Consider the following 144179-nt stretch of genomic DNA (forward strand, 5'->3'; position numbering starts at 1 on the left):
TACTCAAAAGCGCGCTACATTTAATGACGGTGGGCAAGTAGTACGGCGGCACACCGGCCCTTCAGTTTGTTTCTTGCTGCCACACGTGGTACGTCGGTCCTGTCAGTGCAGTGTGCCGTTTTTCCGAAATTGTGAGTGTATGTGGGGCATTGAATTCGTCAACCGAAGAAGTGCTGTGTCGTTCAGAGCAGTGGGAATTGCGACTTGAAGTGCAGGGTGTGCGTTTTTCGATTTTCCATGACGCGTAGCTGCGCGGAAAATGACTGCGCGCGATTTCACGTAACAACTTCACTCCTTCACAGAACCCCAGGGTGAGTTTTCCTGCAAAATGTTCTACATATACTTCCGAGCGTGGTCAGAAGTACGACGGTCGCCACTTCTAGCAATGCTAGTGACGAGAATGAGGAATGGCATGACCTTCAGAGGGAAACTAACTGTTCACGGCCTGGCTGCAACGTAGATGTCACTGAGGAAACGCTGTCAAAGATGAAGGACATTATCCCGGTATTGGTGTATGTAGAAGGATATGCTGTCTAGACCACCTTGAAGAAACTCAAGTGTGAGAATTGCAGAGAAGCACTGGCAGTGAATAAAGAAATTTCAGTTTGTCTTGTAGAGAAGCACTGTGACCTCGTCAGAGCAATGGATCGAGGAAGTATCCGGCTTTTAGCGGTGTTTGTCGTAAATGCTGTTGCACATAATTATGCAGTCGTGGAGCAATCGCCAAAACAAGAAGTGCTTTAGAGTTCTCGAACCGGCGCCAAGTGGTTACAGACCTCCCCGTGGAGCTCCTAACCAACGACGAGTCGTCAGATTTTTATACCTGCGACGATGGACACGCTTGAGAGCTGGTTCTGAAGCAAGTGTTGCAGTTCAGCACGAATCCTCTCATACAATTCTTCAGCCGCATGAAAAGATTTTAGAAGCTGAATCGAAATCAAAGAAGGGAAAGCTGGAAACGCTCAGCTAGAAACAGATCTTGAAGTGCCTTTGGCTCCGCTGTAACTGAAGTTGTTCAGGCAAAATGCAATCGCACTACCGTTCTGGTTTATAAAGCACGCATGCGACCTGGTGCGAGATTTCCTCTGTTTCATTTATTACCTGCCCATAAGTTTTCCTATCACTGGCAACCGCAACTCTAGAAGGCAAATGTATGGAGCCTACGTGTTTTCGCACAAACGGTTAACCTTGCAGTTTTACTAAAGGTCGAACGGTAGCTTGTTCCTAGGAATTTTTTTTTAATTCGAACTGCCCTCAACATTTCACGCAAAGATAATTTTCTTCGACGTGCGACTATATACGTGTTCGGACTCTTTTGTGGTCGATATATGAACCAGTCGCAAATTTCTGCTACTTAGCGGATGTATAACCAAGAACCTATGGGCAAAATTATTCGAAGTTTCTGGACATTTGATATATCTATTTCTGCTTACTGCCGAGGTGAAATACAGGGCATAAGCTCAGCAAAACTCTGTTTAAGAGCTTCCTATTCGTCAAATCAAACACACTTCTTTTACTTATTCACAAGAGAAAAAATTATGTAAAAATATATGAGGTTTATTTAACTGTAATTGTTTGCATGCAATTCATTCACTCCTGAGAAGGGGATTCTTAGGCGCTAAACAGGAACACTGACGAAAGAAAAGACACAGACAAGCGCAGAGCAGACGTTAGTACGCTAGCCTTCACTGCTCGGTGGAGAGCAACCGACGCCGCTGCTTCATGACGTCACGGCGGCAGGGGCCAACGAGCCACCAATTCTCCAAAAAGGGTCATCCGAGATGTCAATCTTCAACCTCTAAGCCCTACGTCGTCAAGTGGACATTGACTTCTGAGGTGTGGGTGTGCTTTTCAATATGCCCGTACCAGTGCTGCAGGATTGGTGGAATCCTGACCACCGCATGGAGAGGAGAAGAGGGAGTGCACATCTCTAGAGCTAGCTTAGAGGGTGTTGGGTGGACCACAACCACGTTATTTAATCCGGCGCACCAAAGAGCGCAGGTGCCTGTTTACTGAGATCGAACGATGTAAATACCTGTACATAAAGTATTTTCTTCAATTTGCCCTGCTGACACGGGGGGGGGGGGCTAGGAGGATAAGCGAGCGCCGTTATCATCCGTTGATCTAGATACTTCGTTTCGTGGCAACGCTTTCCTGCCGCATGGTCGATCGACGCGAGAAATGTGTACTGCTAGGATTCTAAGCAGCACAGATTGCGATTGCGGGTTCACGAAACGAATTTTTTGAGAAGGGGAGAAAAGCCTGACATAAAGGTTGCTTCATGACCAGCTGCCGTCAGGGTTAGTTTTATTTTTTTTTTCGCGCCCGTGAGTTAACATTAGAAAGGAAAATGCTGTGAATTAAAGTGAATAGGTTTTCCGAAAATGTCCTTCGTCATTTTCTGCGCTATGGTGCATATGGCACTTCAGGATATTTGGTCGTGGAAGCTTTGGCGTAATGAGTGCGTCAACGTTGTTTATTTTTTCATCACTGCTCATTGATGCAAGAACGTAAATTGACTATTCACAAGTGTGGCTCAGCTCTACATTGCACAGGAAGGAACAAAGCTTACATTAAGTGCTCGAAGTGTTTTCCTTCGGCAACAATACAAATTTCTGCACGACGCTGCACATCATGCACAGACCTTAAAAGCATGGCTTCCGGCACATTAGCAATCGCAGTTCTCATTCTCTGCTTGAGTTCGTCGATGTTGGCAGGCTCCGACCAGTACACCTGATTTTTTACGTACCCCCAGAGGAAAAAATCCAGGGGGGACAAGTCTGGTGATCTTGCTGGCCAAGCTATTGGGCCGCCGCGTCCTATCCACTCGTTGGGAAAGTTCTTATTAAGAAATTCGATTGCACATGAAGATGCGTGAGGTGGGTCTCCGTCTTGCTGAAACCACACTTTCATAAGTGTGTTCAGAGGCAGTTCGCTCACAGACTCGGACACAACACCACTGAGTATGTGCTCGGAGTAATTTTTGCGGGTCAGTGTTCCTTCAACTAAATATGCGCCGATTATACGGCCTTGAAGAATGCAGCACCGTACGTTTGCTGAGCAGTGCATCTGATGTTTCTGTTCTCGTAGCCAGGGGGGATTTTTATTGCACCAATAATGGGCGTTATGCAAGATGACTTCTCCACTTCGACAGAATTTTGCTTCGTCTGTCTACAGCACATTGCACAGAAATTCGGGATTTTCATCGCACTGTATGAGGCACCAGTTGCTGAAGTCCAGACGCTGCCAATGGTCATGCTCGGACAATTCCTGATACAATGAAACATGGTACGGATGATACCTGTACTTCGACAGCGCCCTCCAAACTTTCGACGAAGTCGCGCCAGTTGCCTGGGCCATTTCCCGGACGCTGGCTTCAGGGTTCAGGGAAACGAAGGCGAGCAGATCAATTTCAAAGTCTCCATTCACAGCAGCATCATTGTGCCTTCTGCCTCGACGCACGTTTACAGATCCAGTGACATAGAAACGCTCGAATGTTCTTTTAAATACCTTGTGCGATGGAATGGGACTGTCTGGGTGCCGAATACAATACATTCTTGTCGCTAACTGCAAGTCGCCTTGGGCTTGTACATAGGCGATCACCATCTCCACGTATTCGGCTCTGGAATACGTGCCACGCATGGCAGCCGCCATCCTCGAAATCAAAAGGACACAGACAAAAGTCAGCAACTGCAGTGGTGTCCGTCTGCATCCGCCAGTTCGCTTACGTCATGCATTTCCGTAAGGCATGTGCGGCTTGCTCAGCAACGAAACGAAGTATCTAGATCAACGGATGATAACGGCATTCGCTTATCCTCCTCCTCCTCCCCCCCCCCCCCCCGTGCGAGGGCAACAGTGTCGTCACTGAGGGCGTTTGCGCAGTGAATGGCAGACGCACTTTTTGGTGCGTAGGTTTCGGTATCGCCAGCAAAATTAGCCAGATTTCATCGCTCCGCGGTGATTACCAGTGGCCGCCTTTCAGAAATTTCAAAGCGGCTATGGGCTATTCTCAGGAAGGGCTTCCATTCGCCCATTTGACTCGACCACTTATTTCTATTGGTTAAGAAGTTAATTTTCTTAATTTCTATGAATACTCAAAATGCCCTCTCCCACAGTAGGTGACGCCGCAGGTAGCACGCAGATACCTCCTTTCTGTGATTTTTAAAAAAACTGGACACATTTTTTGAAACACCCTATATATATATATATATATATATATATATATATATATATATATATATATATATATAGTGCACGTAAAAAACCAGGTACATTTATTCTCAACGTTTCGACCAGGTACTGTTCTTGTACAAAAGTATTATATGTATATATACAGGGTGTCCCAGCTATCTTTAGCCAAGGGTTTAAAAATAGAATATTAGAAGCAGGCGAGTGGAATCACTTGCAAATTACTGACAGTCACCTTGCGCACTACAAACAATTTTTGTTTGGTAATTAACTAATTTGTAAATTAAAATTATTTAATTAAATTGCTAAATATTGACTGTAGGCAAGAAATGCGGCTTGCAAAGTTCGAGAGCGTCTTCAGAAACCCCAATTCTATTATTTGCGATAAAGAAAGTCTCACGTATACCATTTTTTCCAAGCTGCAAAGAAAGCCCGCGAAATACAAAAAAGAACCACGTGACTAGCGCGCGAGCGCGCCGCGAGAATGCTGCCCTCAGCCGCGGTTTGAGCGAACGAAATCAGCTGCGGCCGCGACTCGCCGGCTCCGTTGCAGCGGTATAGGGCGATAAGTTGACGGTGGTTTCTTGACCCGCGCTCGCTACAACTTGCACCGTCACGCGCGCCCACTGGCTGGCAACGGGCCAAGAAACCACCGCCAACTTATCAGCCTACCGCTGCAACGGAGCCGGCGAGTCGCGGCCGCAGCTGATTTCGTTCGCTCAAACCGCGGCTGAGGGCAGCATTCTCGCGGCGCGCTCGCGCTCTAGTCACGTGGTTCTTTTTGTATTTCGCGGGCTTTCTTTGCAGCTTGGAAAAAATGGTATACGTGGGACTTTCTTTATCGCAAATAATAGAATTGGGGTTTCTGAAGACGCTCTCGGACTTTGCAAGCCGCATTTCTTGCCTACAGTCAATATTTAGCAATTTAATTAAATAATCCTAATTAATAAATTAGTTAATTACCAAACAAAAAATTGTCTGTAGTGCGCAAGGTGACTGTCAGTAATTTGCAAGTGGTTTCACTCGCCTGCCTCTAATATTGTATTTTTTAACCCTTGGCTAAAGATAGCTGGGACACCCGGTATATATATATATATATATATATATATATATATATATATATATATATATGTGTGTGTGTGTGTGTGTGGTGTGTGTGTGTGTGTGTGTGTGTGTGTGTGTGTGTGTGTGTTCGCTGACATGCCAGCCCCCCCCCCCCCCCGAAAAATATTTCAGACTACGCCTCTGGTGAGCAATGCATTCCTCACAACACATCTTTAGAGCGTCTGTAGTTAGGTGTCCTACATTTACATGCTCTAGTATACAAAAAAGGATTTCATGAGCAACCTGACTGAAAGCCTTTAGCAAATCCAACTGTAGCATGGCTCCACATTCGCCAAATTCATCACAGTATTCTTACTGGCAGTATGGATATTTCTGTAGTGTGAGGGCTGGGCGTGAAGGATCGGGAACAGGCGTTGGCGAGGCATGGCGAATCAAAACAGAAGAATACGTTTATTGGAACATAGTGGAACTCGGTGAAACGTGACCGTCCACGCCTCAGACGGGAACGAGAGAGAGAGCGTCCCGGCTCTCAATTTGGCCTAGTGGTATGCTGTCGTAACGACGGCGAAGGTGGCGATAGTTATTAGATAGGCCGCTATGCTTTGGCACATGCGGGTGCTCACATTCCAACACAGTCTGACTGACCAAGTCTCGCGGTCAATGAGTTCCCCACACTGTCCACAATGGTCACGCGCGCTATAACACACTCACACACGCGTGGCAACACTGCGACACACGTTGTAATGTACGGCAATGCACTTCACTCAAGCACAAAGTCGTCGAGGGGGCTAGGCAGCCATCGAGTGCATTGTGGCCGTTGAGGCTGTTGCTGCTCTGTAGAGGCGACGACGTTTGCTTCCGAGGTGGACGTTGACTAACGGCAGTTGACTACATTGAACATTGACTAGGGGCAGTTGCTGAAGAAATTGAGGCACATAAGAATAAGAAGCACTGAAGAAATTGTAGGCACATAAGGCTTGAGCTGAGACACGTGTACCGTTCGTAGTTGATTTACAAAACGAGATGTGAAGCACAAAACACGTAAAGCCCAAAATGTCGATGGCGTAAGCTGCTCAGTGAGGCGGTAAACACCACTGAAGCGAGGTGCCAGTTCAGCAACATTCAGCAACTATAGGGGTTGCCACAACAAATCCAATATGGCTGTCGATCCGGTGATCATCCCCACGCGCGGAGTCATCGCCCCATGTGTTGTCGCTGGTTGCTGCCGCTTGCCGGCTAGGATCATTTTCCGCCGCATTGAACTTCCCATGCAGGAAGTAGCTCACGCTTGAGCGCATAAACTGCCAGACACACGGCACGATTTTGCATCCGAGTTGACGTCCTGCGCGCTGGAGTAGCAGCCGGAATGGTGATGTTTCGTCGTACTGCGTCGCCGGATCGGGGGTCCGGTGTGCGTCAAACTCGGCAGATTTTTCTCATCCGCCCGGTCCGGCGATCGCAAGGCCGTATAGCCATAGAGGTAAGCAGTACGAGAGACAGGCAACGTCGTGCCGCTGGTCGGTTCCTTACCGCTCCCATCTCATGTCCGAGGATGCCGAGGTTTTTGCCGGTATCGCCGCTATCAGTGGCATGAAAAGGATGTGCTACAATTATTTTATTACGCACACTAATTCCCATTACAATAATTCGGTGCTTATAGTGTGGAACTTATCCAAAACAGCGCCGGCGTCCAAACCATTCGCGAGATCGGGAACCACGATGCGAAGGCACCTGCGATGCGATCGCAGATAAACAGCAACACTGCAGGCCGTCTCACCCAACCGGCTTGCTTCGCTTCCACCTTTGCTCTTCATGTTGAGGGTGTCGAGAAAACTGATTGCGTATGTTGACGCCTGACATAAGAGTACAATCTCAATCGTGCTGGCAAAATTTGAGCACTCTACGGCGTGCTCGCGCTCGATCGCGGATGGCAGCGGCATCTGCCCAGCAGCCGCTCGCCGGTGTCAGTTGCGGCAGGCTGTTGTGATGTGCTTTTCGCTCGCGAAGGCATAGTTTTATTCACCGTCGTCTAGTAAACCAAGCAAAAAAGGAAGAAGCACTCGCCTGCTGTATCCCAGGATTACCCACCGGGCTAGCACAGCACGTAAGGGGTCGCGATGCATGTTGACGCTGGTTCGATTCCCGGTCACGGTGGCCGCATTTCGATGGAGGAAAAATGCAAAAGAACACCTGCGTGCTTAGATTTAGGAGCACACTAAATAACCCCAGGTGGTCGAAATTAATCCGGACCTCCTCACTGCAGCGTGCCCCATAATCATATCGTGGTAATGGCACGTAAAATCCGAGCAAAATCAGTTGCGTCTCAGAAGTCAGCCGATTTAAAATGCGCGATGCAAACGATCATTTTCTGTGTGACAAGCTTCTCGATGCGCACGTGGATATGCCATTGCCTTTTCTGCCGCCAGTCCAAAGGAAAACTAACCACGTTTACGACGCCTTTCGCGGTATACGGTTTGAGCATTTTGGCACCCAGTACACGCGATTTATCTTGTGCTATTTACCCACTACTGAACCGCAAAGGTTCCACGATGTTGCACCAACAAAATCCATCATAATTCACTGGCCACACTCACAACAAGTTGCAGAACACACCGACGAAGAAGCACATCGCGCACGTTGTCGCCAGGCAAGTTTTCGTTCTATCACCGGATCCCGGTTTGCACCGGTTACCGCGTGGCGTACCACCGTAGCTGAAAGTTGCTAATAGGGAACCGGAGCCTGTCGTCTCACCCAGACCAGCAGATCACCGACGGTAAAGGCGGTAAGAGTGTGAGGACGGTGGCTGCGATCGTAGCGTTCTTTGCGTGCACTTTGAGCTGCTTCAGAATTGGCAGCTGCTTCGGAGCGCTGCACTGTTGTGTCGAGGATGCGCCCGGCAAAAGCAGATTGCTCCCAGATGAAAATGGAAAACCGATTTCCAGCTGGAAATGAGTTTTCAGCATCATTTCCAGCTGATTTGTCCAATACCAGCTGGAATAAAAGTTTTCCAGCTGGAAATGTAGCTGGTAATCATAATATCCAGCTGCGTCTGTGTCCAGCTGGAGATTGTCCGGCTGGAAAGTGACTGCCGTGCCTGGAAATTTTCCAGCTAGAGAAGGAAACAGCTGGAAATTTTCCAGCGAGAGCAGGAAACAGCTGGAAATTTTCCAGCTGGAGCAGGAATCAGCCAGGAAACCTATTTCCAGCTGGACAATGCTTCATTGCCAGCTGGAAACCTTCATTCACATATTAAGTGCATATATGATTTTCAGGGGTATGAAAGGATAAATGAAGGTACTATATTGGACAAAATTTTTACTCATGATGCGACACTGGAATAGTATCAAAAAGCTGCACAATATTTAGATGTGGGCATGCAGCATCAGAAGTTTGCAGGTTCCAGCTTCCACTAAAATGTAAAACAACACCCTGATTTTAGTTTGCAGCTGCCCGTAAAACAGTACAAGACTGTCTGGATTGACAGGAATATTTGAAACTTTTCAAATTCAGGCCAAACTCAGCGAATATATAGTTCTTTTTTTAATCGTGCAGGTTTCGGTGCCTACTTATATTTTAGTGTTACAAGTTCAAGAAACAATGAAGTATTTTACATGTATGTTTCAGTGAGACACACTACATTTAGCAAATTGTTAAGGATGGTACTTGCTTATCGTCAGCAGATATCACAGAAGTTACAAAATTACATTTTCTTTGGTTCTCATCGCATCACTGACATAATTCTACATTAAGTGATTCAGAAAATATATGTCCCTTTTGCAAATATGTGCACAGGTTTTCAATGTCTAGTACATGCACATAATTTTTTTAATTGAAACTACGCAGTTCATGTCAACAATATTTATTGCAACATTCAGAAATACACACCTTAAATGTACTATCGACCTATGTCATTACAATTATTCTACATGGAACTATAAACCTATTAGGCATACCTGCTTTGTTCTTAGTACATAGTAGCAATGATGGTGGCAGCCTCGAAACAGTGTTGTGAACAATGGCTTGTTCAAATCTGAATGCATCTCTTGAGCCTCACTGAATGTTTTACATAGCTTATAAACTCCCACGCTTTTACGTTAAACAAACAACATTCTTGATTATGTAGAAATAGCTGAAAATCTTGAGGCACTGTTAAACAATCAAACAAATAAATAAATGTGGCTTCTAACCAATCTGTGCTACTTTCAGTAAAAGGACTAGAGTGCCATGCAAAAGCTGCTTATTTCCTGGTTAGCAGATGTACTGGAGGCAGGCTACAAAGTACTTACAAAATTAAGCATTTTCACTGACAGTCACAAACGTCCAACGACAGTAAGAGGTTATTGCAACAAAACAGTTCGTGCAATACCAGCTAACCTGCACATATGAAGTGAAGATGCGACTCAATATCCCAAATTCTGCGCCTACGTGTGCAATACAGAATTTTAATTATACGGGTCCAATACCAAGAAGTTGCACAAATGAGTTGACATGTAAGAGAATTGGTCAGATTGACAACAATGCCGAATACTTGGGACAGCAATACTTGGAACAGCATTGCTTCCATAGGGAAGCAATGCACAGCTACACAGCCAGGGAGCAGCAATAGGCCTCCCAAGCTCGGCCAGGGAACGCTGCGTCGCACGCGTTTCGCCGCCTTTCCCCGCACTGCTCTCCCCGCACCTGCCTTTTGACTGCACTGTCTCAGCACGTTCACGCACCCTGCACGCGCTGTTCTCTGCTCGCCGTGCACGTGTAGCTTCATGTGTCGCTTGCTCTGAAGGTTTAGAAAGATAGCAGAGATGGAAAGAACGTTTTCACGGTGTGAATCTCACCAGAGGAGGACGGTTAATCGACCACCTTTGCGGGGCCGAGCAGGTCGTCAAGGACGATGCTGTTTGTGCGAACGCTACGTGCGTGCCGATGGTGAACGGCCACATTTCCATGACATGAATAGGGAGGTGACTGCGTGAGTTCTGTAATTATGTTACCGGTAAAACGCATCTTCGTTGCGGCAGTCGTGTCTGCTCGGAGCTGTCAGCAAACATTCACCACGCTTTCGCGTGCGTTTTCGATTGATAACTTTTGATTGCTTAGATGCCGAGTTTGTCGTGCGGCTTTAAATTTATTATGAGCTCAGTGTGAAGAGCATAAATTTACATCTGCCCTGTTGAGTCACTGGCAGCATTGCAATGCGCAGTGTTCAGTTTCGTGGGAGTTTCACTTTTGCCGAGGTTTGCATCAAATGATAACAACTCGATGGTTTCACGAAGCATCGTCTGGTCGGGAAGGAGCATGAAGAAGAAACGAAATCAAGTAACGCCGACCAAATGAAAGGTTTTATAAACATTAAAAAGACGTTTCGGCTACCGTACGGTAGCTTTGTTCACAGTTAAGTGGCCCAGCGAAGCGGGCTTTTGTCCGTTTTAGAACGCTGCCGAGACACCTGGCGTACGCTGGAGGCAGATTTCCATCATTTCTGTTCAGCGTTTTTTTCGTAGTCTGGATAAGAAGCGATTCCAGATACTGACGCGAACACCAGTTTCTTTCTTTTGCGATTACGGTTGCCGTGGCCCAGTCAATGTCGTGATTACAAGTAGCCACGTGTTCCGCAAGTGCGTGAGACACCGCATGCTTCTTTCTGACGTCATTCATGTGGTCCTTCAGACATCTCTCAAAGTTACCACTCTCCCCGATATAAACATAGTCGCAGACTGCACACGGAATTCTATAAACGACGCCTGGGAACTTTTCTTTCTTGAGTGGGTCCTTCACGTGCACCAATTCGTGTTTAAGTTTTCGGGCAGGAACATGCGCGACGTGTACGTCGAACGTTCGCAGAACCCGTGCTAATGCTTCACTAACACCTCGCACATAGGGAATGGCTGCACGAGCTTGGGGCTGCACAGCTCGCGTAGCGGCGACGTTGCGTGTGCGGCATGCTATGGAACGAATGAAGCTGAGAGGGTACCCGTTGTCAGAAAGTTCACTGCGCACTTTGGAAAGGTCAGAGGCACGGTCAGCGTCACTGGAGCAAATCCTATGTGCCCTCTGTATCAGGGAAGTGGCAACAGAACGTTTGTGGCAAGCCGGGTGGACTTACTCGTAATGCAGCTAACGTCCGGTGTACGTTGCTTTTCTGAAGACACCAAAGGAAAGGCGGCCGTTTTTTTCCTTCTACAAGTACGTCCAAGAAAGGTAAACGGCCAGAGACCTCCGTTTCAGTTGTGAACTGAATCGATGTCTCTACGCTATTCAAATGCGCCGAGAATGCATCGAAGAATGCATCGAAAATTCATTTCGGCTACCGTGCGGTAGCCGAAACGTCTTTTTAATGTTTATAAAACCTTTCATTTGGTCGGCGTTATTTCATTTCGATTCTTCTTCAAATGATAACAACGTCGGATCGCAAGTTTAATGTCACCTTGGATTTTTTAGAGCTCCCTTTGACAGCATAATATTATGCGCTAAAAAATATTTCATGCCCACTTCGACCATGCATGTTTCTTGCAAAGGCCTGTTTCATTTCGGATAATATCGACGCTTGATCAAGCACAGTGTTCGCTGATTCGAATTTTGCTTTGGTTGTTTCGCCAGCTCGCTTGTGCAGCATCATACAATACCCACTGTGATCGCGCATGTGTATGATTATGCCGAGATTTGTACCCGATGATAAGCGCGTCTGATTTTGCGAAGCCATCGAAAATTTGATTGCCGCCTAGGTTCTTTTTTCAGCTCGTTTCCAAAGCGGCAGCTGTATATTGCCCGCGGCTCACGCGCATGCAAGGCTATATATCACGTGCCGTAAGCACGACATTATTACGAGGCACGCCGTGGTGGGGGACTTCGGAATAATTTCGGCCACCTTGGGTTCTTTAACATATTCGTAAATCTAAATACGCCGGTGTTATTGCATTTCGCTCCCATTGAAATGCAGCTGCCGTATGCGTGAATCGAACCCATGACCTCGATCTTAGCAGCGCAACACTTCAGCCTGCTAAGCAATTACGGCGTGTCGCATGCAAGACCAATAAAAACGTGCAAACATGCAGCTATCTATTTGTGGTTCACAAACGCACTTCCCTTTCAAATGAGCACGATCATCGCGTTTCTCTCCGTTAATAGTTCGTGATGCTGTGTGCGACAAAAATTGCTTTAAGGTGACAAGATCTCGAAAGTATCGCGGCGAACTGCCATAATCAACTCTTGACGCCTCTGCTCCTCGCACTGCTTGCATTGGAAACGGACAGTTTTCGGCCCTTTGTCATTTTAAAACTTTTTTGATAGTTCACAATGCAGCAGGATTACACGCCTGCAGGACTGCACGCCTGCCACGAAGGAGCGGTACCCATAGCGTGAAAAATGCGAGATAAAATCCCTGGGGAGCACGTTCTCCGCGTGCGCAATGGCAAAACCAAGCAAGCGCGACCCGTCCGAGCTACCGGAGCTTTCCCCTCTCTCCGCTGGGGGGCGGACGGCGCTGCGCAAACTTGAGCGTTGGAGGCCTATACCTGTGCACATGTACCACGTTATTTAAGCTAACAATGCACATATATGTGCAAAATAATCGATGGCTTGATTAGGTAAGTGCAACACCAAAGTTTTTGTAACACCATCCGATTAGTGAACCGCTGGGGTAGAGTGGTTACGGTGCTCGGCTGATGCACCTAAAAGTCATGGGGCTCAATCCAGACTGCGGTGGTCACAGTTCAACAGAGGCGAAATGCTAGAGGCACATGTACTGTGCAATGTCAGTGAATGTTAAAAACCAGATGGTCGAAATTTCCGGAGCCCTCCACTATGGCATGCCTCATAAATCATTCACAGCTTTCGCATGTCAAAGCTCACATGTATTACCATACAATTAAAAGAACATGCGCAAAAGTTATTTAGGTGCTTAGAAACACTGTGGGCATCTATGCTAATGCAACACATCTGACTAATGAAGGAAAGGAGATGATTTTAAGGGCTCGTTTATCTTTGTTAGACACAATATTAATGAGTTAGTTCTCATTAACATCTGACTAATAATAATTGTTGGGGTTTAACGTCCCAAAACCACAATATGATTATGAGAGACGCCGTAGTGGAGGGCTTCGTAAAACCCATCTAATGAAGCATAAGCACAATGTGTGCAACGTTTCAGTTTGCGCAAATAGTTTCATTCTTCGGACTTGGTAAGTGGCCATCATGAGGCGGCTAATACATACCCTTTAAGCAACTGGTCTTATCTTAACGCGACACAGAGCAGCTACACATTTTCGTTCCAGCACACTGTTTTTTCGTTATTTAGAATTACTAACGAGTCTCCAGACAAACTGAACCCTCCTACCAGTTACAGGACCGTCAATACCATTTGAAAACGGCAACAGCTTAATACGGTTAAAAAATCACTTGAGATTTAAGACTACGGTACGAACATTTCTTCATTGGGTACTGTCTGTACTGTGACATAATCAAAACCATTAATAGGAGTTAACAAAATCACAAAAGTACTCATGGTGATAAAACAAAAGTATATACATGGTTGCATTTGTGTATCGATGTCAAGGAGACATTCATGGCCTCGTTTTCTTGCTCTCCTAATGTGTGCACTTGGCAGAATAGAGTCAACACTGTATGCGTCAGTGATAATGTATATGTGTTCTCCAGATAATTCCCTCGAGCGGAATATTCCTTTTGCCCTGGCATAAGTGCCATCTGGAAGGACAACAGCAGTGCTGTTGGTTCTCACATGCTTGCTGTACCTTTCAGAGGCAATTACTGCACCTCGAAACTTCACCCTACGAAACTCTAGTATCTCTTTTTCTTGCAGTTTCGTATGCGGAGAAACATCACGTACCACTTCAGGCTTGCCTATAGGAGTGATGCTGTCCAAACATTCTTTCTCCGAGCTTTCTTGCATTAACAAAAGTGCATGGCTGCTTGCACGCGCCTTCAGAACTAACCAACTGCTTCGCAGAAGACGCCTGGTAGCAATGTGCAAAGCCACTCCATTGGCAGGTGTAATTAGCTGCAAAAGTCTGCCCATATTTGTTTCAAATGTGAAACAAGAATGCGCCCTTAAAGGCCGAACATAAGAGCAGACTTTGGCAAGTGCAACCCCTGGTGCACGTTGGAGGTCATGCTCTTCCAGTCATACAAAAATTCATCTCCTATAACAAACTGTGAGCAGTCGTGTGCTGAGGTCTACATCTGCACTTGAAATCGTATCCTTCAGCAGGAGAAACACAGCTGACACAAGAAGGCTCCAGTGAGTCAAATACTTCTCCTCAAGCACGTCAGTCAGACAAGGCACACTGTAATGAAGAAGCCAGTACTGCCATTCGGAGGCCTTCCAATACTTTCTCACCTGCAGCGACCTCGACTGACGGCTTATACATACAAGCATTCGTATTCCACAAAGCCCTTCATCCATAAGCGTCATGGTAGACGGCATGCCACAGTAATAGTCTGTCCCTGTGTCCGAGAACCACAATTCAGTCAACTGTCTTCAGACACCAAGTAGAATACAGTGCATATAATCAGGGCACCATGACCAAGCAGGACTAAATCCTGGCAAGTTAGTAAGAGGAGAGAGGCCCTTCACTCCATGTACAATCGTGTCTGTACGGCAAGCAGCCGTCATGTCTGCCAGGACCTGTTTATCGGTGCGATCAGGATAGGGTTGATCCATGCAGTATTTGATGGTACCTATTAAAAAATAACAGAACACACAGTAAGTTTAAATTTGATGCACCTTATTAATAAAGCAATGAAAGGGGCTAGTTAATGCATGTTCATGTTGAAATGCACTTAGTATAAAGCAGTTTCTAAAGGACTAAAGGATGACGGAAAAATAACAAGTGAGATACAGTGTCAATAATGCATTCTAAACATGAATGTGGCAACTGAATTCTATTTGCCTTTTGCGCTCATCTATGCTTCATGCGTCATCTACTCAACCACACAGATTGCCATACTTTGTCGCAGTGGTAGTATGTGCCTTAGCTCGCTGAACTTTCTAAACCTACAAAAAGGAGTGGTTAAATGGTGCTAGGTATCTTCGTGGGACTTGCCAACTACTTTGGCCCCTGGATGGTAGCACCAGCTACAGTCAAAGTACCCACTGAACTGTACCATTTGTTGCATTGCAGCTCTGGCAGGTGCATCTGCACAGCAGCATATACAGAAGACCTGCACAAGTATGGAAAATGATGTGAACATACACTCGAGCGTTGTGTGGTATATGTGTGCTCGAATATTATGCAGAAGACATTTTACCTTGGAGCACAATTGTGCGCCTGAAAGTGTCCATCTGATGCCACTCAACTTCTCTAGTTGCTGCACAAATGCCTGCAGAAGCATTGGCATATGTGGATGTTGTTGTCCATACCACGGCGGTGGTGTCATAACATTGCCCCAGCGCAGACGGCGTGGCAGTTCGTTTAGAATCACTTGAACAGGCCATATGTTAAACTTGGACGATTTGTAAACAGGACTTCCGTCACTATTCAGTCAACGTCAAATCATGTAGAGCCATGGCAACCTTTTGGCATGCACTGAGGTACTGATTACCACCTGACGTGTCTCTCATTGAGCCATTAGTGCTCTGGACGGTTGAGATTTTCTGCAAGTGCAGTGCTGGTTGTCTTGCTCGACAAAATAGACATTAGCTGCCTTTCAATTGCCAAACTTACGAAAACATTGCCTGTGCGCATAAGATCTTGGCCTACATTCGATACGACGCTTTTGAGCATTCGACACGAAGCTTTTGGCGTTTCTCTAGGCTGCCCTTTATTTCGGCGAGCAGATACTTGCAATCTGCACAGTAAAAATTGAAAATGACATTTGTCACGTCAACACCACAAAATTTCTTGAAGTATTTGCTTTCCAGAAAACATTTCATCCCCAGAAGGTTGTTGAAAAGTCTCTGAATTTCTTCAATAGCATCCCAGGATAGCCCGAACTTAAGGGCCAAATCCAAGAGCAGCATATAGACGTCACCTCAAGTGACTGTCGCGCCGTCAATAAATGGATCACAGAGATAAGCATCTGTATCTTCCGGATCACAGCTTGGTCCCTCGCTGTTATCAGTCGGAAAACAATCTTCGCCCGCAAAATTAGGTATGCTAAGTAATAAAATTATTCATATATATATAGTCTTCTGATTATGGTGAAGTCAAACGTACTTGATGTTTTATAAACTTCGCAGCCACAAAGGAGGAAATGGCTAGGGAGACGAAAAATGAAAGAGTGCGGATTCCACCGACAACATATTCGGATGTGGACGACCTGCCCGTGCAGACAACTACATTCATACTTTTCTTGTTTAAGTACGCTGTGAACAACGAACTGCTTAATTTTCAATAATTTTACTCATTTACCATTGATGTCATCTGTTATAGCACGAAAAAGCGAAGTAACAAAATCAAGCGACAGAACGAAAGCAGCAGTACGAGGCTGTACTGCGACAACATATGAAGGGGGAAGAACTCTGAAGAAAAACCGCGATGTTGCCGAGACTGCGCACAATGCAAAGGTACCGGCAATCCGCACTTCCACCAAGTGATCACAAGCATCCCAGGTTTGTTGACAAGAAAAATGTAGTTTGAAATGTGTGTACGGGTGAAACCTTATTATAGTTGACCAACTGCTCGATTAGTAGTTCCCACTGCAATGTTCACTTATTATGCGTTCTTAACAGCAAAGCTGTTTAAGCACTCGGTCACTTGTGCGCTGTTGTGTTGAACTCTACAGGATTTAGGCAAGCCCTACTGCTGAGTATAGCAGCTGCGAGCGTAAGTCAATTGCTCTGCTCGGCGAAGTGGAGCACGTGAAAGAGAGAGAAAAAGAAAGAGCAAAATAGAAAAAGACAGCGATAGGAAGAGGAGAAATAAATGAGGGCCATACAAACATAAAAACTTAGACGAAGAAATACAGATAGAAAGAGAAAAAGAAACAGACACAAAAGGAGAAAGAAAGACAGTGAGAAAAATTAAGAAACAGGTATGAAAAAGAAATGCAAGTAAAAGAGGGAAAAATAAAAAATTAGGAAGACAAGGAAGGCCACCCAGCTGCGCTCTTTCTTCGGGCTGGGCACGACTAGCGCGAAGCTGCCATAATTTTGCAGCAAAAAATGTTATATCACAACAGCCGTTTTTCGTGCCGTAGCTGTCATTAGCTGCTACCGTGTGAAATAAAAAAAATATCCAGGATGGTTTGAACCTGCGTCCTCTCCGTTTGATGTGCCTCAGATTCGCAGCCGCAGCACAAGCTGTCCGAATAGAGGCCCCCATCAGTGAGCGGCAAGCAGATGGGGATTTTATGGCCACTCCTGATGGACGTGTGAGTACAGCTGTTGCACACATATCTTATGAATTACTCAACAGTACCTACATTAAAGTATAGCTTGTTCTTCAAACTCTTAACTTGGGTATCCTATAAACATTCGTTTTCCTTTCGTGTTTTAACACATGTTGAGTTTTCATGTTTTACCACGAAATTGTTTTAACACGAAAATGTTTTACGCCGGGGTCCACCAAGACTTTAGTGACGTATTTCCGTCGCGGAAATGACGTCGAAAAAATTTGCACGATCAGATGGCAAAGAAAAAAAGGTTCCATCAACGGGCATCGAACCCACGACCGCTCATTCCGCAACAACAGCTGCCGGGCACGCTATCCACTGCGCCACGGTCACAGACTCTAGTGGCTTTACAAACGCGCCTTTATACCTGCCATTCTCCCGGTCGGCGGGGTAGTGTTGCCCTCTGGGAGCAGTAAGGTTAAGGTAATTCGTCATTACTATGGTCTCCGCGATTAGCGCCTGCAACGCGTTACACGTCCGTCCCATTCGGCGCGTTTCCAATAGAAGTTCAATTTTGTCAATGCCTTAACACACCGCGAGGTGGCGACATTAGCCCAAGCGTCGTAAAAGCGTCGGCCTCGCTCATAGCATCACGCTAATCCAAACCAAAAATAGCTCTGCGACGCGCGCCTGCCTCACCTGGCTGTAACATCGCGTTCCCCACTCACGCGCTCACCCCTAAAAAAATCGCGGCCGGGCTACCGGAGCGGCACGACGCGCTTTGCGTTTCCCTCTAGTTCGGCCGTGGTGTTCAATCACATTTAACATGCCGCGGGATGGCGACCAAGTTCTGCGTCCAATATGCGACGCTCTTATGGCTATCACACCTCGTTCTCATTTTACGCTTTCACCGTTAACTACTACAGCTACCACAAGGGTTTGTTTGATCATTTAACATGGACGTTAGTCGTCGGGATGGAGATGTACCACTAATCATCAAAGTGGGTGCATCCATGTTAAACGGTGCCATTAGCTGCCAGACATCAATATACATTGTGCAAACTATCTTATATCAATGTACAGTAAACATTCAGTAACTTCTTTAAGGGCACGCTTTACTTTCGTTATAGTGAACTAGAATATTCTAGTTCACTATACTTTCGTGTTCTTCCGATTCCTATGACGAAGGGATCAACTATGTTTTTTTGTTCCAGCTCCAGCTGTCCAATGGCATTTACATCAGTGCCAACCAAGCAGACAAACTATTTAAAAATAAAAAACTAAGCATTCTCGTCAGAGGCGCAGCCCAAGTGGTTTGGGGAGACGAATTGGCCAAAAGAAGCGTCAGTGGAAGACTGGCACCAACAAAAAGTGGCACGAATGAGCAGCCAGCAAAGCAGCTGACACCTGCAAAGCTGAGTGTTATCTAGGTGAGCATTTGTTAAGTTTGTTTTAGGGAACTGATATATATTACTTCACCTGACCATTATGACTGTGAGGAACCTTCTTTTGGTTATAGAGTGCCTTCTTCATTGGGGCCTCACCAATAGTGTCCACATCAGGGCTGCAGAGCTCACTGTTACGAGGACTTTGAGCGAGAAGATTCAGGGTGTGAAGAGGAAATTGCGTCATGGAAATTAGTACTTTCTTGTATGAGGCGAAGGTGTAAATACTGTCAAGTGCATGATTGTCTAGTCTTGTAAATATGCTTTAAATACATCCATTCTTGTTTTACGGCTGGAGTTTTGTCTTCTATGCATATTGCTGAGTTGTTTTTGAAAAGAACCAGCAAAGCACCCTTCTCTTCTTTGATGGACATGCGCTGTGTGTAAACATGAAACTTATTTTCTTGTGCACAAGCGAACTTGATAGAATTGTGCTTGTGTGGAGGTCATTTCTGCAGGTCGGAAGCTCACGTACATGTACTGGAAATTGCTCATATTCCAGCGGCAGACTGCTCCTATTCCAGTTAGAGCAAGAAGTTTCCAGCCTAACCAAAAGCATTCTGCAGCTGCATTACTCTTGCAGTTGGAAAATCTTCCTACAGTAAATGGGAACACCTTTCAATAATGCGCATTTAGGATGAGACAAAAGAAAGCCAGTGGTGGCAACCGCATATTTTCAGCTGGAATGCAGACGCATTCTCTAGCTGGAATTGGGACACATTTCCAGCTAGATTATGAGCTGGAAATCCTTTCCAGCTGGAAAAAATCAGTTCTAACTGGAAAATTTTCCAGCTGTATTATTGAACCGGAAATCTTTTCCAGCTGGAAAGCTTTCCAGTTCCAACTAAAAAATTTTCCAGCTGGACAGGATTTCCGGTTCAATAATCCAGCTGGAACTCGAATTTTTTTTCCACCTGGATGGAATGGGCGATGTTGTTGGAGTGGAATTTTCGGTACGTAGCCACAGAGAAGCTCAAATGGCGTAAAGTTCGTGCTTCCATTCATGAATGTGTTTGCTGCGAATGCTGCCCCTTGAAGTTTGGTAGGCCATGACAATGGTTCCATTGCACAGACCTTGCGGAGAACTGCAAGGAGAGTTCCACTGCTTCTGTGAACTAAGCCACTGCCTTCAGGGCGACAGGCAGTTGTGAAATGGAGCTCGACTGAATGGAGACTCATGAAGCGCTTCAACTCGATCATTGGACTCGAAGCCTGAGCCATGGTCCGAGAGGCATTGGTCTGGCGTGCCATAGGCGTAGAACACATTGTGCAAATGCTTGATAACGTCGCCCGTAGACGTGGACGAAAGTGGTGCGAGCACGATATAGCTGGTGGCAAAATCAACAACGTTGCGAATTTACCGCTTCGACTTACTGGATGGCATGATTACATGGCCAATTGCTATGCTGGAAAATGGAATGTCTATGGTAGGCATTCTGCCAAGAAGACCTACGCTGTGAGAGGTAGGGCGATTGAACTTGTGGCAACGAGCGGTCTCGCAGACCGGTGAAGTCTCGGTCTTACGAGTGACAGAGCGAGCCCGACACGACCGCTAGGATCAGAGGTTCTTTATTCACTGACTCGAACACTAGCGCGCGCAGGCCCGTGACAGCGGCACCTGCCTCGTGCAAGGGCGAGCGTATCGGTGGTTTTTAGATGCGACGCCGATGCTGCTGCCGCTACAGAGTGCCCCCCCCCCCCCCCGTTAGAGAAAAGTCCGACGAAAGATCGAAACTCGCAGCAGTTACTCATCGATGGTTGGTCGTCGTGGCTTCACTGTGCCATTTCGCATTGTTTCGTGCACATCACCCGCACCGGTCCTTGTAAACACGCCCTCAACTCCATATGCGGGCACCTCTGCCAGCCGCGCTCACTCGCGACACCCGGTGCTCTCCCGAAAGGCCCCGTCAAGTCCTCATGGGACCCGCCTGGCTACGACCACTGTGTATTTTCGCCCAGTTCTTCGCCCGCTGCACTTCTCCCGTGCCGCGCACTGGAAAGGTCATAAAGACCCCGCGCCTCTCCACGTTGACGACTCGGACTGTCCACACGAAACTTTGACCCGTGTCGCGAACACTTCTATATATACGCCCCCATATTTTCGTCAGTTTCCACCCACTGCGCCGCGCCTCTCGCGCAGCTCATGCTGAGTCCTCGAGTCAGAAGAGAACGAGCCCAAGCTCCTGGCGGTCTGGATGCCTGCAGTCGCCGCCGCTCCGCTTCGGCCTATCGCCTACTAATAACGTGGCGAGAGCACAGCACAGCGACGTGGGCCACCGTCACGTCTTCTCACGTCTTTCTCCCTCTCGCTACAAACTGTTCACAGCACTGAGAGGATGACACATAGCGTTCCATTGATCGTTCCATATCCGGCCACCAATAACAATCCTGGACCTTCAGCAGCGTACGCTTTGTGTCAAAGGGCCCTCCACCATCGTGCAGTTCTTGCAGAATGGCAGGATGCAGTTTAGACGGATCTACCCCTGGTGCCATACGTTCCCGATGACAATCGGCAGTATGAGATGTCTAGCTTGGTGAACTCGGCTGGGTACTCTTCGTTGGCTAGGCTTGAAGAAATCGCAGTGCACCCAGGATCTTGTTGCGTGGTAGCCACTGATTGAGGAGACTACGTAATGTGCTGGGTGAGAGTGGGCTCACGTTGCGGGCAGTCTTTGGAAATGGGCTTAGGCCCAGTTCCAAAGCCTGCTGGCTTTGGAACTCAAGACACCTGGCTTGAGGAAAAAGAACTGACCCAGCTGGAATCGCAGCATTTGCCATTTTTGGGGCTACTTTTTGGTTTGCAGTAATGCTAACGTTCGTGGCTGTATGCTGCAACTGCGTTGGTTTCAGTGGCTCGAAGATAAGACGTGCTTGGGTTGCCGAGAACAAATCCTCACCAATAATGAGAGGCAGTATAACATCCTCCAAAACAGCAACTTCAATAACTCCTGTGACTGGGCCAATGGATATCTTTAAAAATGCAGCACCAAAGGGCAGCACTGTGCCTCCTCCGAACACAGCAAGAGGGGGCTCGGTCCATGAGATGATCATGCTTACAGACACACGTGCTTTAGAGATTAGTGTCACCTTGGATCCAGAGTCAGGAAACATTTCGCACTCACCGACTTCACTGAGAGTTGCGTTGAAAAAGGGGCATTGCTGCTGCGAGCCAACAAGCGTTACGGGCGCACTGTGCAATGCTGGATGCTGCTGTGTCACGGGCGTGGTTGGAGGCGCTGGCGATGATAAGCGGCAGGTGCGCGTAGACCATTTGGATGCCAGATGCCCCAACGCATGACACTGATAGCAGACAGCTTGGCCGCTGCGAAAAGCTGGAGCGACGTACTGTGCCGAAATTCACGCTGCTGCTGAATGTGCGCTTCCAGTCGCTGAATCAGGTGCCCTTTCGAACCCGTGGAGTCCAGTTGTCGCCAGGCCAATTCGCGTATAAAATTGATGTCAAAGCGCGACATCGTCACTGGGTCTACATGCTCCCATGCAATTCCCGGCATGATATTCCGCAGATCCGGCTGTACGCAGGCGTTCACACACCATGCACAACATTACTCAGCGCGTCCACCAGGAAGCGCACGTAGACGCGCACATGTAGGCGAGCGAACGGCGGGAAACGTTCTGGCAAAGACAAAGACAAATATGGCAAATTGACCGTTGAAGGGCGAAAGCTGGCTTGGTTACCGAGGCGTTGGCGTACTTGCGTGGTGGGTGGCAGCACAGAGGCTCGGGCGTCGACTGCGCCAGATGTGAGGGCTGGGGTGAAGGCTGGGGCCAGGGTGTCGGAACGGAACGAAAACCGAAAACGAAAAAAACTATATTTTTGACCGGAACGAAAACGTAACCGAAACTTTATATATTATTTCGTTCCGGAGTGAAACCGAAATTTTTTTAATCGTTTTTTGGTTCGTGAGAAAACTTCGCAATCCGGAACAACTGAGCTCATGCAATGTGAGCATATCTCAGGGTACAGCATTAGCGCGTACCTCAGGCAGGAATTCCAAAGCAAAGATATGTTGAAATTGTGCGAAAAACGAAAACAGTGGCAACCAGAGATGTTTACATTAACGCAGGTGGACTTTCGCGCGCCTGTTACGCAGGCCAAAGTGGAGAGGGCATTGTCGGCGCTGAAGTTTGTTACAGCGAAAGCTGTTATGAGATCACAACAGCTGACTTTGGCACCGTAGTTGTCCGCCGCCGCCGGTGTCCGTGACCGCTATCGCGCGATATAAGAAAAAATTAAATAAGAAACAAATTTCTAGGATCGGATGGTATTTTAACCCGCGCCCTCTGCGTGGCAGTCGGGTCTTTTACCACAGAGCCACGCTGGTGCTTGTAACTCCTTCACAAAAACACACTATACAGGCGTCATGTCGGGCAAGCAATCGCGTTAACATATGTATTATCGCGTGGCAGAAGAGGAAAATAACATCCAGCCATCAGACTATGCTAATAGTGCAAAAAGTGTGTGCGTTAATGCTTCCCACCAGTGTTGCAGAGTTGCCCCACCAGAATTGGAATGACTCCGGAATCATTCCACATTTTCGCGACCCCGGAATGGAATGGGGACAAGGCTTGGAGGAATGGAATGAGAATGGAATTAAGCGCATTTTGCACGGAATGGGATGGGAATAGAATAAAGCCTTTTTCCGAAAATAGAGCACGTTTTTGTCTACGTCCTGTTTTTCAAACTTCAAACATTAGTAAGTCAGAGCCTCAAAATTAACAATAAACTAGTATTTTTAAAATGGCTTGGCTAATTACAAGCAAGGTACATTTATAAGCAACGTGCCTACTACAGACCGAGTCATTAGTTAGTATACAAACAAATGCATTATCCCAGCAGATACAGAAGGGAGAAAACACATTTCTGCGCGTTGGTTCCCGTTGATACCTCCACACGAAAGTGGCGAATACTCTATGCACAGACTGATCTTTATCTCACGAGCAGTTTAGTACCTGACACACGTAAATACTCTTTGCGACAAGGAACACATTGCATACATGCGCACAGGCGAACACAGAAAGTTCTCACCCCATCCATGCTTGCGAGGCGCGCTTGACAAGCGTGAGTGCTGATGAGCAGTGCGGCCCAGTGTTCCGTATTCGATGCAAAGGCACAAGGTGCCCGAGCGGTGCACTGTTCCAACTAATACCAGCAGATCTAGAGGGTTTTCTTCCCCATTAACCAAATCTTTGTTTTCTCCATATTCCCGACCGCTCCAGACGCGTGGCAAAACTGCTTAGTCTTCTTGAATACTACTTTTGTCAGCAAAAAAAAAATACGCTATGTCGTCATTTTAGCATTAACACATTTAAGCTTAAACAATATTAAAACACCGCCATAAGTTCAAACACGCTGACCATGCAAATACTATAGGTAGCGGGAGAACTGCCCCTATGGAAATTAGTAGAGTGGTTGTACTGCACGAGATATGTCACCAAGCTACTATCCCTCGACCTTGGTAACGTGTTTTGCGTACTTTTAATGCATCTTAATGCATCTGATGACATCAGATTTATGGGGCGTTCATTCTTAACTCGATAAAACTATCAAGATGCCTTTCCTACGTTGAAGAATTGCCGGAATGGAATTGAGCTGCCCGGCCGTTCCCAAAGTCCGAATGGGCTAAGTTTTTTCATTCCGAGGAATTGAAAGGAATGGAACTGCAGCAAGTTCTAATTCCCCGGAATGGGATTGGAATGGAATGGAGGCGCCCATTCCGCAACACTGCTTCCCACCCACTGCAATGTGCCCAGCCATAATACTTCATCATCATCAGCCACAGCACAAAGTGCACATAATGCCTTAAAGATGTGTAGCGGGTACCACGATTCTTCGAAGAATGACGAAAAATGGCATAGCGGGAACTTCGCTATTTCAGAAAAATTGCGATGATTTATGGCGTAGTGGGTATCTTGCATGGGTACTTGTATTAGTTGCCTCAATGGACTCTACAATGGGCTCTACAAAGTCCGGTCTTCCAGCTTTCCATATGACTGTGCTGCATGTTCCGCGCAGGCCTGGCTATCTTTCTATCAGAACAGCGGTCTCGCACATCAGAGAGTACACTCAATGACGTGCTGCTTCTGAGATCGTGCTCCCTCCCTTGACACAAAGCATTGAACCCACTAAAAAAAATTCGTATTTGTCTTTTGAGCAAATAAATACTATGACTTTGAAATTAATACTGGTTTGTGCTAGTTGGTAGGAATTCGTGGTACAGTTACTTCCGCTCCTCTGAAGCATGTGTTTTACCCTTGTCCTACTTTCTTAAGAGGAGGGCAAGTAACTACATCACAAATCCAATGTTTTTTGTGATTAGCTTTACTTCAAATTTTTGCATACAAAAAAAAAACGTTACGAACCGTTACGGAACATTTTTTGTTTTCGATCCGGCACAGAAACGGAACGGAACTTTTTGCGGTGGAACGAAACTAAAACCGAAACGAAAAACATTTCGTTCCGACACCCTGGCTGGGGCACAGGCGTTAGCGGGGCATGACAAGTAAGAACAGAAGAATGCGTTTATTAGAACATCGTGGAACACGGTGAAACGCAACCGACAACGCCGGAGGCGGGACCGAGAGAGAGAGCGTCACGGCCCTCGCTTGGCACTGGCGTTGTGCTGTCGTAACGGCGGCGAAGGTGGCGCTAGTGATTAGCTAGTCCGCTATGCTTTGGCACATGCGGGCGGGCGCTCTCAGTAGATACACCTGCATTTGATGCCATATGTTTGATGCGGCCATACAATGCTTGTTACCACCCGTCGTTATCCTAGCACCTTTGTAAATATCTTCTAGTCGACGTTCATCAGTGATGTCGGACGGTAAGTGTCGACAGCCAACAATTTTTCAGAGTCCTCTGTTCTTGGTATAAGCCCCACGTGGGAAGTCCGAAAAGACTTGGGAACCTGCTTTCGTGTGTGGGCTTCATTAAAATATTTTAACAACACCTGGCTTATGTCGCTTTCGAATGCTTTATAAAAACCTGCCCCGAGTTCATCAGGGCTCGGCGACTTGCCTCGAGCTAAACCTTCAATTGCTTCTCCTACTTCACGAATGGTTAGAGGCCACTTCAGTTTGATAGAAATCCTGTTCTGAGCTTTTCTGTCACGTGTTCTACTCTGCCGAATATTTCTCCGTAATGTTCAAGGAATACCCAAGGTCGATCCAAATAGGTCGCGAAGCTTCGGGCGAAAAGCGGTTCAGAATCTATTGCCAACGACACCAGCAAGGAGAATTATGGGTGCTGCGATTGAAGCGCGACTATGTTTGGAGGGAACAAACACTAATACCGAAAAACCAAGTTTTATTCAAGGGCGAAGCAATCTTGATGTTTTACAAATTACATTTATTTCGTGAACAATATTATGTAGGTGCAATGTGCCAAGAATGTAGGATAGTGTTTAATTATTACGAAAAACCTTTTTCTTAGCGCCCCCTGAAGAGAGGCGCACGTCATTGTTATTCAGTGCAGCCTTTACGGTGCATCGAAAGGCGTGCTCATAAACTAGTCTGCAACGACACGCTCCCTCACGTGTTCTGGTGTTTCGCACTTGCATGCGTAATGTGAATTATTGTGGTGAGAATTTGACTTTGGTGTTCGCGAAGTTGCGAGGTGCGTTTCATCGTTAGTGAACGTGTTGGCTGCGGTGTTCAACGGGCAACGGCACGACGCGGCTAACATTTCACGCCGAACGCTTTCCTCGGTACTCGCGGAAACGATGTGGTGTTCCAAGGATGCAATAGCAACACGCGTATGCCTGGCGAGCCTTCTCTTCTAGATAAGACACCGGGGAAACGGTTCGGAGTAGTGTGCTTGCTGGATTTTCATGGATCAGTATTCCTGCTGCCCGGTTTCCTTCGTGAACACGCAGTGCCTACTTTATTTCCTGCTATCGATGAGCAGATCGCTAAGTTATCTGTCGCGCTACAATTCGCGTGTCTTGATACGTTACACGTAAGGTTAATTTATCGGAACCTAAGGCAAAACATAGTGCATGTAGTGTACGCACTTTTTGTACTTATTACGACATTTGTTGCGCATTGTGTAGGGTGTGATAAAATTGCGTTATTGTGACCACTGAATAAAACTGAAATATCATTATTTTGGCGTGAACAGGAGTCATTTCTTCTCATTAGAACTGAAGCACACATGCAATGCGCTCTTTATGTCCCCTGCGCATGTGCGAAGAACATCAGCAACGTTGCAAACATGAGAGGTACGCTGCTGCCTACTTTATTCACCCTATGGAAGATGACACCAACGCGAATAAAAGCTCCAAGACTAAGGTTTCCTAGTAAGGCCAAGGCGAATTGAACGGCGGTACACTTAAACACCGCTGTTTAGTCACGGGTCAATATTAGTTTAGCTAGCGTTGGCTTCAAGCGCACTCGCCAAGGGGACAGACTTTTGGGCTAGTTGGTTTGTTACGTTCATCGAAGCCAGAGCGCTGATAAGACAGGGACCACAGAAAGAGGACAGGACGTGCACGTCCTGTCCTCTTTCTGTGGTCCCTGTCTTATCAGCGCTATGGCTTCAATGAACTCGCCAAGGGGTCGCCGGCTCGCCGTAGCACGAGTCCTTAGCGATAAGGGGCCTAAGAAAAATATTTTGAGGTGAAATTTTGCGCTAGTGACAACAAAATGACGTCACTTTTTACCGGATATTGCATCACATCCGCTTTATTTTTGTTCCGCCGGAAGTGTTCCCTCCTCACACAGATGGCGCTAAGCCCCATAAGCAGCTGATGAGCCGCCATTTTCTGAACGTATGGGCTAGAAGCTTCGCTACCATTTACATTTACCTTGGAATACCCGCTCTATTTGTCGAGGTTCCCTCGTAATTTCGTTTGCCTATAGAATCATCCTGATCAGGGGCGTAGCCAAGGAGGGGGTTGGGTGGTTCAAACCCCCCCGAAATTTTTCAGTTTTGCTTGCGTATATATACACGCACACATACAAACACGCGCACGAAGATACATAAAGTATGGTTGAACCCCCCTTCCCCCGAAAAAAATTTCTGGCTACGCCCCTGATCCTGATTTCATTCCGCCTCGCATACGCTTTTTCGTGTGATAAAGCACGTTTTGTCGGCGTTTCGTCCAGCCACATCCTTTGGGCTCGCGTTGTCATGACTGCATCCCTGAATTTATCTTCATCGATAAGCTCTAGCTGACCCTTCAGCTTTTAAGGCGAAAGCCTTTAATGTCTCGTACTCGAGTCCGTCCGTCCGTCCGCTCCCTGGAACGGTGCCACCTGTGGCCTCTCCCCATCACATACTCTCAGCAATCACGTGATGGCGCAGCACGCATTGCAACAGTTTCGCCGCCACAGCTGTGGCCTCTCCCTCTTACGCTCTCTCAGCAACCACGTGATGGCACAGCGGCGTCGGCGGCGCTCGGGGCAACGTCATGCAACGTTCGTTCGTCAGACGTCTCGTTGCAGCAGTCGAGATAAGTGCTGAACACATGGTGCGAATTGGGATGCGATTCGCCGTACGGCTGTTCGCGCCAACAGCCGCATCCGACAGACGTCCAATAGCTTCCAACAGCATGCGGAGACGATTCGCACGCAGGACGGGCATCCAACTTGCTGAATGTAGCCGCGCGGCTGCCGCATTGATCAGACGGCCCAACGGCAGCGCGGGAGACGCGGGTGTTTGCACGTTTGTTGCTCTATGCTCGGATGGCTCCGATCACTCTGGCCTTCGCAGATTTTGCCGTTGATGGCGGCATGAAAAACGTTGGTTAAACTTTCTTTAGGCCACTTCGCAGGTAAGGCCGTCTCGGCGAACCAGCCCGCTTCGTTTCCACCTTTGCTCTTCACATCCGTCGAGAAAACCAATTACGCATGTAAACGCGGCTCATGAGAGTGAAAGTTTTCATCATGTTGATAAAAATAAGCACTCGACGATGAGCTCGCGTTTGATCGCGAACGGCGCTACCGACAGTGTCCGCCTTGCTAGGCCTATGCTCGGAGTCGTGATAGGCCTACTCTCGAAGTCGTGAGTGAATGCGGGCTGTTGAGATGTTTTTCGCTCGCGAAGGCATAGCTTTATTGGCAATGTTCTGACAGAACGAAGCGACGCCTGTGTAAGGTTTCGTTTTGTACTCAATGAAGAAGATACGATGTCTTCCGAGCGTGCAAGCCGAGGTGTGTGTGGGCGGAGCCTGCGCGCTGATTGCTCGTTCGCCCCATGTATCCTGAATCGTCGTATGCCGCGTGCGACGTCGCACGTCGTATCGGATGCCCAAGCGGTCCAGTGATGATTCCACGGCAAGCGGTTCGAAGAACCGCCCAAGAGCGTGGATTCCCCCGATACCATGGCATAGTCAGTCGAATGGCCAGAAGCTTTCGCCGCACACACTTTCGAATTTCCAAAGTGTTCAATTTTTTTGTCTTTGGTTTTTCTTCCAGGACTTTCATTTCTACTGAGTACAGAAAATTAAGCTGGCATTGTACTTCCTTTTCTGTTTTATTCCTTTTGTTATACGTAGCTATAGTAGCTTCCTCTATTCCTCTGATCTTAATTTTCTACTTGAAAATTTCCCACAATTCCAGCACGCTGCCTTCATCAGTACCGGTCAACTTATCCAACTTTTCTTTCACGTATTCACAGAATGGTTCATTCTGCAGTTAATTGCTCGTTGTTAAACTTCCACGTCTTCCAGTTGAATTTCGACTTGCATTGCTTTTTACCTATAGTGAACATCAGAAGACTGATCGCTGAACGACACATGTTTCACACCATTATTGCCACACATTTGTACAAAGTCTTGTCTAGGCTAGCGTGGATTTGGCCCTGAAACGTGTTGATAGCCACGTAATTGCTCGACAGGATATGACCAACGTCATCAATATTAGCTTCCTGCACAAGCGTACGTATAGAGAAGATCGCTTTTATCTCGTACCGGGCGGTTTTTGACTCGATCTGCGGCAAAAAGCACACAATTAAAATCCCTTAGCATAACTACTTTTCTAAAACATTCATATAGCGGCGCACGCTTTCAAGAAAGGCCAAGCGTTCATTCTCGATATTCGGCGCGTAAACAGACAGCAGACGCCATTCTAGGGTGTAGTTATGTCTAACAAAAAATTGCACAACCAGCTGACGTTCCAGCAGCATGCACTACGCAAACATTGTATCTATTACGGAACTGCAGCACCACGCGGTCCGTCTGCTCTTCAAGTTCTATTTTTGTTTCTTGCACCGCCGCTATATCAGTATCCATTTCAAAGAAAAGCCGGTGAAGCTGATATTGCCGCTTTCTGAAACACAGCCCTCGAACATTTAACGTCGCGAAAAGAAGTGCAGTGTCATTCGCCATGGTTGCGTTTTTATGAGAACGAACGGACCACACGGCACTTACCTCGTACGTCTGCTGTCGACGCTACGATGACGTCTTGCACGAACCTTGCGCAGCCGCCTTAGCAGCTTTCGGAAGGAGCAGTTCGTGAACCTGTTGTCATTCGCCATTCCTACTTCAAGAGCAGCTTGGTCATCTCTGTGGCCGCGGGATGCACCGCGAAGCACAAGGACTCGCGGCTACTTAGGCGGCGTTACCGCCGCCTTTCGATCCGGAGGTAAGTCCGGCCTCGGCTTGAACTTGGACCGACGAGGGTTCAACGCCTTTGACGGCGGTCCATCCAAGTCGACCGCGTCCGGGACCTCACCCGCATCCAGCGTTGCATCATGACCATAGTTGTACGTAACGCGTTACAAGTAATTTTCTTGTAATTTTGTAATATAAACGATTGCTTTTTCGAGACTGTAACGTTCCGGGTAATTCAATTATATTTTCTTCTAATTCATTACCGGTAATCAATTGCTTTTTTTTTTCTAAGATCAAGTTGTAAACGGTCTTCTACGGCATTTCTCGCCCCGAAAAACACGCCACCACTCTGTAGGAACCCCCGTCCTGTCAGACGGGGGTTCCACACAGAGCCTATTTGTTCACCTGTTCCTTTCACCGGAGTGCCATGATACAGCGATTATACTGTACAAAAGCATTCCCTAAGTGCCAGCAGCAGCAAAGCGCGACGCTTCATAGAGGACATGGACACTAGCAGCCAAGAACTGCGCAACTACGAGCTGGTGTTACAATATCGCCGTTCCCTCCACTGCATGCAATGAGAGTGTGTTAAGTGTAGCAGCTGACCTCTTAACGAGGAAACGTGAAAGTATCAGCGACAACATTGAAAAAACTCCCGTTGAAAGTTAACGACGTGTAACACTACATCACAGAGGCCACAGTAAGGCCCACAGCCGTCACGCAAGCCACAGTTGTTTGTTGTAGTTTGAGGAAACTTGTGTTATTGTGTTAGGGCGATCAAATTTTGGAGGGAGGTAACGCAAAAGTAATTGACTACATTTCTTTAATTGCTCAGTTACTTTTCTGGGGCTGTAATTAACCACTGTACTCAATTAAATTTTAGAGGAAGTAATTGTAATCGGTTACTTATTTTCTGTAACGTGTGCAAGTCTGATCGATGCCACGCTTGATGACCGTGGAGCCGCTTGCTCCCCCGTTCACGTCCATAACTTCCTCGCCTTGACCACACGGCGACGGCGCGGTAGCATGGTCCTGCCCTTCGAGGTGGCCTGTGCTGTCGCCTGCAGTCTATTTTCTATAGCCGATCCTCCTCTGTCCGACTTCTTTGATCTTCTCCAGCGGAGTTAGCTTTGCCGCTTCACGCCCCTCGTCCTTCGGCAGTGCTTCGCCCGCGGCTTCGGCTTCAGCCTCCTCCATGGCGACTTCTGTCGTGTCTTCTCCAGCCGGCCCAGCGACACTTGCGCATGTCTTCACGTACTCCCTTTGTTCATGGCCGACACGGCGGCAATGTGTGCTGCGTGGAACGCAGCACTCTCACCGAATGTGGCCCTTGCTGTGACAGTGCAGACACAGTGCTGGTCTTCCCGGAGCGACAAGAAGGGCCATATTTCCGGCGACGCGCTGCTTGTGCGGAAGGTCTTCGACCTTGTTGCCACTGTGCAGTTTGAGACGCACTAGGCACGTCGTCGAGCATTTGTCCTGCATTCTTTAGAACCTCTACTTTGCCTTCGAGACGTCTGTCACCTTTTCGTACGGGGCTACAAGCACATATTTATCTGGCAAATTATACAAAAGCCAGTGAAGCTTCAGATGTACAGTATGGTCCACTGTTAAAGGGAACACTCGAATGAGCACCCCTCATATTTCATACCTCTTAACTGCAAGTGGATGCGGAAACATTGTTCGTGCACGGCACTAGTGATATAAACCAATGTGCCTTTCCAAGAAGGCGAAATCCGAACGTACCCTGGACGCAAGTGTTCCCTTTAACAGTGGACCCATCTGTACATACATCATGGTTCGCCAGGTCGATGACCAAGCATCGCTGGTCTCCCACTTTTATTTCGCCACAGGCCAAACTTTTCTAATCAATTCCGTACTCCTGAATGTCACTGCCCAAACATGACTCATCTGGGACGCCCCCAACGCTATCACCTCGGGGAGCAGCGCCAAAGTGCCAGCGTATGCCGCAAATGTTCTATTCGGAAGGGCCTGGCTTTGACATCCGCTTCTAAAAATAAAGTGTTCTAAACATCACGACGTGATGGCAGCGCAGGCGAAATAACTTCATAGCCCTCGCTATCTTGCTCATCATTTGTGTTACTGCTACTATTCACAGTCGCTAATACTACCCCTTGGGAGCACTGTCAACATGTCGGCACCCTTCGGCAGCCGCAAGTGTAATCCCCTGAGCTACCCGGGCTCGCCCAGAACACACTCAAGCCGACGTACGCATAGTAGAAGCGCAAATACGAAAAAAAAAAAAGAGCACCCGCCCGATAAGGGGCGCGAACCCTGGACCGTTAGGTTAAAACCCTAACGCTCTACCGACTGACCTAACCGGGTTCGCTCAGAACACGATCAAGCCCACCTACGCGTAGCAGAAGCGCAAATGCGAAAAAAAATGCGCACTCGCTCGAGCCGGGGCTCGAAGCCATGACCGTTAAGTTAAAAGCCTAACGTTTCTACCGACTGAGCCACCCGGACTCGCTCAGAACGCGCTCAAGCCGATACGCATAGTAGAAGCGCTAATGCGAAAAGAGAACTAGCCCGAGCAGGGGCTCGACACTGGACCGTTAGGTTAAAAGCTAACGCTCTGCCGACTGAGAAACCTGGGCTGGCTCAGAACGCGCTCAAGCCACCCTACGCATAGTAAAAGCGTAAATGCGAAAAACAAAACTCGCCCGAGCAGGGGCTCGAACCCTGGACCGTTAGGTTAAAAGCCTAAAGCTCTACCGCCTGAGCTACCCGGGCTCGATAAGAACACGCTCAAGCCCACCTACGCGTAATAGACGCGCAAAATTGCAAAAAAAAAAAGAATGAGCACCCACCCGAGCAGGGGTCCAACCCTAAACCGTTAGGTTAAAAGCCTAACGCTCTACCGACTGAGGTACCCGCGCTCGCCGAGAACACGCTCAAGCCCACCTACGCATAACAGAAGCGCAAATGCGAAAGAAAAATTGTACCATATCCACGAAGTGAATGGTGTTAGAGGAGCTTGCTCGGAGATAATCGGGTAAATCGTCAATGTTCCGTACAATTCCTCTACTGTTATATAAAGACGTGACACGTTGTTATAGTAGCGGTTGTGGTCAGGTTGTTGTCGAACCACAAGCGGTCGCAGACCTTGCAGCTGTGGCCGAACGTGCAGTCGAGGAAATCGCGCTCGAAGCGCGCGTCGGCGACGCAAACTTCGAGTAGCGACCGCTTTCGACGCTTCGCCGCTGCAACCCGCGCCCGTAGCTCTTCGAGGTTCTCTTGCCGCCGCTTCCGCGCTGCTTCGGCTTCGCGGGTTTGTATCTCGGGGTCCGCACGACGCTGACGTCCCTCTTCGGCCTCGCGAGCTCTCACCGCAGGGTCTTGGCGGCGAGCCCGCGTAGCTGCCTTGCGAGCCCTCCGCTCCGCCGCCTTGTCTTCTTCGTTCATATTATTAGTATCGAAGCGCACTGACTGACGACTGCCCAAACAGAGAGGAAGTGCGCAGTTGTGGCCCTCTAGCGGTCTCCAAACTAGAGAACGCGCTGGGGTGGAGCGAGCGCCGCATGCTACAGTTGCTATGCAGTATGCGGTTTTGTCTGCGTTAATATCATCAAGGCGCTCAAAGAACAAGAGGCAGGAGACTTCTCGTTCGCGCGAGCGTGCGCTGGGATGGCTATACTTTACCTGTGTTGCAACCGGCTGCTACGGCGATGGACAAGCCCCGAGCATAAGGAGCAAGCTCCTAAAAGAACTCGCCCGAGCAGAAGCGCGAAGCCTGCACCGTTAGGTTAAAAGCCTAACGCTCTACCGACTGAGCTACCCGGGCTCGCTCAGAATACGCTCAAGCCAACCTACGACCAGTCATTTCAGACAACAGTTCTGAAAATGATCTCTCTGTATATAAAAAATCACGTCAATGGAGAGCAATTGTAGCTATATATATATATATATATATATATATATATATATATACATACACACACACGGCCGACAGAGTGAGCGACGCTTGGCCCCCCAGTCGCGAACGAGTTCGTACGCCACTGATCACTGACATCACGGAAGAACAAAAATCTATTCACTAACCGTCTTGTACCTGCCTGAACAAGTTGATTCGGCTGCACCTTTCCCAGTCCGAGCCCCTTATAAAGACCGCGAACACACTGTGCAACCTTTGTACGTTGATCCTGGAACAATGCAGCACTTGCATCACGTACCACAGCAATATGTTGCACACAGTAGCCCCGCCAAAAACAGAGAGGTTGGTGCCTTTCCACCTGTACGCGTTTTCCTTGGTTTCTCTTGTCTCATTCGACTACTACTCCTCGCTGTCCTTGTAATTTTCACTGGGAACACCAAGGTACCTAGTCGGCGTTTTCGTACAGCACACATTTGCAGAATGGTCCGGAGTTGAAGGCCACCTTCCGTGCCACAGCCCAACGGATTTCCCCCAGTTTACGCGGCTCCCTGTGACGTTACAAAAATGATTCACAACACTTATCGTTTCCTCTACACTTTCTTTGTTTGTACGCAACACACCGCAATATCGTTTGCATATGCCGGCAGCTTGACTTCCGCCGCCGCCACCAAGCTGAAACCACGTATTTTTTTCGTTTTCGGTTATTTCCAAACACATCGCTTTAATATAAATACAAAACATAAGTGAACGGGGTGGGGGGGCAGCCTTGACGCACAGAACGCATTACGTGAACGGTGCCACCCAAGGACTTAGTCGCAATTAAGTGTGTTGTGCAGTTCTGGTACGCCAAGGCCACTCCGTGCCTGATGATGGAACCAACAATAACAAACTGGGTGACAAACTAAATATTATGCGCGACACAATCGAATGCATTCTCCAGGCTTAGCTGGAGGACAGCAACGCCAAGTAAATAATAGTCCTACCTTTGATCCTGCACGTTTGGTGGTCTGCGACTATTTCTTTGACGCCTTGAAGTATCGCTGCTAAAACCTTCATAAAAATATTCTAATCGACATTGGCCAGTGGTACCAATCGTCTGAGTTTTTCCACTTCATCAGTTTCAGGGATCAATATGGTATGTACTTTGCCAAAAGAAGGCGGCATAGTTTTGCGTTCTTACGAGTGAATAGGTCTGTCAACAACGGGGACAGTTCTCTTTCAAACGCCTCATACCACCCAGCGGTTAGACCGTGGGGTCCCGGTGGTTTTCCAAGGTTCAAATTATCAATCGCACGTTCCACTTCGCCTTCTGTTATTTTCTGTTCGAATAGCTCCCTCATGTCGTCACTCTGCCGAAGCATGCGCTGAAGCTCTTTTTTAAAACCGTCTACATTATATTTTCCAAATGCGAATAGTGAGTGAATAATGGGCAAGGAAAGCGTTCGATGGTTTCGTTGTCGCTCGCAAGTGTCCCGTTGCAATAGACGATATCGATATGATTACGGCGTCCTTGCGCTTTTTCCAGACCAACGCCCTTTTAGTGGGCGCCTCCCTCGCGACTAGTTCCTTAGCTCGTGCGCGAACCAAGGAGTCCGTATAACGCTCCTTGTCATGCCCTTCTTTTGCTTCCTTTATACTGCCCACATCATCTTTTCACGACCCCGAATTTTCGCTTTCCAGGGCTATTAGCTGCTGAAGTGCCTTCTGTAGTCTTGTTTCTTTCATTCGCCCTTCGAATTTACGCCGTGATTTATCGCATGCCTTTATTTTAACTTTCTGTTTTAAGCATTCCCATTTTTCTGCTATTGTTTCACAATTTCCCGCGAGCATTTCATTAATGGTCCCTTGCAGGGCCGTAAATGGGTGGGGGGGGGGGGGGGGGTGAGGGGGTTCTGACACCCCCCGAAATTTTTTCATGCTTTAACTTTTCGGGGGATACTAAAATACTTGCACGCCTTCACAGCGACCACCAGTTGCCAAAGTAAGCCGTCCTACACAGAAACGCCCCCCGAAAAAAATTTCTGGGTACGGCCGTGGTCCCTTGCACTGCGTCAACAAATTGCTCATCATTCAGTAACAAGGCGTTCAATTTTCATAGCTCCCAGTTAAACGGCTTGCTTTTGCTCTTCATACCTACACGACATAGCACCAGACAGTGATCAGAAACCGACAGTGGTACAACCGAATAACCATGACTCATTGGTATAAGGACGAGCGAAATGTACATTCGATTCAACCGCGCATGGATAGTGCCTTGGAATCGCGTGTACGTGAATTCACGGTTCGCGTCTAGGTATTCATAAACGTCATCCAGGTTGTTATCGTTAATTAAATTTGACAAGACGTCAGTGCTTTTATCGCGAATGCTACCGCAGTTGGCTCTATCGCGAGCATTCGAAACACAATTAAAATTCCCCAGCAAAACAACCCGGCTATCACGACTCGCATACTGAGACAAATTCGAAAAAAAAAAAAAAACAACACGCTCACCCACACCATTCAGTGCGTATATGCCGATGATAAGATATTAAGCCCCACAAAAAACTAAATCCCAAGAAAGACTTCTTCACGATTGACAAGAAAAAAACACTTTGAATAATTAGGCCATTTAGTTTCTTGACTATAGGAGGTCACATCCTGCAGACGTGCCTATTGCATGGCTCACGACAGCGTAGCATCTTTCTTTGAAACGAAGCACCACGTACCCGGTCTCCTCTTCCCCGTCAACCTCCGTTTCCTGAACGGCTAGAATGACGCCATCTTGGTCCGTGACCAACCGCAGAACCTGACTGTCTGCACCTAGCCGCACCCCTTCACGTTTAAAGTAGCTATGCTGAGTGATGGAATCGGCGCCATTATGACTGTTACACTAATAGGAGTAGGCCCGGAGCATGGTGCTTCCCTTTCATGACTAGACGCCTCCAGGACCATCCTGCTGTATACGATCGAATGCTCAGTAGCCTGCACCACTTTGTGTGTGCCTGCTGACGCTGGCCGCCCGGTAGTCGCAAGGACCACCACTGGGCTGCCGGCTCCTTCAGTGGCGTCCTCTGTCTCGGCCACGTCAATGACGTGCTCGGCCATCGCCTTGTTCTTCGCTGGTTCAGTTGAAGAGGCGTACATCCTCACGCAGCCGGCTTCGACGTGCCCGAAACGTCTACAGAGGGAGCAACGGGGGACCTTGCACTCGCGGCGCACGTGTCCTGTACCATGGCAGCGCAAGCACGGCATCGGCCGACCAGGCACAACCACAAAGAACAGCTCTCCATTCACGCGGATCTTATGTTGAAGGTCCTCAACCTTAAAGCCGCTCTTCAACTTCAGAAGCACTGTCCTTGTGTTAAACACTTGTCGGCCATGCCCGGGACGCGCCACCACTCCCACGAAACACAAAACCTCTAAAGCATGTCTCGAAACGGCTACAAACCACTATGAACGTCCTGGTCTGCGAGAAGACCTAAAATAGACATTTTTTTCTTCAAAATATGACCTTTGTACCTGAAATGGGTTGGCGCACTGTTTATTAGCACTTTCAACAGCTACGGCATCGCCAGAGTCTATTCTGCCAAAGAAGTTCATAACGTCTACTTCGAGACATCTTTTACACGCTTTCTCTGAAAGTACGACTGCCTCAATGATTCTTTAGATGTTTTGTCGAGAAGCGCCAAAAATGCCGAAAGAGCATGTCAAAAGAACGATGACCGCCGGTTTAAACAAATGCCGCAGACAACAAACCCCCAAAATAATTTATTTCACACCGCAACGTATTTTTGTACATTGCTATCCTGTATTTTACATGGAATTCCTTACTTCATTATTGCAGATTGCTCCTGTATTTTCAAGAATGCAGTCAATTATTAGGAGTCCCCATTGCAGATGGTTGCACTGTAAGTTTGATGGCATTAAAATTAATCAATTTGTACATTGCAATGTCGAATAAATGAAAGTGGACATCAGCACTGACTATTTTGCAGCATACTTTTTAGGGATTAATCATTCAACATTATTGTTATCCCTAAGGTGCTGGCTTCAGAGAAACCTATTTGAATGCTGTTGCCCATTTCAAGTCTCTATCTTCCAATAAAGCTCTCTTTAATGAAAAACATTATCTACAGAGTCTCCTTTACACCACAAACCAGCGAGTGATGTCGCACACCCAGATGAAGACTTCTTCAGCTTTCTGCTTTGTGTTATCCCTGACAGTAAGACATGTGCATGGCATTATCACCAAAATCCCTTCTTTTGCATACTGTTCATGCATATTGCAAAAACCTTTGTTAATTAACTAGCAGCATTATAAAAGCTTGGTGCCTTTGGTGTGGTTAAGCACCTGTCCAGTGTGCTTAAGGCTAACAACTGCCCAGTTTGTAATTTAGCCTCCAGTGGCCTTGCAGCTTGCTTGATGAGGATGAATTTGCAAATTTCAATTCATGCCAGAGATATGCAGACAGCTAAGAGCATGCAACATGTGCATTTATGACGTTGCACAATGGGTGGTATTGTGTAATAGATCATTGAGAAGGACATTTATGTGTCTGGGCTTTTAGATGATGACTGGGTGTTTGAAATATGCCCAGTAGTGCAATATACTATATCAAGCAAATGCAGACGATGACAGTGTGGTCACTCATAGTCTTCCTTTTACAATAAATGGCAAGACCTCCCACTGACCTACCAAAAAAGTGCATTCTGCTTGATGTATACAGGAATACATTGCATAAGTAGTTATGTCAGTGTTCATGACTGTTCGCGATGCTAAAAACTGATGTAACAACAAATAGAAAAAAAGAAAATACGCACAGAGGGCGTTGCGCTTTAGTTGCATGTATGTCAAAGTGATATCAGTTTTTCAGCGAAGCTTGTATTGACTAACCTGTGAAGCTGGTGTTGTCGGCGTTCCAAAAACCCTCCTCACCACCTGCTGGCGCACACTAAACAAATCATAAATGAAACAAATTTTCTTTCCATGGCCGGAGTTTGAACCCAGGTCTCCACGGCCCGAAAACGAGTGCTTTGAACACTAGGCCACGCGCCCATGCTTGCCCAATGTGAAGTGAACTGAAGTATACGAATGCATTCTACCGCCAATGCAAAAAAAAACAATTGGGAAGCAGTACACTTGCTATGGGCATTTTGAAATTTTTCGTGTTGGCGGACTAAAAGCAATCTGCTGGAGAATGCGTAAGGTTGATATCAGGAATCGGACATTTCAGGAAAATTCCAACTTCGAGAAAATTGAATTCCTAACCCGCGTTTCCATGATTGCAAGATGGTCCATTCATTGGGTCGTTCTAGAGGCTTAAAAGAATGTTGGAAAGCACATGAAAGGTGCCATGCTGATTCAGCCCGAAAACAAGTGTTCTGGAGACGGCCGCTACCTATAATAAAACTGAACGCATACGTTAGGAGGGAGCATTCCGCAATGAGAGAAAGAAAGAAAAGCAGTAGGTCAGGCACTCCCATGCCCTTATATTGCTGATAGGGGCGTGCCACTTTAGCTGAAGACCGTGAAATGCAGAAACAGACAGCCTACAATTATTGAGAGGACAGCAATGGAAGTGTGTCAAGAAACGCCACTAGCATCAAACACTTGCCTACATTTCCCTTTGCCTTTCCAATTGTCATCATACCATTACCTAGTAGAATGAATGAGGTGCTCACCATGACGAGACATGTTGCTAAGTCAGCGCTTTCCTTTTTCTGTGAATCAAAATGCACTTGCTACCCCAACTTTCTTTTAAGAAACTGAGGGATCAATGTAGCTTAATAAAAAATGTTGTTGGGCAGTTGCTTCATACTGTGCAAAAGGTAATGATGCAATGCAAGGTGAAGAAAAAGCCTGTGCTCTTGTTTTTCTTCACCTTGTGTTGCGTCATTACCTCTTGCACTTTGGAATCGCATGGTTGTGTACTCTTCGTTCCGTCATGCTGAGCTGGCAATAATGGCAATTTGGTGGTTTCTACAAAATAGTTAGGCGAGTGTGTGTATACATAACAGTTTACCAACACGAATTTGCAGCCACATACTTCAAGATATAGAATTTCACTTTATCCTCTTGAATATGTATTGTAATGGCTAAGGCAATGATGTAGGTACTGCTGCCAATGCTACAGCATGGCGTTTATCTATTAATCTACCTCGAAGTCAGGCAATCGAGATAAGGTGAGATTTCGTGAGGTGCAGGTGTGATGCCCCTTTATGGCCCATGGCAAATCTTCCATCAGTGTATCACCCTCTTTTGCAGACAGAGGGAAGAGCACAGGTGTGATCTTGATTGAGAAACAGAAAATTCGAAGAGCTTTCGAGTCGTCACTTTCCAGGTTGTGCTTGCTACAGGTCTGCCATTCTTCAATAAATAAAGATTGGTTATCACAAAGTGATATGAAAGGCTGGTCACTATGTACAGAGAACTGCTTTTACCTATAATAAGCAATAGAAATATAAAGGTTAATATGAAGCCACACATCTCCTGCAATGCACAAACTAATGTTGGCAGTAGCAAGAATATTCTCACGTGCACAGTTTGTGCTGCACAATAAGATGAGAGTATGTCGCATAATGCAACTACTGCAACATTGCATATACAATGTGCTGCTTCTAATGACCTGCTAATTCAGCATTAGGACATCTGCCTGAACTTCATGTGAAAATAAATTTTATGTGATGCGATCACGCTCACAGCATTTCAGTTACTTTTTCAAAATATTCCTCTTCCATAAAAATATCAGATGGACGTAATAAGCAAGACTAGCTCATACAGCCGTGCACCATAGCGTACAGTCGGCAATTTTACTCCTACAGTTTTGCAATTGTACATAATACCAAATGCATGAACACTTCCAATGCTACGAATTTGTAGGGTACAAACTTGGGCCAATTGGCTGTGCACACTTCGTGATCAGTGTGAAAGTGGACAAAAGCGACAAGGACTATGCTAGTCTTCAATGTCTTTATCCTTGTTGTCCGCTTCCACACTGTTCGTAAAGCTACACATTACAAAGGAAGAAGTTTCAGTGCGCAGGCATCACTAAGTATCACAAATTCCACCAAATGGGTATTCACGTGGGGCGATTGAATGATTACAATGCGCTGTGTAGCTCATCATGTCAGATGTTGAACTTCCACTGAAATAAGAATACAGTCGACTGCCGATTTTTCGGACGCCCGATTTTCCGGACATGCTCGAAAATTCGGACGCTTTCGCGGCACCGTCACCAGCCCCATTGACTTCAATGTATTAGAACGTCCGAAATTTCGGACGCTGAAGCTATTCCGCGTCCGATTTTTCGGACTTTCTGCCCAAATTGCAGGTCCGAAAGGCATTATTTGAAGCCCCCACCTCTGCCGCGTCTATTATCTCGTAGGCTCGAACCAGCGCTTTCGCGAGTCGATCTGTTTGAGACAGTAGCAGAGTCCGAAAGTCAGCTTTGCCGCAATGCCGAAGTGTTATGGGGTTAAGCAGACCAGAAATTCAAAGGGGCCGCTATCGCGGCGCCGTGCGGCGATGTTACGGATAAGCAGCGGAAATGCATGGAGGCGTGATGGCGGCAGCTGGCAAACGCGCCAGTACGGCTAATCGCTGACAACCCTTACGATAAGCATCTTCAGTTAACTGCTCGGTAGTGCAGGTGGCCTAGCGCAGTTGCATGCGTACTGCACGCATTTAATAGGCGAGAACCCAAATACGCCGCGCCGCCATTCCTGCTGCGTCTTTGTGCGAGACCGCTAAGTGCGCCGCATAGATGCGTTGCCTTCGCGGACGAAACCAACTCGTCATTGCCGCGCCCGTGTGCGGTCAGGAACTAAGTGCGCATCACGAACCCTTTCATGACAAATGCGTGCGTACGATAGAGCAACAGTAAAGTGACAGCGTCAGCTTAGTTGGCGATGTGCTGCACACAACTAGAAACGATCGGCTTCACACGGCAGCAAATGCTGCGTATAGGCGATGTGTGTGCACATCGTTTACATGCGCACAAGCATCGGAGAAAGTCGGACGAGTCGTCCGCTCTTCCGCCACAGTCATTGTGTTCCGCGTCATCGTTTACAAACGCTTAAAGGTGAACATTTGACAGCGTTCTGTCTTACGCTTCATGCGAGATAGCCGTAATCTATTCCGCGCTTTGCTGTTATCAGCGGCGCTCATCACGAGATGCAGAAGTGGCGGTTGGCACGTACGTAGTTAAGCGGGGTTCGCGGCAGGTACCGAATGTATTTGCGAGAGCCTGGGCGCGCACCAAAATGCCTGATAATTGTACTGGGAGGCATTAAAGCTATTTCAGACGTGGCTGGGGCGATTTGACCGCTTCAGCTAAATAAAAAAGCATGAATTTGATTTTTCGGACTGCCCGATTTTTCGGACGATTTCGCGGTCCCTAGGGAGTCCGAAAAATCGGCAGTTGACTGTATAAGTAAATCTACAATATAAATCATGACTAACTGTAAAAGCAGGAAAAATAAGCACGGGAAAGTTTGGGAGCCTGCATAAATGAATGCGACACCTTGGAATGCAGATTCAGCAATTAAGCAACACTTTTTACAAGAAAATAAGGCACACTTTATTTAATGAAAACAAAACGTCATCAGGACGAGCAGGTCACACAACTTCCATGTCGAGCCTTTCTTGACATCGACCTGATCCGGTTTAAAGATGTTTGACCATCCTTGAGCCCAGGAGGAGACCTTACTAACGAACGATGAGCGTGGTCATTAGCCCTGCACATACAAATTTTATCAGCTGGCACATTTAGCTTGCTGATCACTTAATGCTATCCACCTGTAACATACTGTCTTACAATACACTTTTTTTCCTTGCATGGCATTACAAAGGGAAAAAAAGGAAAAGGAGTTTTCATGCTGAAATATTCCAGATTTTGGTATGCTGGTAAACTTCAGTAAAGCAAAATACTATTTATTTCACCTGAAAGGCTGCTGTTCTTTTCATTCATGGACAGCAACTTAAGAAACAGGTCCATTTGGAGTTTCACATTGCAATGAAAAGTACAGGAGCCTATTCACCACTTTGAAAGTTAAAAAGCTCGATGGAAACCAACTCTGAAATTCCAAGCCTGCTTTCACATTATAGTGAAGTAACGGCTTTTTCGCGTGACATGGGCATCATTACTATTACTGTTTATATTACTATTAATATTACAGTAACTAAATGGTATATGTATTGGTTTATTGGATGACCTGACATTTAGCAGTTAGAAGAGCTAGATGCATTTTGTAAATTTTAGGTGGTTTTTACTCAGTACTTTAAATAAAAGTAATTTTTTATCACTGTTTTTCACAATGCTTGTTCGAGCTTTCACATCAGAAATTTTCAAGAATTTTGTTGGCAATTGTAGCTGCTTTATTTCAGTTCAAGACAACAATAATTACACTCCAATTTGCTGCTATAGTGAATTCCTAGGTGAGCTGACAAAATGTACTTGGAAATTTAAAATGGGCACCAGAGACCAGCAAAAGAAGGACACAGACAAAAAATGGGCACCAGACACCAGCAAAAGAAGGACACAGACAACAGCACCCTTTCTTTTTTTGCCATGGACTCTGCATGTACATTGCTCATGCATTGAAAAGCAACATCAAAATTTCACTATAATGACCGGCATGCACAAATGCCTCAGATGACTGCGTCATATCGCAACAAAACTGGCTGCTAAAAGTAACGTTGGCTATGGTGTAAATGCTCAAACTGAAATTGCATCGATATGACACAAACTCAAGATGGTAAAAACAGAAGTATGCACTGTTTAACTCTAAAAAGTCACATTTCAGTTTGTGAGGACTGTACATATTGCATCGTTGTGACGAATAAACCTTGTGAGCCAGCACTGTGGCCTGTGTCCTTTTTTACTGGTCTGTCATCTCTTGCGCTGTTTTAAATTTCCAACTACAATTTGCTATTATGACATACAGTAAGCTCTTGATAATTCAAACTCGAGGAGATCCTATGATATTGTTTGAATTATCGGACGTTCTCATAAATATGACACTGGGCAACGTACCGTACCAACTTGTGTTGTTGTGTTTGTTTCTCAGGGCTGAGCAATGTCATAGACAGCTCCGCATGATTGCCAACAAAGGTTTTAGATGTCAGTGCTCATATTGGTACTCGTTATTATACAGAGCATGAAAGCATGTGTAATTAAGGTACAAAACGTGCCGTGTTTCCGTGACAGCTGGTAGTGTCTTCCAAACCTTAATATGCTTGTCCGCATGACAGCAGTGTAACTGTGGCAAAAGTTTCTAGGGAAACATTGAGCATGGGATCACTTAAGGCCCGAGTGATATTCCTCAGTCAACATGCGACTGTTGGTGCACAAGTTTGGCTTGTCAAGGCATTTAGTAGGCAGGCAATCGGCTTCATTTGCGAATTTTAGTGACAAAAATGCAAATGTTAGCTAAAAGCAACAAAGGCAACAGATATTTTCAGGCATGAACAAGCAAAAATGAATTCACTGAATTTATACAATGGGGCAACTTAAATTAAGCAAGACTGAAGCTTGGGCTAGTTGGTCGTCCTTCATCAACCAGAAAATTTAAAATTTGTTTGAACTAACTGAAAGTATGAATTATCAGTTTGAACTGTCGAGAGTCTACTGGATCTTATATCGAAACATCAAAAGTTGGGCCAACCAGCTGGGATCCATGTTTAAGCAGCGCAGAATACAAGACAAAGCGAACAGTGCGTAAGACGAGTGCTGACTGACATGAATGAATGAAACAAGACATTTATTTCTGACGATGTTCTGAGCCTGCAAGCTCAGGGTCACTGACAAATGAATATTTTATTTGAAGGAAAAAAAGAACATAAAGGACATACAGCTAGTTTTGTGCAGTCTGCCCTTTGTCTCGTATTCTGTGCTGTTTAAACATGAATAGCAAAGCATGTCATGTTATAGAATGTTAAAACATTCATGCATTGAAAGTGAGCACACTTTCAGCAGTAGGAACACAGTTAAATATCGGTCACATTTTGACGCTCTTGCGGAGCATTGCTGGCTGCTTAAGATAAATGATAAACAACATCAGGAGTCACTTTACAGATAAGTTACATCTGCTACTTACACTTCACCATTCCACTGACAACTAACAAGAATTGGCTCGGTACTGCTTGGCCACATTTGGCCCTTGCACCTACTAATAACACCAAATCGCCACCAAGATTGTTGAATGGTAGGGACTTCTGCTGCAGAATTAAAGTTGACCGAGTAAATTAATGGCAGCAAAGTCAATTTAATGGCTTTCAATGTATATATATAGCAGAAAAGGGCAGCTCAAAGGATGCTGATGTGTGTATTCTGCTGAAGAAAGCAATAAGCTAGACAAAAATGACTGGCATTGCTGAATGCATCTTTTGCAAAGTTTACCATGGCAATTTTAGATTTTAGATGTGTGATGGGCCACGTGCAGGTTTCATGGTTCTTTTGTCAGTGTTCCTAGGGAGCTAAATAAACTATGTATCAACATATGTCCAAGTGATCAAATAATGCTGACCATAATTACACTACAATGAGATTAAACATACTCCTACCAGTTTTTGCGAGTGTATATGTCTATTCCTGCTTCTTTAGATTTTACCAACAGGAAACAATTATGGGCACATGTTTATTGCTGAACAATGTCACATATTAAACACTGTGATGCCACTGCTGAAAGAACAATATTAGTACATCACTTTTGAGGTCAAGTTACTACAAGTAGTTAAGAGGCATACAAGAATCCCAAGGCAATTTGGAAACCCTGCTCGATTTGTTTTTTGTTACAGGAAATAAAGCCAGTAAAATCTGCAATGCAGTCACTGATATTTCAGATCATCTTGCTGCATTTTAGATGTGAAGCATCTTATGGCGGAGTTCAATCCGGTGGTGGTGGTGTGCGGCGTGACCACCCTTACTGCACATGCGCAAACCCTCTCCCCACACCTCCTCTCCCCCTTTCCCACCTCCACTTCCCCTCTCCGCTCCCCTTTCCCCTTCTACACTTTCCCTTTTCCCTCTCCCCACTCCCTTCACCTTCCCTTTCCCATTTGTCTCTCTCCATTACCCTCTCCACTCCCACTCTACATTCACCCTCTTCCCTCCCCTTTCCACTTTCCCTCTCCTTTCCTCTCTCCCCTCCCCACTCTGAAACGCGGGCTCGACATGCCGAAACGCTGCCTCGCATCGCCTCATGGTCCCCTTTAGCGGGAGATGGTGCGAGTTTCTTTTTAACTAGTACGGTTGAACAACCCCTTTGTAAGAGGCACTGATGTAACAGACAACAGGGTAAAAGAGACACAGGCGTGCCTACATTGAAAAAGGGGTTGAGCAGAAAATGAGAATGTGGTACCTTGCTTATAAGGGACACCTCATATACAAGACAAGAACTGCTCCCCGGTGGGTGTCTCTTATAAAGGGGTTCAATTGTATATCCAGTGTTCCCATCCCTTAGAAGCTGACTGTCTACATTCACAAACTTTTCCAGAACAGGCAAGGTGACACTCAGGCTGCTTTCAGTTCATTTTGATGGCTTTTATGACAACACTGATAAGAGACCCCCCTGTGGACTAAGTTTAATAAGGAGATTACAAATGAATGCATTACACATTTCACACTAATTATATTAAAAGCCCTGAACTAAGACACCATGGCTATTAAGGAAGACATTAAAATAATGATGGAAGGTAAGAGGTAAAATAAAAAAAACACAGACATGTTCTCATAATTTCACTCAGTACCAACAGAATTCACCATTTCAAACTGTTGTTCACATAGCCTCATACCGGGATTATTTTGGTGAGGCAATATCTATTTATTACCACATCATCGAAGGTGTTTTAAAGAACAATATCAATAGTAAAATTACCACGGTATTTACAAATACTACTTGATTTATGTGTAAAAGCAGCCTTTCGTAATGAGAATGTTAAAGTATGAGAAGAGGGACCTCTCAAAAATCCACCTTAGGACATTTCAAGCGCACCCTACGAAAGCCGCCTTTATCCGAATACGTGACTGCCATGGGAGCGAGGCTATGCTCATTTCTGCGCTTGTATAGCCTGTGCATGTGCATATAATTTATTCCTACAAGAAGAGGTTAATGAAACTGTGCACCAGCACTCCTACAAGCAAGCACAACCAATGCTAGGCAGCCAGTTTGCCCGTTGTTGACTCTTGTTGATTCAACTTTGTTTTCGGCTGGCCACCATGTGGCGTAGCCGTCACAATATGCTAAAATTCATGCCGTTCCATTTGTGTATGTTCAGTGTAAATTTGCATTTAGCGAGCATGAAGGGCACTGAGTGCATTCCCCAGGTTGAGCCCGGAGGTTAATACGCTGTGTTCGGCGTGCCTTTCTTCCTTCATGCAGTGAGTGAGCGTCATTATTGGGCCAGTAAACAGGCCCCGACTTTTTTTTTTTTTTTTACACCTCCCAAACAAGCTCGCTTATTCACACATCACATTTTGCGAATATCACAACGCCGTGCACTGCACAGACGCTTCATTTCGAAAAACAATTCCCGCACCCCTCTCCCGCGCTCACCAGTCCCTTTCGCCTGCGCAGTGACATACCTCACCTTTTTTTTCTTTTTTTGTTTTTTTTCTTTTTTTGTTTTTCACTCATACCTTTCTTTTTCTTCTTTTACCATCTCTTTTCACTCTCACTGTCCCTTCAATCCCCAGTCCCCCGTGAGTGTATCGGTTGAGGTGTCCTCACTTGAGAGACAGTTATTGTGCACTCTACACCCAATTTTCATTTTCATTTCCTTCTTCCTTTTAAGAATCACCCCCCCCCCCCCCCCCAGTGACGTAATCATGCCCATTGGCAACTTTACGTAGTACCGACTTCGTTGATTGGTCCTTTGCACTACGAAACGGCGGCTTGGTCCTGTGGTGATGCAGTTCTGGCCGTGCAGTCTGCATTTTCATTTTCTTGCGCCGCCCTTTTTCCTATATTTGCGCTTTGTGCTGTATGCTGTCATGAAACAAAACCGAGTTGCCCAAGCTTCTATTTTTGCATTCTTCAAGGTATTAGTGTGAAGGATGGTATACCGTATGCAATGTCACATTTTAAATGAGTAAAAAAAATGCTTGACTTGGCTTAGGGCCTTGTAAGCTCTTTGCAATCACGAGCATCTAACAAATCTATGGTCACTTCACTCAGGCACTATTTCATGAATTTTGTATGCAATGCAGACAAAGTACTAAGGTATACTGAGGCTCTCAATCGTACTTGAGTACTGTGTGGTAGTACTCTCCTGGGGGGGGTGCTTCAGTTTGCACTGCAGGTATATAAGACCCTCGTAGTTAATTTTTTTACAAAGTGTCCTGATCTGAGGATGAAACATTGCCAAGCACACTTGTAAGCTGAAATAGTTTCTGATAGCTGGTGCTACCAACCCAATTAACCAGCAAATGCATCAGGCAGTTTCCGACACCTAACTACAACAAATATTTTTCGACACCAAGATAGGAATGACACACAACCACAGCACGCCAAAGGAAGCTCGACTGCACAGAGAATGTGACGAAAAGTATAGGTGTCAGAAAATCATATTTAAGCAGATCAGGGTGATATTACTTTTGAAATATGAGGAAGCAAGCTATACTGGCGAATCGAGGGTAACTCACAGAAGCATTAGAGTGGTGAGGCAGTTTGAAAAGTTAGCAAGCAAGGCTGCGATATTTCCGGACTGGTAAGAGAGAAACAGGGTTAGCCCACTGTTGTGGATTGCCGAAGCTGTGAGGATGGTGACAATGAAAGTGATGACATGAAATTGGATGTTCAAGGCCTCACCAATGCAGAAGCTGCTGAAGAGAGCATTTGCTCAGAGGCAGGCTTTTGGACAAGTTCCTGAAAGAATCAAATCATATCGCTTTTAACTGAACCTTATGTCATTACAGGGCATCTGCTGAAAATGGTCAATGTTCCAATAGATGCTCAGCAAGCTTGCACACCTTTGGAAGAGAAGAGTACTGTTTCACACTTTTTTTTTAGTAAAGAGCAGCTGACTCCTTGTCCATTTGTTGAGGCATGCTTTATAAAGTTAAGTATTTTTCCTTCAGCATTCCCACTATGCATAAATATGCTTTCTTTGTGTATTTCTCCATGCGATGCTTAGTGGAGTCAGTAAGCACAAGTCCTGCGTATCTCAGTTACCTCCTTTCATTTGTGGCAGCACCACCATTGCGCCATGAGCAGAGAGACACCAATATGGTGAAGGCTCAATGTTAGGATTTCAGTGCTTTACCTTGGTGTACTTGCAGCTCCTGAAAATGTGCAACAATGGGATTAACATCATCAAGGTAGCAGATGTGCCCAACTTAACAGTACACCTGCTGGCCGCACAAGCAACCAAGTTTGTATTTCACATGGGATGGACCTACCAAGGATGTAGGCCGCAAACAGCTTGTGCTCGTGGCTTAGAGGGAAGTGCGCAAACAGCGAGTGGCTGCGGGTGTCACGTGCACCCTCGAGTGGCAGCATGAGCACCACAACACAGGCAATCACCACGAACAGCACAAGTGCCTCGTGACCAGATGGGGCCCAGCCTTTGTTCCGATCTTGCTCTGGCAGTGGCTGTGCATTGCTGGAACCTGCAAGCACAGCACCAGAGAGTACTTCAGGAGGAATACTTGCCTTTTATGCAGGCACTTTGGCGACACCAAAATTTTCCTGGAACTTCCTGGGCAAGAGGTCCCCTTCTCCAAGAGGCTGCTACAACAAAACGCATTATTACCATGCTCTGGTGATTATGCAGAACAGATTGTTCATGCTGACCACACTATCACCTAAGAAACAAAATTAAACACTAGTGCTCACAATGCCAAAAATGCATCAAAAACCCTAGTGAGCTAGACAAACCTGAACGCTAGTTTCAGTTTCAAATTTCCAAGTCCCAGCTTAGCATGTGCTTGAAAACGTCAACTGATTGCATGCTTTCCCACATACATTTACCATAAAATTCTGAGCAAGCACCCCCTCCAATTACACTGCTAATTTCGAATTTTCGCGCCGTCCTGGGAAAGCCCCCCCACCCCCTTCCACACACCGATCATGCACCACGTTCATGCCACACTGGCCTGCTTGAATCCCATAAAATCCTGCTTTGCAGACTGATCTCTGAGAGCCTGTGCCTGAAATTTGTAGTCGAATCTTTTTTTTTTTCCCACATAATGATTTTCCCCACACCCCAAACATAGCACAAGACACCCATGACAATTTTCAGGGTCAGCGAGCAAGAGCACGGAGTTCCAGATCTGTATTCCAAGATGGTACTTATGACGACATAGTCGGCAAAAGCAAGGCCTCCAAGATCTGTGTTGCATATCGTTGGTGCGTTTGCTCATCATTAGAGGTGTTTCCATGCCATGCTTCCCACGGTCTGATCGCGTTGCCATTGTTTTTCTTGCGTTTGTGAGCAGTCATTGTAAAGCGTTGTGCCGTGAATTAGAATGAGAAGACTTCTGAGGAAGTCAACGTGCACTCAGTTTTTTCTGGCAGGAAAACGTTGCTTCTGCCATCTTGTGAAAGCGCCCATCCTCCACTTTGCCAGTAGTTTCGACTCGTTGCAGGAGGGACACTTGCTCGAGATTTTATGGTACATATACTATTGTCTATGTGCATATACGAGGTCTGTTAGAAAAGTATCCGACCTTTGACCGAAGAAAAAAAACTGGCATAACTAGAGCGTTTGAAACCTAATCACCCTCAAAGTAGTCTCCTTGGAACTCCATACACTTCTCCCAGCGGTGCTGCCATTGTTGGAAGCATTCCGAGAAGGCCTCTTTCGGAATGGAGTTTAGCTCAGCTGCTGTTGTAGCCATAATGTCCTCTCTTGTCTGAAATCGCACTCGTTTCAATGGCCACCACAACTCCGGTCTCTTGCGCCGCACAGCATCACGTACGCGACGGAAGACATCCCTGTAATACTCTTTGGTGCGTACTCATAGTGTACCACACCACGGGAGTCAAAGAAAGCAGTCAGCATCACTTTGATGTTGCTGCGCACTTGGATGGCCTTCTTTGGTCTTTGTGACGTGGAATGCTTCCACTGTGATGACTGGGATTTAGTTTCCGGGTTGTACCCCGTCACCAGTGATTATGGTGTTCATGAAGTTGGGGTCACTGTTTGTGGAATCCAGCATGTCCTGTGAGACTTCAACACGAAGTAGCTTTTGCTCCACCATGAGCAGCTTCGGCACGAATTTCGCCACAACTCTCTTCACGGCCAAATCTTCGGTCATAATGGAATGTGCAGAAAGAGTCTTTATGCCCACCTCTTCCGCAATTTCTCGGATAGTCACACGACGGTCCCGCATCACCACAGCGTTCACTTCGGCAATGACCTGGTCATTTCGGCATCTTGATGGCTGACCGGTGCGTAGCTCGGTCTCCACCGAGGTGCGGCCGTCTTTAAAGGGACACTAAAGAGCAAAACGATTTTTCTCGCATTAGTAAAGTAGTCTTCCACGATACCAAAAACACCACGCTTTCTGCACGAAGACGCTTAATAAGCGAGAAAACGTGTGAAAAGAAAATACAGGTGGCGACGCCACCTTGGAATTCCCACACCATTTGCCGTGACATCACATATTTTTGACGGCGCCTGCTTGGGCCTACGTAGTTCCTAATCTGTTAAATCGAAGTACATTGTCCTCTGAGGGGGCCAGAGACTTGACATAACGAGTTTGTGGAAATTTCGTCGAGCCAGTGGCGCCAAAATACGTTAAATGCTCTTTGAAGTCTTTTACGTCACGAATTACAAAGTTCGGCGCAAAATTTAAAAACGAAACTTTGAACTTGGTTTTCTCCTCTAATGATAAACCTATGGTGGTGAAATAAACTACACAAGAGTTTTCCGAGCACACTTTATCATTCTAAACCAATTCATTGTTTCTCTTTAGCGTCCCTTTAAACCAGCTGTACCACACAATCTGTGTGCTGCTTATAGTATCTTCATTGAAAGCCGTCTGAATCTTCCGAATGGTTTCCACTTGGCTGTCGCCCAGTTTCTGGCAAAATTTGATGCAGTAGCGCTGCTCCAGTCGCTCCGTCATTTTCCTTGCAATAAAAAAAACTGACGAGAGCACTGCCTCACTGAAACGCTGCGCCCCAGCGACTGATGCTATCGGCAGGCAGGAAAAAATTGGCGCATGCGCACAAAGGTTCAAGGTCAGCTGATGCAAGCGCTCTTGTTTCATATCCATCAAGTGTTCACAAAAAAATAAGGTCGGATACTTTTCTAACAGACCTCGTATTGTCTATTTCAAGCAATACTTTTAAGATTTTCAAATATATATACCAGACAAAGAAATGGAATTTTTTTCTAAAGTAAGCTGCCTGGTGTAGTGGACACCCGGAAATGATAGTCATACTAATGAGCAGTTAATAGACCAATATTGATGAAATATAATTACATTATGGCACATGTTGCAAATGACAAGATTCTAGCAGGCGAGTTCACAAGGCATATTCATTCCCACAGAGTCCCACATTTGCGCTAGCTTTCCAGCTTCAATGCACAAAATTGCAGACGTGTTTTTTCGTGGTCAATTACTGACAGAGCACTTGACTGCTCAAGAAAAGGAAATTCACTAAAGAATAAGGATGGGCTGAAATGCGTATGCCAGGCATTCTCAAATCATGACCAGGAGCATGCCACTGTCCCTTAAAGGGGCCCTGCAACACTTTTTGAGCATGGTCAGAAAACGCTGCCGATCGATTGTTGAGGCTCCCAAGAACACACAAGCCAAACATTATAGCGCCGCACCCGGCCTAGAATTTACAATTAATTCCCAGTCAGCTAGAAATCACTCCCTCTTCTCTCTACAAATGAAGCCATATACCCACGTCCACAGTGGTTGGCTGATTTGAGCATCCTGAGCTGCGCAGTTACCTAGCCATCGCGAGATGCCGCCACTTGCCCGGGCGCGCGCGCATGCTCGCAATCACACTGAAAGTAAGCAGACGGTTCGAAGAAAAACAAGAAAGTGCTCAAAGTCATGACGCACGCTGACGAAAGGACGCATCTTCTTGCCCCCTTGTCATCCCCCTTCCTGCGTAGCTTTCAGTGCGCTCACTGGCATGAAAGGAGAGAGCAAGCGCTTGAAGCATGCAACAAGAACCCGAAACTCTGCTCGTACTTGATGGATTCTAAAAATTTTTGTGGCATGTGATTCGTGAAGCACCATGTTTCGATGTTTTCCGCCCCTTCTCGTTCTACTAGACAACTAACGTTTGGTAAATGGAATATTCCACTAACAATGTATATGGTGAACGGCTTTTACAGTTCGTTGGTATTCAAATCTATAATGTTATTCCATTTGAAATAAAAATGTGTTCTAATTTCACTAAGGCACTAGAAAAACACTATTTAGAAGAATCTACTGCTTTATTAATGTCCTGTCATATTTAGTCTGATGAATGTCTTAATTTTAGTATGTAAGTAGGTGATTTTCTTTCTTCGTTCTTTCCTGTGTTGTAACGGTTACGTGCGGTTATTACATGTACTGTAATGTTTCTTTGCTGGATATTATATAACTTTTTATTTACACTTTTCCGAAGTGCCATTATAAAATGTTTTTTTGGACCCAAACTAGCCTATGGCTATGGGTCCACACAGTGTATGCAAAATTTTATACAAAATGTGAGCAATAAAATTCAATTCAATTCAATAGTGAGACTAGTATTTCATTATAACTCAGAAAAGTGTTGCAGGGCCCCTTTAAGTGAAAAGTGTACAATCACTGCATTTTTCCGGTACTAACGAATGGGGCAGAAACTTCACAAGTTAAGGACTATGCAGTATGTGATGGAATTAAAAACGATAGGCATGACATCAGAGTAGATCAAAGGAAGATCAGATAGGAAGACAGAAGCAATCGATATTCTTGCGGATATGAAGAGAAAAAATGGAAATGGGCAGACTATGTAATGCATAGCACAGATAACCAGTGGCCAGCTAGAGTGATGGAATGGACACCAAGGAATGGGAAGTCTAACTGAGGACGACCTGGTTAGGATGGTTGGGTTAGGTGAACAGTTCAAGAATGCCTGAGACATCGCACACTTATTGGCTGAAGGCCCTGCTAGGCAAGTCCAAGACGGATGGATAATCAAAAATGCCGAAGGCATATACTAGGCCCGTAGCCAGGAATTTTTTTTCAGGGGGAGCCCACTTGCTGAAAGCCTTGACTATTTGAGAAAAAGGCCTATTTTCATGATCTCTTTTCGATAAAACACCATGTGTCATCAAAATTTGGAGGGGGGGGGGCCTGCCGCCCTGGCTACGGGCCTGGCATATACGTGCACGTATGGTATAGACAACTTGCCAGCAAATCCTTGAAGGTTTCAAAAGAATAACTGCAGCAACTGAACTTTGGCTATACTGGCTGAACTGTATTGTGTCTGGCTGCACCCTGCTCCGTTCACTACAGAGATTTCAATTTTGTTGATGCTCAGTGGCCATTTCTGTTACTGTCAAGTTGCAGGCAGCTCCTGTCGACACCATGAGCATCACCATGAGCATGTGACTACTACCTTGGCCTGCTTAGTACAAGTCCTTTGATGTATTCTAAATGTGGCCTTAACACCATCCGACCACCTCGTGTATGGGCAGCCCTGTTTTCTCTTACCTTCCGCTTTGGCTAACAATTTCCGTTCCACTGAACTGGTACCTCACATGACACAACCAAAAAAGTTGTAGTTCACTGCCTTTGCATCGAAAGAACATTCAGGATTTATCTCTTTCATGGCAGAAACGTTTGTTCGTTTGGCAGTCCATGGGACTTTCAAAACTTTACCTCAGCACTGTACTTCCAAAAAACCTAGCTTTTTTCCTTTCATATCTCTGCAAGGTTCACAACTACATTACCATGGCAAAGATGAGGGCATTTACTGCACAATTCTGGCTTTGAGGCCAATCTATCATCCATAATCATTGAAAGTCGACCCATTGCTCTCTTTCTAAATACTAATAATATTCCCAGTATTCTTTTTGTAGAGCTACTGTCATATATCACGGATCCGAGAAAAATGTGGTGTTCCACATCATCTACAACTTTGTAGATTATCTGAATGCTCCGAGCTTTAACTGTCGTGAAAAATTTGGTCTCTTTTATGTGTAGAAAAAGACCAGCCTTTTTGCTGCCTTCCCTTACCTTAACAATGACTTTAACAAGTCCTTTATGCTTCCTACTACTAATGTAGTGCTGCCTGCATATTGTCAGTTACTTAACTTTGTTCAACCAATTCTCGCTCCTATACGAGATGTGTTCAACATGCATCGAGCCTTTGGTCAGCAGAAATACATTTCTTGAGTAGAAGGTACAATACCCTAATCCCCTTCAAAATCATTGTAGAAATGAGCACAAAAACTGGAGACAAGGAAAGGACCACACGTACACACGTAAATCTGGCCCTTTCCTCGTCTCCGGTTTTCACGCTCATTTCTACTACGATGCAGTACCAACTCGCCCAGCAAGCCACTCTGCATTAACCCACTTCAATGTAGTCTCCTTGGCAATGCACACAAATCTCCCAGCACTCGTACCACTGCTGGAAAACATTTCTGGAACACAAAATTTTCGGAAAGGTAGTAATCAGCTGGCTCATAACATTCCGCATGATGTACGTATCCTGTAAACTCGAACCGGTTGCCATTCAGCAGAATTTTCATCTTGCAAAACAGCCCAAAGTTGCACAATGCCATGTTTGGGGGAGTGGGAACCTGACGAATTACAGGAATGTTGTCTTTGGTGCAGGAAGCCTGAATCAGATCTGCAGAATGGGCGCATGCCAGGGCGTAGCCAGGTGGGTTGGGGGGGGGGGGGGGGGGGGGTTGAAACCCCTTCTGATATTTTTCGATTTTGCATGTGTATATATACACACACACATACAAACGCACACACGAACATTAAAAAAAAGGATGTTTGAACCCCCCAAGAAAAAAATTTCTGGCTACGCTTCTGGTGCATGCGTTACCATTATAGAGCTGCGAAGTTTTTGTTGCCCAAAGATCACATATTTTGGGCCACACAACATCACAAAAAACTGAATGTACTGATCCTTATCTCATTCACAAGTTCTCGGACTTTACAACGAAAGCCCGTGCTTGCTCAACATTATTTCTCCTTGTTGAGGGTCTGCCTGAACACTGTTCACTGTCCACAAATGTCCAGCCATCTTTAAGGCAGTTGTACCAATCCTTATCCGAAAGGTCACTGAAAGCCTGTTGAATCTTGCTAAACTTGATGCAATATTGTTCCTCATATTGTTCCATGATTTCGCAACATGCTGTAATCAAGCATTCAGTACACATCCTGACCCATGGGCAGACTGCCAGCAACCGACTCTTTTTGCGGGCTGGAAAAAATTCACACAAGTGCACGAATGTCTCCTCCATATCTCCAATGAAAGAAACTTCCCTCACTTTATTGGCTTACGCAAGATGAAAAAGGTTCGATACTTCTCAACACGCCTAGTGTTCCAGTTCTTGAGGTCACAGTTTCTGAGTACATAGTCTACGTATGAACGAAGGGGAATTGTTCGAGGGGCTCGTTTCCTGGTTAGACAACTTACGAAACCAACAAACAAGCCAAGGAAAGCGTAGGAGACACTACTTGTTGCTTTCTTAACTGTAGTGCAATGATTCTGACCTAAACTGAAAGGAATTAAAGTAGACAAAAAACCGCTCTTTTTGTCGCTAGGACTTCAACCCCCAGCCTTCTAATTATGCATTCGATGCTCTACTCATTGAGCTACAATGGAGGGTGCTCCATCGTCCACTTTGTAGGGTATTCACGTGTGTTTAATCCCTGGGAGTGTTAGCCAGCACCACTCATAACGAAGGCAGCAAGTATGGAACACCCTTTTTGCCAGAGGGCATCAAGTCGCATGTGATCTTCGCACGAGGTGGCAACTGCATATAAGTTATGTAAATAAGTATTAGTAAAGAATGCAACCTTGCCTGACTTCTTTTTGAACCTTAAACCAGACTGCTTACCAACATTTGTCTTAATAAATACTTTTTGTCCTGTATATAGGCTCCTTAGAATTTTTGGGTGTCTGGGAATGCCCATTTTTACACATGAAGCAGCACATGGAGACAAGGCACAAAAGGAAGAAACGAATCGACAGGACAACCGCTGACAACTGCAGCAAACAAGTACTTAGATTGATAAGTGCTGGTTACAAGGAGCACATTCTGTGCAGATCGGAGCAGAAGTTGGTTCCGGATGTGCGCACCGGCTTTCAGATGATGCAGCTTGAAAAAAATAAGCATTCCGAAGAAAAGAACAAGAAATGCATCTCAATACCTTATGCACACAAAATAGCGCATAAGCTAAAGAATGTTGGAAGCAGGTAAGACTTGAAAGTTATGGCCACTGAAGAAATGCCTGGAAAGTGAGTGACCTCGCTCCCAGCATCCGAAACCTGCCGATCTAGGATATCTTCGTCACAAGTAAATTGGAGCGGGGCACGCGCAAGCGCACGCCTCTTTCATGCTTTAGAAGGCCCCTTTTAATTTTTTTTTTCACTTCGTATATGCCATATTTTTACCGCAACCGTGTCAAGTGTTACTTATAGAAGTAGGAGGTTTTGAAAAATGTTCGCTATATGTGGATGCAGTTTCAAATGGTAGCATAGGAAAATTGTAAGTGTACCGAAATATCGTTGTTATAACCAATAGATCATTATATCGGGGATCGTTATAAGTGGTTTCGACTGTATAAGCACAACAGGAAGTATTTTGCCGTGCATTTCTGGTGAAGGTGCAATGTTGCCAAAGAACGAAGCGCTTAAATATGATTAAATATGTCTGAGCGCTTTGTAATGGGTGGGCCTTTAAAAGCCAACCGCAACGAAATTTCACTTGGACAGAATTTGTTCGGAATGCGTTGTATATGTTGGGTAAGTAATGATAATCACAGTGAAAAATCTTGCAGTCGCGTATTTCATTTATAATCGGTGCTCCAATTGTCAGCTAGCAGACGACGCGGAGCCCTAGCGGTGTGCCCGGGCAAATCGGACGCAAACGGAAATGACGTAAATCACAGTTCAGGCCGCTCGTGAGCAGAACTTTCTGCAGCCGCATCCCTTCCTTTTCTGCGTCACGCCCCGCTACGAGCGGCTAATTCAGAAAAGTTAACTATTTTGGAGGACGAAATGCAGGGTCGTAGGCTTCTGGAACACGTATGTTACGGACGGGACTAGCTTTCACGCTTTCCCGAAACACGTAAAGCTCCAATAGCTGTGGGTTATCGCAGTGAGATGAAAGCAATGGGAGCTATCGAAGAATGTGGTACTTTACGCGGCACACTTCAAACACGACAACTTTATGTATGACCGGTCTCTTTTTGCCCAAATACTGTTGAAACTGAAAAGAATGTTGAATCCTGACGAAGTGCCTTCAATATTCAGCCACTACAAACCCAACAGTGGGAAGCTCCAACCAGTGTTTAGAGAAGCACCGGCGACAAGAGGTATTCGTATTAGACAGCTTTAGTATAGCCTAAAATGCTTGTGCCAGCGTGTTTCGCATGCTAAAATATAGTGTAACACTATTCGAAAAACATTGTATAACGCAAAGCCGGTAAAACGACGCCCCGCGAAGCACTAGACTAGCTGCGCCATCTACGAGTGAGTAATGAAAGCTCCAAAAGCTGATCGGCTCGCTTCTAGTTGCTAGTAGTCAAAGCAGCAATGTTCGACAGAAATGTAGTCGTGCTCGGTTCAAAGAAATTCAAGCATGTAAAAGTATTTTAAGAAAACAAATTGTGCTATGTTAGGTTTAATGTAAAAGTTTTGGGTGCAGTCAGACATGTGTTTACAGAAATGCAGGGACGCTTTCGTAGTAGACAGACGCTTTCGGTAGACATGGGAGTGTGCCAAATCAAGCATCGATATCGAAAACAACGCTGCCTTACCGTCCGTGGTCTATCAACGAAGCGAGAATACACTATGTGTAAACCACCAGCATCATTTATTGTGAACCAGTGAGTTCTCCAAGACAGCAGGGCGAGACGATAGATGCAAAGCGGGCAGCCGTTGCATGGAGAAGCGCTTTATGGGCATGTATCTGTGTTTTCTTCACGGTGGATGTTTACATACTTTGTTTTTTTCGTTACCATCTAAAAAGAAAACTCTGTGGCGCGGCTTCGGAGCGCAGAGTAGACGATTCGCCTGCATCGGTCGGTCAATCGGGCTGCAGTCTGCGTCACTTCCGGTCAGCTGTAATGGCGTCGTTTTTCTAGTTTCGGTATCAAAAATTGCGTTGTTGGCGGGTTTTTTTCCGAGGTAACCACTTGCATTTCGAAGGTGAAATTTGGCAGGTAGCATTATCTCCAGCTAGACTGCCTATAAATCGGCTTTTTGAGGTGTGCGAAATTTCGTTGCAGTTGGCCTTTAACGGGCCCCAAACCACCTTTGATAATTTTTCAACATGTCAAGTAAACGTGCGCATTGGGTTCAGAATGCCATCACAATCAACAATGCCAAGCGCGACAGTGCTACGAGCCGTGGGCACCCCACAAATTCCAAGAAACAATCCCTTCTACTCTCCGGGCCTTTCGACAGTGTTCAGCCCTTCAGTGTTCGCTGTGACGTCAACATGTCATCTGCTCATCATCCACAATACCTATTTGTCCGCTCGCAGGTACGTGCGCTCGCCACTTTTCCTCCTCACAAGGCAAGGAGGAGCACTCTGCCAGGGGAGACGAGTCGATGAATGGAGTGTAGTGAAGGAAAGAGCGAAACGAGCAAGGGCCTCTTTTGTATCATCGAGTGTGTAACTCTGTTTATTAAGGCATCGTTTCGAAAAATTCTCATGGCTACGTGTTCATCGTAGACTCGTGCACAACTGCAACACCACAACTAAATTTTGACATCTGGGTGGTCAGGCGACTTTGGGGAGCACTTACGCCACAAGTCCTACAGAGGCGGCTGGTTTGAACTGCGCTAACGGTATGCGGACCGCTAAAACATGATTTTCTTTTAAACTAAGCATTTCCCTCGCACGAAACAAGCATACAACAAGCACTACGAAGTTTCCGGAATGGTATTTCATCAGTCCACACCAATTTGCCTTTAGTGTCCCTTTAAAGAAAATATTGCCCCGACCCTGACACAACTGAAAGCAGCTTGGTGCAATCACCGAAGAAGACAACGACGAGGTGTTTCAATAAACAGACCTGTGCCGATCCAAGGTCTTGTGTGGTTTTGTCTATGACAACTGGTGGAGGTGCTGGGTACACGTCTATGTACTCTGATCCCCAGGAACTGGAAGCTCTCGACACCGGAGCAACTTCATCAGAAACAGACAACCTACACAAAAGCAGACAGCTTCAAGGACTGCCTCCGGAGTACAGCCTGCAAGATCTGCCGAGGATGCCGATGACGATTGCAACTCAGACACTGGAGATACATAGCACGGGACAGGTGCCTACGTCGCCAGTCCTCAACACACCGCGCTTGCTGTAGCCCTTCCATGATAACCCCTCTGAGGACATAGAGGACTGGCTAGGTGACTCAATCGGGTGGCCGATGTCAACTGTTGGGACTAAAAGAAGAAGTTAGGGTATGTGTATTTCGCCCTGGAGGGCTCTGCCCAAATATGGTTCACTAACCATGAGTCGTCTGTCACTAGTTGGAAGGAATTCCAACAGCAGATGCATGATACCTACAACAGTCCCAAAAGAAAAGAGCGAGCAGAGCAAGCCCTTCAGAGCAGATTCCAGAAGCCGAATGAAAGCGTAGCCATGTTCATCGAGGACATATCACAACTTTTCAAGCATGCTGACCCAAGAATGACGGAAGCAAAAAAGGTACATCTACTGATGCGCAGCGTCAAGGAGCAATTGTTTGCTGGACTGATGCGAAGCCCTCCAGCTACAGTAGCCGAGTTCGTCAGCGAAGCGACATCTATGGAACGGCCCCTTCAGCAGCACTCCTCAGTACATGACCGCCAAATCACTCTGGGATCAGCATCGTCTCCAGCATTGCCGTGCAACACCGATGCCCTTCGAGAACTTGTGCGCATTATCGTGCGTGAGGAATTCGTTCGACTTCAGGGAGTGTGATTTCAGCCATCTGTAACATCCTTCACGGATATTGTCTGCGAAGAAGTTCACCAGGCGGCACAGCCGTTCGTGCCAACGAGACCCGAAGCCGCCGTGTTGACTTACGCACAAGCACTGCGGCTACCCGTGCAGCCCATGAACCACCGTTACCCTCCACCCTCTGAATAACCGCTGCGCCAGTTCCAGGACCCCCTGCATGTATACGTGTACGTACGAGTCCACACGCCCCCGACTGAATACGGGAAAGTCGAGCGTGTGGCGCACATCTGACAATCAGCCACTCTGCTGTGGCGAAGCGGGTCACTTGTATCGCGCCTGCTACTATCGAGGAATGACACTCCAGGGATTCCACCCCAGTGCTCGCTGTCTAAGTCAGGAATAGCGGCTGAAAGAAATTCAGCAATATCTCACAAGCCAACATTCGCAACCTTATAACCAGTTCCTGCCTTTCGAACAGTGTGCAACCTGCCCACGAGCCCAAGTCGGGGAAACTAAGAGCAGCGACCTCCAGGGGTAGGGCCGCTGTCCATCGCACTTTGAAACATCCTCCGTCGCGACAATTTGACAACGACGACAGTAAAGATAATGACAATAATGACAATAACGACAACAGCGACTGCTTACCTTCAACACCTTCGTTTGGGAATGGTGACACCGTTTTAGCCGACATAGTCGTTTCTGTTGATAACCGCCCAGTCACTGCTCTCGTCGATACTGGTGCCGACTATTCGGTTATGAGCAGACAACTCGCTACTGCACTTCGCAAGGTGATGACGCAATGGCCAGGGCCTAAGCTTTGAACAGCAGGTGGTCATCTTCTCATGCCGATCGGCAAATGCACTGCAAGCGTACAAATTCGCCAAGGCACATTTGTCGGTTCATTTATTGTACTGCCCAAGTTCTCTAGGCAGATCATACTGGGCATGGACTTCCTTCGGGAGTATGGGGCGATCGGTGAGCTGCTTGCAGCTTTTTCCAGCAAACGAGCAACTGGTACGGACGACCACCAAGCACATTCAATGGATTTACGTGTTTCGGGTAACTGCACTACTTTACCACCACAGAGCACTATGCTCGTAGCTATGGAAACCAACAATGACACTTCTGTTCTCGGTGTCGCCAAGGGTAATTTGTCAGTCTTGTTGGCTCAACAGGTTTTTGTAGTCCGAGGCATCCTACAGCTTTTGTCACGGATTGCACAGATTTTAGTGACCAATTTCAGCCGTGAATACCAGCACTTTGCCGCACGAACTGCGATCGCCCATTTGGAGCCAATCAATGATTCTGCTGGTTGTCTCACAGTTGCACAAAATGGCAGAGATTCTCACGGTGATGTACTGACCTACGTTAAGATCGATGTGAATTCGAAACTATCGAGTGTCCAACAAGGTAGCATTCGAAGCCTTTCCCAAACGAATGGAACATTAGTTTGGGAGCAGGAGCAATCAAGGTTGGGTTGCAAAAGAAAAGGGGGGGGGGGGGTGTACCCTTACTAGAAACATCAATGGTGCCCACTATTCACCATGAAGGTGCCTAAACCTGCAAAACAGAAATGCAATAAGGTGTATCTCGCAGCTATGCCTGTGAGATACGCATGTCCTTTTCATGGCAAACAAGAAACACCAAATGTACAAAAATATTTTTGAAGCGTATGTTGGATTAGCTTTAGAATTGTAGAGATAGATATAGTTTCCAAGATCCATCATTTACTGTTCCACCAAGTTATGTGCCAAAACTGGCTTGTGTTGCTATTTGGGAAGTTGTGTAATGATGCGAGGCAGCCAGTTCCGTTCAACCGCGTAGAGTGCAGGACGCTGCGGTTCCAGACGTGCACCCGCCGTGGAAGGCTAAAAAAATAAAGTTAGGCTTGTGCAAATATTCGAACGAATATTACAGTATTCGAATTTGTTTCGAAATGAACGAATCGACATATATAAACCACCTGTAACCCCCTGTAAAGGTGGTTTCACTGCAGCACAGTTGTGCTATGCCGTGAAAACATTTAACCAAGGAAAATCCGCACTGCTGCAAAGCCCCACTTCAAGGTTAAGGGGAGATGCGGGTCGAAAAACACGAGTTTTCTAAAAAATTATCGATTTTTTGTTTTCGCCTGTTTTGTTAAGATTAGTACCTCTACTGTTCTGAAAAAAAAAAATCAATGTCGAGACTCAACTGGAAATGCTTTAAAACTGCGTCTAAGGAGCACAAGGTGGCTGTCAAAAGGCCGAAAGTGTGTCATCTTCGAGCACCTTGCCGCTGATAATGCGCCGCCGCTCACCATTGTCGACCGCATGAGGCGAAGAGCCGAGCCTCACTCTTCAAATAACAACGGTTTCCCACGCTGCTGCAGCGCAAGAAATAATAAAGAGAAGCACGCTTTTGCCGCCTTCTTCGAGCGCCGCGACTGGCTTTAAATCACGTGGTACGGATCGGGAGCCGCCATTGGCCGCTGCGCGCCTGTGTGTGCTGTGAAGCCTACTTGCAGGATCCGTGTCTCGTCGAGCAGCGCAGCTGAACAACGCTTTTCTCGAGTGCTTATCCGTTATTGATGAAGAAAGCCGTAGGAAGCGCGGTCACCGGCCTGTGAAGTTTCACGCGACGCACAAATTTCGAGGACGCCGGCGCAAATCAAAGCCGAACACTCAAACCACGAAAAGATCGTCTGCTGCCGCAAGGCGTAGTGGCAGTGACGCCGATGCGTCTGACGAGTTTGCCGCGGCATTCGAATATGTGAGTGCCTCCCAGAAAAAGATCGGACTCTTCGAAGACGAAGAAAAATCGCAGGACGACGAGTCTTCGTTGATTGCTGATATGACAGCATTGAACATGTTGGTTTAATCGAGGGCACTCCAGTTTTGAACGTGTTCTGGAAGAGCTTAGCGTGCTCCCGCCTCATGATCTGGTTGCTCTTGGCACATCATGGGACAGCACACGCCAGAAAAAAAATGTCTCGAAAACTAACAGGAGAAGCAAGGGCTCATCGGCGTGCGCTGAAGAAAAAATCTCTTGTCTAGGAGTCAGCTCGAAAGAGCCGTGAGGGCCAAACCTATGGTGCTGGCGCATTTTAATGGCAGTGGCCACTACAAGGAGGATTGTTCTTTCTTGTGTACAAATTTCGTTGCATTTAATGACATATTTGATAAATAAACATGCAATTTTGACTTTAAAACTCGTTTTTCTCAAAACACAAATTTTGCCATTTTTGTCAATGTGCCCCTCCTTTTTCGGGTACTTCTGGTGCTCAGATCTGCATGAAATTTTTCCCAAAGTTTTTCCAAAGTACGAGAAATGCAATTATCTTGTTTAAGTTTCGATATTCTTATTATAAAATTAAAAAAAAGTTATGTAAACTTTTACTAGGGTAGGAGAAATATGAACTTCCAACGTTAAAATTTTTCACGTCTAGTACATAGTTTGTATGGACTTCCTAATTAGTTATTTGCATTCCGCACTTTATTTGAAACATTATGAACTATCAATTGTAAAAAATTATTGAAGTTTAGGTCTGAAAAGAGGGGGGGCAAAATGCTTCAGTTTTTCACTTTGTCATGTTGCAGAACTAAAAGTATGCAACTTGCAAGAAAACTAATTATATATTTGAAATCAGCATAAAACGTTCTATAAGCAGGTCAAGTTTCATTGGTCTAGGGTGAATATTAAAGAAAAAGTGTCTTCGAGTAGCATCTCCCCTTAAATGAAAAAATTACCCTCACATTGATTCATCATTTTTTAAATTTAAAAGCTTGCTATACCGGCTTATATGCCCCAAGTATAGTAAATATTAAAATGTAACATATTTTAAAGGTTATCACTTGCATTCTACCGAAAGTAAAATCCTGCTACTATTCAAAGTTGCTTCCACTTCCTCTTGAACCAAAAAGAATGACATTAGCACATGCCTTGTTTCAATTTTAAAAAATATTGTGCAGGTTAGTTGGGTCATGACAAATATGCTGATTTTTCTTTATAACATGTGATATATACTATTCAAATACGCTTCGAAATCATTTGACCAAATCACAATTCGCTTCGAATCAAAAATTTACTATTCGCACAAGGCTAAAAAAAATGTGTACACACAGCACAGAAGTGCCTTCATGGAGCGAATGGACTATCAGCTGTAGAAGCGTCATTCAAAGCAGGCGGAAACATTCTCTATTTCCTTTCTAAATAAAAAGATTTTGGTGCCCCACAAGTGATTCATATCACGGCAATTTCAGGGAAGAGATGACACGCAATATATGTAAACAAATAAAAGGATTAAATATGGCGAGTGTCAGCGCTTACGGTTTCCAGTATGATAAAGAAACTTATTATTTGCAGAGACAGCTTGTCGTTTCCTAGCCGTCGAACCAGTGCTTCTCCCACCTTTACCCATGGACGCAGCTCAAGATGGCAAGGCCTCAAGCCTCGCTAGTGCTGGGGAAAGAGCCCTTGCTGGTGTCTTCGTGGGTGTCATAAAACAGCACGTACGCAGAAGGGTGTGCGCTGTGCGAAGAAGGTCTCGAAGGCTGTCTATGCTCTGCAGTCATGCGACTCTCACCTTCCGCAAGCAAAAGGTGCTGCGATCGTCTCCACTGCTGTGTGTCCCCCATCGGAGAAGTCAGCCCACACCAGTCATAAGTTCCTGTGTCCGTGCACTCGTGACTGATCGTTTGCGAAATGTGGAACATGCACACACTGGACCGTAGACACAGGCAAAAAAGTGCCGCTATCGCCATAGAGGACCACGAGTGTGCCCCACGCTGTTGTTCAGTTGTTTAGGTTAGCAACCGCGTTTAGTTTCCCTGGTAGGCCGGCGGCCGCTAAACTGTATGACCCAAGCCTTTTCTGCATTTCTTTTTGCTTCTTTGCATTTTCTTTTTTTTGTAAACAGGGTACAAACATGCTACTACTTCTTGCGGATGGAGTACCAACTCCATACGCAAGGAGAGTAGAGCATGGAGTACCAACTAGCTCAAACCCACACCTTGTTAGGGTAGAAACTGGCCGAGATGGAAATGGAAGAGACAGCACGCATGGGTCATTGAGCGACAACTATACGTTTATTCAGGAAGCAGCAAGATACGAGTGGCAAGGTGGTTTACCAGGGAAGGGGCATAAGGACAAGGCCATGTACAAATACCGTATTTACTCGAATGTAACGCGCACCTTTTTTCCGGAAAAATGAGTCCAAAAATCGCATGCGCGTTAGAATCGAGTACCAAAAAAAAAAAAAAAGAAACTCGGTTATCGTATTGCCATCGACATTTCAAAATGGTCGCCTCCTACGCGCCTTGGCCATTTCTGCCATTTTTTCAGTTTGTACGTGTGCTGAGGAGATTGTCATCCCGTTCTGCGTTCGCATCGACGGCATGGAAGTGCCGACTCCAAATACTCGACGAGTGTACCACAATGCCGCATTTAAAAGAATAGTTATTACATGTGCAGAGAGACGGACGGAAATCGGGCCGCATCGCGGTCGTTCGGATATAGTTCGGAGTTCCCGAAACGTGCGTGCGAGACTGGCGCAAACAGAAGCAGAAGATTTTTTACAGCAAAGCTTCACGAAAAGGTTTCAGTGGACCAAAGCAGGGCCGGTTTCCCGAAATCGAAGAGTGTTGACAGCGACAAGGAGTTGTCCGACAGCGACGAGGACTGATCCATTACGCGACTCGTATCGCCGCCGTAGTGGTGACAGTTTTAGTGGCAAGGCCCGCTTTTTGACTTTATGTTTTACTTTTTTGAAACTTCAGTTCTTTAAAACCCAAATACAGTGAAAGCTCATTAATTCACACCTCGTTAATTCGAAATTTTGGATAACTCAAAATGGTCGCCGCAGTCCGGTCCGCACTGCATAGGAGACCATGTGTAAAACGATTCGTTAATTCAAACAGAAATTGCCGCCTCTACGGATAATTCGAAGCGCGCGCCGCCGAGCGTCATCATCGTCAAACACTAGTGGAAGCTTTTACGGCCGAATGATAGGTGGCACGACCGGTTTTTTCGAGCTTCAAGTGGCCTCCGAGCAAAGGGCGAGCAAAGTAGGGCCTCCGAAATCCAGGGAGCAATTTTTTTTTTTTCCGTAGCCCTCCCGCTATCTCAGCGCCTGGTGCCACTTGTATACGCGGGACCCGCGGGACGCTGAGGAGTCGGCGGAGTAGTCCTAGCAGTCCTAGGCCGCACCCGGCAGCGTCACTTTGTTCCTCGAGCACGTTGTTCGTTCACGCTGTCAAGCAGTCTTATTCCGCATCGAAGTTGCAAGATGCCGTGGGGAAACTACTGCGCGAAGACTGTCAAGGAGAAGGTGGAGATTTTGCGAGAGGTTGACCAAGGGAACTCGAGCAAATACGAAATTGCGAGGAAGCACGGCATACCTCCGAGCACGTTGTCAACCTACATACGCAACAGGACGGCCATTGAAAACGCCTATGAAGCCGAGGACTTTGGCGCCAGTCGAAAAAGGCTAAGGACAGCGAAGTTCCCGGAACTGGAGTCGGCTTTGATTATCTGGGTTAAAGAAATGAGAGCCCAGAGTATCGCATTGAGCGGCCCTATCATCATGGCCAAGGCAGCCGATTTCGCCCTGCGCTTGGACATTGAAGACTTTGTCGCCTCCGAGGGATGGTTTCATCGTTTCAAGGAGCGGCACAATCTCGTATTCCGCACGTTATCCGGCGAGGCAAAGGAAGTGGACGCCGAAACATGCGCTACTTGGAGAAGCGACACCCTGCAGCAGTACTTGGAGAGCTACTCACCACAGGATGTGTTTAACGCTGACGAGACAGCGTTATTTTTCAAGTTGCAGCCAGACAAGACGATCACCTACAAGGGAGACAGCTGTGCCGGCGGCAAGCGCAGCAAAGAGCGTGTCACTGTTCTGGTCGCCGCAAATATGACCGTTACGGAAAAGGTCCCCCTTTTTGTGATTGGCAAAGCACTCAAGCCACGGTGCTTCAAAAACATTCGGTCACTGCCGACGGAGTACGCCGCAAACAAGAAAGCCTGGATGACAGGTGACCTATTCAGGAAGTGGCTACTGAAATTCGACAGGCGAATGGAACTGGGCGGCAGACGCGTTCTTCTTGTCGTCGACAACTGTTCGGCGCACAAAGTCGACGTTGAGCTGAGAGCAACAAAGTTAGTGTTCTTTCCAGCAAATACGACTGCGGCCCTACAGCCAATGAACCAGGGTGTGATAAGGAACATCAAGTGCTTTTATAGGCGTCACATGCTGGAGAGAATGATTTTGTGCGCGGGTGACAGGAAGGACTTCGGCATTACGCTGCTCACTGCCATGCACATGTTGGTGCGCGCATGGGAACAGGTGACCGCGACCACAATCGCAAACTGTTTCCGCCACAGTGGATTTGCAGCTGGAAGTGCGCAGGATAGTTGTGACGTCGACGTGGACGGGGCTGAGGAGCTCATGCCAGTGGCATTGCGCGACACTCTTCGGGGCGTACGTTTTGCCGATTATGTTGAAGTTGACACCGGTGCATCGGTGTGTGGTGCCCTGACTGATAGGACATTATTGCTCAAGTAGCCGGTGCGCAGCCTGTTGCTGAAGAGCCAGAAGGTGAGGAAGATGAAGATGACGAAGCGCCTGTGCGCCCGTCAGCTTCTGCGGTGATGGAGGCACTTAATGTGGCGCGTCTCTTCTTCAGCTTTGAAGAGGGTGAAGAGGATTCCCTGCGCCGCGTCCGCGCGCTGGAACAGAGAGCCACAGCTGTGGCATTCAGAGAAAAGAAGCAGATCACCGACTTTTTTGGCCAATAAATATTTTTCGTGCCCCCACCCCCGATATCCACCCATTTTTGCTCACTTTCATTATTTCGAATTTTGTTTAATTCATAATTGCTCAGCGTTCCCGTGGAATTCAAATTAACGAGCTTTTACTGTACTTGTTCTTCTGAATGTGCGAAGTTTGACTCCTACGGACTTTTTTTGTTCTTTTCTCTCACGAAAAATGGGTGCGCGTTACAATCGATGTATTACTTTTTTTTTTTGGTCGCCGAAAACGGGTGCGCGTTACAATCGAGGGCGCGGTAGAATCGAGTAAATACGGTATGCGAAAGAGAGGAAGCAGAGGCTTCGGACGGAGGGCTGTGTTCATCTGGCACCGGCTGGCAGCTTGAAAGGAAAAAGCGAGGGAAGGCAGGGGGGTTAGAAAGGGCAGGCCAGGGGGTGGGGGAGAGAATGTTAAAAGTTCCAAAGACTGCCAGTGGATGGGATCCAGGAACGAAACCGAGAGAAGAAAAAATTACACCATCTCCCGCTAAAAGGGACCATGAGGCGATGCGAAGCCGGAGCACTTGCACGATCGCGTTCCGTTGGCGTTCGTTGGGCATGCTACCGACCTCGCGTCGTGGAACGCGAAGAGGGACGCTACGCGCGTCGTATCTTCCATCTAGCCTGGCCGTTAATTCTCACAGGGCGAGCGGGGAACGCGGTCGACAGGCGGGCGAGAGAGGGGGGCAGCGTAGGAGAGGAGAGAGAAGGGGAGGGGACGCGCTTGCGCTCGAGCTCATCGCGGCGTTGCGCAGGAGAGAATTTTGGCATGTCCAGCCCGCGTTTCAGAGGAATAGTGGAAAGGGGGAGGGGAGAGGGGGAGGGGAGAGTGAAAGTGGAGAGGGTGAGTGGAGAGGAGGTGTGTGGAGAGGGTATGCGCATGCGCAGTAAGGGTGGTCACGCCGCACACCACCGGATTGAGCTCGGCCTTAAGATACTTCAGTGCATCTAATAAAAGACACAGAAAACAAGAACCCTGGACAGAAGTTAGTGATGCCCATAACCGCGAATGGGGGGAATCTGTCCATACAGGTATTTGAAGTCTTAGTTTCAAGGGAGAGGGGGGACGGGTGAGCCCCCCTGACCCCCGCACTGGGTACATGCCTGTGCCTGCTACTAGCTCCAATACACAAAAATGCACTACTTTATAAACGCCAATATTTCAGAAATCAACTGAAAATGAGAACACAAGCAGCTCTAACTGCACTGCACTACGAAGCAGCACCCACCTATCTGCGAGACGTCTTCTTCATCCTCCTTTTCGTTCTCATCATCAGAGATACTGCGTCGGGACCACAGAATGACAGGCACATCCCTGAAGCCCTGGATGCGGCTCCCTTGTTCGCGCATGACTATGCGCAAGTTGTCCCTGATGCCCACATTTTCTTCAGACAGATCACAGTGATGCACAGCTCTGTTGGGACACAAAGAACTTGTTGCACTGTCTGGTTCGACAGACAATTCACACATGTGTCACAGTGCAGGCGCGAATTTTGATGGAAAACCTCACTGCAACATCCTCAATAAAGCCAAAATTGAATGTGGCCTAATTAACAAGCCAGACATGTTTTAGAAAAGTACACAGGAAAAAGGAAGTTTGCTCTTTTGTAAAATTTTTGCTGACCTTCTGAAATACAATCACATAACTGTGCAAGAGGAAGTTCCCTGAAGTCCGCTACAACCTAAGAAAAAATGCAGCTTCCACTCGTAAAGATATGGCACAGCTACCTTTCATGTCCTTAAGAAAATCATGCCAGCTGGTTTCTGTTCGAAGTGTAAGCACTGTCTCTCTGCTAATAAAAGTTTGTTCCTGCTTAAAATATTTTGTTGGCATGTGTCAAAATCTCCAATAAATTTGTCGGGATGTTCAAGTTTTCGACACAAAACCAGCAACACAATCTTTAAGGCAGAATCGACTATCTTAAGCATCATAAGGGCTTGATGTCACGAAAATGAGAGAACTTAATCGGATTCATCATCTATGCAAATTCTTTTCAAGTGGGAAAACGATGGCAGTGGGTGGAACTGAAAATTTCTTTCTACAATTTACAAGCCATGATGGAACGAGATTAAGTGCACTAAAACCAACAAGGCTTTAAACAAGGCAGGTGAAAACTATATATTCACTCGGAATCAAGTTAATCAAACCTTTAAAGCCCCTGCACAGAACTAAAGACCCTGTTATAACACGAGTCATTATTCATTTTACAAGCTTGGTAACACTTTTCTATATGTATCCACTTTTCTCCTCACTTTTTTCTTAGTTTGACTCCCTTATCGATTAAGATGCTTCCACTGACAAAATGTGATCCGTCTTTCTCTGGCAGGACAGTGTGGCACGCTAAAAACACTGATAAGGTTGTTGAAAGCCATATGACTGGTAGTATTCGGCTGCGCTGCCCACACGCGTGGAAAGTTCAAGGCACCACTGTGATAACTGATATCAGTCTCTGACACTTGACGACTCTAGATGTCTTTTTGGAGATTATAAGTCTAACTCGTGCTAGTGCTGTCCTGGGCACCTTAAACTTGGTCCAGTGTTCCCAACAAAGCAACTGCTATAGCCATGTGTGGTGCTGACTAACAGTCCAGAGCTTGATCTAGCACACGCACATGTAATGCAGAAGATGTGGGTTTGACTATGGTCTGCAGAATGTTGTCTTTTCTTTAGCTCTCGCTTCTCTTTTTCTTATTACCTATGTATTTCAACCAACGATAACTGTCCTATTCTCTACACTTTTTCAAGATTTCATTTTAATTTGCCTCATATGCTTATAACTACCAAAATACTGCATGCCTTGCTTTTCCTTCTTTCAGTGAGTAAAGCATGCAGCTGGCCTCCATTGTAAAGGAGTTGATTGCAACCTTAGCTGCATGCAAAAAGCACCGTACGAAATGCACGTCCATACTCACATGTCAGCATAGCAGTGTGGTGTGATTATCCCTGATCGCCCTGTGACACTGTACCGCTTTGGTGCATTTGACATCACTGCAAGCAAAGGTAAGGCCTTGACTCAGTACAGCAAAGAAAAGCACCAGAAACAAGAGAAGCCTCCAGCACATAGCACTTGCTGTGACATCACAGGCTGTGCTGCAAAGTGTTGAACATACTGTATATACCCGTGTAATAGCCACACCCAGAACTTTGTTTGTTAAAAAAGTCCCCAAAAAATACATTTCAAAATCACCCATGCATTAGTCACACCCTTGATTTTTTAGAAGATTAGTAGTATCCGTTGTGTGGTGCGAGAATTCCAAAGCTTTTTTTTTTTTCTGATACACCCGACCGGCTGGTCAGAAGTTCGAGATTGATGAAAAATGTGAGCAGTGATGGTGCTCCTGAGAAGGTCCACTCAGTAAAACAAATACACAAAGGTGCGCTTTCTGAGGCTAGCACAGCACGTTCCCGGAGACGGAAGACTCACTTCTGCAGTATGTAAAAAGACTGAGCAACGGCTGCATCATTTCGATGGTGATGCTGCACATGAAAGTGCTCAGCATCGTAGAATACAAAGGCATTCCGGTTAGAGTGTTTAAAGCCAGCAATGGATGAATCCAGTGCTTCATGAAGTGAAAGAACCTTTCTCTCCACTGCCGCACAACGGCATGCCAATGTCTGCTGTGAAGCGAAGTTTATTTCTTTCATTCTTTTTGTTTCACTTTTGCCAGTACAAGCAAGTGCTGCAGTTCAATAAAGGCAAGCACCGCCGAAAATAATTACAAAAACAAAATGTTGTGCATGTTTCTCCGTGTAATGGCTGCACCCGCATTTTCCACCCCAAATCTTGGGAAAAAACCTGTGGCCACTACCCAATTATATATGGTATTTTGTTAATTTACACCACCGTTAACATTATATTGTACTATGCTGCAGACCCAAAAGCTCTAGTAACAAGTTTACAACCATTCTGTTGTGAAAAAAAAGCATTGCAAGAACAACTGCACATGGGCTACATAACAAATTGTCTTGTGATCCAGAGATGTGGTGTGTTACGATTTTCGCAAGTATCACTGCCTTGCTGCGTCAAAGTTCAAGGCACCACTGTGATAACTGATATCAGTCTCTGACAATGACTCAACTGCATCCACAACACAGGCATCTTCTTCACTCAAGATGTTCTCCACATTATTGCTCAAATCAGCTTTTCACTTTTGCGAAGACATTGATGCAACCAACACGTGCTGCCAGCAGGAGCATATTTACCACTTACCAACATGTTTCAATTCATCTGCACAAATGAACCCACTGCTGCCCAACAGGATGTATGCTGCCGTCTACCAAAAGAATGGTGAAGTTCACAGCAGTGCGAGAAAAGGAAAAGTATGATCGAAGAGCTGAGCTCATCTTCGGCCATTTTCACTGGAAACACGGGATGAGCCCGGCTCATGTGTAGCACGGAAGGGGTAGAGATAAAAAATGCTTAGAAAAGACACACCTGTTATCGAGTAGACATCTAAAGGCAGCGTCTTGTGTTGTCATCAGTGCTCATCCCGTGCAACTATTCCAGAAACATCCACGGCAGACGTTGCACGTGCCAGCGTGCAGCAATACAGGCAAGTTTTGCCAATTATAAGTGCATTGCCTAATGTAATAAAGCGCAGGAAAATTTCTTAAGCTCTGCTACACATCCTCCTGATTGTGTAGAGCCCCAAAAACATTGTCATTTCCTAGTAGTTCCTGATGACGGACCATTGCTATGTTGCGCAAATGCAACAACGTGTACGTGGGGTTTGTGCTCCTCAGAAATGGAAATGGGCCCTAAATGCTTCTATAGCAGATTAATTCCTTCTGATAGTGAAGACAACAACCTTCTGAGACTGATGACAACCGCAAGTGTAAATTCACTTCGATTCAATGTGCGCAGCATGTTCTTAGGTTGTACTATGTCCTAATTTTCTCAAAGGAGTTAGGTTGTATTCGCGTGCTACCGTGTCGCTTCGTCCAAGGTATCTCCCTTACATCCCTGCTTCGACGTTATAAATTTTGGGCCATACCGCTAAAACATTGTACGTCGTGGTGGTGTTTTATTACACGTTCCACTCTGCCCTCAGTTCCAAGCGTCCCCGCCTCTTGTGTCTTCGTGATCCACTTCCTCTTCGTTCCTTGACCAAGCCCAGAAAGTGTAATAAAAGTAGTTCTGTCTGGTCTAAAATTACACAGGCTTTGTTTAGTCTGTGGCTGCGTTTAGCTCTATTTTGCCACAAATTTTATTCGCTTTGTTGCAATCTGTGTCCTCCTCCCGAGGTCCTCCAAGCCATAATGCAACAGGCTTGACACATCGCCGGAATCATTCTAGAGACCCGGACTAGCCGGAGTGTAGCCAGGGGGGGGGGGGGGTTGAACACCCCCTCGAAATTTTTCAATTTTGCATGTGTATATGACACGCACACATACAAACGCACACACGAACATAAAGTATGGTTAAACCCCCCCCTAAAAAAAATTTCTGGCAACGCCCCTGTGGACTAGGCGTTCCTCCCATGCTCCTCGCTCAATTTCATTATTAATAATATTTTTTGCTCTTTCTCCTTCAAATGTTCAGCCTGATTGGAAAAGGAGCTGCAAGTTTCCTGGCTGTATGGAAATCTCCATGATGTACTGCTAGAAGTGTGGAAACGAGCTTTGTTCAACAAGCAAGAGCAAGTGCTTTCTTTTGTACCCCACTACAACGCGAGAGCACCCACTTGGGCAAATAAATATTTGAGTCCAAATCGCACTGAGTATCTTTCCCCTTCAACTTGTTCTTTACTTGTTCGTTGTTGCAAATTTGCGATATACCTTTTTTCTGCTTCTACAAACTGTAAAAATCCACAAAATTTATTTTTGATGGTAGTACAGCTATTGTTATGCTTCTGTGCAACTCCATGAATAATATTATGACGAAACAAGAAATTGTGCAGTAAAGGGTTAAATATTCATGCTCACACTCATATTTGGCTTCCAGGTCGAAGTGGTAGGTGATTCAGACATGACATCACCATGTCGCCAACGAAACGCTGTGTTTATGCAGTCTGTGCTAGTGAGAGACGAGAAAATTGCTCAGAAAGATTGAGCTGTGCCTCTGAAACTATGTTGTCCTTATTCATTGATTCGAAAATTTAGCAAAATTAGCATGAAACCTTCTCTTGCTAAGATGTAAAGCTTCTGTCCTAACCCTTTGTGCGGGGGAAAAAATCTCCCACATTTCAGCTCAAACTTGGATGGTTCTTGCGCAACATAGGATGCAGCTTTGGCTTTGAGACTGGTCCCATCCACTTAAAGAGCATAGAATTTAGCAAATAAAGCTTTGCTGGAATCATGGAGACGGCAGCAGCTGTAAAGCAATTCAGAAAGAATGTTCTCTTGGTATTGCCATGCTGTTTGCAACACACTACAACAAGATGCTCTGACATCGCCTAAGTGTGCCACATAAGTGTCCCCGTTTTCACTTTTCTGAGCTGATATTCCTAGATCAGGTGTAAAACCAAACCAGTGCAATATGTGCAGCAGCAACAATAAAAATCCCCTTCTAGCATATGGCCATGAATTCGGCCGTCAGTTTTCATGAACCACACGAGAGGATCAGCTTAGCTCTTTTCCAGAGTGTAGGTAGTGTGTCATCTTATGTTATATCAACTCCTTCTATCTATAAAAAACTTATCCCAAGAAGAAGCTGCCAAACTTTCGTTCTGCCTTCCACTTGAAAAGGCACGGCATAGGTCGGCAAACTCACTCATGAGTCGACTCACTCAGACTGGGCCGTGAATCTGTGTCTGTGTGAATCCGGGTGAGTAATATTTTGGTGAGTTTGAGTCAGAGTGAGTCCAGATGAGGAAAATTTCAGTGAGTGTGAGTCTGACTGGGAAAAATTTTGGCGAGTCTGAGACCGAGTAAGCCATAAGTGCAAAATAAATTTCTTGAACAAGTCTGAGTGAGGTGCACTTTTTTTCTTGCCAACCTATTAGGCACGGTTAGTGGACATTCAGATGTGCAGCATGCCACAAACAGGTGTGCTCAGTCTTTTGCCCCTTATCACAAGAAGTAGTAACCCAAACCACTATACAGTAGACTCTAAGTAAACTGAAATCTCCTAAACAGAATTGCTGCTTAAATGGAACAACTGTCTCTAATAAAATTGGTTTCATACTTGAATTCAGCACCCCTGTTCATCTCTCAGCAAACGAAACTCCTGTTAAATGGAACAAATTTTCCTGGTCCCCTCAGGTTCCGTTTAACAAGGGTCTACTACATATGAGCTCAGTGGCATGCCAAGAGATTTTGTGCATTTCAGGAAACTTTTTTTTTTTTGAGGGGGGGGGGGGTCATATTTATCCCACAAATTCAATGCATTTAAATCACTAGTGGGACATATTTTACCCACTTTTTTTAGGGCATGTAGCGGCAGGAATAAGTGAATTTTTGCGGAAGAAATGTGCTCAGGTTTGTGTTACGTTATGTATGTAAAATATCGGCAAAGGATACTGCATCTCGGGGAGTAAAGAGACTGGTTTGCTTCGTAACGAATGCTTAAAACCCCTTGTGCTGCAATCATGGCACATGACCTTGCAATCATGGCCTCCAAAATGTTGCACGATACTGCAGCAGCACACAATTTGCATTTTAAGTTCTGATGCAGTATCCATTATAGACTACTCTGCAAACATTAAAGTACCATGCAGCATTTCATGAAAGTATGCGTAAGAACCTGACTGGAGCATGTGTTACTATATGCTTTCCTGGACTTCACTCCCCTTTAGTATGACATGGTGGTTAGCAAAGGGCAAGAGAGTGAGATGCAAGTGTAAACTCCCCTTTAGTATGACATGGTGGTTAGCAAAGGGCAAGAGAGAGATGCAAGTGTAAATGAAAAGCAGGAAATGCAAAGATGCTCGCCCAGCAATTACGCTATATTTTAACAAACATACAAACAGTACACACAGTCATTGAAACACACACTTTGCAGGGAGGAACCTGGCACACTTGGATGTCCTGTGCAAAAGGAGAGGCCATTGGTTAGTACCTGCTCTTCCAATGGCAAACATGATTACCAGAGTTCAATGGGTATTTTGGATTTCTCCAAATTGTCTTTGGCTAGCAAGTTAGGCAAATGTCCAAAAGTGAGAGCCGAGGGGTATTCATGGCTCCGCCTCCACTGATAGAGGATTCCTCCCAATCTGATTTCCTTCAAGAATACAAACTTTACTATAAAATGGACCCCCATGCTTTATTACACGTTTAAGTAAAATCTTGATGCCTCTAATGAATCCCAAGGATTTGTCATCTCTCGACTCCTCATGACTGGTTAGTGCCAGCGTGAAAACTCGTTACACTGATTGTATGCCCCATCTGGTTCCGTCCTGGCAATGTTGTAAATCGTGCGTTTATGAAAAAAATTGTCAGAACATGCTGCATTTAAGTGGATAAATGCATTTGACTAAAAGAATAACTGAGGCACAAATATATGCACACCTGAAAGCCACAACACATTCAACCATGACAAGTGGAACAGTGAGGGTAGATACAGCTGACATAAGAAGTTTCTGATACCCTCAATCGCTGTGCAGGGAAATTTCAACTGATATAATAAACTGTTTTTTGGCAAGATGAGTGATTCTACCTGAAATTTTAATGTTAAGAATCCAAAGTGCCTGTCAACTATCAGGCAGTCAGGGAAGCATCATCCCAAGAACAGCACAAAAAAAAAAAAACACATGGACAGGAAAGAAGAAAACAGGTCAGCACCTGTCCTGTTGTCATTCTTTCAGTGCATGTGTTCACTGCACTGTTCTTGACACAAGTCTAATTAACATGCATGACTGTTGTTCCGAAAGTGCTGACACTGAACAAGTTACAAGAATAAAAACACGTGAAAATTCAGTGTTTGATTTGAAATTCAATTAAAAGAACTGCAATAAGCAAGGCAAGTACTCACACTGAAAGTGCACCGGGTGCTCATTGACATTGAACAATGTGAGCACCTGTGTGTCACCACCCTGCTCATCTATGTAGAAGTCCAGCTGGGATGGGGACACAGCCACCGGCATGTACGGATCTGAGCCCTGTTGCACATCCTTGGTCTCGGGAATACCTTCACTGCTAGCCCCATCATGAAACCTAAGACGAAAAACGCACGTCTTTGAAACCAACGTGATGTTCCGCAACTGCATAATAAAGTTTTGATTTGTGTTTCTGCCTGGTATGCTACGTTAATCCACAAAAGGAGTAAAGTGTTTTGTGGCAAAAATCACAAAATACAATCTCGGTGCGGCTCTCTGTGATGGTCTTCAGACATTGTCAATGATTTTCGTACGACCATAAAAACAATCATAATGCACTGGTTTGTCTAAACAAAAATCACTGTATGTTCTGTATTCATACATATTTAGCCACTTGTGCCTTTTAGAACTAACTAGTTACCCCAACATGCCACTAATGTAATTTAGAAAAAATACTTTAGTTATTCAGTATGAAGTTGCCATTTTCATGCCCCTGGTGCTCCTGCAAATTTACAACTATACAAAATTTTAAAGTCTACATGGAATATTTTTCTTGCGTGTAAAACATACGCATGTAGAGTAAGCCGGGACTGCTTGAAGCTTTCGCGCAGAACGAAATATTTCTTGAAAAATTTCTAAATGTGTGACATTTACAAAAATTGCCATCTTTCCCAATTTTTTTTGTCTCTGCAGACTATAGAAGCTTTTTTTTTAAAACTCGGTGAGCCGTGAGGACATGAGATTTTCAACAACTGCCCCAAGTCTTGCTGCTGTAAGTACAAGCACATTTTTGCGATCTGCCTCGAATTTCTAGTTTTCACAAAAGTGAGTGCTATGCATATCAAAGCTTCAAACAAAATATTTTCCTCAAACTTTCTTCAACAGCAGTTCACATATCTTGGAAAAACAACATGAAAAACAAGTCGCATCACATTCTTTACAATGACAGAATTAATTGTAGACTTGAGAGCTACACGCAGTGATGTGAAGATTCCTGGAAACAGCGGTCAGCGGTGCACGCAGGCCTGGCCGCAATGTCTAACAGATACTGCGGCGTCACGCGGTGCATCGAATTTCACGACCCTGATTGGCTACCTCCAAATGAACCAACCACGAACAAGTTCAATCCGGATTGGCACCTGTCGCGATCAAATGTTACCGTGTGATATCGGCACAACTTCAAAAGCTTGCATTTCAAATGGAGTGCTTAAGAATTCATGCAGATATTTGAGAAACGCAGATGACGCATGCTGCGGTCTAAATTAACGTGCTAGTGCAAACAAATTGACTAGGGCTACAGGCACGTGGCTGCGCTGCACATAGTGAGCCGCGGTTTAGACGCTATCCGCAAGAGTCACCAGCGTTACTACCGAAATAGTAGACGCGACAGAACACGCGTTCGATCTCACGCACGTGTCAAGGAACAAAACTAAAAAGCGCAATTGACGACAGGGACAATCACAACAAGCGTTCATAAGGCACCCATGGAAGATGCACTGTGCCGCTCGTGATCCCCCTCTTCTGTCGCCATTACGCTACAATCCGATGCAAGCTCTAGCACTCGTGCTCGCTGGCGTCGTCAAGTAAATAGTTGCAGAAATGGCCGCCAAGGACATGCTTGTGTGCAACTGATTGAGGTGTTAACAATTCATCGAGGTCATCAAAGAGTATACTTACCGTCCTGCCTCGCCGTTGTAACGAAGATCGGTCGACGACATGCTGCGCCTGCTGGATCCGCAACGGCCACGCAACATTGCCAATGGGACGTTACAATTTAGCATACGCTAAGTTGGCTTTACGGACAACAATGTCTGGCGCACAAATCTCAGCAAGCGCGTATCGCCGGGCCAGCCGTCAAAGCATGCGACAGCCTGCCGTCGCCACGTTCGAAGCACTTCCCAGCCTGAGCAGCCAGTGGGGGCGCTGTCGGCGCTGATGCCGGCCTAGCCAATGATAGAAGAGATGATTATGATGATGATGATGATGATTTCCTTTATGAATGGTTCACACCAACGCCTCCTATAGGAGGCGTTGTTCACACCCACTCTGGGGGATTGGCACTCTAGCACTCTAGTTCACTATAATTTGCACTTAAGAGTGGTTATAAGAGTGGCCAAGAGATGACAGCTGTTCTCTTTTTTGCCTTTCGAGTATATCAGCGTGCGCTGTTGCTCAGGATGATTATGCGTGTGTCTTGCAAGTGAGTTCTATGAAATTATTTAAATAAATAACTAAACGCGGGAAGTTTGCACTAAGTTGCGCAAAGCTTGGCACAGCGAAGCTGGTTGATCCTCAGCTCGTCGGGCTGCAGCACGGGAATCACATCGACGGCGGCGATTGGATCCTGCGTGCTTGGCCGAAGAAGCGGCAGCCAAGAGACGGTGGATCCGGTACACGTGCAAAGCTTGCCACTGTGAATGTATTCCAATCGCTGGCCCTGAGCCACGGTGTAAGAAACTGGGTTGTTATGCTTAAAATGATACTTGTGGGCTAGTTGGTTGTTATGGCCACCATAGGCGTGCGCACAGGGGGGGGGGGGGCGGCCGCCCCCCCTAATCACCCAAGAGGGGGGGGCGCAAAATCTGCCCTGTATATTGACCCTTCTAGTCACCTAAGAGGGGGTGGGGCGAAAATCTGCCCCATACATTGACTTAGTAGGGTGGGGGGGCGCTGCGATGAACCTTCGCCCCCCCCCCCCTAATGGGGAACCCTGCGCACGCCTATGATGGCGACTGCTCGGCGGCGGCTGCTCCTCGGCGCGGCGGCGGCTTGGCTATTTTTAGCAACAACGCAGCAGGGATGTTTTGTTAAAGGGCCAGTAAACAACCCCGCGGTCCAAAATGTGTGGTGAAGCGATAACTGCGCACAATGTGAACATGCTGCCTCAAGAATGTTTCGAATAAGTGCTGTAATAAACCCGCTTCGGCGGAGTTCGGTTTCTCGCTCGACCTTGCCATCCTTCTCGGCAGCCAAGAGGGAGTAGGCGTAGCCCGCTGTCGTGACTACGCCCACTTCTGCAACGTAACACGACGTCGGCGATTATGTCCTCGGCACGCAGCCAACGACAGAGCAAGGCTTCCTCCACGTGCCGCTCGTGTGGATGGATCTGAGAAGTTGGGGTGGCGCCATCTGGCGGGTAGCCTGGATGACGTCACGGCAGGGATTCTTCGACGCCCGCCGTGGCGTGCCTGCATAACGTGCGCTCGCTTCGCGCGCTGTTCCGCTGTTTGCGTTCGGTGTCTCAAGCTTCAGGCGACTGACGAAAACAAAAAGCTAAGCATTTTTTTTTTCTGTACAATCGCCGAGGATGCCCGCACTCCATCGTGCATGCACACTTCGAAAGGGGGCGTGGGGGGGGGGAGGGGGGGAAGGCGATGCTAACCTCGAAGATGGGTTTGATTCCCGACCACAGCAGCCGCATTCCGACGGGGGTAAAAAAGTCACAGTTTCGCCGCAACGGCGAAGCAATGATTGCGATAGCAACAAATTGGAATGTATCGAGAAGAACGGAAAACAGCTCGAAATTGTCAGCGCGTCGCTCGAGCCCAAAGGACGCACGAAAAGAACGCACTTAAGACGAGCGCGAACTATCATGCGTCACAGCTCGATACTTGAAGCGCACTGCTGAAACATACAGCAGGACGCACGAAACGAACGAACAGGTATACACAGGACGAGCGCGAACTGAACGTCGCAGTTGTTACTTATTTCTGTTTGAACAGCACGCTCCTTTCGCAAACGCGGCCGCTGCAGCGAGCGAAGTGACGGTCGTACGCTCTATGACTTCAGCGCGGACATCGTGGGGAAAGCACAAGACATACACCCCCCCCCTTTTTTTTTTTTCCTTGAGATAAGCGCACGAAGGCGACCACGCCCTGTAGGGCAAAGAGCATCGGCGTGCTCCTTGCCCAGCGCGCTCCTCGCGCCATCTCGCTGGTAATGAACAAACGCTTATAGGCGCCTGCCGTCTCGGAGTCCGGCCAGCGGTAAAGGGTGTGTGTATAACGCTCGCCGTTAGCTGCACGGACGATCTACGTTCCGTGGTGTAGTGGCTAGCGCTACGCGCTGCCGAGCGAGAGGTCTCTGGTTCGATTCCGCGCTTCGGAAGCATTTTAGATGCGAAGTATCTTATGGCGGAGTTCGGTGGTGGTGGTGGTGGTGTGCGGCGTGACCACCCTTACTGCGCATGCGCATACCCTCTCGACTCAACCTCTCCATTTCCACTCTCCCCCTCTCCCCTCCCCTTTCCACTCTTCCTCTGAAACGCGGGCTAGACATGCCGAAATTCTCTCCTACGCAACGCCGCGATGAGCACCAGCGCATGCGCGTGCCCCCCCCCCATCTCTCTCCTCTCCTACGCTGCCTCCCTCTCGCACGCCTGCCGACGGCGTTCCCCGCTCGCCCTGTGAGAATTAACGGCCAGGCTAGAGGGAAGACGCGCGTAGCGTTCCTCTTCGCGTTCCACGACGCGAGGTCGGTAGCATGCCCAAAGAACGTCAACGGAACGCTATCGTGCAAGTGCTCCGGCTTCGCATCGCCTCATGGTCCCCTTTAGCGGGAAATTGTGTAATTTTTTTCTGAATTATTTTTCTTTGGGGCGTTTATATATATACATATACGGTGAATGACGGCGGCGACGGGGACGGACAAAAACCAGCCGAGACTGTCCATATAATTGCTACCGCAATAAAAAAAAGCAAGAATCGGTCGCTACGTGGGACTAGCCGGGTGGCGCGGGGTCTCCCCTGCGTCTTCTCTGGACCCAAATAAAGTTTGCATCATCATCATCGTATACCTGCGCTTAGATAGCAGCACGTTAAAAAATTCGAGGTGGTCAAAATTAATCTACAGCGTGACTCACAGTCATGTCGCGCTCTTGACATTAAGTTGCGTTTTTCACGGGCTATTCCTTTAGGAGATGTGATGGTTTTGCCTCCACACTGTGTTATTTGCACTGGACACATCCGCCATATGCGGACAGAATTTTTGCCGGTCTACCAAGCCCTGCGCGCATAGTATGGAATCTCGCGAAATATCTCTAAGCGCTCGCCCTAGAATACCGCCGACGCTGTCATTTTAATTTTTCTCGTGTACTTGCTCTCTGATCATGTTGCATACTTGCAAGATTTTCTTGCAAAAATTTCGGTGCTTCATTTCACTACAAAAAAAGTTCAGGTAAATTGCGGAAACTTCTTATTGCTGTCAGATCGTGTCTTCAGGCAGCATTGTTGCAACGGCGCATGTCACGCTCGTCACGCAGTTTAGATATCAAACTTTTAAATTAATGTTCCTTCCAGTTCATGACCCCTGAGCAGCATCAACCTTTATGTAGACACGACGTGCGAGACCTGTCGTTGCCTCATTGAGGCGAAGGACGTTTATATAATTACGTGGGTCCTAGTGCGCCATCGAAACACTGCAGAACGCTCATCTTTAATTTCTGGCGTTTGTCTGGCAAGCGAGTGCTATCAGCAGTGCTCCCACGTGAAATAAACACTGACGTTTGTGACGCTGTGGTTGATCGGATCAGCAGTTCAAGCAAATCAGGGTGCACGGCTACATAATCCCTGACGACTGTTGAGAAGAAATCTGTACATATATGACCCAAGTATGCCAACATCTCAGCATTTCCGAAGCCGTTGTGTGTGTGGCAGCGCAATTCTGTCAAATCACGTAGATTATTTATAGAGACAGACATAACTTGCATGACAAACCGCAATGTGCTTAGTGAATTGAAAACGCCGTAATTTCATTTGTAATACTTCAGGACACGAGTTTTAACCTTGGAGTCTATGCCGTGTTGTAATGAAGTTATAACTAAGTAGCACATGTATTTTAGCACCGATTTCTTTGAGTATAGGTGGTAAAAACTACACATGTTTTGCCGTCCTTCATCATCCTTATCAATTTTTTTTTCGTTCGGACGGGAGTTTGCCTATCCAAAGCTATATTATCCAAACATTACATGACTTCGTTAACTCTCGCTAGTAAAAAAGCTTCTACCTTCTGCCTTGGGAGATTTGCATAGTAAAATTGAGGAGTAATCGCCACCGTATCGCGAAAGAGCGGTAGACGGCCGGCTCAGGAAACGGAAATCCCCGGAGGCGGAGCAGGCAAGTCCTTGCCGTGACGTCACATCGGAGCGACTGCAGCGACGCCAGTGCTCGTTCTCGGGGCTAATACTCGGCGGCAACTTATCTTGGCAGTGGAGCGAAGGCTACGGATGGGGCATCTGCACATTTGTGTTACTACGCACGTAGTCCGGCAGCTTGCAGTCGATCTCAGTCCCAGTTTCGGTTTTGCTTGCTCGCAGCATTCGTCGACAATTCAGGATGACGACACCTTACCCTAGCATAGACGTTGCAGGTAACTTGCTGGGTCTGTTCTGACAGCCACTTTCTGCCACATTTCGAGTACATCTTTCTGGGAGAACGAAACGGCGAATTTGCGGCCGCACGTGGTCCAGCCGGCATCGGGGACGCCATGTTTAATGCGAGAACAGGCGTGCGGAAAACGTGGTGCTGTCGAAGAAACGAAAAAAAAAAGAAAAAGTGTAAAATAATATTTTTCCACCAACGGCTTCCCATACTTGTTTTAATTTTATAACTAAGAAAGCTTTATTTATCAGAGCTAGTTAACTCTGAAAATAAAGTGTCCCGCAGGGGCGTCTGCGCAAGCAGGCGTTTGGTGTGTAGCGACACCACGGACCCGAGCTAACGGGGGGTTTCGACCCCTCCCACGCCTAGCCGTGCGTGGCTTTGCCGTGTCCGGGGAAAAGGGGATCCTGGGGGTTGAGCCGACGCCGGGTGATTGGACCTTTAAGGCCCCCCGGCAGACGCAACACACCCCTTTGGCCCCAGCTTCACGTAGACGGCACCCCTGGGCTGACCCACCCAGGGGAAATCGGCAGTCGCCTTTTCCTGTCTCTCTCCCTCCTCACATCTTCGTCTTTCTCTCTCACTTTTGATCTGTCCTGTCTTCTCCTTACTTCTTTTGACTTCCATCTTTCTGGGCGGCAAGGGTTAACCTGGTGTAAATAACCAACCTTGGTTAGATATATTAGGTTATAGCAGCGATGCATGGCTGGCGTCTCCAAGCGTTATCCAACCTTGTAGCGTCCCCTTGTTGGGCTCGGTGGTGGGTGGCCACCATCGCTGCCGAAATTTTCACGTCTTATATGGCACATATCGTCCCTTCACCAACTGATCGCTCCCTCAAACGGTGGCGCACCGATGAAACGCTAACCATATCTCAGCAACAGAAACAATCATTTCCCAAATACCATGTCATACACAGTGAACATGAAACTAAGTCAGCACGAGGGATGTCGCCATTCCTCGTTGCGAAATGTCTCAGAGAAACAATTGGAACTGGTTACAAAGTCACAAGAATGGCAGCTGGCGATTTACTCCTAGAAGTACGAGATAAGCAGCAGTACGACAAACTGGCACACCTTGTTGCTTTCGGAAATTTCCCGATCTCTGTGAGCGCACACCGGAGTATGAACACTGTCAAAGGTGTAGTGTCCGATGAGGACCTGATTGGCCTCAGCGATGAAGAATTACTAGATGGATGGAAAGACTCAAGTGTCACTCATGTCCAACGAATCAAGATAAGGCGCGACAACACAGAAATACTGACCAAGCATTTGATCCTTACTTTTGCCTGCAACACACTACCCGAGAACATTGAAACCGGCTACGTCAAACTCCCTGTAAGGCCTTTCATTCCAAACCCGCGGCGATGCTTTAAATGCCAAAGGTTTGGTCACGCGTCTCAGAGCTGCCGAGGACAGCTTACCTGTGGAAAATGTGGAACGACGGGTCATTCTGTTGATGACTGCGCTGGCGATGAGACTCGCTGCGCGAACTGTGAAGGTGATCACCCTGCGTACTCCAGGGCCTGCCCGGCCTGGAAGAAAGAGAAAGAAGTACTCACCGTAAAAGTAAAAGAAAACATAACGTTCCGCGAAGCACGACAGCGAGTTTCAACGTCATTTCCACCAAGAACATCTTTTGCCGAAGTGGTGCGACGGGGGGCAGCACCACAACGGCCTATCGCGGTTGCCCGGACCACGCGCAGCGTGCCGAGGCAAACGCCACCCGCCCCTATGGTGGGAGCAGCGAAGGCTGCCCCACCTACTTTGAATCTGACCACACCGGTGGCCACTACAAGCTCCGGTACCATTGAGACAAAGGAGAGCACATCGCTCTCCGGCGCGGTGGCGTCCAAGACTTCGTCACACCAGACGAAGTATCCACCTGCCAAGCCAGAGATCCCGGCGACTCCAGAGTCGTCCGGTCTCACGACCACGCCTCGCCAGGCGAGGTCGGAAACACAAGCCAGCAGCTCGCGTACGCGGGCGTCCAGTGCCTCACACGACGCAATGGACACAACTCCGGTGCCCTTGGCACCGAAAGAGCGGCGTAGCTCCCTGGAGCGCGCCAAGAAAACCAAAAAGCCTATAATGGGGCCCGACGACGGCCCTGCTACTTGAGCTTTAACTTTCAACCTAAACAACACTCACTTCCTTTTTGTACACACAGCACTACCTAACTTCCAATATGGAAGCACAAATTATACAATGGAACGTCAGAGGACTCCTTAGAAATCTCGACGATGTCCAAGAACTTTTACACAAACATACACCAAAGGTGCTGTGTGTACAGGAAACACACTTAAAATCCAAACACACCAACTTTCTACGCAGCTACATTATTTTCCGGAAGGACCGAGATGACGCTGTGGCGTCATCCGGTGGTGTCGCTGTTGTAGTTAATCAAGGAGTAGCATGCACACATCTACCACTTCGAACGTCCCTCGAGGCAGTGGCTGTTCGAGCAGTTCTTTCGAACAAACTCGTCACCATTTGCTCTCTCTACATACCTCCACACTACCACCTCCAAAAACATGAATTCCAGTCATTAATAGATCAACTTCCAGATCCTTATCTGGTACTTGGGGACTTCAATGCACATAGTGGTCTATGGGGTGACCCTCGCTGCGACGCGCGAGGACGTCTCATTGAACAGTTCCTTTTCTCTTCCGGCGCATGTCTCTTGAATAAAAAAGAGCCGACATACTATAGCCTCGCGAACAATGCCTACTCGTCCATAGACCTCAGCATCACATCTCCATCACTTCTGCCCCTACTAACATGGAAAGTCATTAATAATCCCTATGGAAGTGATCATTTTCCTATAGTTCTGAGCACCCCGATAGCTATTGAATGTCCTCCACAGGTTCCCAAATGGCAAATTGACAAAGCCGATTGGGAACAGTTTCGTAAAATGGCTCTCTTAAGTTGGACTAACATGCGTGCTTTAAGCATAGATGAAGCTGTAGACTACTTTACAGCTTTTTGATTGATGCTGCAATGAAGTGTATCCCACAAACAGCTGGACTGCCCGGCAAACGACGAGTGCCATGGTGGAACACTGAGTGTCGAAACGCGCGCAAAAAACAAAATAAAGCATGGAGGCTGCTTCGGGACTCGCCGACAGCCGAGAACTTGGACACTTTTAAAAACATAAAGTCACAAGGCAGGAGAACTCGCCGACAGGCAAGAAGACAAAGTTGGCAGAAATTTTTATCCGGAATTAACTCATATACACAGGAGGCTAAAGTCTGGAACATGGTTAGTAGGGTAGCAGGCCGACAAGCACACTCACTTCCTCTAGTAAACACACAAGGCGACAGCTTGGAAGACCAGGCGAACTTCCTAGGCGCACACTTCGAACAGGTCTCGAGCTCGTCGCACTGCTCTGAAGCTTTCCAACGATACAAAACAAGAATCGAAAAAGAGAAACTAGAGCGTAAATCCACAAAACACGAAGCATACAATGAACCCTTCGGCATAGCTGAGCTAGAAGCATCGCTTAATTGCTGCAATAATTCTGCCCCAGGCTCTGACCGTATTGTATATGAAATGTTGAAACACCTGCCATCTGAAACACAAAAAACTCTCCTTTCCCTGTATAATGGTGTTTGGTTTTCAGGCGAGATCCCCTCGGCCTGGAAAGAAGCCATTATTATTCCTATTCTAAAACAGGGCAAGGACCCATCCTCCGTTGCGAGCTACAGGCCCATTGCACTAACGAGCTGCCTGTGTAAAGTTTTTGAAAAGATGATAAACCGCCGACTTATACATTTCCTCGAAACAAACAAATCACTTGACCCATACCAGTGCGGTTTTCGAGAGGGTAGGTCTACCACTGACCACCTTATCCGTATCGAGGCACAAATTCGCGACGCTTTTGTCCACAAGCAATTCTTCCTTTCGGTGTTCCTCGATATGGAAAAGGCCTACGACACCACATGGCGCTTTGGAATATTAAGAGACCTGTCCCACTTAGGGGTACGCGGGAGAATGTTAAATATAATAGAGAGTTACTTGTCCAATCGAACATTTCGTGTTCGAGTGGGCAATGCCTTGTCCCGAATATTTGTCCAGGAAACTGGAGTGCCGCAAGGTGGTGTCCTGAGTTGCACACTTTTTATTATAAAAATGAATTCCCTACGTCTGTGTATTCCACGGAATATGTTTTATTGCACATATGTCGACGATGTGCAGATCGGTTATAAATCCTGCAACCTTTCAATGTGCGAGCGGCAGGTGCAACTTGGTTTAAACAAGGCATCCAAATGGGCAGACGAGAACGGGTTCAGGCTTAACCCGCAAAAAAGTACTTGCGTATTATTCTCAAGAAAAAGAGGCCTCCATCCCGATCCGGACATTAATCTGCATGGTCAGCGGCTGCCTGTGAAAACGGAGCATAAATTCCTCGGCGTAATTCTAGACACGAAACTAAGCTTCATATCACACATAAAGTATATAAAGAACAAGTGCTCAAAAACCATGAATATTCTAAAGGTGTTGTCACGCACTACGTGGGGTAGTGACAAGAAGTGTCTGATGAATCTTTATAAAAGCCTCATACGCACGCGCCTGGATTATGGGGCGATAATATATCAGTCTGCGACACCAAGCGCGTTGAAGATGCTTGACCCTGTCCACCACTCGGGCATTCGTCTTTCTACGGGTGCTTTTCGCACCAGCCCCGTAGAAAGCCTCTACGTCGAATCGAACGAGTGGTCTCTCCACCTGCAGCGATCCTACATGTCGTTTCTATACTATCTCAAAGTGAACGCAGACAAAGAACACCCCTCACACCCCACAATAAATGATTTATCTAGTTCTGCCCTTTTCGACCACCGTCCTTCGGTGCGACAGCCCTACTCACTTCGTGTGAGGGGCTTGGCTGAGGAAACGGGTGTGCCACTTTTCGAACACTGTCTATTGGCTCCCGCTGCACAACTACCGCCGTGGCGGTGGCAGCTTATAGACTGCGACCTTTCTTTCATGGAAGTAACGAAACACGCGCCTATTGCACATATCCGTACATACTTCCTTGAACTACAACACAAATACACTTGTGCAGAATTCTTTACAGACGCCTCAAAGTCCAATACTTCTGTGTCTTACGCAGCCGTCGGGCCATCCTTTACGGATTCCGGTATTCTACACCCTGAATCAAGTATCTTCACGGCAGAAGCTTACGCGATACTTGCGGCCGTTAAACACATTCAACAATTAAAACTACAAAAGGCAGTGATTTACACAGATTCTCTAAGCGTGGTAAAAGCCTTAAAAACTCTGAAAAGACACAAAAACCCCGTCTTTGTCTCGCTGTATTCTCTTTTAAGCACGATATACGCACTCGAACAACATGTCGTAGTGTGCTGGGTGCCAGGGCACCGCGAGATACAAGGAAACGTGTTGGCGGACCAGCTAGCAGCATCCGCCCACGAAAACAGTCACAACACATCCTTAGCTATTCCTCCACTAGACCTAAAACACTTCCTGAAAAGAAAGCTCAGAGCCTTTTGGCAGACCACATGGGATATGCATACACGAAATAAGCTACACGTTGTCAAACCGCATCTCGGTAACTGGCCTCCAGTATCAAAATCACGCCACACAGAAGTTACACTCTGCAGACTTAGGATCGGCCACACATACAGTACACACACACACCTTCTGTCCGGTGGCGAGCCACCTTTATGTGATAGATGTGGTCAGCCACTCACTGTCCTTCACGTCCTCATTCAGTGCAAGGAACTCGATGCTATCAGAAAAAAGCACTTTTTATTACCCTACCGGCAGCAATTTCCATTTCATCCTTCAATGTTCATCGGTAGGGACCCGCTTTTTACATATCAGTCACTGTCTGCTTTTTTAAACGACGTACGGAGTTTTCATGTCATATATCAAGGTGATCCGTAGCACGGCCTCTAAACAGAGGTCGCTGCTGCGGTGAATACGCTAAAGACAGCACTTGCCTCGCGGCCCTTGGACTCAAGGGCATTGACGAGGCATTCGTGCTGATGTCATATCTTCATAGTCTTATTCTTGCGACCACTTGCCATTCATTCCACTACACATATTTCACGTCACTGTCATGATTTTAATATATATATATATGTTTTACCCGCCTTCAGCGCGAGGAATTTTAAGGCCCCTTTACAGCTACTTACCGCAACCATTGCTCACATCCTTTGTCTCATGAACTGGCGCTCTTTGGCCATCAATTGGCCCTTGTGCCATTAAACACCACATATCATCAACTCTGAAAATATGAATACAAAAATAGGTACTATTTCTTGGCGCCCACGCAGGCAAGCGTTTCGGTTCTGTAGCTTCCGCAGGGCAGTGATGCTAACCCTAGGGATTTTCGCTGTCTGTAAGGGATTTGGCGTCTTTTTTGTAAAACCTATAGGATTTTTGTGAAACTCTGCAAATGTTACGTTACGCGACCTAATGACAGACTCTACTGAATAATCACGTGTTTTCAACAAAAAAAAAAAGACTAAAGCAATAACTACTGCTACTTTGTTGTTATTTTTTTTTACTTGCAAGCGCGTATGTTCATCTGCTTGGCCGTGAGGTCGGTATAGCTACTGCAGTTATGTAACGCGATATTGTCGTATGCTGCACACTCGGAGGAAAAACGAAGCTTTGCCTTTGTGAGTGTTCAGCAGGGACGCGTGTATTGTCTTGCGCGCAGTGAGTCATTGCTGTTTTCGGAAACAAAGTACCGTTTTGCCTTGTAGTGCATGGAAAAACACGCCAAGCTCACCGCGCAAAGGTTCTCCATGTCAAATGGCAACTTCTGGGACTTCTTTGAGCAAGGTGAACCATTGCAGGAAGAAATAATAATAATAATATCTGGGGTTTAACGTCCCAAAACCACGATATGATTATGACAGACGCCGTAGTGGAGGGCTCCGGAAATTTCGACCACCTGGGGTTCTTTAACGTGCACCTAAATCTATAAGTACACAGGCCTCGAACATTTTCGCCTCCATCGAAAATGCAGCCGCCGCGGCCGGGATTCGATCCCGCGACTGCTCGCGGGATTCGATCCCGCGAGCAGTCGAGCGCCATAACCACTAGACCACCGTGGCGGGGCATTGCAGGAAGAAAGGGAACGTATATGACCAAAAGCACTTGGCCGAATGGGAAGCTGGCCCAAAGTACAAAGGATGGCTATCAGCCAGTAAAAGATGGTCCCTGTGTTTGTATTGAAAATCATGCAACGTACGCTGATAAAAAGGCGGAAAATCAGAAGTCGAATAACACCTCGCAAGCTCCAGGCACAAGAAAAGCGTTGCAAGCTTGCTTCCGACCTGCCCCTTGACATCTATGCCTTCAATGAGGGCAAATTCGATGGAGCAAATCAGTCGAAGAGGCTACATTCGGACTTGCTTTGTTCATCTCGAAGCACGGCCGCCTGGATCATCGGCGGTGTAGCAACACCGCCGCGCGCCCCGATCCAGGCGGCCGTGCTCGAAGCATAACCTTTGCCATTTGATGCAATTAATGGTATAGTGGGCTCACTTCGTGGCAGTGCTAACGGGGCAGGTGCAGCCGCTGATGTTACCCGTGGCCACAGACGCTACATTGACCGCCATCTGCTCTCCCCTCCGCCGCCTCCTCTCCTGCGCGCTCTCGCGCGCGACGGCGGCGCCCCCTCGAACGCGCCACGCGGACGCGTGAAGCTTTCAGGCCGGTTGCGCGCTGGCGCTGCCACTTCAGCCACAGCTTTTCTAGTCCAGCCGTGGTCGCGTGCCATGTCTCGCATACGGCTGTGTGTAATGACTCTATTATTTCTGCGTTCATTTTCTCAGTTGGTGTAGGTGTGCGCACCATCTAATTCCCTTACAGCGCGCCAGGAGAGCTGCTGCAAGCAATGTACAATTTGTAGCAAATTGCATGTCGTTTACGGTTCTTTTCGGAGCGCAGCGTTTCCCCGTGTATTCATTGCATCGGCAAGAAATATTTACATGGCAGCTGTGATGTCAAGCCACGCCGTTTGGCAAGGAATAGTTCCCGTGCGTATAAACTATCTCTATCATATATAACTGCAGCAATGCCTGCAATTCCCATGAACGTGCTCGATCAAAATTTCATGACATTTCGCATATGTTACTTCTCCTCGGCCTGCCCACCGCGGTGATGTAGCGGTTTCGGCGCTCGCCTGCTGACCCGAAGGTCGCGTGTTCGGTCCCGGCCGCGGCGGTCGCAATTCGATAGAGGTGAAATGCTAGAGGCCCGCGTACTGTGCGATGTCAGTGCACGTTAAACAACACCAGATGGTCAAAATTTCATTTCCGGAGCCCTACACTACGGTGTGCCTCATAATCATATCGTGGTTTTGTGAAGTGGAAGATTTATGCTTCAATAAATTCAGTTGTTAGTCTGCGCTCGTCCTGTGTACTACTTCTTGTGTTCCGTCAACCGCGCAGTTTTTTACCATTCTATGTCATACCAACTAGCCCCCCAACGCACTTTACTCAAGTTAGGTGGAAATCTTATCACAGCAGCAAAACACCATAAGCGTCGGAGAACGTTCTAAACATGAATGAACGTTTATTAAAATAAGCGCATGGCTGCGCTTTAACTGAAATTTTAAATTTATTGCTTTGATCTACTGCGCGTCAAACAGGCATCTGCTGCAACTACCGCAGCGTGTTGAAACTTATGCGCTAAATCTGTGACGCGATAATTCATGATGACACGCCGGCAGATGAGCCGCGGTCCGCTGAACTAAAGCCCCGCTCATGTTCCGAATTTGCAAAAAGTTCTGACTGTCACCCAGAAGTGGTTCGCCAAATTAGACAATATGATGGAGGAGCTGCACGCAAATGCACTGCTTTCGATAAATCCTGCGCGCTAGGTTCTTTTTTTCTTCTTTGCTATCGCACTTTCATTCTGACGCTCGCTCCGTCTTCGCCCTTCCATCCGCACATCACAATGAAAGGTTAGTAGAATATGTGGAACACAACCTAGTGTTCTAGTGCACGACATTCGTTCTTTCAGAGTTATTAATATGTGGGGTTTTACGTGCCAAAACCGTGATATGGTCAGGAGGCACGCCGTAGTGGAGGCCTCCGAAAATTTCGACCATCTGGTGTCCAAGACAGTCACTTGCTCGAGAAAGTGACTGCCTTGGTGCATGACAAATAACACGAAATTTCGCGTGACATTGAGTAAGTAATAAACCACATGTCTCACACGGCAAAGCAAGACGCCTGTCAAGAGTAAAAACGCACGAGCACTTACCTCACAAAGCCGCGCCGATCTCGGCTCGAAGTTTGCTCGACCGATTCTGTGGAGCTAGATTTTGCGACGACCTGCATTTTCTTTTCCGCACGGAATGCAAAAAAACTTTTTCCCATGGGTGTCACGGTTATGGCAGCCAAACGCACAGCAACCCGGCATCGCGACAATACGAGCGAGACGCACACGTGCTCTTCAAACTTCGTGCCGTTGTCATGCACTTCACATGGGGCGAACACACAGCACATGGCACGTCGGAGCGTTCAACATGGCGCCGAGAGGCGAAGGAGACAAAATACCGAGAAAGAGGGCGCGCGCTACCACGTGACCGCAATCGCCCTATCAGAGGCGTGGAGAGGAGGAAGCGGCGTAGATCAAGAGAAAGCTGTACTTTTCCGAAGGTATAGGGACTTTACATTGATCACGACCGTCGCGACACCTGGTGCGCGGCAATGCTAGAGGGGAGACGTGACACGAAAGAACGAAAGGACACTGCTGCGCAATAGGTGACATGACCGTCGAGATCAACGTGGCGCCTGTGAACAACGCTTGCTCGGGAGGAGACATCGGTGGCGTCACGCGTTCGACGCCAGTGAGCCTACTACCCCTCTTTTAGTTCACTCTAGCAATGGGGCATTTTTTGACGTGATTGGCAGCATGTAAAGATTCGCACATTATATATATATATATATATATATATATACATATATATATATACAGGGTGTTTCAAGAAATGTGTCCAGTATTTTTTAAAAATCACAGAAAGGAGGTATCTGCATGCTACCTGCGGCGTTACCTATATTGTGGGAGAGGATATATCTTGAGATGCGTACAAACATTAATTACGGCAGTAATTATAGAAATTATGGGCGAATGGAAGCCCTTCCTGAGAATAGCCCATAGCCGCTTTGAAATTTATGAAAGGCGGCCACTGGTAATCACCGCGGAGCGATGAAATCTGGCTAATTTTGCTGGCGATACCGAAACCTACGCACGAAAAAGCGCGTCTGCCATTCACTGCGGAAACGCCCTCAGTGACGACACAGTTTCCCTCGCACGGGGGGGGGGGGGGGGGATAAGCGAGCGCCGTTATCATCCTTTGATCTAGATACTTCGTTTCGTGGTAACGCTTATCCCCCCCCCCCCCTCCCCGTGCGAGGAGAACGGTGTCGTCACGAAGGGCGTTTCCGCAGTGAATGGCAGACGCGCTTTTTCGTGCGTAGGTTTCGGTATCGCCAGCAAAATTAGCCACATTTCATCGCTCCGCGCTGATTACCAGTGGCTGCCTTTCTAACATTTCAAAGCGGCTATGGGCTATTCTCAGGAAGAGCTTCCATTCGCCCATTTGAATCGACCAGTTACTTCCACTGGTTAAAAAGTTAATTTCCTTAATTTCTATAATTACTGACGTAATAATGTTTGTACGCATCTCAAGATACCCTCTCACAATAAAGGTAACGCCGCAGGTCGCATGCAGATACCTCATTTCTGTGATTTTTAAGAAATGCTGGACACATTTCTTGAAATACCCTGTATATATATATTGCAGGAGAAAGCGAACTGCCATTACAAATAATGTTCTTGGTGAGTAGAGTCGCCCAGAGATCTGTTAAATTCTGTGCAAACAGAACTTATACCTTTCTTTTAGATCAATCCACTGACACGGGAACGGTGAAACACTTGTCCCTCGTCGCCCGAGCTATGAACATCACTGGCAGTGTGGCGAATGCGTTTCTTGACTTAATTAGTACGATTCAGCGATGCGACCGCCGGCTCCCTCTACAGCAGCCTGAAGGTAGTGTTGAGCAGCGCAGAGAATCCGTGCGGGACACACCTGTTCGGCTTCGCGGCTATCGAATTCCCGCCGTTGACCGTAGAGTAAATAATGTGATTGACCCTACATCTCTAGTAACTGACGCCATCTGTTGACTATTTACGTGCAATTGCTCAGCAATAATAATAGTTGTTGGGCTTCTACATCCCACAACCACGATATGATTATGACAGACGCCGTGCTCGAGGGCTCCGCAGATTTCGACCACGTGGACTTTAACGTGCACCTAAATCTAAGCACACGGGTTTCCAGCATTTCGCCTCCATCGAAATGCGGCCGCCGTGGCCGGGATTCGATCCCGCGACATTCGGATCACCAGTGAAGCACCATTGCTACAAGACCACCGCCGCGGGCTCAATTATTCTCCGCAGAAAATGTTATAAAATGAGTTGCAATTGCTGATAACGAGATGTTTTTACCTTCTACAAGATTCAGAACAAATGGGCGAAAGAGTGGACTGCGTTTAGACTTTGTTAAAGGTGAATTTCACAAATTAATGAAAAAAAAACGAATAAAATGTAGGGATTTTTTGTCTAATATAGGGTTTTTTGGGGGGTAAATCTAGAGATAAAACGTCGACTTAGGTTGGCATCACTGCACAGGGCTGCCAAGAAAAGCTGTCTCCAGGTTTAGCATTCCAGCCACGCGCAACAAACCAAATGTCACCAGTGCCGCACTGAAGTTTTGAAACACGTGATTTCCAATCGGCTGTCTTCTCGTTGAAAGATGTATTTTCCTGCGTAATAATTACACTTGCATAATGGTCACACCTCCATTTTCTTCTTTTTTTTTTTCAGGTGATCATCGTACCCTCGAAAATCACTGATGTGATGTGAAAGCCTTCTGCTTGTTGTAGCGCACGGCAACCGATCTATAGCAAGCTTTGACAGCGCGAAAGAGTTAGACAACACGTGCACAATTTACGCTCTATGGACTAATAACCTCTACAAAAGGTGAATTTAGCCAATAATTTGTTTATGCAGCCTCTGCTCGTGTAGATCATGTGCACCTTGCACTGACCACAGGACGCGGGCCCTCATTTACCGCCTCAGTATCGCCGGCATCGGTCGCCAGAGATGCATAGAAAATGAGGCGTTCGCAGGAACACATAGACGCGCTATAGCGTGTCCCTCCTATGCACCTTTTCAACGAAGGCTCACTGTGTGTCGCCATAATCCCCTGAGCTACGAATACTATGCGTGACACCCCCCCCCACCCCCCAACCTCTCAAGAAAAAAAAATTACACCATCTCCCACTCAAGGGAACCATGTGGGGATGCGAAGCAGCATTGGGGGCGCACAGCAAGTTTCCGTTACGTTCACTCGGCGTTTCCGTTAGTGCGTGAGGCTTGTATTTAGTGTTTGTGCGTTGGTTTCCGTTAGCGGCGAGTGGACGAGTGGCGCCGACGTTGACTTTACAACTCATCTGAACGGGATGGATGGATGGATGAATAAACTTTATTTAGGTACCTCGGAACGCGCCCTAGCACGTGAGCGAAGAGAGAATGACGGAAGCCGACCGAGCGCACGCGCTTATATAAATACACATGAAATGGGGGAGGGAGAGGAGAGAGTGGGTTACAGGCTGTATTTGGCTGCGGCGCGGCTGCATCACGTGTGAGGAAAGGCTGCGCCGCGGGGGAGGAGAGGAGAGAAGGCGACCGAACACCTGCGTAAAGGAGGAGAGTGGGAGAGAGAGTAGGCGCATGCGCAGTGGAGCGCGGACGCCACTACCGACGATGGACACAGCCCCGAGCAAAAGCTGCTTCGCATCTAGAAAGCGATGCTGAGCCCGATTTTGTTGCTTTAACAGTGCGTTCTGCAGGTGCCCATTCCTAGCGAAATCTGCACGACAGAGCCTGGTGGTTGGCCGTTATAGGGGTAAAACACCGTAGTGCGTGCACAGACATCCTTGAATTCCTGTGCACACGCTGGCAACATTCACACAATATGTAGTCGATATTTCTCGATTAATGAAAATAGGTGGCTCAACGTCTCCTTAAAGGGGCCCTCCAACACTATTCAACCCCCCATTTTTTACTTGCGGGTTGCGTAGACTGATGGCTGGGGATAATTTTAGCATAAGTTTAAGCACCGATATCAAATTATTTAGTATTTTAATCACGCGTTGAAGTCGCTACATCGCTGCTGACCGCATCAGCGCGTAGTGGCGCTTGCCAGAACTATTGCGGGCGGAAATGACGAAGATGGGCGCTGGCCTATGATTGGATAAATGTAACGTTAGAAGTAATAACGGCGTTGCATTAAAGTTGAGATTACTATTGTGTTTCGTTTTTCTTTTCAGTGCTTTTTCAATGAACTCCAAATAGCCGCCGTCGCAACAAAAAATATCACTACAACCACAAGGTACGACAGAGGCGCCGGTTGCCATTTCGCCTCTGGTTGCTCTGGCTTTCTTTTTTTTTTTTTTTGCCTGCGCCGGTCGGATGTCCATATGAAACGCTTGCCCCTCTTCCTTCTTTTTGCGTCTGTACGTTTGCGAGCTGCCTCTTTCCGCATGTGCGGTAGTACTGTAGCGGTAGTAGAGAGGCTAGAAGGGTTTGGCTAGTGTCGTGAGCAGACGCTTCTGTCGGCCGCCGCGGTGAAACGTGTTTTTATGACGCTGCTAGGGGCGCTGCGCTCCGGAGACGGGTTAGAAGCGAGCTGACGAGCTGGCCCCGCTGCCGATCATTGTTTGTTTGCTTGTGTTTGTGCTTGGTTGTGTGGAAGCGCGAGTTTTGTTCGTCTCTGCACGTGGTGAGTCAACGTACGCCCCTGTGCTGCTTTATTGTGGCTTACCTGATATGTTTCCGCCGAACATCAACTGTGACATTACCGTCATTTCTTCGTATTTTGGAGTATGCCTGCTAAGAAAGGCAGGACATGCTTCGTGCCTCTGTGCAAAGGCGGGTACAAAACGTCTGCCGAAAAAGTTTCCAGGTCCGTGCTCCGGCGGACGCTCTTCGTCGAGAAGAATGGGAAAGGAACATAAAACGAGAAGACAGAGTGCTGGACGAGACATGCGTTGTGTGTTCTCGTCATTTTGATGATCGGTTTATTGTGAGGATCTTCAAGCACATCATTAATGGAGAGCTTGTAGAGGTATCTAACGTCATCGCTCAATTGTAATTACTGATGCCCCCCTTACTCAATGCCCTTCAATGGGCCTGTAAGGCATTTTGAATAAATAAATAAATAAATAAATTACAGATACTTGCTAACAGCGAATTTGAGCCAAGACAAATTAGAGAATATTTTTGAAATTGTTAGACAATCGTTTTTGTGTAATGATCACCCCGATCCCAGAGCAGTTTTTGCTCATAGTAAACAATCTAGCGCTCTACAACTTAGCGAAACCACCTAGAAGTGGTAACTCGCCAGCAGAGATCATAGGTGCACTCTTGGGGCCATCAGACATTGGAAAACAAAAGGCAGCCCGCATTACAAGCTTAATTGACGAACTCTTGGATGAGAGAAACCTCGCAAATGCTTCAGCTGTGCTTGAAGACAGCAGTATTTTTGACCACAAAGGCTGTGTTGAAAAGAAAAGTGACAGCCATTTAATTTTCTATGCTGTTGGCTATGTCGTCAGGAAAGCACTTAAAAGGTTCCCACGTCCCACATGTGCATCTGCCTTAGCCATTTTGCCTCTGCAGGCAGAGACAAATGAGAATGCCTCATTGACGAGAAAATTTGACCATGGGGGCTTACTGTACCCCTCAAAACACCTTGAAGACTTGATTGCAAAGCTGGAGAACGCGTTTGCTGTGTTTTTAAGCAGAAATGAGCTGCATGCTGAAAGTATGCTATCATTTTTAGAGTTTTTGCACGGGCATGACCACCAAAACGTTGGCTGCAGCGAGCATGGTCAAGCACTCACTATAGAAATGGTTAAATTTTATAGTTTAACTAGGTTGCACTTCTTCACTAAAGCCATCAACAAAGAGAAGTAAGTCTACAGAACGCGAGAAGCAAAAGCTGCTCAAACTGAGGCGCTAGCTGTCAGTGATCTCCGAACTGCAACAGCGAAATATTGAATTCAATAAACGTGTCACTTTTGTGCTCTGCACCCTTCATTATACCGTTTCGTCATTGTGTCTCCGGAGCGGAACGATCATGCGTTTCTAACGTAAGGGCCGAACTTTGGTCCTTATTCAGCTATGCTGTTTCCCACTTACAAGACCTTTTTTTTTTCTGGAAGCCTGAAGTAGCTTCCATTAAAACAGAGTAATGATAATGATAGAAATAACAAAAATCAGTAATACGCCGTTTAATATATAATAAAAGCGGGCCTATACAACTCCAACGGTAGGTTGCAAGAACTGCCAGCATCTGCTTCTAAGTGAAGTTTCAGGGGTGACCGACCGAAAATACAGCTGCCCAAGAATGCTACACAGAACATCACGACGCTCGTATTGTCCTGTCTGCATGAGCCAACGAACGATTGCGAGCACGCAGATAAATTATACAAAAATGCGCACAGAAAACGCATTGCTGGGTGCCGCTTGTAAGCGGGCCAAAGAGCGCGCGCCCCGCGCCAGCGGGCCGGAGCGCCACCTGTGCGCCGTCATAGCAAATGATTTCAACTGCGCACGGCCGGTCTGGAGGCGCGAGCTCGCTCCTTAGGAGCGAGCGCGCGCCTCTAGACCGGCCGTGAACTGCGCCGACTCGTTCACAACACTATACTCGGCGACAACTTTCCTTGACAGCACTGTGGAAGCTACAGAACCGAAGTGCATGCCTGCTACCGCGCCAAGAAATAGTACTTACGTTTACTGATAATTTTCTCGTTTTTCTTGCTGAAATAAATGTTGCTTTATTTATTATGAGACTGAAACAGTTGCGGGAAGTCGTAGGTAAAATACAGTTATTGTTCACCTCGCAAGAATGCCTTCCTTTTCTTTCCATTTCTTAGACAGCACCACCTTTTCAGCATGCCCGTTTTCCAAAGTAAACATGGCGTCCGTGACGTAGTGGATCAGTGTGTGGCCGCAAACTCACCATTTAGTTCTCCAAGAAAAATGTACTCGTAATACGACACTACAATGTACTCTGAACAATCGAAATGTCTCTCCCGTTCACATTCCCTTCACATTATTCGTGAATATGTTTTCTAAACGCGTTAACGATGCGAGCGAGCAAAACCGAAATCAGCCGCAAGCTGCCGTACTACTTGCGGAGCAACACGAATGTGCGGAAGCCCCGCCTCCGTAGCCTTCGCTCCAATGTCAAGATAAGTTGTCGTCGAGTATAGTCAAACCCTTCTAGCCTCTCTAGCGGTAGAATCCTCTTCGTTGAATTGTTGTCGCTGCACACTTGGAACTCGTCGGGCTGCCCCCCAACAACCCGCGTAGGGGCGACCGTGTTTAACCGCCCATGCCGCTCCACAAATTCCCTTCTCAGAATGAGAAGAGGGAATGACATGGAATGTCGTTGTAAGGAACAGTAGACAAAGCCTCCCCAGCCTCGCTACGAAGCAGTAGCGCCCGCTCAAGTTCTGACAAGTCAGGAGGAACCACGTTTGTTACTATGGCAACGACGTCAACAATACGTTGGAAAGGAGAAGCAACAATGGTGTGCGAGCTTCCCCTACGTAAGAGCCTTCAGCCCATTTCATTGGAGCGCCATCCGACGTCACAGCAGAGAGTGAAATGTGGTCACGTGACCCCGCGAAAAATCGAGTTGAGGGCAGGCATTTTTTTTTCTTGTATTTTGAATTTTCTAAATTGAATAACTTCGTACTGCGTGCCGCTATCGCTGCCGTTCTTGCTGCACTAGTTCGTCCGTACTTCAGTCTACGCAATCCACGAGTAAAAAATGGGGGGTTGAAGAGTGTTAGAGGGCCCCTTTAAAGTTCTAACAGTGTCTGTTAGCAACATTGTTCCAACGTGATTCCAGGAGGACATTAACATTCAGCTAACGTTAGAAGATAACATGGCAGCAATATAACAGCAACATATTGCGCTAGAGCAGGGAAGTTGTCCGACCATGCTTGACGCATTTCCAAAGCACCTGCAAATGCCAGCGGGTACACATTCTTGCGCTGGTTGATGTCGCTGGTGAGGAGCGCGAATAGGAAAAGGATGCAGCGTTTGCTAATCGCTGAAATTAAATAGACGACTCCCTAGATTTCTTTATCGGTTGCTCTGCTGTGTTTATTAAAAGGGTTGCTCGCAACATCGTTTGAGCAGTATACAAGCACCTGTTTTTTTTTTTCTCTTACATTTGTGCCGTTTCTGCTGTTACATTTGTGTTTGCTTAATGCAATGCAGCGAGTAAAGCCAGTAGGTCTAAACTGTGCAATTCTCGTTCCAGCTGAAAAGCCGAGACCCCCATGAATAACCGAGACCCCCATGTACTCCAGCCGTTATAGGTGTTAAAACTGACAAAGTTGTTGAAGATGTTCCAGTTGCATGACCTACACGGCAGCATTACAAAGAAATGCTTCATGTTTTCCAAGGGGAGATAACACAGCTCAAGATCAAAATTTCGCAACAGAGCAAGTGCATGCTGACCAAAAAAGAGCGAGACTTCTAAAGAGATAATAAGGGAGATCAGGGATCGAAATCTCATGTCTGAGGAGGGCAAGGTGTTCACTGCAGCCTTTCGCCCATATATATCCTCAACAGGACAGGAAAAGACAAGAAGCACGTATTCATCCGAGCTGCGGGCGTTTGCGTTAACACTGCAGTTCTATTCTCCGTTAGGTTATGACTATATACGCTCGAAGTTTAATCGAGCACTGTCATCAGAGCGCGTTATACGAGAACTGCACAGTTCCATAATAAATAATCCTGGCTTCACAGCTGAGTCACATGTTTTGAAAAGGCTAGTTCAATGTCGCACAGAGACTCTGTACTGTACTTTGATTGTTGATGACACGTCAATTAGGAAACATGCTGAGGTTGTGGGAGACAAAGTGGCTAGATATGTGGATTTTGGGACTGGAATGCATTGTAACAGCCTGCCTGAAACAGGACTGCAAGTGTGTGTACGCTCGTTGGCTTAAACTTACGACTTAAAGGTTTCCATCTGGGTGTTTTTTGATTGATTCATTGACAGGAGCAGAGACAGCCGAGCTAACGAAACAGTATCGAAAAGGTATTGAGTGTCGACTGCAAGCTGAATGGCCAAATTTGAAGCACATTCATGCAAAGTCAAAACTATTAGTCTTGGAGATCCTGAGCTTACCTTGGGAAAAGAAATGGCTTTCAAGCCTCCATGAGCACATCCTTGAGTGTGGTGCTTTGGACAACCACATTTATATTCTGCAAAGTGGCAGAACTTTACATAAACATCAGACTCCGCGCCACAAGACGAATAAAATAAACAGGGAACTGAGTGCCCAGAAAGTTAGGTCTGCGAGGATGATTATTAAAAAAAAAAAAGAAACAGTGAGACAGGCCCTTCACCAGTGTTCATGCTTTCAAGCAGAACGCCAAAAGAAACAAAATAAAATTGACTGCATTCTTATCTGCCATTTGGCTTCTCATACTTGACAGCTTCCCCCTTAGTGCTCGCCATAACCGTTAAAAAACACGGCGAGGAGACGAAGACAGCGCGGCGACTCCCATTTCTTGCCTATGGCTTCACTGCGACCTATTGGTAAGTACAGGCGGCCTTCACTACAGCAAGATTTATTTAAACCTCCTTTGTTGGCAGCCCTCTGTGGCGGCCTTGATGTGACGACGCCGAGAGACGCAACGCCAGAAAACGCCGGCAAAAACGCTGCATGTGCGCACCCCTAGCGGGCGTCATCGGCGATACTGGGTCGTTAAATGCGAGTTGCGCAGCGCACTCTGATCAATGCGAACGGTGCCAAAATAAATTTGCTGGGGAACACTAAATTCAGCAAATGTTAAAGGAACACTAAAGGCAAATAACAATTTATGTCAGAGTGAAAGCTCGATGTATGACAACGTCTAAAGGCCGAACCATATAGAGCGTTTTTGCCGACGTTTTCCCGGCGTTTCGTACGCCGGCGTCCCTCGACGTCGACGCTACCGGTGACGGTGGCCGAAACGTCCACCTCTGGATGGTCCAGACAGACATCACGGGCAGTCACGGGCGGCAGCGTCGACGCCGGAAGAAGTTCGATGGACGCAGAACCAATCAGCGTGCGGCTGGCAGCGACTTCCGCTACGTAACGGCGTCGTCGCTGCTGCCAAAATGGCTGCCGCCCGCCTCGGATCTAATAAGTCGTCGCCGTGCGCTGTGTGGCCCTTAAGTTCTATGCTTGTATTTGACTTAGCTTGTTCCCTAGAAGCTTCGACAGCAAAGCGTTCGTGATATCTTTGAACTCTTTCCGAGAGCCGTACTCAAGTTCATCGGTAGGCTTAGCAGGAATGAGTGTATTGGCCGAAAACGTGGCCTCAAAGATGTGCGGCAGCTTCAAGCTCAGAGGCCATATATTACGAGTTTGTGGTTCTTCTTAATGCCAATAGCTGGCGCTACAGGTCAAATAAAAAAAAAAACTTTTCGGCGGCACTGTTGGCACTGTGACTCGTTTTTTGCACCACAGAACTGCAAATGAGACATAAAAGCTATAATCAGGAATATATCTTGTTGGTCCATTGACGGAAACTGTACATTGCTTTACGAGGTGTCAGGTTCATTCACTCTGGTCACACTGTGCGACGCTGAGTTAACGCTATGGTGGCTAGAAGCATATTAACGCTCTTCATATGGTTTGCCGCCCTCTCTGGCGGCGTTGATGCGACGACGCCGAGGGACGCAACGTCAGAAAACGCCGGCAAAAACGCTGAATATGGTTCGGCCTTAAGACGGCAATATTAACAACAGCAGTGCCCTACTTACTGAGAAATAAAGCTAAGTGTATCACACGGCGTGCGCCAGGGGCGTAGCCAGAAATTTTTTTCGGGGGGGGGGGGGTTCAACCATACTTTATATATGTTCGTGCGTGCGTTTGTATGTGTGCGTGCCTATATACGCAAGCAAAATCGAAAAATTTCGGGGGGGGGGGTTGAACCCCCCAACCCCCCCCCCCCCTTGGCTACGCCCCTGGCGTGCGCCACGATTAGGACATTTTGGAAATGATCCCGATGACGTGAGAGCGTCCGACTACAATTAATCACTAGTAATCAAACCAACTGCATTAAAAAAAGAACCTTCCGTGCATCAAGAGACATAATAAAATGCTGCTTGCTCGTTTCTGTTTGATTCATGGAAAAAAGAACCTCTTTGGCGTTTCTATGGGGAACGGCGCGCGTGGTTCAAAGGTTACGTTTTCGCCGAACTGCGCTTTGCCCGGCGCCCGACTTCGCTTACGCGGTCGCGTCTCAGTGGTAGTTTCGGTAATGCGTACTGCTGCGTGTGTTTTGCGTGCTCGTTAGAGTCGCTCTGAAGAAAGTTCGACAAAATGCCGCATGCATGTGATGTTGCCGGATGCCCGAATGGTGCACGCCGCCGTGCAGTAAAGGCGGCAACGTTGGGAACGGCAACAGTGACGTCAGAAAGACCGCTTCCAGGCGGGTGACTTTAAGTGCGTGCTAACGCGATGCGGACCACTAAAACGTGATTTTATTTCAAAATAAGCACTTTCTTGGCACAAAAGTAGCACTACGAGGTTTCTGGACCGCTATTTCAACAATCACCATTTCACGTAAAGTAGCGAATCATGAGGCGTCAATGGAAAGCTTTCCTCCATATTTTTCGCGATTCTCTTGCTTGCTTGATAAACACTTTTAAAGAAATCAAAGAAGAATAGAAAGACGGTAACATCGAACGACAATGAGCTCCGGCGAAAAGAAATAAACTAGGAAAAAAAAGCACTACGTCACGCAGGCTGGCAGGCGATCGCTCTTCCAAGCCTCTTTTCCTCGCAATATCGGTCCAACACATGACTATGCGCGTGGGCTGCAAGCACTGGACGCACACAATGACGTTTGACTCTAATCGTGTTTCGCGACGCCGTCCCCTTATGTTTCCTTCCGCCATGCCCGGTTAGGTTGAACCAACGTTTCTAGAACCAGTTGGTTCTAGAAACGTTGGGTTGAATCGCCCACGCATGAAAAAAAACAAAAAACAAAAAACAAATCTACATACTTTTAGCGTGGCCTCGGCAGCGCGCTCAGCGACGCTGTTCTGGCTGTCACACCGCTTTCTCCCCAACTGAAAAAACGACCTCGGCTCTATGCTGGCCCAACGGGCATGGCCGACCTGGCCGGCCATGGCCCGAGTTTGGCCGACAGAGTTGGGCCGAGGTTGGGATTGGTTAATGGCCTTACAACGGCCGACCATTGGCTGCTAACATAGGCCCGAGGCCGAAGGCCGACCTTGAAGACATCAGGCGGTGCACAGCTGGATCAAATAATCTTGTGCGAATATTGTAGTTCAAAAAGTGACAGGCGACGCTCAACGCTCATACAAGAAATTTTCGCTGACTGAGAAATAATGCGCGCGGTATGGGAAAAAAAATTGCGCCCACAGATATAAAGCAATGTCGGCTTGTCGCTGGCTCATAGAACCTGGCCAACGTGTAGGTAGCAAAGCATGGCCCTACGGAGGTCCACGTTTGGTCATCCGAGCATTGGGTGCCGACTCTTTCCATATCATTTGCCGACCGTTGGCTGAACGTTGAACGTCTTCGGCCAACTAATAACCAGCGCAATTGGTTGCCAATCAGGGCCCCACTTTGGCCTGCCATTGGTCGGCCAACAATACCGGTTGCCGAGCGCTGCCCATTTGTTTGCCAACCATCGGCCGTCGGCCAATTTCAGTAGGGTCCGATTACGCTCTCTCCGTGTGAATGGAACGGCCTGAGCAACAGCGCCCTGCCGTGGCTAATCGCGGAGGCCACGCTTTTAGTTACTATTCGCGGCCGAATCAAGCCAAACCTGGAATTTTTTGGAACCGCTGCAACCACCCTGTTTCATCGTTCCATACACACATCACCACATGTGACGTTAGGGTGGCTCAATGATTGTTCTAGTGTGTGTATCTGTGGCGGTCATGTCATACTGAAGCACTTGCAAGTCACAGTGGTGAGTTTTCTGGTGGAAGTTAGTGCTGCATCCGATTCACCATGACCAGCGAACCCTTGCAGAAGGCTGCGGTATTAGAATCACTGATCGAGACATACACCGATTCAGAGGACGAGCTGGAACGCGCAGCTAACGAACGCAAAGAGCCGATTAGCATTGCGATGTCGCCGAGTGGAAGGCCACTCGTCTCGTACCGCGCCGACGAAGACGACGAGGAAGATGACGAGGGCAGCAAGAAGAGCGGCTCGGGGCTGCGGCCACGGTCTCCCGTTTCCTTTCATCGTGCCCTGCAGAAGTTGGGGCCGGACGACGCCGTGCCCTTGCCACCTGAGCCGCGAGGTCGCTGTGCTCCGGCACTGCAGGAGAAGATCACGCGCCTCTACCAGCGAAAGCTTCGCGACCGTTGTGACATGAACGCGTCGATCCAAATGCGCAAGGACTTCCGAAACCCGAGCATTTACGAGAAGCTTATCGCATACTGCGGCATCGACGAGCTGGGCACCAACTACCCTCCGGAAACGTTCGACCCGCAGAAGTGGGGACCGGAATCGTACTACGAAGAGCTGTCACGGCGACAGAAAGAAGAGATGGACAAGCGCGACAGGATGGGAACCGCCAAGAAGAAACCCGACTCGCGCAAGACCAAATGGGACGCTGTGCAGCCCTTGCTTGGGTTTTCTGGCGTTGCTGCGGCGCCCTCCACCAAGCCTGCTGTTATCTCGGCCTTTGGTGCATTGCCCAAGAAGAACTCTTCCAAGCACTAACCGATCCCCGTACCGTCTACAATGCAGGGACCGTGTACTAAACTGTCTCTCTCTCAGTGGAAACAATTGGAAACCACATGAGGGGGGAGGGGTCTCACCTAGCATCAGGGCATGCAAACATACATAAAACCTGAAGGCGTATTAGCTTGAAAATGTGTGGCTCTACATTAGGCCAAATGCAACAAAAACCGTTGCTGGGTGTGGTGAGCAGTTGGAAATCAGTGCAATTCTTCGTAGACCTTAGCCAATTCATATAATCTTTTGTGCACATAATCATTGTATAATTGTCCAGTGTTAAAGTACAATGCTTTCAGTGGCAGTGTTCTGCAAAGCATGGCAATTGGAGTGTCTCGAATGCTGAGGTTTCACATAGGCATACCATTCAAGTATTATGAGCAGTGCATTAAGGTATTTATGTTTTTGAAGTATTTTCTTGCATTTTCAGCATAGACTGCGAGCTGCACTATGTAGCACATCGAATGTTTCAACAAAGTCTAATCAATTTGGGTGGACTCATAGCGGTGATGACTTGAACAGTGAAATTCAGTGTTGTTACGCCTCCTGTTTCCTTGGGTCATTTTCAACCAGCTGGCATCTGCAACCATGTTGAATGATTTGTTGAAGAGGTTCCATTGTGTCCAAAAACCATTCCTTCAATTATCATTAGAGTGCTTAGCTTTGATAGTGCATTTGATAGAATCTACATCTACAATGCCACTGTTGAGGAGTTGACATATGTAATGTTGCTAGATTTTTTTCTTCTTTGGGTCTTGCTTTCGACCCCCCTCCCCTCCCCTCCCTCAGTGTATAGAGCTAATGTTCTGTGTTGACTGTTATGGGAATCAAAAGCACAGCACCTATTATTGCACTGTGGAATTTTACATAGCCACACACATTAGCAGGCACTGCTGCTGCTCACTTAATGTGATCTTGAATCGTTCCGTAATCTTGGATGAGCAGCTTTGGAAACATGTCAAAGCATAAAAACATGGCAGTGCAAACTAAAACTTGTGTTATTATTGTTTAAAGTAAGAAAATGTGGCATAGTGGCATACAGTTGCAAATCACTGGGAAACATGCAAGATTATGATGCAAAGGTCTTTTAGTGAGTAAGAGACATTCAAAACGCTGAACCTTATGGCTCCTCGCAAGGTGTTCTTGACACCTGTAGGCTAAGTGCTTGCCAAAACAGGTGGTCTGTTCTTTGTCCATACAAGAAACACATGTTCCAAAAATGAGCGTTGATAGGAGCAGTCATAAAAATGGCTGGCTCTCCCATAATTGAGAGAAGATGCAAGCGTGAAATGGCTACTGGCAAAGCAGACACTAGCCACAACCTTGTGCATGTTCGCAAGGGCACACCCCACACCCCACCATACTGTGCACTGGTCCATATGGACACCCAACACCAGGCTGGTGCGCTGCACGCAGCAATGTGCCTTCCCGAACAAGGCGGCACCCACCACCATGAAACCGTTGCCTGCGTGGTTAGCTGCGGCAGCACGCTGTTTACTCGCCCACTGCTGCCGTTCAAAAAAGTGCAGGCATGCACTGGCATTTAAAACAAGTGTATGGTGTCCTATCTGCCCTTGAAACATCGCTATTGGAAATTACATATAAAACTTAAGTGTACTAGAAGTTGCAGCTTCAGAGAGAGAGTGAACAAATACTAAGAACTCTGAATCAACATTTTCTTTTTAATTTGTTTGGGCCACAACTAGCATATGTAATGCAGTCCAGTACGAAGAGTTGACTGCCAAAGACCACATTTTTTAACTTTTGGCTGATTGCCCGAATGATCTCGTTTGAGTGCACGGATAATGACGCTAGCTTTTGGCTCAAGGTCACTTGAAGGCTGCCAACAATAGAAGCTAAGAGCATTTCATGCTTCAAGGAGTCATGGACCACTTTTCCAAGTAATCGTCGAATGACCGCAGTATCGGTGTTTATTGCCCTACGAATCGATTACCACAAAAATTTCTCGAATTCATGAAGAATGAGAGGAGTTACAGTGGTTTGATGCGTGCTTTAAGTGCTTTCTCTCTTCTCTTGTCCCGATGAGCGCGCTGAAAGCTATGCAGGGATAGATGGCACAGGGGGAAGGAAGTTACGTCAGCATGCGTCCCGACCTTGAGCGCACATGATGAAACATGAAGGCTCTGTCCTGTCATTTTTGTGTGGCTCACTCTGTAATGTTAGCAGACTATGGAGCACTGCACTGGCATATGGTGGCACCCCATGGCAAGAAGCGCATCTGATCCAAGCGCCGCACTCGATTAATGTTGGCTATTGGCCAATGGCATGCTACCTGCTGTTCAACATCAAGCAGCGGGCTCTGGCAGCTCTGAAGTGGGTGAGGACGGGCCTCTGCATGAAGAGAGGGCGCCCGAGAAAATGGCAACTTCGCGCTCCATTTCTAAACTCTCCTTGCCATGCATGACTGCAAGATTTGGCTGAGATGTTCACAGCGGCGTCTGCTATCCACAGGATGTGATTACTCACCAATCCCGAGGGTTGGTTCATGAGCCCTTTAAAAATAATTGAGGCCATTAATAACTACGATGTTGCCTCGCTTTACTGAAAAGATTGCTTTGCACCATACATGAAACAGCTGGAATACAGTTTGTGCTTAAACTAGAAAATATTCATGTAGGAACTAAAACATCTGTTTGGTAAGAAGCTTGAATGATAAAAAAATTAAAACTGGCAGGAGATGAGAAAAAAAAAGACTTGTTTCTGAAGAGGTGTAGTTGCAGCCAGGACAGGAGCTTCCTGAAATAAATTTCTGGCTAAATTTGCTGGAAGCAGAATTCTATGGCCGTAGTGTAGATGAAAATGCTTGGGAGGACATCGTTTCGACTATGCTCACCATATGGTATACTCTGCACTGAATCCGATGCTTTAATGTTGCGATTCAGGCACAAGGAAACCAATGCCCATGGAGGAGTCTTGAAATACTGGACTGAATCGTCACCACAAATAGCTCCAAAAACTAATTTCTTAAATTTTATCACTAGTTTCTGCTGAAATGGCACAATATAATTCTACAAATTGTTATGGCATGTTGTTATTGTATTTTGTTTTCAAAAGCCAGAAATGACGGCAAACAAGCTGTTCTAATTTTCGTTTGTGTATAAAAGTGTTTGATAATACAGGGTTAAAAAAAATAACACTGTCGTGAAGTGGCTGAACGTCAGAACAAAAACAGGAAAGTGGTTGCCTGCCAACTGCATGAAGCATGGGAAGGTGCTGAACTGTGCTGGTTGGTGTATAATGAAGCAGAACAGTGCAACAGCGGGACATAGTACAGATGACAGAAAGCGCTGTTTGTCATCTTTACTACATGTCTTGTTGCACTTGGATGAACCGTATCTACACACACAGAGACACACTGTTCTTATTATTCGACTCACTTGCACTCTGTATACAGTGTTCTGAAAAATGAGACATCATAGTCTGCCTGCATGGCTGCCGGTTCTTTCTTGTGCCACTGGTGAGCACTGGGTGAATGTGTACGGTTCAAATGCTATCTGAATGGAGAACCAAGGCTCTCACTTTATTTGTGTGCCATAATTGGCCAGCTCGAGGTCCCCAGCACTCACTGATGGCACAGAAAAGTTCCAACTGCCATGTGGGCCGACTATCGCAGTTCAATTGCGGAGAACTATACACAGATAAGGCAATCTTATGGCCTACAAAGGAGTATGGGGGGGGGGGGTGCTCTAACATAGGGAGCCAGCGAAATCAGTTTTTTTATTGCGTTATCTTCCAGACAAATCCATTGTTTATTATTGCGGCCTCTTCAAGTGGTACTTCAGCTTGCTACGCGCTCCTCGCAACACTTCCTTTTGCTGGAGAATGCACTCGTAGAAGTTGTCGCACTTCACGCAGATGTTGTGCTAAAGTGACTAAAGCCACTCGCAGCCACCGCAACATTGCTTCGTGCATGCGATTCGCGCAAACTTCGTGTTCCATAGCGTGACGCGCGTTGTTGGGCGTGCGTTGGATCACATAAAAATTTCTAACTGTACGGTCCGGAACAAATCCGGGACATATAGCTCTCGACAGTGACAACGCGGGACTCGGGACGCTGTATGAAAAGTCGGAACAGTCCCGCAAAATCCGGCACGGTTGGTAACCCTGCCTACAACACCATTGCATGTCCACTGTATTATTGCATTGAATGCAGATCTAGCTAAAGCAAAGAGAAGCACCAGGGTCTTGATTCGATATGTAGACAGACGATGGCTCCTCTGATGATCGGCGAGCGTTAAGCCACTGAAGCGGCGATAATTTCGATTATGTCACCCATTTAGCCTTTAAATGCACGAATGCAATAATGGGGTTGCACAGATATGTCCCGGTCGAGCCGAGGGATCAGGCGCATCGGCCTCAGGGGACTATGGCCGCATCTCGACAGATGCTGTCCCGTTGTTCTAAGGCTCGGCCGTCCGTGTTCGCATAGCACAGAGAGCGCTGGTTGTATAGGTGTTATGTGGAGCGCTGCTGTGGACTTGAAGGAACCGCGACTCTGGGTGCCTTGGAGCCGACACTGTCATGGGTACCTTCACTGCCTTGTGTATTCACCTTCGGCACCAAGCAGGCGATCGGTGCATACGAGGTCACTATTTCAGAGATTTCTGCAGCGACAACGTCGTGTTGAGCTCTCTAGCCGTGGCTCAGTGTAGGACAAATATAATGGAGGATTCTAACTTGATCGGCCATGGTGCAAACTTGCGGCGTTCCTCGCACAGCAGGGTTGGTATGTCACTCCAAAGGCAAGGTCTTCACGCTCATCGAAGAGCATCCGCCACTTGCAGCGCTCGCAGTACGTTGCCAACGCCCAGCAGAAAACGGGCAAAACCCGCTCGATGGGCGCCAGGGAGGTTCGTCAAAAAACGCGGCACAGTGCAACGTACTACAAGAGAAACGTTGACTGGATGGATGGATACGTGGATACCAGTGGATGCGGCAGCGGATTATCAGATAACTTCCATTTGGTTAAGTTATTTCTACTCTTTTACCTACTCTTTTACAAACGCGTAAAACATAGAGTTTTATCATTAAACTCTATGTTTTACGCCCTAGAGGTTCATTATGGAACTACATGGCGTAAAATACCCCACTGCCACCTTGCAACTGACAACTAAACACCCAAAAAGATCATGGCCTCCGAGATTGCTTTTTTTTTGTCTCGCGATACTCTCGAAGGCAAGCTCGAAATCGTTTCGAAGTCAACGTTGACAGAGGCACTCGTTTGGCCACCGTGATAGCTGCAGTCAGCGCCTCCTCTATTACAGTTTATGCTGCTACGGTTTATGTTTATGGTTCGTTGTTTGATGTTTTGGTTCTGCCACCCCATCAGGCATTTCGTGGTTTTCCAAGTCCCGCGAAAAACGAAGCGCGTGTTTGCAAGCGCCCGAACTGCAATCAGTCTACATTGCGCAAAAGCTTCCGATGGTGAGTGGAGCATGTAATTTGATAGGCCTTCATGAAAAAGGTGCTTTTCGCGGTACTCCTCGAGCATGGTTGCGTTTTCGCTTGTTAGTCGCCGTGCAAGGATGGGTTGGGTGTGGTAGTCTATCCTTGACAAAAGTTCTTACGAGCTCCTACTGACGATGCGCTTCCAGCACAAGTGTTGAAGGCTGGGCGAGTTCGTTTGCTGTACTTGAACTGGTACAGCGCATAACGGGAAAAGAGAAGAAACGCGGCCGAGCCGGCCAGACGAAAGGACAGAGCGCCAACTTCCAATTGATTTTTATTGGTGAATTGCATCAAATATATAGTCTCGCACAAGCATACAAAAGCACCCGAGCGTCACGCCAAGCTGAGACGGCACCATCGCACCGTCACAGAACAAAGTTTCACAGACGGTTCGCCTGATTAAGGAAGAACATTTCATGGTGCAGACAAGGTCGAGGAAGAGGCGCTGATGCACAAGATTCCAGCGCTTCCTATAGAAGGCGCAACTATAATTTCTCGCGTGATTTTTGACGGGTGCTTTTTCAACACTTCACAATGATCAAACTTTGGGGAACAGCCACAGTCACGGCAGTGAATTCAGATGTGTCTCTGGATTGCTTTGTGCACATTGTAATAATGATCTTGTAGCCTTGTGCCTTGCGTTGCAGGGGTTGTTTACTCGATAGCACTTTCCTTGTTACCCGCCACGGTGGTCTAGTGGTTATGGTGCTCGACTGCTGACCCACAGGTCGCGGGATCGAAGCCTGGCCGCGGCGGCCGCATTTTCGATTGAGGCGAAAATGCTTGAGGGCCATTTAGGTGCACGTTAAAGAATACCAGATGGTAAAAATTTCCGGAGCCCTCCACTACGACGTCTCTCATAATCAGATCGTCGTTTTGGGACGTTAAACCCCAACAATTATTATATAATAAGTATTACTTCCCTTGTTAACCTTTCCTTTTATTGCGATAGCAATTATATGGACACTCTCGGCGGATTTTTGCCGTCGCCGTCATGTCCCGTATATGTCTATGTATGTATATATATAAAAAAGGCACAAAGACAAATAAAGCAGAAGAAAAAAATTCCGCAGCACCTGACCAGGGATTCGAACCTGCGACTCCTCGCTCCTCAGCACGCTGCATTAGGCAACTCAACTACACGCTATGTACGAGCCGGTGATATAACGGCGAGCTATTTATATACACCATTTGCCCTGGTGGTACGCTGATCTCGGAGGAACTTGAGCGTGTTTTCTATCACACAACGCTCCTACATTTTCTTTCAATTTGAATAACAGCCCTTGAGACGTGCACGACAAAGTGGCCCCTTTATGTTTCCACTTGTGATGTGGAACGAAGAAACAAAAAAGAACACTGGGCACATCTTGTGTCAGATGCCCACGTGTGGCAGGAGACGCAGGGGGTCACTCCACATGCCTCAGTTTAAAAGAAATAACTAAGAGCGTCTGATTCTCCATTGTCGACACTTGCAGAGCAATGCACAAAGACGTAACTACTGTGACAGTTGTTAGTTACGTGTGCGGTTATGTGGGCAAGTGCCACAACTACGGTTAGAGTAGGGAGGAGATTTTCTGCTGCTTTTCTTTCTTCCAAACTCTGAGGACATGAACGAGGCAGGATTACATTCAAGCAATCGATCAGTCACCCAGAGAATGTTACACCCAGAAATTTCCTCAATTGATTCTTTTCTTAGAAGTAGTCGGCTTCCACACTTAGTGGCCCCACACTTGAGGTGTGTCGATTGATGACCTTGCATCAGCTGCACCATAAATCTTGAGTGCAAACCATTGCAACATGCTTTCATGTGTTGTCATGCCCCGCCATGTTGGTCTAGTGGTTATGGCGCTCGACTGCTCACCCCGAAGGTCGCGGGATTGAATCCCGGCCGCGGCGGCTGCATTTTCGATGGAGGCGAAAATGTTTGAGGCCCGTGTACTTAGATTTCGGTGCACGTTAAAGAACCCCAGGTGGTCAAAATTTCCGGAGCCCTCCACTATGGCGTCCCTCATAATCATATTGTGGTTTTGGGACGTTCAACCCCAGATATTATTATTGTTATTATGCATGTGTTGTTGTTGCCGGCCTTGCACCAGCAGGCGACCTTGCGATAACTACAGGATAGCTTGTGCATAAAGTGAACATGCACAAGCTATCGTCACAATGAAAACTTGTCGTGTAAGCGCTGCACTCTTCATACACCAACGTCAGCTTGGCATTCACACCATCGTTTAACTGTCACAGCTGTACAATTTAGCCAACACCACGATATATTGTGGGCAGCATGAACCGTTCTTAACGTCAAGTTACACCAGATGCACGGTAAATAAACGTGCGACAGTAGTCGAGCTCATGATGAGTGGCGCATGAACAACGGATGCTTGCTTTCCTAGAAGAGCAATTTTTTGGTTGAGTTGGTGATACACGTGTGCATCGTTGTAGGTGTCTCGTCTGTTGCCTTTGTTTGTCTTTTCTTCAGTTTGCATTGTTTTGCATTGTTAAAGGGACCAACAACTGGCCAGAATGCGTGATTAGATCCTGGTGGAAATGAAAAGACCGTGAATTATAATGGCAGATTCAAGCGTAGTTTTCGCGATACGAGTAGGATTTATATTTTGAAATCGCTTTTAAAAGTCGCATAAAGCCTGCATGTCGTGCAGCCTAGCGGAAGAGCCTTGAAGCTGGATTATCGAGTCGTTCACTTTGCTGTACGTGGACTGATGCTTTCATGTGCACCATAGTTAGTGCTCAAAATTTGAATATGTGTCATCATCCATCCCTGCTCTATTCTGTGCTGCTTACGAGGTGAAAAGAGTTGCACACTGAGCGGTGGCGCTGCCTTCGTAGCAACTAGTGGAAAATGTCAAGCCACAGCACATGCGCGCGGAGTGCACACATGTGCAGCAAACCGTTGCGCACACACACGAACCGCTCTCGCTCACCTCTCACTGTTTACAGCATGCGTTGTGTGTATACCGCTTCATAGTCGCCGTAGGTCGAAAAATTTTGATTATGAATGTTTCACGGCGTTTTCGGTGTTACCATTCCATGATTAGACACTCTGACTGGTAAGCTTTCTGTTGTGCTAAATAAAACAGGTGCCATAAAAATTGGTTGCCGGTTTCTTTAACTCTTCCCTAGAATTGTTGAACTTGCTTTATGGTAGAGGTGTATTAGTGCAAAAAAAGTATGGACTACAACACGAGGAAACAAATCAGAGAAAAGTGCTTGTCTTTGTTTGCTTTCTTTTGTTCTTATAATTTTTAATTTAAGCTAATTTAAGTTTTTCACTTAGCTTGGAACATCGTAGCTTCCATATGCACTTGAGAATGGCATTTCCCCTGAACTTAGGAGTTGCTGCCACAGCATGACGACATCTGTTCAGCATAATAGACTGCTCTTCAGAGATTCTTCCATTGTCTAATGCTTTGAGATGTGCGAGTAGTTGTGAGGCCAAGTTACCCTCCTAAAACGACAGTGCAGGACTGGCACCTACAGTTCTGCAACGTGAGCAGGCATGTGCGCTCACCATGGTACTCTGTGAACAATGTATCAAGCTTCAAAAGCTTCCTTTCTTATTTCTCCACTTGATGGCACTGGCTGATTGCTTCTTTTTGGAAGCTTGGCACTTGAAGTGGCGTGAACACAGAAACATACAAGCTGCAAAATGACCAGTTGTCTAGGTGAGTAGCTGAGATATGCAGCAAGTCCTCAGGTGGCGTGTGACACGGCATTTTTAGGCGCACCACTTGTCTGGCACTGGTTCTCCATATTGTTATACTAGTGGCAACTCGTGTGTCTGTGTTTGGGCTAGGTGTTTTTGTTTGTGTGTTTGGGCTGCTGTTTTTTTTCTGAACTGAGTGTGCGCATATACTGCCATGCATTGGCATTGCCTGACAGGTGGCTTTAACCTACGGTGTAACACCCATGGTCTGTATGATGACCTGCCAAGCTGAGGGGGTGCTGGCGTTATCTAGCTCGAGCGCCTCAGTAGTGGTATAAATTCAGTGACAAAATTCAGGATGATGGTATTCAATGACAGCAGTAATAAGGCAGTATCAATAAAGGGCGACGAAATTCATTGGAGAGAGGAATTGTGATCCTTGACAGGAAGAAAACTGGGTAGGTGTGTATCTCAGGTGAGGACACCTCACCAGTAACACACGGGAAAGGACAAGAAAGGAAAGCAAAGAGAGAGGCATTCGTGACAGGAGGAGCAGCAAAAGCGCTGGTGCAGGAAAAAGCCATGACAGAAGAGGGAAAGGGGAATGCTGCAGTAATAAAACAATGAGCATTGTTGGGTTACTATAGGTACGATGTGATTTGAGGTTTGTGGGAAAGTGGGATGGTTCCAAGACTTGCATTTGTAAATTCAGTGGTGGGTTTGAAGTCAGCGGTGTAAGCAGGACGATGTGGATCAAGGAACTGTGGGACACCGCATTGGACGCTCATGGCAAGATGACAAATGAGGCTGTAAAGAGTGATGTCAGCTAGGCAAACTTTCAAGTGATATGCTGAGGAAAATGAGGTCTGAAGATTGACTAAGGAATATGAAAGACAGTAGGGGGGGGGGGATGGGCAGAGAAAGTGTTCAACTGAAGGGCATCTGGCATTGCTTGGTGAATCAATCTGTGCTAATTGTGAATAGGTAATGGCACGGTCTGTTAGCTTTAGTGGAGTGATCACAGGTTTATTTATGGCCAAAAATAGGGCTATAGCTTGGAGCAGTGCAATGTCACTGATCGCAAACTTTCTGAGCTTATGGGGACACACTCCAGGAGAGCGATTTGACAATGGATCATTTAGGCTAGCACGTAAAAATTGATGGGGCTGATAAAGCTTTGACACTGGCGTTTAAGTCGGATGTTTTCTTCCAACTTCGAAGCTGTTGGCTTCGACTCGTGTGTGCAGGCTCCTGCTAAATCTTATCAAGGCAAGAGATTGATTTTTTAAAAATCTTCTTTTAAGTTTAATTTTTAATTTAAAGTGGCGTTTGCAGTTTTCAATTGTTCCTATTGCCCATGAGCTTCATTAGTGCAATGCATAATAGCATTTTGCTAACAAGTGCTCTTCTCGTGCTACTGAGGGTACTAACGTTTATAGTCCTCACCTGCACATATATTTAGTAGCCGTTGTACTAAAGTTTTATTGGCACCTTTGAGAAGCCATTGCCCTTATAAATGTATACACTGTCCAACAGCTTTTTGCTGGCATTAGGGAGCAGAAAAATTCTTTTAAGCTCAGGTGAACCCTCATATTTTAATCTTGTTGAAGTAGTACTTCGGACGTCTCCTGTACTTTTACACCTTAGTGTGTTCTGGTCTACATGTTAGGCTTTTTTTAAAAAGTGAAAATAGAGCGTATTGCAAAAAGGTTTGGTGGTACTTGTCAGATTGTGCTGTTGCCCTCCAGGACTTTTTGATATGGTGACAAAAAGCGTGAGATAGTTTTTGAGGCATTAAACCTTGGAGAATGAAGGGGAAACATATTTCATGTAGATGTAAATTCGTAGTGTGCTTTGAGCTTATCCAGGAAAGCTTGTTAAGAAGGTCTTGTTCGTATATGCACAGCTTTGTTGCCCATAGTTTTCTTGGCTCGTGAATTCCTCAAGTGGGGCTTACAGTGAATGTCACCTTGATCCAGGATGACGCCATTAAGCCGGGAGAAACATTGGGGCTGACCTGTGTCCACGAGTCCTGCTGGCGGTCTCTCGTGCATGATCCACTCGATGGAAGCGACTGTTGCCTGGCCTGCGGCGCTCACCTGCTGCTTCACTGCTCCAAACGCTGGAGTGCACCCCGTGCTGCAGCTGCGGCTCAAGCTTTGGTTTCGGCACTTCGTGACTTGCCCCAGCCTCTTCCAGGCCCTTTGCGCACCGCTGCTGCACCTCCCATCTGGTCTCTGGTTGCCACAGCGCTACACTGTGAGCAATGGCTTTTTTTCTAGCTGTGTGCATTTAAGGCAGTAGCCAACTTTTGACGATGCAGTATACCATGCAATGGGTGCTTGTCATTGTGAAACATGCAGCCATTTGCTTGAGTTATGTTCAGATGGGAACCTTTACAATAGTAGGTCCTTGATGCTGCTCAAGGACCTGCTATGAATGTGAATAACGTTGGGTATGTACGCGAAGTAACATATCCGGTGTCTGGGTTGAGTTGAGGAGCTTGTTGGTGTGGCTCTCCTGGTTGTGGGTTCATGTGATTCAGCTACAAGCTTCTGATTCTTAAAATTGTCAAGGTGTGGTTATTGCTTTTGGCATGTTAAGCTTATCACCACTATGCACTAGGTTTTTCAATTTATTCAGATGTCCATTACTTGAAAGTAGTTGAATCCTTTGTTGGGACCCACCCATCATCATGGAATGGTTGTTCTGTTCCTCTGTCCACAGCTGCCGACCAAGGTTTTTAAGCCTCTAATCCCCAAACTATTTTCGAAAAACTTATCAAAATTTTCAAATTCTTTTTGAGAGGTATTTTTAAATGGGATTCCGATTCTGAAAATACATGACATTAGTTTCTAGATAAAATAAAAATAATAAAAATATCAGTGATGCGTTTTAGAACTGCTACCCTTTAATGCATGCTGCAGTAATGAACAAAATGTACTCCCCGCAGGGGCGTCTGCGCAAGCAGGCGTTTGGTGTGTAGCGACACCACGGACCCGAGCTAACGGGGGGGTTTCGACCCCCTCCCACGCCCCGCCGTGCGTGGCTTTGCCGTGTCCGGGGAAAAGGGGATCCTGGGGGTTGAGCCGACGCGGGGTGCTTGGACCTTTAAGGCCCCCCGGCAGAGGCAACACACCCCTTTGGCCCCTGCTTCACGTAGACAGCACCCCTGGGCTGACCCACCCAGGGGAAATCGGCGGTCGCCTTTTCCTATCCCCCTCTCTGATCTTTCGCCTTCCTATCTTCCTTCCTCGCTGTCCTGTCTTCTAATCTCTTCTGTTACTTCCCCATTTTCGTAGGCGGCCCGGGTTAACCGTGTATATGTGTCCTCTCTTGGACATAATATATTAGGTTATAGCGGCATTGTACGGCTGGCGTCTGCAGCCTTAGTTCATAAGTGCTGCAGCGTCCCCAAGTTGGACTCCATGGTGGGTGGCCGCCACTGCTGCCGAAACACACACAACTATAATGGAAAGAGCTCCATTCCCCCGTCTCCTTGATCGTTACCCTCAAAAGAGGGTACGCACCGATGAAATGCTTAATTCTCTGACCCGACCAACAGAAACGTTTCCAAAATTCCATGTCCTTCACAGCCAGAACCCTGACAAACTCACAAGAACTATCTCTCCATTCACAGTTGCAAAATCCTTGACCGAAGCCTTAGGGCCGGGCTACAAGGTAACCAAAATGGCGAGCGGTGACCTTCTTCTCGAAGTCACAGCGAAACAACAGCATGAAAAACTCAGCACTCTCGTATCACTTGGAAGCATAGCCATTACAGTGTCACCCCATAGGTCCATGAACACCTCACGCGGTGTCGTTTCTGAAGTAGACCTCCTTGACTTGTCTGAAGCTGAACTGCTAGAGGGATGGAAAAGCCAGAACGTAACTGAGGTGAAACGAATCGTTATTAGAAGAGAAGGAAAAGAAATCCCAACGAAACACCTGATTCTCACATTTGCAACCAGTGTTGTTCCCCAAACCATTGAAACAGGCTACATAAAATTAAATGTCAGACAATACATTCCTAACCCCAGACGTTGCTTCCAATGCCAGAGATTCGGCCACGGATCACTCAGCTGCCGTGGTCATCAAACTTGTCCTAAATGCGGTGTACAAGGCCACCCCTCCGACAACTGTGCTGAGCCACCACACTGCGTCAACTGTAACGGCAACCATCCTGCATACTCACGTTCATGTCCAAGCTGGGAAAAAGAAAAGGACGTCATCACATTGAAGTACAAAGAGAACATTTCTTTCCGCGAAGCCCGTAAAAGGTGCTCACCCTTTCACAGCACACCCTACGCTGATGCGGCGGGCCGGGGGGCCGCGACGCATCCGCCCCCGCCACTCCCTCGGTCTGCGCACAGCGACCCGTCGGCTGTGGCGCCTGCCCCCACGGCGGCAGTAGTCAAGTCTACTCCGCCAACTAGCGAACAGGGACCGGCGACTCCAGGGCCGTCGGGTCTCAAGGCCTCGTCACGCCAGACGAGGCCCGAAACTCGAGCCACTAGCCCGACCGTGCGGGCATCCAGTGCCTCCGAGGAGGCAATGGACACGGTATCGGCACCCCTGGTGCCGAAACACCGGCGCAGTTCTCTGGACCGCGCCAAGAAAACAAAAAAGCCAATAACGGGGCCGGACGACCGTCCTGCCTCCTGAAACAAAGTATTTCACTTGAACACTCCACACTTCCTTACTGTACACACAGCACCTTTTTATCATTAATATGCACACACAAATATTACAGTGGAACATCCGAGGCCTTCTTCGAAACCTCGATGACATTCAAGAACTCCTTCACGAACACAATCCAAAAGTGCTGTGTGTGCAAGAAACACATTTAAAACCACGACACACAAACTTTCTACGAAACTACCTCATTTTTCGAAAGGACCGAGATGATGCCACGGTATCATCCGGCGGTGTAGCCATTATAGTCAACCAATCAGTAGCATGTACACATTTACCACTACAGACGTCCCTGGAAGCAGTGGCTGTTCGAGCAGTTCTTCTAGATAAACTCATCACCATTTGCTCTCTATACATACCGCCACAATACCACCTACAAAAACAAGAATTCCAGTCCTTGGTGGATGAACTGCCGGAACCTTATCTGGTCCTTGGGGACTTGAATGCGCATAGTGGGCTATGGGGTGACTCTCGCTGCGATGCGCGAGGTCGTCTGATTGAACAGTTTCTCTTCTCTTCCGGCGCTTGCCTGTTGAATCTGAAAGATCCAACATATTATAGCCTCGCTAACAATACATACTCGTCTATAGATCTCAGCATTACATCTCCATCGCTTCTACCCTTACTTAAATGGAAAGTCATTAACAACCCTTACGGAAGTGACCACTTTCCTATTGTTCTGAGCACACAAATAGTAAATGAATGTCCCCCACAGGTTCCCAAATGGCACATTGACAAAGCCGACTGGGAACAGTTTCGTAAGACTGCTCTCTTAAGTTGGACAGACATGTGTGATTTAAGCATAGGTGCAGCTGTAGACTACTTCACAGCTTTTCTGATTAATGCTGCCACCAAATGTATCCCACAAACAAGTGGACTGTCTGGCAAACGACGGGTCCCATGGTGGAACAATGAATGCCGGAAGGCGCGCAAAAAACAAAACAAAGCATGGAGGTTGCTTCAGGACTCTCCGACAGCCGAGAACCTTGACAGTTTTAAAAACATAAAATCTCAAGGCAGGAGAACGCGCCGACAGGCAAGAAGAGAAAGTTGGGAGAAGTTTTTAACGGGGATCAATTCGTACACACAGGAAGCTAAAGTCTGGAACATGGTTAGTAGGGTAGCAGGGCGGCAAGTACATTCACTTCCTCTAGTAAACACACAAGGCGACACCTTGGAAGAACAGGCAAACTTCCTCGGCGCACACTTCGAACAAGTGTCTAGTTCCGCGCATTACTCTGAGGTCTTCCAACGGTACAAAACAAGAATAGAAAAACAAAAACTAGAGCGGAAATGTACAAAACACGAGGCATACAACCAACCCTTCAGCTTAGCTGAGCTCCAGGTATCGCTTAACAGCTGCAGTAATTCCGCCCCAGGTTCTGACCGTGTGGTATACGACATGTTGAAAAACCTACCTGCCGAAACGCAAAGAACCTTACTTTCCTTGTACAATGCTATCTGGTTTTCCGGCGAGATCCCCTCGTCATGGAAAGAGGCGATTGTCATTCCTATTCTTAAACAGGGCAAAGATTCATCCTCTGTTACGAGTTACAGGCCCATCGCGCTAACAAGCTGTCTGTGCAAACTTTTCGAAAAGATGATAAACCGCCGACGTATACATTTCCTGGAAACGAACAATCTACTTGACCCGTACCAGTGCGGATTTCGCGAGGGCAGATCCACCATTGACCACCTGTTACGTATCGAGGCACAAATCCGTGACACATTCGCCCACAGGCAGTTCTTTCTTTCTGTGTTCCTCGATATGGAAAAGGCTTACGACACAACATGGCGCTTTGGAATACTAAGAGACCTGTCCCACCTTGGTGTACGTGGTAGAATGCTAGATATAATAGAGAGCTACTTGTCGGATCGTACGTTTCGTGTCCGGGTAGGAAATGTTCTATCAAGACCATTTCTTCAAGAAACGGGAGTGCCACAGGGTGGTGTACTTAGCTGTACACTCTTTATTGTCAAAATGAATTCCTTGCGCCTCTGCATACCACGTAATATGTTTTATTGCACATATGTCGACGATGTACAGGTCGGTTTTAAGTCGTGCAACCTTTCGATCTGTGAGCGTCAGGTCCAGCTAGGGCTGAACAAGATCTCCAAATGGGCGGACGAGAATGGTTTCAGCCTTAATCCTCAAAAAAGCACCTGTGTTCTGTTCTCTCGAAAGAGAGGCCTTCATCCTGATCCAGATATTGACCTGCATGGTCAACATCTCTCCGTGAAGACGGAGCACAAATTCTTAGGCCTAATTCTGGATAGTAAGCTTACGTTCGTATCGCACATTAAATATTTAAGAAACAAATGCCTAAAAACAATGAATGTTCTAAAAGTGTTGTCACACACTACGTGGGGTAGTGACAAAAAGTGTCTGTTGAATCTGTACAAAAGCCTCATACGCACTCGCCTAGACTACGGGGCAATAATCTATCAGTCGGCGACAGCAAGCGCCTTGAAGATGCTTGACCCTGTCCACCATCTGGGCATTCGCCTTTCTACGGGCGCCTTTCGCACCAGCCCCGTGGAAAGCCTCTACGTCGAATCGGACGAGTGGTCGCTACACCTACAGAGATCTTACCTATCTTTCGTATATTTTCTTAAGGTGAACGCAAACAAGGAACACCCCTCACACTCCACAATCAATGATTTGTCCAGTTCTGCCCTTTTCGACAACCGTCCTTCGGTGAGACAGCCGTACTCACTACGTGTGAGGGCTCTAGCTGAAGAAATGGGTGTGCCAATTCTCGAACACTCTCTAATGGCTCCCGCTCCACGTCTCCCGCCGTGGCAGTGGCAGCTTATAGATTGTGATGTTTCTTTCATGGAAGTTACCAAGCACGCGCCACTTGCACATATCCGTACACACTTCCTCGAACTCCAGCACAAATACACGTGTCCAGAATTCTTCACAGATGCCTCAAAGTCCAATACTTCTGTGTCGTACGCAGCGGTTGGTCCATCCTTTTCCGATTCCGGTATTCTGCACCCAAACTCAAGTATCTTCACAGCGGAAGCTTACGCGATACTTGCGGCTGTTAAACACATAAGACACACAAAACTACAAAAGGCAGTTATTTACACGGATTCCCTAAGCGTGGTAAAAGCTTTAAAAACTCTGAAAAAACACAAAAACCCTGTCCTTGTCTCGCTATACACTCTTTTATGCACGATCCACACACTCGAACAACGTGTAGTAGTGTGCTGGGTGCCAGGGCACCGCGAGATTGCAGGCAACGTGTTGGCGGATCACTTAGCAGTATCCGCCCATGAAAACAGTCCCAATACACTCATAGCTATTCCCCCACTAGACTTAAAACCCTTCCTCAAAAGAAAGCTCAGGGCCTTTTGGCAGACCACATGGGATATGCAGACAAGAAATAAACTACACGTTATCAAACCGCATCTAGGTAATTGGCCGCCGGTATCGAAGTCACGCTACACAGAAGTTACACTCTGCAGACTTAGGATTGGCCACACATACAGTACACATTCATACCTTTTGTCCGGAGGCGATCCACCTTTGTGTGATCATTGTGGCGATCCACTAACTGTACTCCACACCCTACTGCAATGCACGGAACTAGACGCTCTCAGAAAAAAGCATTTTTCATCAATATACCTGCAGTTCCCACTTCATCCCGGTATGTTCATTGGTAGAGAGCCACTTTTTAATTATCATTCTCTCTTCGAATTTTTAAAGGATGTACATAGCTTCAACGTTATTTTTCCAGGCGCTCCGTAGCGCGGCCTCATGATTGAGGCTGCTGCTGCGGTTTCTATCAAAGAAAGCACCTGCCTCCCAACCTTTGGGGTCAAAGGCCTTGAGGAAGCATTCGTGCTGCTTTCCCGCCTCTCACTTGTAAATACCATGCTCACTCGTCATTCATCCCACACCCATAGATCACACCACTTGTCACTGCCATAATTTTATACTCTATACACATCTTTTACGCTTCTTTATAGCGCGTGATTTTAGGCCTCTATACAGCCACAATACACCCTGTCATCGTAATCATTGGTCATAGCTAACACCACACAAAAGACATGGCGCTCTTTGGCCACCCATGGCCCTTGCGCCACAAAGCCCCACTAATCATCGAACAAAATGTACTGAAATGCGCCGTATATATCTGGACCAATTTCTTGCGATAAAATTCGAATTTCATAAACTGCAAAGGGGGTGGGTTTTTGTGCTTACTTGCTGCCGCTCACGCGTGCTACCCAGTGCGTCATCATTGCCAACCCTGCTGTCGTTGCCGTCTGAAGCAGTTTTGTATTCAGAAGATCGAACTCAATCTAAGACAAATGACGTCTTCAGAGGCATTGCTGTCAAAACTGCTCCAAGAAGATGCCATTTTTCGGGAAACATTTCCCCCAGTAGCTCAGAAAGTGCGTCACTCTAACTGGCATTCTTCTCGCATGCCACAGTTTTCAAATCATTGTTGGCCAGCTGAACACTCAGGTTATTCTGTATACAGGCCTTCTGCACAACCCCATTGCTTTTAGTAGAGTTTATTTTGCAAAATATTCTACAAACTAAACTTCAGTGATGAACAGGGCGCAGATGCTGGGAGCACCAAAAAGAACGTTAAGAAAGGTGAAGGGACTGCCTTTTATGAAAGTGACGCCTACGTGGTCTATACAAAACCTGAGATGTACCAAGTCACCAGTGCTGAGCTCAGCTTACAGTACTTCTGAATGGGGCAGCTGGAAAGAAGGCAATGGGAAACACCATGTTCTTCAAGAAACCCATCGTAATTTGTGACTACAGGGAGAACATGGCTGCGGTTGACAGAAGAGACAACTATTGCGTAAGCCACGGGTTCTTGGAAGATTGAGCAAAGATATTGAAAAATATTGTTTTCTGGCTTATTAATGTTTGCGTTGGGAACAGCTTTTTGCTTGTGCAAATATTAAGCACCATATTAAGCTCTTAAAACCTGCATTTTCTCCCCCCAGAAAAAGACATTTGAATTGCTGTAGGAAGTGCTTGCGTGCAAGCTAGGAACATCCAGAATTACTCTCACCATTTGATGACCCCAGGTGAGATTTGCAGGCTAGATGAAAAGTACTGAAATGAGGCTTCTTGCACACAAAAAAGTTCTTTTATTCACATGTTTTTTTTTAAATTAAATGTGCTCAGACCTGGCATGTGAACCGAACTCTCGTTTTATGGCAGTTTGCTGTGCATTCAATATTGAAAAGATGTAGTAGGGATGGGCGAATAGTAATTTGGTCGAATAGTTTCAAATCAAATAGTTGAACTAGTAATATCGCATATTGTTAAGAAAAAAGATAATGTTTGTCATGGCCCAACTAACTTGCACAGTTTTACACGCCCAGCTAACTTGCACTTGAACTAAGCACGGGTGAATGTGACATTTTGTTTCGAAGTGAAGTGGAAGCAACTCTGAAGAGTAGCAAGAATTGAATAGCAGTAGGGGGCATGTTATAAGTGGTACAACATGTTGCGTTTTAAAAATGACTATACTTAGCTCATGTAAGCGGGTATAACATGCTTTTAAACTTAAAAAAATAATTAATTGAGGTGAAGGTAACATGTACATTTAACCTTCAAGTGTGGCTTCGCTGCAGTGCGAATTTTGCCTGTATGGTTAGTTTCACGGCATAGCACCACCGCGCTGCAGTGAAACGAACTTTACAGGGGGTTACATGCGGTCCAATATGCATAGTTCGTTAACTTCGAATACATCGAAATTTCGAATACTCTTAATTCGTGTTGAAGCGAATTCGAATACTGTGATGTTCTTCGAATATTCGAAGCACTCAAATATTTGCCCATCCCTATAATACTACTTTATGCACCTGAATGGACGCAGCCACAGGAGTTTTTTGAACTGCTCTCATGCCTTTAAAGAACCATGCACAATGCATTTTTGTCAAGTTGGAAATGATGGGTTATTGCCAGACAACCATACACAACTTCCAAATTAATATTTCTTGCTGCTGAGTGTCCATTTGGATTCATGTGCACAAATTTGGTATGTTGTGAAATCATCACAGCAGGCCAAAAGACTCCAAGATTTGACATTTTTAGGAAAATGGAGCTGCCAATAGATCTTTTTCTTATGTGAAATGAGCCACTCAAACTGCTTTGATCTGTCGGCCCCAAAAATGCAAGAAACAGTTTCTTATGTTAATTTCTTATGGTTTGATGTTCCTCTGATAAAATCCTCTTCACAGTAGCTGCAGCTCATTTTAAAAGCTGCCCCGCCACGGTGGTCTAGTGGTTATGGCGCTCGACTGCTGACCCGAAGGTCGCAGGATCGAATCCCGGCCGCGGCGGCTGCATTTTCGATGGAGACGAAAATGTCTGAGGCCCGTGTACTTAGATTTAGGTGCACGTTAAAGAACCCCAGGTGGTCGAAATTTCCGGAGCCCTCCACTACGGCGTCTCTCATAATCATATCGTGGTTTTGGGACGTTAAACCCCAGATATTAATTCATTTTAAAAGCTAAAACAATGAAATACAGGTCTAATGCACTGTGTTCATGAGTGCAGGTGATGTTTTTGTGTCCATGTGCCGCCAATAATGAAACACTTTTGTGAATTGGTTCATTATTGGAAGTGTTACAAGACATCAACTTTCGTGTTGCCGTGCAGCCAGGAGGGAAGCTTCTCTGCCAATGCTTTCTCTTGACTCGGCAAGCATTTGCGAGCTGAGTTACTTTTTACCATTCTTCACTATAACATAGCTGAGGGGGCTGCTTAACATTCACATGATAAGCCTCACCTCACTTTGTTTACTTCTCTCGCAATTTTGTTTCAATATGCATTACTAGTTCTGGTGTTGTGCTTTTCACATTGTGATGAACTCAAGTCGCATGCCATTGTTGGTGACGTGGAAAGTAGTATGTGTTGTGCGGGGCATTTGTGCATGTGTCTTTCACTCTTGCCTGAATCACAATTCCTCAAAAGGAAGTGTGCCTGACCTTCTATTTGATATGCAAACTAGTTTTGCACCTTGCAGACATGATTAACACCGAGCCATCTATATGCATTGCTTGTTTGTTCGCAGTGCCCAAGCCGTGTGAGGTGAATTTTGTGAGGCGAGTGTCTGTAACAACTTTAAGGTTACATGGAAGCAATCCTGCTTTTCAAGACACCATGCGAACCATGTCAGAAAAGTGTTAAGATCTGGCACGGCATCAGATTTTAGTTAAACAGAAGTAGTATTTGCTTACATAAAACATCCATAAGGATCCCTAGAGTCTGTAGTGGTGTGGTGTGTGTGTGCAAGAAGCTTCTGAAAGTTGTGTGGCTACTTTTGTTTAAAATTTGTTGCATGTGTAGTGAACTCGGTAAAAATGGTTTTATTTGAGGCAAATGTGTCAGTTTTGTGTGCTTTGGATGGGAATTTATCCTTTTCTTTAGCAGATTGAGCATGGCTTCAAGTTCAAGATTGTGGGGAGTAAGCTCTGTAGTATCCTGAAACGAGCAGCAGTGCCCTTTCTCTCACCTGTTGAGATTGATTCCAAGCTACTAGACTTGTCCTCAAATGAGATTGCATTTCATTTAGTATTGCCACCATTACTGCTACTCGCCATATGAGGCAAGGAGCATTGCCACTGATGCAAGACACACATGGAATGTGGATTCATGCTGTGTAGAGTGTGTGATGTGATTAGCAAACTTGTAGGCCCCTTAGAACGTCTGACTCCTTGAACCAGCACAGAACTCTCAAGCTTAAGGCTTTCAAGATAAGCCAGAGCATCTCGGAGGCCATGATCAGCTAAATTAGGCACTGTCAGAAAAGATGCTCATGACTGCTCTTGGTCATGTGCATAGTTTGAGAGGTTCTTTCGCAAACAATGTCATGTAATTCAACTGTTTGACCACCAGTGTCCGTAAAGTAATTATGTTGGTGTTGAAAACTTCTTTATATTGAAAATTGTGCATAAACATGCTGCATTGCATTGAGGTTAAAAATTCACTGTGTTGTAAAGACATGATTGTATAAACAGTTAAGTCCTTCATTATGTTGGTGATTTTAATATTTTAGGTTTAAGTTTGCATATGCACCAGTCCTTCTGACCTTTGTTACCTGATTATACATCTTCTTCTGGCACTTGATACAGGTAATGCAGCAAAGTTGCAAGCACTACATTAAAAAAAGGACATTTAGATCGCACTCCATGCATCTGAAGCCTTTCAGTTGCGCCCTGTTTTCTAAATCATCTTATGCGCGCAAATTTTTTTTTTTCTTGCACTGCAGCGTTCATGGGCCACACTTCTGACGCTGAAGCTTTGCATGCAGCTGCACATGGTGAGTTCAACACACCAGAGTTTTGTGTCATGCAGGAATTTCAATCGTTGGAGGTCAGTGGGTGTTGTAACTTGTGCTGTAGAGTTGGTTCAGTGTGTGTGCTATTAAGGGATACAGGGAGATAACTCCAACTCGTGAGAGGGAATATCACTATATAATCTAATGGAAAACTTTGTGCCAGGACATCTTCCAGTAAAATTTGTATTGCTTATTTGTACTGCCATGCATAATTTTTTTTCTTTTGGCCATTGACGATCTTTATCAGATTATTGTGGTCATTTAATTATAGCTTGTTGCATAACGTGCCTACATGCATTCGTGATTTCATTGATGTCTCGAATTTTACAGCAAAGGTGTTCTCTCATCAGGCTATGCACACATTGCAAAGAGTCTTCTACTATTTTATCTAATGTATGCTTGCACTGTAAATTACAGTAGAATGTAAAATGATTTTTATATACAGCATGAACGAACTTGGCTCATGGGTTTAGATTCAACAACTTGACAGTGGTGCTCCCCTCCTTCATTGTGATTTGAATTATTCCCATTTTTCTTGCCACAAGCTTCTTCAAAGCGGGTCATCTGATAAACCAGTAAACCAGTAAATTCTCTACTCGCTCTTACAGCTGTATTTAGTTCTTTGAACCACATCGCACAGATGTCCTCAAATGCAGATTATGACGGACTGTGTGTGCATGTTGATGGTTTATGGAATTCTAGCACCTCAGGGTCAGTGGTTTTATCACACTGCAAGCACACAATGCTCTCACACGATGGATTCAAAATGTGAATAAGCGGCAACAGAAGTGGAACGTTATGCTAATTTAAAAGGCATTAATCTTTGTCATGAGTAAGGGGCACGAGGCATCAGCCAAACAATGAAAAGCTTCGATGGTATCAGATGGCAACCTCTCTCTGGCTCAACCAGTGAAGCCTATTGCGCTCCTGCGCCAGTTATGTGATTCATTTGATTTCATTCAAATGTCATTAGGCTGAGCTGATGCCGTTGTTCACACTATTGGAACTGAAACCCACACCCCTCTCCTACAGAACCTGTACCTTCTGTTTCCAGTGGAGCTGTTTGTAGACTCTGAATAATTCAAACTCTGATAATTTGAACAAATCTTAAGTTTTAACAGCGAAGCTCTTTAACACTTTCGTGACCGCGGAAAAATCAGTTGTTTTTGGCTAGTCCAGGAAATATTTTTTTCCTGCCACAGAATATACTTGATGCTAAAGTGTAGGGTATCAAACGATAGAGCAAGAATTGATCTTTCCAACAGTGTTAATTTCAAACAACGGATTTATTTCGAATATAATAAAAAAAATTATCAAACCAAGAAAAATGCGTCAAAAAGAAAGAAAGATTCATAAAAACATCAATGCTACTCTGCAAAGGTTAAACATTGAAAAAAATCAAAATATACGTTTTGAACGCAAAGCCCTCGTAAAATAATAGTGGAAATATAAGCTCTGTAAGTACAAAGATTATTTACATAAATACAAGAATATAGGCACTAGTGCCTATCATGCCGCCGCGCGATGCAGGTTCTCGACGCGGTGAAACAAAGGCTGACTGCGCATGTTTCGGGAAAAAAAATTTTTTTTCTGTTCAACTTTCCTAGCATAGTTCGCAGTTCTGGTATTTTTCAATTTTCCTGTGTATTTGTTGAAATGAACAAATCTGAAAAAATCCATAATTGTACCCTCATTTGACCTCTTTCTCGCTCATATACTGCCGAATACGATACCGACCTTCACATTTCACCATTTTCTCATCCACTGAAAGGTTCCGACGGGGTTAAAAGATAGCGTAGAAGAATCGTTCATGTGTTGCAATAGAGAAGACACGTGGTGAAGGTTCTCGTGGGATGCGACGGTAGTCTTCTTCAGATCAGAGACACTCAAGAACCCTTGAACCTTTTCCGTGACATCACTGACGGTGGACGAAGGCCTCGAAATATGTGTCGTCGACACTAACATCAATGCAAGCACGGGACTTGAACGATTACCATGTAGACATGGAGTGCGACGAACTTGCTCATCTTCTCTTCAGTAACCCCCCTCCATGGATCCGTCCCTCTCACTGTATGGTCGCTTTTCGAAAGTATGCATCCACGCCTGCTTATTTGTGTGGTTGCATATCTCTCTGACGACTTCTGCAGTAAAAAACAACACGAAGACGCTGCCGCGCAGCACACCGGAGTGTTGGGTCAAAGTCCGCTCCACACCGTCTTCGCGAAGAGAATTGCGCTCTTTCTGCAGCCGGCGCCAAATGCTCCCGCCCGAATGAAGTTAACACCTTGCAGATAACAGCTGTTATTTTAAGAACACACCGGATACGTTTACATCGACGCGCGGCAGCGATAAAACGACCCGAGGAGAAGACGAGACTTACCGGCGGATAGCTGCTGATGTTCCGGGGAGGTTTGACACACTTTCGCCGTCTGTACGACTTCACCTGGCGAATCGAAGTCGTCTTCCGTGTCTGTGCTGCTACCATCATCCAGAGATTCCCGCTCATATTAATCGGAATCCGTCGAAATTCGCCGTTTCTGTGGAGCACCCGCGAGCGGCGTCGACACGAAGTCTGAAACAACGAGCGCTCACCTACCCGACTGCGAACGAGCTTTAAAAATCTCCCCGCGGTGGAAAAAACAAACTCGCAAACAAAACTGATAAAAAACATGTTATTTTATGCTTTGTATTGCGTTAGCTGTCCAGAACCGCTCAGAGAGTGCCAAAACTTGATCTTGAAGTCATCGATAACATACTATCGATGGGAATAGGTGCGGTCACGAAAGTGTTAAGCTGTCGGCAACTTGTGCTCCGTTGTAAAAACTATCATCATCATGAACTGGCACGTGCTCTCTTCATTCTCTTTACAGTGACGCTGTTTAAGCTACTGGTAACTTGTGCTCCGTTGTGCAAAACTCAAGTGGGTATGTGCCACAGGAATTGGGCAAGCCCCACAACCGTGTACAGCACGTGCGAGTGTCAAACGAACACGTGAAAAACAGAGAAAAAGAAAGAGATAGAAGATAGGGAGAATGAAAGAGAGAGACAGAGAAAGCGATAGAAAGAAAGAGGAAGAGAAAAATAGAGAGAAATAAAGCGAATAAGGACATAAAAAGATCACAAGACAGAAAAACAGAGAGAGAGAAAGAAAGGGAGGAAAGAGAGAAATAGAGTGAAAGAAAAAAAAAATTGAAAGAAACAGATACAAAAAAGAGATACAAGAAACAGAGAGAAAGAGAAAAATGAAGAGAAACAAGGAAGGCCGCCCAGCTCCGCTCTTCCTTCAGGCTTGGCACCACTAGCGCGAAGCTGCCATAATTTTTGGTTGGCCCGCTATGTTTTCGTTGTACTTTAACACCACTTAATTCAAACTGCTCCACTGCACAAATTCAGTTCATTGAAACTTTTTGCGTGCCCATACCTATAAATATCCACTGCCTTTGTTGCTTCTCGCTGAACATTTAACATTTCGATGTTACGAACAGTCACAAATAAAGCCGATCGCCTGCCTAGAAAACGGCCAAACTAGCCAAATCGCGCTCTCCAACAATCGCATGCTGCCTGAGGAAGAAAACTATTTAGGAGCCCTATCGGGGATATGGGGGCAAGAGAAGCTTGTTGGTGGTCGTGCCTAATGTGCAGCTCTTCTTTGCAGAATAACAGATAGGTGGGCAAGTTGGTTTGGGTTCATTATGATTGAAAGGCAGCGCTAGATCGAATACAAAAGAAACAAGAAGAAGACAGGACATGCTCTTTTCTTTCTTGCTTGCTTCAAAGACTACATTCTTGAAAGATGATGGGGCGAGAGCATTCTTCAAGTCTTGCCTGTTTGTGAGACCGCTCCCTATCCTCTTGCCAGTGCATACACCCCCCCTCGTTTCCCTTTCAGCCCAACCTCTGCTTGGTTCCCCATCTCCTAGAGCGTCCAAGAAGAGAAGCTTTCTATGGCTAAGCATGTGTCATCACCTCTCGCAACCCACAAGGGGGGAGGGGGGGAGTGTAATGTACAGCTGGAAGTGGGGATGGTGGTAGAGGAGAGGGTTGCCACAATGGCTTCAGCTACGCTTCGTTGGGCAAAGGTGTCACTAATCCCGTTAATGGGGACGGCAATCGCCGGGCGGATTCTAAGGGCTGGCGTCACGGTCCTCCGAAAACGCACCACGAAAGCGCGGACAATTTAGAGTTGGTCCTTTGGTGCGCCAGCGAACGCCGGTTGTGGTCCAAAGACCGAGTCAGAGCCGAGAGTCGATAACACAAACGAAAACGAAATATATTCTCAGTTAAGGAAATACAAATAACACAAACACATGCACACTCGGCTGGTACCAGTTACTTCACAATATAATTCAGATGGTGTTTACACAACGGGAGCTAAACAGACAGATCACACGCTACGAATGCAATCGCAGGCATTACAACTATTCAACGACAGTTAAAGTCCTGAATAGATAATGGCGTATCCAGTCCACAATACTTGGATGGTAATCGAATGCTTCTCTTCAAGGAAACACTCATGCCAGCTCCAGCGTTGATTGTCGTAGCTCAACCGTCGTCGTGACTTGTCACGGCTCACACGGCGTCGTCATCCAATTCTTCCAAATTGACGATCGGCCGACCGCACACCACCATAAACACGTCTTCTTTGGCTAACGGAGCCACCTTTCGCATAACTTCACCATCACCGGGCCACTCCTTCACTGACCTGCCGACTCCCTTCCCTGACCTCTCGACTCCCTCACTGACTTGCCGTCGCTTGCACGCTTTTATCCCTTCTCCCCCGGTTTCCAGAAGCCTCGCGAGGGTTCTTCGGCGTGCAATACAGCTAAGGCCAGAGAAAGGGCGAGAGCTTTCTCGTATGTTCGGATCGCGGCGGCATCGCTCGCGGATGCGTCACCCTTTCCTTCTAGAAAGATCCAGGCTTTGCCGGGCGTTCGATCGTGTTGACTGCGTCTGGCTCGAGTGGGTGAGGAGAATGCGGCGCGCCGGTGTCTTTTGATGCTTGTTTTTTCGTCTTTCGCGCTTCTTGGGCGCGCGACTCGCGCCGTTCTGTCGCGCAGCTGCTTGAAAGCGGCCGCGTGCGCGCTGTATAACACGCTAATTTGTGACAAAAGGACACTTTTTCTTTATCTTGCTGTGCTATCACCGTGCCTTCTCATGACCCTCGGCTAAGCTTTCTTTGGTGCTTTCCAACTGTGGGTGAGGAGGGTTTTTAGCAAACCTTGCCAGCTTCACAAGTCAGTTACTGCAAGCCTCGCTGGAACAGAAAACCGAGATGGTCTGGCCTTGGCCTACCACGTGCTGAATGCTTCTTAAGCTCATTTTCACCGCAGTACACTGGTTTCATGTGGGAAATCGTCCAAAGAATGGGAATGGGCTGCATATTCACTGGATGGGCTGTATGAATTCACATTTGTGCCATTCAGACTTCACAGTGCAGCTGCAACATTCAACTGAATAATCGCTGCAAAGGCGCCTGCTTCGACAGGCATTTAACGAGTAGTGTCACCACAGACATGAGCTAATGACCTTAATACTTTCCCACATGCAGCAATTCATGGCTGAGCTGTGTCTGGGTAAGGTAGGATCTTGGGGGTTGAGCCAATGCTAGTTGATTGGTCAGCTTGAACTGCTCCCAGAAAGCATTCCATTTGAGAATGTCACCTCACCTCTCAATGTTGGCATAGTAAGATTTGGCAGTTTAGGGCTAATTCTGGACATAGCATCAGGAACCGTCAAAGTTGCTTTGCTAAGAGCAGTCTCTGTTGTACTGTCCCATTTTCTCACTGCTGTGTATTACAGCAAATCTTGGCGAGCATGCTGGTCGCTAGATCGTTTTTCTATGTAAAAGTTACAATCAGCTAGCATAGGCTCAACTCCCAGGATCCCCTTTTAGCCAGACACAGCTCAGCCACGCATGGCTGCATGTGGGAAATGATTAAAGGACCCCTGACACCAAAATTGAAACCTCAAGATGTTTGTGTTGTTTGACTGTCCTGTCTCTTGTGTGTGTCGTCCCGTGTGTTGTTTTACAGTCGAACCCCTGTATAAGAGACACTGATGGAAGAGACAAATGGGTATAAGAGACACTACTGTGCCTACATTGAAATAGGGGTTAAAAAAATACATACCTGGTACCCTGCTTATAAGAGACACCTCATATAAGAGACAAGAATTGCTCCCCAGTGTATGTCTCTTATAAAGGGGTTCAACTGTATTAGTGGCAGACGTTAGCTTTAAAGGGATACTGAACAAAATTTTCGACGCCGAGATAAATGGTCCAATTGAAAGATTGGGTGCTGAAATTTGTTGAAACAACCTTCATTTCAGCCAGAGACTAGCAGAAAATAATGAATTTAATGCATTTTTCGCAAATTGGTGCGCCTAGCGGCCACGCCGCGAACTAGAGAGGAAGTGACGCGAAACTCGGCGGATACTGACTCGCCAACCGTGCTCGCTGCAAAATCGCTTACCAATCGACATCGCAAGCCGCCACGCGCTGCCGCGCGTCTCTCTGAAAACGTGTTTTCACGGTTTGGGAAGGTGTTCTTGAGAGGAGAGGTGGAGAAAGGGAAGTGGCAGGGCAGGAGAGAGCGTGCCGGTTGCCCCCCTCTTGCTGGAGCATTCGACGTCACGGCTGTCGACAAGCGCACTGGCGTGCAGCCGCCGCGCTCTCACAATCCACTAAAAATACGGCCAACTGCTCGAGATTACGTGAAATAAACGCTGTTTATAGGAACAGTCGTGTCGTCCTAGTCGAATGCAAGTGTTTTCGTAGTTTTTTCAAATTTTTGTTCAGTATCCCTTTAAGATATATTATTTTGGTTTTAAAGTAAGCGTGAGTGCTCATCTGAGTTGGCAACACCTCGCGGCATCACCACTGGTATGACATAAATCGAGGGCCTGTGTGACGTTCCATGAGTAAAATGAGTATTGTCGACGTCACAGAAGATTTGCGGGGTGTGCAACGTACCATGACTGGCACATGACTGGCACCCGGTGAGGACTATTGTTCCTCACCCCTCTCGCTCTGTTGTTGGGCTGCCCTCAAGGTAGTTCTAGCTGCTTAGGCCAGGAATACCTTTTCTTTTTCCTTCGGTACGTTAAGCGCTTAACAGGCCTAACATTTAGGATGACTGCCAGTTGGGCGTGTTGGTATAGGTTCATGATGAAACAAGCGCAAAATGTACGAAGACTCAGAAAGGACACAGGACGGAGGCTTACTAGGCCTAACATACCGAAGCACCCACATCGTTTCAGTCTTTAGCGTGCGCGGGGCCCTGATTTGAAAACTGCGCTTTCAACGATGCCAAAGCTTGAGTTCACGTGATCTTAGGCTGTGGGATGCTAGTTTCTTACAGTTTTAGACGGGCGTTTTGAAGTGACACAAAATTGGTTGCAATTAACGATGCTAGCATTAATTATATGTAGGGCTCCGTGTTTTCGGTTTTATCCGAAAAAATCTGATAAACATTCGCCGGTAAAATTTTTGACAATTCGGATTTATCCGATAAACTCCGATTTCAAGGGCCAATATGACCTGATTTCGTTGTTTATCGAAAGGGCGAGTTCTAAGCGCTCATTGACACATCTTCTGGTTTGACCGATTTAAAGTTTACCGCGCGTAGTTGGATTGGGCGATGTAGCCGTATTGTGCTCCGACTCAGCTTCCTACATGCAGAAGCTTCACAACAACGCTCTGGAGGATGGAATCAGGACGAGCTCGTTTAACGTAGTTCACGATTTCGTTGTGCACTTTCCTGCCCTGTTGAAGTCGTCGCGGGAGCTGCACTGTAAGTTTGGTCTTGTGTGCTTGGCCATGGGCATGTCCATCAAGTCGATGAAAACCATATGTCCGTTGAGGTGGTTCTCTTTTTATGAAGCTCTAGAAGATATTTCGGACTACTGGCGCGCCATTTTGCCTTTCTTAAGAAGCGACAAAGCCAAGGGGACGAAGTGTGAGAAGCTCAAGAGTTTTATTTCATCGCCTGAAGCTATGCACAACTAGCTCGTTAAGATGAGGTTTCTTATGACCAATTCGTGTGCCGTGCTCTCAATCATTAAGGAACTTGAGGCAGAAAGTACCCTGGTATACCAAGTTTACCTCATACTGGGGCTTCATTTGCAAGCACTCATCAGTCAATGGCGTGATCCAACCGACGTCTTCGCATAAGATGTCACAAGTCTGTTGAACCTCCTTGACAAGACTGACCGCTTAACTACTGTTGCAGACTTTCACGGATACTACGCTACTGTCGGCGAAACGTGGAGCCAGACATCTGAGAGGAACCTGTGCGATCAACTCCAGTACACCAAAAAATCGTTTTGGTGAAAAACACGGAGCCCTAATTATACGATGCGTTAGAGCACTTACGATTCAATTTCAGGATTACCAGACACAAAGCTACAAATTACAGTAAAAAAATCCCAAACAAAAATGTCGCTGCCAGGGGCCCTTTAAGGCTCCCCCCATTAGCTCAGGTCTGTGGTGACACTACTCGTGCATTCTTTGAGCTCGTCATCGGTAGTGTGCTCCTTGAGTGCATCATTAAGCTTTTAGAGCTCATTGTTGCTAGCAGATAGACGGTCAAAAATACCTGAAGGCTTGGGATTGTCTTGTAAGCAGCAACTGGGCTTCCCGCAGAATCTTGGTAGTATTCTTTGCTTGATCGGATTGCCACAAGACCGCTTCATCTTGTGGCAATCCAACCGATTAGCCCTTGAGGTAAAGGTCTGGTATCCACACCGATCACGAACAATGCGTTATCTAGTCCTCACCACGTGTAGCATGAAGAAGCAGTGAAGTAGGAGGTCCTGTGATACAATAAAGGACACGTCTCACACGGAGGTTTTGACATGAAAAGCATAGAGAGCTAATGAGACATGAGCAAACCAAACAGAAAGCTACCCTTTGTTCCAGCTTCTTTTCTTTTCTCGCTGTGCCCACCTGCTCGTGTTTATTCATTTCCTACAGCACTGTCATGTGTCAGGAAGTGTTGCACTCAGTGCTGTGTACGCAGGAGTGTTGTCATAGAGCACAAGCCACTGACCTTTCTTTCCAGATTGGGGCATGTCCTTTAATTGTACGTCCTGCTGTACAAATGTGAAATGAATGAGCCTTTGGGTGTTCAAAGATTCCAGAGGGAACTCTGATGCCGGACATAGGCAGCAAAACCACTGCAGAGGGTCACAGAAGCTCAGAACATGAGTGTATTTAACATGGGAAACTTTGTATGATAATGCTTGACGAGTTGTTGGGGACAATAGTGTAGTGTGCATGCATAACGGCATGTGTTTGAATTAGGGATGTGCGAATATTCGAAATTTCGAATATTTTTTTAATAGTGTTTACTATTCAATTTGATTCCCACTGGAATTTTACTATTCGAACTTCCCAAAAACAAATACAGTCAACGTCCGATTGACAGTGACCACTTCAGATTTTCAATATGCTTCACCTCTGTACACTCTCGTATTGCGGCAAAGATGCCTTTCAAGCGCCTTTACGGTCGCACTTTGCCCAGACACAGTCAACGTCCGATTGGAAGTGGTCCCTAGATTTTTCAATATGCTTCACCTCATCACACTCCGGTAATGCGGCAAAGCTGCCTCTCAAGGTCTGCTACGGTCGCAAATGTACTAACTCAAGAAAACGCTGGTTTCAACATGGAGATAAATGATGTGGCAGAGGTGGGGGCTCAATTAATGCTGTTTTGGACCTGAAATTTGGGCAGGAAGCCAAAGCTTTTTAGCATCCAAAATTTCAGGTGTTCTTATATATTGACGTCTACGAGGCAGATTTGGAACTCTGGACTTGAAGGGAGCACACCCTTGTCCGCCACATCAGTTGGGCTTCCACAGAAGTTGAAAGAGGAGGAGAGACTGAGGAAATGGCATCTTTGCCTATCACGTGTAAAGTGTTGTCAGCAACACTTTGGTTGCACCGAATCATGTACATAAATACAATTCGGCCTCTACATTGCCTCATTATTGATAAAGACAACTATGAAACACCACCTCGCCAGTGCTTCATCAACCTAGTGAAAAGAAACACTTTCATGTTGCTATCTCATAAGAATATGCTTAGGAATTCTCTCTAACATTTTTTTCTGCAATTTCAATTCAAAGTATTAGAAAAATATTCTAGAAATATTCGAGAAATATTTGAAAAATATTCGATTCGATTTGCACTCGCACTTCAATATTCGAATTCGCTTTGCACCCAAAATTTTGCTATTCACACAGCTCTAGTTTGAATGTTAACTAACCTCCTGCCTTAATGAAAACATGCTTATTAGCTTTGGTCCAACTGCATGTACTGTATGTGCTGGTGTATAATAATTATAATTGTTGGGGTTTTACGTCCTAAAACCACAATATGATTATGAGGGGTGCCGTAGTGGAGTGCTTCGAAAATTTTGACCATCTGGCATTCTTTAACATGCACCTAAATCTAAGGACACGAACCTCAACATTTTGCCTCCATAAAAATGCGGCCGCTGCTGTCGGGTTCGATCCTATGAGCTTTGGGTCATAGGTTGAGCACCATAACCACTAGACAACCATGGCAGGTTATACGTGCTGGTGTGTGTTTTCGATGGCTTGTGGTCATTCAACAGGATGACGATAAATGAGGAAGAGGAATAGCACATAATAGTAACAATAAATTATGATCAACACAGTGTTGATGCCATGGCCTTAACACATGCCCACACATGCTCACAAACTCATCGAAGGAGTGCTTCTGTAGCATATGGGCATTTTCTGGTTGTACTTCAATGCAACTCTAGCTTTATGGCAGTTGGCTTTTAGAAGTTTATGCATTCAATTGAAGGCTTCAGTGATGAATCTCGTCATGACAGGCATAGTGATGATGCAACCACCTTCCTCTTAACATGCAGGTATGTGCCATGCTGTGACATTGCTTTCTTTGTCGGAGGTTCCCGATGCTCCAGACCTGGTCAAGGTGGTTGTTGAAGATGTTGTTGACAGTGTGAGTGGCTTTTATAGACCTAACTTGGGCCCTGCCATTGTGGAAAAGTGGTGCCACCTTGTGTGTGACCAAGCTGTGCTATCATGCTGTAATCTGTGGACGGCTGCAGCGGTGTGTGGTTACCTGAGGAAAGCCTATTGGCAAGCTGTAATGTGATGTTTTTTAGTGCGTGCATGCTAATTTTTTGTGTTGAAAGTGTTAGTTAAGCTGCTATTGGCAAATCAGTTTTGTCAGATGCCACAAGATGGAGGAAAGGTCGTGAAAGGGAAACTAGCATCCACCAGTCTGTAGCACAAAAAAATGCTTTGTTCAAGGGTTGGAATTCCTAGACTAGGACAGATTTTTGTTCAGCTAAGAGGATGACATGTCCAAAATAAGAAAGTTATAATTTCATGACCTTGACTTTTAATTAACATTCAGGATTAATTGCTTTTATGACAGAGATATTGGTTTATTTTGAAGTCTAGGGGATTGAAGACGCTATGCTTCCTCTTGTGGAATCTACCATGGAAATGCTGTTTAGTTGGGCATCCCCTGTTCCATGCATGCAAGAGTGGCTTCAGCACTCATCTTTTATAATGATAGCTGTTATGCACTCGCTCTCCTTATTGTATTGATGTTTGCCACCTGGTATAAGTGTCTGTTGTAGGAATCCATAAGTGCTTTGCCAGAAGTTCATAATGAAATAAAAGCTATGTGATGACTAAAATTGCAGTTTCACCTGGAACATGAAGCATTGACACAGTGGCTAGGGTTGCCACCTTTTCCTGAAAAAAACAAAAAAACTGGCCCTTTGATTGGGGGGGGGGGCTAGGTTAACAGAAGATTAAAATAATGTTGAGCAATAGACGCTACGTCAATTCTTCGGCATGCAGGGCCTTTTAATGCAACATTTTAATGCAACAATTTAATGCAACATTGCTGCCTTTGAGCCAAATAAACCTAATGCACAAACAACAGCTGCACACTGAGGTAAGCAACTAGTCTAATCACTGGCATAAAAATACCCGTGATTGGAATGACGCTTCGCTTATTACTCTGAACGTGCTGCACTGAAAAGGAACCACAATGCTTCGTCCATAAAGAAGCTCTTCTTTGCGTCTGAATCCAACAGGCCAGTGGCATTATAGACACAAAGGAACGTTAATTCGAAAGTTTCGAATATTTGTCGAATATTACGTCCGAAATATTTGTATTCGGTTCGAAAATCGTGTATTTGAAAAGTTTCGAATATTCGATTCGATTATTACGCGGAAAATCACTCGTCTTCCACATTTCTGCTGTGTTCGGATAGCTAAAAACGTTGCCGAGAGGAGCGATAAACATCGGAAGTGCACGGAGGCACGATACCTGCCTGGGAGGAGTGCGCCAATACGTATGACTTATTGTTGGTGCATCTCGACGTGCAGCGCTGTTGGCGATAGTACAACCGTACGTTTTCAATATTATGCGGCTGTAACGTGCCGCACTACCACTCGTTCACTATGCGGGACCTCGTTAGCAGAAACAAAAGCTAACCGCTGCCGCTGCGTTGTCTCTTCAAGACATCGCTTGATAACGCTCGACCGTGCCCGTACTAGACCTGAAACATTGTCACCGGTGGCGTGCGCTTCGTTTAGAAAAAAACGTGAATAGGGAACAACAAAAAGCGTTCTAGTGGTAATTTTTACCGTTACATCGCATTTATTTCCTTTTTCATAGAAATAGTGCATGTGAGCAGACGAACAGTTATACTCGGGATTGCAGTGGCTAGAGGAGTCTCCAGGGGGCTTTCCCAACTTGGTATTTTATTGCTTAGTTACGCCGCGTTCCCGGCAAGTATGCGTTAAGTAAGGTTTACTGTGTTCTAAACATATTGAATATTTGCGGCGGTAAACATGCGCTGACGTTTCAGTTGCATGAATATATATATATATATATATATTTTTTTTTTTCTCGTGGTGGCCACCAGAGTGCCAGTGTTGCTATTGTTGGTTCTCCTCGTGGTGCTCCTGCATGTGCTACCTGCTATGGCTGTGACGTGTGTGCAATGCACATGGTGCGGCGTTGACGCGTGCTTTTGTAACCTGTGATACGCTCGCTTCGCTAATCCGTGCCATGGGAGATCGCAGAGATTTCGACAACTTGCCTCCGAAACGGAGAAACCATCGTGACGTGGCGCCGAAATGAAAAGAAAGAAACGCTCTCTAGAGGTACTTTGTGAAGACATCGTCATAGTCGGCGCAGTGCAAGACATGCTGCGCAACACTTCAAACACAGAGGGGTACAACTAGCCCACTTGTTTACCATCTAAAACAACATCCAACCGCAATGAAGGAGTACCGGATGACCACAGCAGGTGTGCCAGAGAAAGACCAGTCCATGTTAATTTACTTTGTGCGCCGTACTGAGCCTTTGTCGAAAAAAGGACGCAAGCACTTAAAGGACCCCTGGCAGCATAATTTTTGTTTGTTACTTTTTTACTGTAATTTGTAGCTTTGTGTCTGGTAATCCCTAAATTGAATCGTAAATGCTCTAACGTATCGTATGACTAATGCTAGCGTAGTTGATTGTGACCATTTTAGCGCCACTTCAAAATGCCCTCCTAAAAACCATAAGGAAATAGTGCCCCATGCAGGGGAGCACCAAAGATCATGTGCACTCAAGCTGTGGTGACGTCGAAAGCGCAGTTTTCAAATCGGGGCCCCGCAGAGATTGAAACGATGTGGGTACCTCGGTATAGGTTCAACCTGTTAAGTGCGTGCCCCTCACGAAAACTACCTCAAAAGCAGCCCGACAACAGAGCGAGAGGGGTACGGAACAGTAGGCCTCGCCGGGTGCCAGTGTTGGTATTGTGTGCGCCCCGCAAACCTTCTGTGATGTCCACAATACCTGATTTTCTCGTTGAACGTCGCGCGGGGCCTCGATCTACGTCATACTAGTGCGATGTCGCGAGGTGCAGCCAACTCAGATGAGCACTCGCGCTTACTTTAAAACCAAATTAAAATATCTTGAAGGCAACGTTCGCCACTAATAATCGGTCAGAAATGCTCCCATATACAGGAAAGTCGAACAACACAAACATCTCGAGGTTTCAATTTTGGTGTCAGGGGTCCTTTAACTGGTAGAGCTTGATTTGCAACCTTACAGTGTTGTTGAAGATCGTGGGTTCAAGGAACTTATGGCAGAGGCTGTTCCTAACTGTCGGCTGCCGTCGCGCACCACGCTTTCACGTACCCTTGTTTCGTGTTTACATGATGACACCCGGAAGGTGACGGCTGGACTTAGTAGTGCTTTTGAAGGAGGCACAACAGCTTTCACCTTTACCAGCAACATGTGGACATTAAGCACCAACGAGAGTTATGTAAGCTTCACGTGTCACTTTCTCACTCCATGTTTTAGAATGAAACGGTTCATGCTCAACACTCGCCACATGGATGTTAGCCATTCCGCGGAAAACATCGCACAAATACTTGATGAGATGTGCACTGAATGGGAAATACCGGATAGCTGTCGAAAGTACATCGTCACAGACAATGGACGTAACATGCGTGCCGC

At 46.4% G+C, this 144179-nt stretch overlaps 3 protein-coding genes and 1 non-coding gene across 4 annotated transcripts; 1 reads left to right on the forward strand and 3 right to left on the reverse strand.

The window, feature by feature from the left end:
* Positions 1-33234: 33234 nt before the first annotated feature.
* Positions 33235-33307, reverse strand: Trnak-uuu (transfer RNA lysine (anticodon UUU)). The gene has a single exon. It is a non-coding gene; the product is annotated as a tRNA-Lys (tRNA).
* Positions 33308-43003: 9696 nt separating this feature from the next.
* LOC119392903 (motile sperm domain-containing protein 1-like) lies at positions 43004-70697 on the reverse strand. The gene is made up of 3 exons (XM_037659828.2): positions 70519-70697; positions 49826-50035; positions 43004-43163 (listed from the first exon to the last, which is right to left on the reverse strand). The coding sequence occupies exons 1-3, from the start codon at positions 70637-70639 to the stop codon at positions 43135-43137; spliced, it is 360 nt and encodes a 119-aa protein (XP_037515756.2). The 5' UTR covers positions 70640-70697; the 3' UTR covers positions 43004-43134.
* Positions 70686-80159, reverse strand: LOC125756221 (motile sperm domain-containing protein 3-like). Its single transcript, XM_049418125.1, has 4 exons — positions 79943-80159; positions 78202-78383; positions 72203-72278; positions 70686-70734 (listed from the first exon to the last, which is right to left on the reverse strand). The coding sequence occupies exons 1-4, from the start codon at positions 80044-80046 to the stop codon at positions 70686-70688; spliced, it is 411 nt and encodes a 136-aa protein (XP_049274082.1). The 5' UTR covers positions 80047-80159.
* Positions 80160-106676: 26517 nt separating this feature from the next.
* LOC119392924 (SAP30-binding protein) lies at positions 106677-107640 on the forward strand. The gene has a single exon (XM_037659837.2). It carries the CDS (start codon positions 106766-106768, stop codon positions 107486-107488), a length of 723 nt encoding a protein of 240 aa, XP_037515765.1. The 5' UTR covers positions 106677-106765; the 3' UTR covers positions 107489-107640.
* The last annotated feature ends 36539 nt before the right edge of the window (positions 107641-144179 follow it).

Source organism: Rhipicephalus sanguineus, chromosome 1, assembly GCF_013339695.2.
Source record: "Rhipicephalus sanguineus isolate Rsan-2018 chromosome 1, BIME_Rsan_1.4, whole genome shotgun sequence".
Classification (NCBI taxonomy): Eukaryota; Metazoa; Arthropoda; class Arachnida; order Ixodida; family Ixodidae; genus Rhipicephalus; species Rhipicephalus sanguineus.

What these genes read in the sequence shown, in the direction of transcription:
- LOC119392903 (XM_037659828.2), bottom strand. Translation starts at nt 70,639, where the DNA reads ATGCGCGAACAAGGGAGCCGCATCCAGGGCTTCAGGGATGTGCCTGTC. An exon ending in AGAAGACGTCTCGCAGATAG is followed by an intron (nt 50,036 to 70,518) that starts GTGGGTGCTGCT and finishes CTGTGCTTGCAG; the next exon opens with GTTCCAGCAATGCACAGCCA. An exon ending in GTTTGCGGCCTACATCCTTG is followed by an intron (nt 43,164 to 49,825) that starts GTAGGTCCATCC and finishes TTGTATGTGCAG; the next exon opens with GGCTAATGACCACGCTCATC.
- LOC119392924 (XM_037659837.2), top strand. Translation starts at nt 106,766, where the DNA reads ATGACCAGCGAACCCTTGCAGAAGGCTGCGGTATTAGAATCACTGATC.
- LOC125756221 (XM_049418125.1), bottom strand. Translation starts at nt 80,046, where the DNA reads ATGCTAAATTGTAACGTCCCATTGGCAATGTTGCGTGGCCGTTGCGGA. An exon ending in GCACCCGGTGCACTTTCAGT is followed by an intron (nt 72,279 to 78,201) that starts GTGAGTACTTGC and finishes CTTTGCTTGCAG; the next exon opens with TGATGTCAAATGCACCAAAG. An exon ending in CCACACTGCTATGCTGACAT is followed by an intron (nt 70,735 to 72,202) that starts GTGAGTATGGAC and finishes CTGTCGAACCAG; the next exon opens with ACAGTGCAACAAGTTCTTTG.